At 43.1% G+C, this 128,639-nt stretch overlaps 1 protein-coding gene across 10 annotated transcripts; it reads right to left on the minus strand.

Moving 5' to 3' along the window:
- Positions 1-2,801: 2,801 nt before the first annotated feature.
- Positions 2,802-121,676, minus strand: KIF21B (kinesin family member 21B). Of its 10 annotated transcripts, none has more exons than XM_063453202.1 (36): positions 121,288-121,676; positions 115,923-116,145; positions 115,154-115,336; positions 101,746-101,895; positions 95,128-95,259; positions 68,526-68,663; positions 65,493-65,608; positions 65,011-65,206; positions 64,059-64,239; positions 63,687-63,750; positions 56,588-56,764; positions 45,743-45,824; positions 43,224-43,317; positions 37,700-37,888; positions 37,315-37,514; positions 34,581-34,688; positions 33,647-33,715; positions 33,233-33,444; positions 30,526-30,667; positions 27,836-28,030; positions 26,863-26,964; positions 26,562-26,685; positions 25,831-25,891; positions 25,694-25,751; positions 17,102-17,301; positions 15,959-16,027; positions 13,214-13,327; positions 13,038-13,076; positions 12,442-12,578; positions 11,815-11,995; positions 11,541-11,705; positions 9,075-9,192; positions 8,675-8,845; positions 4,340-4,539; positions 3,836-4,060; positions 2,802-3,735 (listed from the first exon to the last, which is right to left on the minus strand). In XM_063453202.1, exons 1-35 carry the CDS (start codon positions 121,326-121,328, stop codon positions 3,961-3,963), a joined length of 4,731 nt encoding a protein of 1,576 aa, XP_063309272.1. In that variant the 5' UTR covers positions 121,329-121,676; the 3' UTR covers positions 2,802-3,735; positions 3,836-3,960. The 10 variants fall into 10 exon arrangements, with proteins under 10 accessions (XP_063309272.1, XP_063309271.1, XP_063309279.1 ...); XM_063453201.1 differs by having other exon boundaries at positions 30,526-30,688; XM_063453209.1 differs by lacking the exon at positions 13,038-13,076.
- Positions 121,677-128,639: the final 6,963 nt, after the last annotated feature.

Genomic DNA, 128,639 nt, shown 5'->3' on the forward strand with positions numbered 1-128,639 from the left:
CTATATACTAACAAGAGGACATTCAGGAGGGGTGCCTGGCTCGAACACAATAGACTATGAAGTTGCTATTTAGAAAGCTTTAAAACTGCTTACCCTAGCTGTACTTACTCATCCCAATGCTTCAGTCAATTTCTTGGCAATTAAAATCTCCCATGAGTAAATGTATGCCCAGATCTGAAGCCTTTCCAATTAGTAATAAATGCTGAGCTATCTTTGCTTTACTAATTGCACTGCATGATACTTCTTCAGCATTTAACTTTTTATAGAGGATATTTTATGTCCCAATGTGGACTTTGTATGACACTGGTGTTGGTCTATTTAGTAACATAACACACAGTTATCCACTGAAATGATAACTGCCAGGTGTTCAAAGTGAAGATCAAAGAAATCAAATTGAAAACAGAACTGACTTGGAGAATATTTTCTAATTCTGCTATTTTGTCCTAAATTTTAAAATTCACATTTTATTCCCTCTTTAGTGAATAACCCAAAAAGTATATTCACTATATTCCAGACACCTATAAACTCCTCTCTCTCGACTATTTGTTACTTTCTTTTCTCATCTCTATCCCACTTTTGTGTCTCCATGTTTCCCTTGCCTTTACTGCTATAGCAGGAGTAATTTGTAGAGTGCTTCTAGGTCTCACTAGCTCAAAGTGAGGTGGAAGTTGGAACATAATGTCACCTTAGATGAACATAGATGCAGTTTTTGCCGAGACAGTGCTATATTTTGGACTCCTGTGCCAGGACCTGCCCCTTGGCAACCAGAGAAATGCACGGCCATTGTGCTGGAAGAGATTGATTACACTTCACTTCCTTCCAGGACACAAAGCTGCACATGGGAGAAAGATAGAGGAGGCAGGAACAGAGTTACCAGCACCATGTACATAGAAGAGAGAAAAAGAGTACTGAAGGTGGTCTGCTCTGTATTTTGACTGGTTGCAGCCGGGCTGACAGACCATGAAACCTAAAGCCTGACCAGAGCGTATAGGGGTGGGCTTGGGACTCCTATGGCAAGTGAGATCAGGCAGAAAAGACCAATAACTGTTCCCTCGCATTGCCCTGCATACTATCAAAGGTTGCTGGGGATTCCAAATGTCACACCCCAGCAACACAGAGTATGGCATGTACAAGGAAGAGGTGCAAGAAGTGGAACATCCAACCACGCACTGCAAGATTTTAGTGTGAGTGGTAATAACCTCAAATGTTTTTCTGTAGTATATGTGTAAGTGTAACAATACCAGTGTGTGTATCTCTGAGTGTATGAGTATGTGTAACAGTATGTGTATGAGTGTGTATGTGTGTGTAACTGTTTGCGAATATTGTGAAAGATTGTGTATAGATATATCTGTGAGTGTATGATTGTGTATATGTGTAATAGTGTGTATGTGTGACCGCATGTGTTGATGTGTAACAGTGTGTGTGGGTATGTGTGTGACCATGCAAATATAGAGGGAAGAAAAACTTTTCTGTCAAAAAAAGGGTCAGAAAGATTGAATGAAATTGCAGCAGCAAATTCTTGTGACAGCATGAGAAGCTTTATGATCTGAATAATACCCATAGAGATGCATTGGCATAAAATAGTTATTGAGAACAGCAATCGTTCCACATGCTCAATAAGCCACCGATGATAATATGTTTTTATCCTTTCTTTATTCACTTTACTTGATTTGTGATTCTTTTTTTTCATATTCACCAATGTTATCTAAAAAGCTAAATAATGATATTGAGCAACACCCCACAACACGTGTAAAGCACTTTAGCTAGCTGAAGAGCGTCATGTGTGAAAAGTGCGTAATCTTTTATCATTTTAGAAAAAGTGCAGATTTCTATAACAAATTGCACATTTATAAATTAACCTTTGTTACATCTTCCAGGTTGTCAATTAGACAACTGGCCTTGTTACCTGCTATTAGTTTCACTCCATGAAGCAAACCTCCAGCGGCACGCATGTGTCCTATAAAGACTTCTCACTGAGTTGCATTGGAAAGTCTGTGATTGAACAACCACAGAGAGTTTGTGCTGGGAAAAAGCAGAAGGTTTGCAAAGGCTGCAGACAGGAAATCTGCAGTTTTACAAGTTGTTTATAGATAACCCCAATGAGAAAATGCACATAAATCTACTAAATTGTTGTTCCCTTTGGAGTGTTCCATTAAAATACGTCTGCAATATGTTTAAAAATGTGATATACCGCAATGAATATCTGAAATTTCAATGTGATCATTTTTTTTTCAACAGTGATTTCATTGAGTTAATTTCCACTCTATTGATGTAACAAAAGGGATCGTATTACTTGACTCCTCCTTTCAAATGCGTTTCTGAAATGGTACAATTCTCCAATTCTCCAATGTCCTAGAATAAGTTTAATTAAACTGCAAGGTATTGGCCTTTTTATAAATGTACATAATGTTGTCAAATCCCAACGAAACTCCTTTTTTTTTTTATCTTCCATTCCACCATTGCTTGTGTCTACATTTTTTATAATTCCATAGTTGAATTTCAGAGTTGACTTTTTTTAAGCAAAGCATGTCTGTATGTTTCCTAGATAACTGTAAATAGCTTTTTATTTACATTTTGCTAAAAAAAGATACTATGGATGGCAAATAACAACGTAACTTTCTTTTCAGTATATTTGGCTATATTGCATTACATTTCTGATACAGATATTTTAACCATCCTCCTTCCTATACACAGACAAGTGTTCAATAAAATATACAGTTGATTCAGGATGCACGAACTAGTGCCACTATCATGTTATCCTTACTCCATCTTTCTAAAAAAATCATGTCTCTTGCATGCCATTTGTACATTTAAAATGTGAACTTTATTGACACATTTAACACTTGGTACTTGTTGACAAAATGTAAAAATTGTGCTTAAATAAACATATTAAAACTTTGTACAGTGAAACACCCTCCTACTAATAGCTTTTATGCCAGAAAAAGCCCATTCAACAGCTTTTCTCCCAGAGACATGCAGTGTAAACTAAATTTAGCATTGTAACTCCTAGAGGTAGCTTTTTCAGGGCAATGTGAGATTCTTGTTAATTGTATTGTTATTTCTCTTGATTAAAAACAAAAAGGAAAATAAGAGTGTTGTTAAAGGGAGGTGCATTTTATGGAGGCTGGTAGTTGTGAGTTTAGTGCACCGTATTGTTTTTTTGGTGTCTGGCAGCATAATGGGTACATCAGCTTAGAGGGATATTGAAAATAAACTGCTGGGGTAGAACAAACAATGCAAAGTTTTATTTATGGAAGTGATTCCTGGTGCAGAGGTATGCATGCTAGGAGGTACTTGGGCATTGGCAAGGCAGCTAAAGTTGAACTAAAACAGTATTAAGGTAATAAGGATGGTGTTCTCACCTCATCCATCTCTATCACTCTACACTTCTCCATTTCACCCACCTCTACCTGATCTTTTTCCTCAGTTAACTATCTCATATATTGATTAGGAAGGTTGATTTGTTTTAATGAGGATAAGTGACTGGGTAATTTGTGGACTATACGGTGGAAGTGGCCCAATAAGTAACAGGATTGGATGTAAAGAAACAGCAAGTTGGAAAATGCTTCCATAGAAATATCAGATGTTACGATCCTACTCGTCAGGAGTGGTTAATAAACCAACATAAGCCCCCTGTCCTTTGACCCCTGACAGGGGTTGAGGTCCAGGGGTCAGTGTGGTCACGTGATCTGGAAAAGACCTCTTCTCCCACTCCACATCTTCACTGTGAGGTCACTGCAGGGCAAGAGGGCACAGGAAGTTAGTCAGTTTCAGTTTATTTATACACATGAAAGAGAGAGCATAAATTATAGATAGACAGACTGAGCTCTCTCACCTGTCAAATCTCTCTTTATATAGAGGTGAGTGTCCCATACCTTAAATGAAGGGGTTAGGGGTGGCATATTTGTAAAAGGGGGAGTTGTTAGAGGAAATATGGGAAGGTGAGAGATGGAGGGCAGGTTATGGAAGGCTAGTGGCACGACCCTTGATCGCCAGAACACGTCGTGGGAGACACGGAGTAAGGCCAGGAACATAGACCCACAGCTTGACCCGGCAGTCACTGAGAGAAAAAGCGAGGAATACAGAAAAAAAGGAATGGGAGGGAGGTGGAAGTTTATTAGAAACACAAGAGGGGAAATAGAATATAAGATAGGGAAGAGAAGGGGAGAGGGTTAAAGGAAAGAAAATCAGGCACATTAGTACTAAAGAGGAAAAAAAAGACATAAAAAAGGGAAAGAAATGGCAAGTTCCCTAATAGGTACAATTGTTATGGAATGCAACATAATAAATTATACCTAAAGCAAATAACTTTTAAATTACTTAATTGGTTATAACTTACCTGGATGCAGTGAAGACATGGCGGCTGTTAGCACACATGGCATTAATAGGACTCTCGTGGCCCTTCACTTCTCCTATAGGTGTAAAATTCTCCATATTCCAAACCTTCAGAGTGCCACCACGACAACCACTGAGCATCATTGGACGTCCTGGCACAAAGCCCAAAGCGCAAACCCAATCTCGATGTGCATTGGGAACTTGCTGCAAAATAAATTACATATTTATCACCATTTTGATGTTTTTTCTTTATTTGTTACGTTAAAAGACTTACCTCTCTTTCACAATGTCAGTTTGTATTATCTGAATACCTTACATCAGTGTTCCCCAACCCCCGGGCCGCTGACCGGTACCGGTCCATGGATCAAACGGTACCGGGCCGCCCAGGGGTGTGCGAGCCTGCCGGCTAATGCAGGGCTGGCATTGCCCAAGTGCCAGCCCTGCAATGTGCCTGCGGATCGGAGGGGAGATCAGAGATCTCCCTCCCCGGTCCGCAGGCACTGTGCTGACAGCCGTCAGCGGAGGGAATGAGAGAGGACCCGGGAGCTCTTACCTGCAGCTCCTCCGGGTCCTCCTCTCGCGAGATTTGGAGCGTTGCCGCGGTAACCACGGCAACGCTCCAAATCTCGCGAGAGTGAACTCTAGCCCTGTAACTGGGCTAGAGTTCATCTCACCACCACCGGACCACCAGGGAATCCCCACCGGACCACCAGGGACTAATAAATGTCCCCCCTCCTCCCAGTAAAGGTAAGAGGGGGGAGAGGAGGGAGGGGGGACATGAATATATTAAGTTCAATTAAATAAATTAAAAAAAAGCCTCCCTACCCTCCTTACCCCCCATACACACACTGCCCCACAAACACTGCCCCAAACACACACACACTACACACACTGCCCCGCAAACACTGCCCCCATAGACACACTGCACACACTGCCCCACAAACACTGCCCCCCATACACACACCGCCCCAAACACACACACACTGCAACTCTCACACACACTGCCACCCTCACATACACACCTCACCGCTCACACACACATACACACAATTTTGAGTCTATGTCTTCATGTGACTGTGTTTGTGATTTTCTGACTATGTATGTGTCTGCGTGTTTTTTTAATATATGTGACTGTTTTTTTTTTTGTCTTATTAAATCAAAACAAGCGGGCCACGGAAAAATTATCAAACGTTTACCGGTTCGCGGCGATAAAAAGGTTGGGGAGCACTGCCTTACATGGCTAGTGCAATTGAAGTCATCTCATTAGGGAGCCAGTTGCAATTGAGAAGCTTTGCTTCCTCACATAACATTAGAACTACTCTCCTTAACAAACCTAGCTTATTCAACAAGACTCAAACTTCCTACTATACTTAATTCATGGATCAATTCTCTCTGTAACCTAGGTGGCTCTGAGTTAGGTTGATGAGTAGGAGCATGATATGATAGAAAGCATAGGAGGAGTTTATTGGGAGGAGATAAATGAGCTTCAGTCAAGGTCTCCATCTTTCAAAATAATGTTTTGGTGGTTCTCCAGTTCTTTCAATGTGCATGTGCATACTGCAATGGATCTTTACTGGTGCCTTTACGGCCATGTTTTCTCATAAATGTGTGGGTAATGTCCTATGATTTAAGCATTTTGACTTACATGGCTTGTTCTACGCTTAGGTTCTCATGATCATCTTACAAAGAGCAAATTAGTTAATATCTAAATTACTGGCAGCCATAAGAAAAAGCATTGCAGTCTATTAGTTGTAGGATTTGTTGTCCTGTATGTTGGCTTTACAAGCCAATATTTAAAATGACATGCATATGGACAAGCATAGTACATCACATTTTACCATCTTGTGAAAATGTGGTAACACTGAATCTCTTGTATAAGTGGTGTTTTAGGCTGACTTGGTCTGATGTGGACTTAGACAGTGGAAACAAATTCACACTTGTGAAAAAATATTGGTATACTGAACAGTACAGATTGTTTCTGTTATCATTTCCTATTTTACATTTAGTTATCAGGGAAAACTAAACTAGCAGCATGTTAAAAACACTATCTGTACTATTAAGTGATGTCCACAATGCAATTATGGATGTTATAAAACAGAGTCAGTGTCAATCCCCTGTCCACTAGGTACATAATACATACACAAGAGTTGATAAAACAACATCTCTGTGATTTTGTGTGTTGGAGGAACAGCATCATATCTGGGAGTATGATACAAATAAAATACACAATTGATCTTGTAAAATGTCAAACTGGTTTAATCCATTAAAAAATCATTCTAATTCCCTGAAGAAAGATGCAGGAACAAAATTATGATCATGATGTTATATAGCTATTGTGGTGTAAAATGCCACTACAGAATTTTCTAGAGATATGCATTCTAATCTGATTAAACAGAAAACATATAAACAGCATTCATATTTTTTCATGTTCTGATTGAACACATCAATCAAATATTCTCTCTGCTTGTTGGAAAAACATTATCTTAAAGTGAAAATACAGAAGTAGCCTTAACAAAAAAATTTAATCCGGCAACACCAGCATTGACAGCAATAGCATCAACTAAATATGTCCTGTAACTGTCAACAAAATACTGTATAGCTTTGAGGTATTTTCAGTCCATTTCTCTACAGTACTGATACAAATTATCACTGTTCATTGGCTGCTTTGACTGCACTGCTTACTTCATGTAGCAATAGTTCCTTTGTGTTTATTTCCCTGGGTACATTTTGAACCAGTATTTTGTAATGCATTATTTGGGCAAAAAATAAATAAATCTAAATACAAAAACGTTATTTGCTTGTTCAACTGTCCCTCTGAGCACAGTTTAGTGCAGCCTTAGCTGAAAGCAGAACCCTCCCACAAAAGGATGAGACACTACAATCAGGAACATCTTGCTTACTTCATAGTCCTCTACCTGTAATTATGGCATGAGTAGTTTATCTCAAAGACCAGTACCAATCATCACAAAGGATGATTTGAACTACTCTTTAAGCTGATATCAGCAATGCCACTGCTGATACACACATCGGGTTCCCTGCTACCAGTATTATAAGCAACCCAAAACAAAGTGTTCTAGTCTGCTTGGCTGATATCATTAGTGGGACATCTTCAGCGTCTTTGATTTGACAATATCTCTGACACCTATAACCTCCTCTAAGAAATTTAAGTGCTCGAACTGACCTTCTAATTTGATTTTGATATTCCATCAAAGCATTGCTTTTTTTTTTTTCTCAGCCATTCAGTTGTAGATTTAGTTTTGTGTTTTGGAGCATTACGATGCAGCACATTATGATGCTGCATGGCTTTTTGAAAATGTGTTGGTAAAATTCCAAATTTAGTGTACTAGTTAGCTTCATATGATATTATATGCCATCCACCATCATTCATGTTGTCATCATGCACACCACTTCAAAGCCTTCCTTATGGTATGCTCAAATACTCAAATAAGACATGTAAAGAGATGATGTTGTGAGCCATGCCCTTATTTTGTGAGTATTAATGACATTTTCGACTAGGCACATTTAGATGGGCCCTTTCTGAGAAGGAAAATCATTGAAGTATATTCCCTCTATTTGTACATTATTTACTTCTTCAAAGCTTGAAGAAACACTGCATTTTTGGCAATTTCCTTGTAACCTTTTTAGCCTAATAAGCATAAATCCAGTGTTCTTAGAATGTTCTTCACATGATAGCACAACTCACTTCAGGTTAACAATCAACATTTGTGATTGAGTTACAAAAAAAACATACAAATCTTATTGATTTAAACATTTGGATCCAAATACTCCCTTAAGATAGATGTATTTTATATATCCTTCATACATCTTTGCCACTAAAGATAGTGACCGACCATCAATGTGTTTAATGCAGATATACACATTATTACTTTTTATGTGATGTGTTTAACCCCTTAAGGACCAAACTTCTGGAATAAAAGGGAGACATGACATGTCATGTATCCTTAAGGGGTTAATCAAACTCTCTAGATATTAGTAATACTTAGCGAAAGATCAAATCACATTTTAGATCAAATTAATGCGGAATACAGATAATACTTAATGATTAACAAACTTGCACACACTGCTATAAATGTATAAAAATGACTGAGTTTGTTTTGATGTTTTTTCATGTATTTTATTCATATACATATCTGGTATAGTATCCCAGAATAATTGACCTTATTTTGTGAAATAATCCATTTCATAACACGAATGCTGTGTAAATCTCGATTGTATACATTTTGTATTATTTAATGGCATTTTCAGTGATCTATTAAAGTACAATTTAAAAAACAATAGTCTCTCTGTGGCCCCATTACTAATGGCTTTGAGAAATCACCTGAATAAGCTCATGCTGCTGAATGTTCCACTTCTTGACACCATTGTCCCGGGAGCCACTGCAGAGTACACCATTCTGTACAGCCAAACATTCAATCCCATCGTAATGAGGAGGCTCAAGATTGTAGGTTGGAGAAACACTGCCGCCCCATCCTGAGTGAAGTTCAAACATCTGGAAATAAATAGAGGAATAAGGTCAAGAAAGGAGGTCTCAGTGGAAGGACTCAAAGATACAAATATTCAAATAGCAAAGTGAATAAGAATAAAGAAAATAGTGAAAGGTCAAAGAATAACAGGAAATCTGGAAAAGATAATTATTTAAAAGAGAGGAATAAAATGGGGATAAATAGAAAAGGAGGGAGTTCAGAAATAAATAAGGAAAACAATGCAAACTTTAGCACCTTGACATAATGGTCCTTCGAACCAGTGATAACAAGGTCACGGCCAATCTTTGTGTTGGTGACGGTGAGACACATTACAGGTGCCATGTGACCTGTTAGTTTCCCAATGTGCTGTAGCCTGTAAAAGCATGATCAAGTTATTTTCATAAATGTTTTTGAATGTATCATTTAACTCATATACAATTATTTATCCAGACACTCTTTTATATAGAAAAAAAGTATATGTATGTGTTGGGTGAAGAGTCCTAATATGTATATTTAGATATTATTAAAATAATGTTTTGTCCTGGCAAATCATATGAACAGCCAGGTTAACTAAGTAATGTGTTTTATGAAATTGACTATTTATAAATTTTAAATCATATAATAAGGCATATGACAAGACTGTATATAGGTGAAAACCTAAATACACTGAACAAAATTATAAACACCACACTTTTTTGTTTTTGCCCCCATTTTTCATGAGCTGAACTCAAAGATCTAAGACTTTTTCTACGTACACAAAAGACCTATTTCTCTCAAATATTGTTCACGAATCTGTCTAAATCTGTTAGTAAACACTTCTCCTTTGCTGAGATAATACATTCACCTCACAGGTTTGGCATATCAAGATGCTAACTAGACAGCATGATTATTGCACAGGTGTGCCACAATAAAATGCCTCTCTAAAATGTGCAGTTTTGTCACACAGCACAATGCCACAGATTTCGCAAGTTTTGAGGGAGCGTGCAATTGGCATGCTGACTGCAGGAATGTCCACCAGAGCTATTACCCGTTAATTGAATGTAATTTCTCTACCATAAGCTGTCTCCAAAGACGTTTCAGAGAATTTGGCAGTACATCCGACCGGCCTCACAACCGCAGACCACGTGTAACCACACTAGCCCAGGACCTCCACATCCAGCATCTTCACCTCCAAGAACGGCTGAGACCAGTCACCCGGACAGCTGCTGCAACAATCGGTTTGTCAGAAACCGTCTCAGGGAAGCTCATCTGCATGCTCATGTTCCTCATCGGGGTCTCGACCGGACTGCAGTTCATCGTCGTAACCGACTTGCGTGGACAAATGCTCACATTCAATGGCGTCTGGCACTTTGGAGAGGTTTCCTCTTCACGGATGTATCCTGGTTTTCACTGTGCAGGGCAAATGGCAGACAGCGTGTATGGCGTCGCTTGAGTGAGCGGTTTGCTGATGTCAACATTGTGGATAAAGTGGCCCAGGGTGGCGGTGTGGTTATGGTATGGGCAGGCGTATGTTATGGACAATGAACACAGGTGCATTTTATTGATGGCATTTTGAATGCACAGAGATACCATGATGAGATCCTGATGCCCACTGTTGTGCCATACATCCACGGCCATCACCTCATGTTGCAGCATGATAATGCAGGACCCCATATTGCAAGGATCTGTACATAATTCTTGGAAGCTGAAAACATCCCAGTTCTTGCATAGCCAGCATACTCACCGGACATGTCACCCATTGAACATGTTTGGGATGCTCTGGATCGGAGTTTACGACAGCGTTTTCCAGGTCCTGCCAATATCCAGCAACTTCGCACAGCCATTGAAGAGAAGTGGACCAACATTCCACAGGCCACAATCAACAACCTGATCAACTCTATGCAAAGGAGATGTGTTGCACTGCATGAGACAAATGGTGGTCACACCAGATACTGACTGGTTTTCGGATCCCTCTGGACCCCCACAATACAGTAAAACTGCACATTTTAGAGTGGCCTTAGATTGTGGCCAGCCTAAGGCACACCTGTGTAATAATCATGCTGTCTAATCAGCATCCTGATATGCCACACCTGTGAGGTGGATAGATTATCTCGGCAAAGGAGAAGTGCTCACTAACACAGATTTAGACAGATTTGAGAACAATATTTGAGAGAAATAGGCCTTTTGTGTACATAGAAAAAGTCTTAGATCTTTGAGTTCAGCTCATGAAAAATGGGGGAAAAAACAAAAGTGTTGTGTTTATAAATTTGTTCAGTGTATGTGGCATACTCATTAAACTGAAAAGTAAGAATTAATGTTAGAGTATATTGTTATGCAAATACAAACTATGCTAGTTATATCTGTATTCTATTAGAAGTTGGTTTTACATCAAAACTAATTATGTCTTCTTTATGCACAGACACAGCACAAAAGCTTGTTGATGAGTGATGTTCAATAGAATAACATAATTTGTATTTAGCCAATCCCAAAAAGATACCTTTTTTTATCAGCAAAGAAGACAGAAAAATCTCTGTACACTAGAAGAAGATTGCCCTGGACTACAAGCATTTTGGTAGGCAGTGTCCTTCTAAAGTGCAGAAAACCTGTGCTGTTATTTTTTCTGTAGTTAAAAAAAACCATTTACTTATTTGTGTAATCATGAGCTAGTTCTTTACTACAATAAGGCCAATACAATCGTGCTTAAGCTCACTACAGAGTTTGCATGCAAATGCATATACAAACCTGCTCAATTCCCATGCCCTCACTGCATTCCCGGTTGCAGTGTACATAATGGTCCCATCTGGGTTAAGAGCAATCTGATTGATTTGCATATCCCCCTGGGAACTACTAGTTGGGCGAAAGCCTAGTCCGGAGCAGGGGTCCCCTGATACCACCTGACCTGAAGACCTGATGGAAAAAAATATTAATCTATTGGAGAGAGACTGAGGAATTGAAGAGAGATTGAAGAATTATTGATCATGTAGAAAATAAAAAATTGGAGCTACTCAACACTCACATTAGTGTCCTCACACATCGTGCAGGGTCACGGATATCCCAGACCCGCAAACAAGAGGCAGATGCGGTAATTACAAGGCCTGAGTTGGGACAATGCTTTAGCGATACTACGTTGTGAGGATGGCCACGTAGGGAGCCAATCTCTTGACCTGTTACTAAATTCCACATCTTGCAAGTGCGATCTTAGAAATAGGAAACACCATTAATGATTAAACAATATAAATGTTTTACTTGTACTCGATTAGCTACTAACAAATGCTATCACGTTCCCCAGATATGTCAACCAATACCTAATTTGACCAAAAATTCTATCTTAGGAAACAACATTTCTAAAATGTTTCAAATGAGTGGATGCAAACAACAGTGCCCAATATTTTTAGACTATAAATTTGCAATGATCAATCCTGATGTAAAATGGTACTTTAAGTTTCATTATTCCCTTTAATCATGTATCAAGTGTTGCATAAATTGTTAGCCATGTACAATTATGCTAGCACCAGCTCTACTAACAACACCCCAGTATAACGTACTAATATATTATATACATATATTCAATATATTTACACTAATAACACACTCTGCATACACAACAAAGACTGTGCTTTCACTTATCTTGGATGGGTGATACCTTTAGATCCAGTAAATAGTAACTCTTCTGTTGCATCCACACAAAGAACAGGCTTTGTATGTCCCTCTGCTACAGCCACACACTGCAGTGGGGCCATTCTAGCACCTTTTACACCCCCAACAGGACTTATCACACCCCTGTGTGGCAGAAAGAAAGCAATGTAGGACATATGGATCAGTATCATTTACTTAATCTCTGCATGTTTAGTAACCTACATTTTTCTGTCACAAGTAATCTCAAATGCACTGTTAATATCTGTATCTATAATGGTTTATTAATTATATTCATATATATAAATTCATGCTATTAAGTTGCAAATGATGCAAAACATCTAAATTTTAACAAAGTAAACATTGCAGTGTTATTTCCATTCTTTAAGTTAGTTATAAGAAGCAAGATATAATATTACACGACCAGAAAGGACAGGCTGGTGTGTCATGCAGATAATGGCACCCATAAGAATTGACTCATAACGTTAGGTGTAACTGATGAAACGCAATAAAGGGTGTGAAACGGAAATTAAAATCTGAGCTTGTGATAACTTTAGGGATTTATAATAACTTAGTACATGCACACAGGATAAGATGGTGCGGTACCTGGAGGCCTCCGAGAAGGAGCAGTCACTCTCATCAGACCTAGAGAGAAAGTCCAGGGTTAGAAAGAGAGAGAGCAGAAATGTTACGAGAGATGTAAAAGACAGATACAGAGAGTGGAGAACAGATAGTTTGAAGTCAGAGCAGTGGTTATGAATTAACAGTATAGAGTATCTTACTTATCCAGTGCAGCTCCTGTGCTTTGATTGCTAGTAAGTCTAGAAAATACATTTTTATCATTACGAGGTCTCATGGGAGGAGAAGATGGGGGAGTTAGATTGGAGTCCATGGCCCTAAATGGAAGGTTAAAAAACAAAATTAAATCTGTAACACAATGCTAATCATCAATTTTAATATAACTTTATGTTTCCTAAAAAAAGACTGAAAACCCGAGATCTTTACTGGCTTTGACTATGGTTTTACACAGCTCACAGTATGAGCTTTGCTGGGAGTAGCCTAATATCCCACCAATAAGGACAACTTTTTGTGTTGTCTCTCTTACAGGAAAACACAGTCCTTCCTATTTTATTGATGTGTGTAGCTGATCAGTTTCTCCAACTTCAGTCCTAATGAGTGTTAATTCCTATATCTAAGATCATGTAGTCATTTCCTTTTACATATTTACATACAATGTTAGTACTAAATATAACTATTTCTTTCCATGTGAACCCCCATGTACAGTACGACCTGGAAATATTTGGACACTGACACAATTTTTACAAGTTTGGCTCTCTATGCCACCACAATGGATCTGAAATGAGACAACCAAGATGCAATTCAAGTACACACTTTCAGCTTTGATTCAAGGGGTTGGACAAAAATATTGTATGAAATGTTTAGGAATTGCAACCATTTTCATACACAGGTCTCCTTATATCAGTAGCTCAAATGTAATTTGACAAACTAACACAATCATAAATAAAATTGTATTTTTTCCCGTTAAGAGATGACCGAACCCCTCCTACACTATACGCCTTTGAGTACCCAATCATAAAACCTGTGGACTCACACGAGGGGCTTCAAGCAGGCAGTCTCTGATACCTAAGGTCACGATCATTGCACCGATACGTAGCCGAGCCTAGCGTGCCGGTAATAACCAGACACTCTGGTGCTTAAGCCTGACATTTGGCACTCGACACACACTTACTTTAGACAAGCTAGCACACAGCAGAGACGGGCCTTAGGTATAGCTAAATACAGCTTTACACCCTGCAGAGTATTTATGAAAGCTTTAGGGCGAGAAGTAACTGTTGTGTTTCTAACTCCTTACTCTACTGTACCCCTGACCACAAAAAATGGTGTGCGTCATAAGATTGTTATGATTTTGTATTTGTAACTTGCAACCTTTTACATTGTAACCTCATTCTTACCTATTCGCACAACTAAAAATAAAGATTGACACAAAAAAATAAAAATTTGAATTTATAATACTTTGTCGAGAATCCTTTGCAGGGCATGACTGCATGAAGTCTGGAATGCAAGGACAATACTGGATTTCAACCTATCTTCAGTTGTTATTTGTTTGTGTGTTTCTTTCTGCCTACGTTTTGTCTTTAGCAAGGGAAATGCATGCTCGATCAGATTGAGATCAGGAGATTGACTAAGGCCATTGCAGAATATTCCACTTCTTTGCATTATGTTGCTTTCACAATATATTTTTGTTCATTGTCCATCTGTAATCTGAAGTGCCATTTAATCAACTTTGCTGAATTTGGCTGAATCTGAGCAGACAATATATCCCTATACACTTCAGAATTCATCAAGCTGATATTGTCTTCTGTTACATCATCAATAGACACTAGTGACCCAGTGCCACTGGAAGCCATGCCTGCCCATGCCATCACATTGCCTCAACTATGTTTTTTTGATTTACAGATGATATAGTATGCTTTGGATCATGAGCCGTTCCAAGCCCTGTCCATTTCCCCCCCATCATTTTGGTACAGGTTGATCTTAGTTTCATCTGTCCAATGAATGCTGTTCCAAAACTGGGCTGGCCTTTTTAGATGCTTTTTGGCAAAGTCTAATCTGTCCTTTCTATTCTTGAGCTTACAAATGGTTTCCACCTTGTGGTTAATCCAATGTATGTGCTCTTGTGAAGTCTTCTCTTTTGGTAGACACATAGCTCCTGAATGGTGTATTTCACTTGGCGGGATGTTTGGAAGGGGTTTTTCTTGGAAAAGATCCTACGATCCTACGATCATCCACCACTGTTGCTTTTCATGGACATCCAGGCTTTCTCATGTTTCAGAGCTCAGTGTTTTCTTTTTTTCTCATAATGTACCAAAATGTTGATTTAGCCAATCCTAAATGTTCTTGCTATTTCTCTGATGGATTTTTATGGCAGTCTAAGGATGGCCTGTTAAACTTACATTGAGAGCGCCTTTGATCGCATGCTGTGGGTTCACAGCAACAGCTTCCAAATATGAATGCCACACCTGGAATTAAGTTCAGATCTTTTACCTGCTTAATTAATGAATACATATCAAATAAATAGCCTACACCTGTCCATGAAACAGCTTTTGATTCAACTGGCCACATACATATTAAAGAGCTGTAATTCATAAACCCATCCTCCAATTTGGATGTGAAAACTTAAAGACTGCACTTTAAACCCATTCAATATTAAACTATAACTTGAATTTGCTCGGCAAACAGACAAAATAACAAAACTTGTGTCAGTGTCTAAATATTTCCAGACCTAACTGAATTTCCATGTAAACACCCTGCTAGCTTCAAATTTACATAAGTTTTCAATAGCATCAATAATTGCTCCTTGAAAATACTTAAATATATTCTCTGATTCCTCCATGTGAAGCCCATGAAAATGGTATGCTCTAAAAGCCCTAGATAAATATTATCCATGTAATTTAATTTTATCCATGTATGATCCCCATAAATAACCAGATTCTATCATTTATTACCTGGGCTGTCCTTTGTCATAGGACTTTCTGAGTGTCAGAGGAGAGGTTGAGCCTCTGGACTGCCTGGGGCTGAATGGAGAAATAAGAAAGTATACAATACATGCAATGAAAAAGAAAACAATTAAGCCCTGTGCTCAAACTCCCACTACTCCTGGGTGGCAGCAATGACTATAGTACACATTAGCCCCAAAACATACAATAAAAACCAAAGAAAAAAACTTGTGCACTATTCAAAATCCCTATGTAGCACAGGGCTTAGTTGTGTATGTTTGTATTTGTTTTTGTATTATGTGCTGCCGCTCACCCCATGTGTTCTCTATTAAGGGTTAATAAGTATATACTGGTTTAGAAAAATACCCCTCTCTGTCTCATTAGAGGATTTTACCTTAAAGCTGAAGACAGCAAGGTGATTTGTTAGTGTAGGACTCACCTAAGAGGTTTTGCCTTGACGTTGCAGGTGACCTTACACTTAAATGACCATTGGAGTGATACAAAAAAAAAGTCCAGTTATTTAAATGTGCATAGGGATTTGGGATAGTGTGCAAATAACAGTTTTCTTTGGTTTTTACTGTACCTAGAAAATATGCATATTGAAAAAAATAATATAACAAAAAAAAAAAACATCAACTCAGAATTTATCTCCTTTGCAAGTTTTAACAATAATATTATTTTGAAGATGCCTTTCCATCATTTTTTTGTTAATTATGAGTGCTTATTAATGCATCTATAAGCAACTCAACATAAATAATTTTAACCCCCTAAGCCTCCCTCATTTACCAGGAAATATAGGAAATAAATGGGGTACATATCTCACCCAATTAATAGTCTCTCATTCATTTCTAAGGGAAAAGTGTTGAGCATAAGAACATTTGCATTCTATAATTCAAGAAATTCTTACTCATTTTCTAAATGAGCAATGACTGTTCGTGGTTGTTCTATTGCACATGCTTAAATGACTAAGTCAATGCAATGGAGTAAAGCTTGTGTAGAAAATTATGGAATGGTACAACCCACCAAATAGAGGGATTGAAGTAGAATCCTAGATCTAGAGAGAAAAGGATAACCAGGTGGTCTACGTTTTGTAGTTAATAACTTTGCAATAACTATCAATAAAAATGTCTTCTTTTATGATGTGCCACTTACAAGGTATTTCCACGGATAGGTAGGGTAAGGCTATAAGACCCTCTGCCACGAAGAGATCCAGTGGAGAATCCTCCAACATCTTCTAAAATATCAGTCAGTGATGCAAGAGATTTGGTAACATTTCTTCTGGAAGCATCCAGTAATGGGCTCAGGGACTCTGCAGACACAGCCTTCACTTGCCACGAAAGGCGGGGTTCCCCCTGTGAAATAGACAGTTCATTAAAGCACTGAAACAGTAGTATACATCCACAAAGGTTTCACACCAAATAGCTATAACTTGTGCAGACATGTGTAAAGCTTGCTGCAATTACTAACGAGTATATCATAAACACATGGAAGGTTTGAAGCAGATCATAATGAGAACATGACAGCTTTTTTTCTTTTTAGAGTTTTGGCAAATTTATGCCATAATGCAATTCATTAGCTAGCACATCTCTTGTATGTCAGAAACCATAGAAACAACAATTCCATATGTTATTTAAAAGATGACTTCTTGATTTCCTGAATGTAAAAAAACCTTGGTTTAAATCCTGCACCAAGTGGCATCTTGTACCTTAACTGGGCATGCACATCACTGTTAAAATTATTCCTTTACGTGCCACAGTGAGCAATAGTGTAATGCATTCCTAATTCAGCCTTATACAAAAAACAAACGTCTGTGGTTTATGAGCAGGGCCGGCTTTTTCCATGGGCACATGCATTGGGGCCCCACGGTGCTGCCCAGTGTGCCCAGGTCGACAGGGGAGATCCTTAAGTCAAATAAGTCAATGGGACCTAATTTATTTAACCAATCATTGTAAACAGGAGTAGTCCCAGAAGATTGGAAGTTAGCAAATGTTGTGCCCATTCACAAGAAAGGTAGAAGGGAGGAGTCGGGCAACTATAGGCCAGTAAGCCTTACTTCAGTAGTAGGGAAAGTAATGGAAACCATGTTAAAGGATAGGATTGTTGAACATCTAAAATCACATGGATTTCAAGATCAGAGACAACATGGGTTTATTTCAGAGAGATCATGCCAAACTAATCTTACTGAATTTTTTGATTGGGTAACTAAAATAATAGATCAGGGTGGTGCAGTAGACATTGCTTACCTAGATTTCAGTAAGGCTTTTGACACTGTTGCACATAGAAGGCTTATCAATAAATTGCAATCTTTAAGTTTGGATTCCAACATTGTTGAATGGGTAAGGCAGTGGCTGAGTGACAGGCAACAGAGGGTTGTAGTCAATGGAGTATATTCAAAGCTTGGGCTTGTCACCAGTGGGGTATCTCAGGGATCTGTACTTGGACCCATTCTCTTTAATGTTTTTATTAGTGATATTGCAGAAGGTCTTGATGGTAAGGTATGTCTTTTTGCTGATGATACTAAGATATGTAACTGGGTTGATGTTCCAGGAGGGATAAGCGAAATGGCAAATGATTTAGGTAAACTAGAAAAATGGTCAGAGTTGTGGCAACTGACATTTAATGTGGAGAAGTGCAAGATAATGCATCTTGGACGTAAAAACCCAAGGGCAGAGTACAGAATATTTGATAGAGTCCTAACCTCAACATCTGAGGAAAGGGATTTGGGGGTGATTATTTCTGATGACTTAAAGGTAGGCAGACTATGTAATTGAGCTGCAGGAAATGCTAGCAGAATGCTTGGTTGTATAGGGAGAAGTATTAGCAGTAAAAAGAGGGAAGTGCTCATGCCATTATACAGAGCACTGGTGAGACCTCACTTGGAGTGTTGTATGCAGTACTGGAGACCATATCTCCAGAAGGATATTGATACTTTAGAGAGAGCTCAGAAAAGGGCTACTAAACTGGTTCATGGATTGCAGGATTAAACTTACAAGGAAAGGTTAAAGGTTAAAGGAACTTAACATGTATAGCTTGGAGGAAAGACGAGACAGGGGGGATATGATAGAAACATTTAAATACATAAAGGGAATAAACACAGTAAATGAGGAGACTATATTTAAAAGAAGAAAAACTACCACAAGAAGAGGACATAGTTTTAAATTAGAGGGGCAAAGGTTTAAAAATAATATCAGGAAGTTACTTTACTGAGAGGTTAGTGGATGCATGGAATAGCCTTCCAGCTGAAGTGGTAGAGGTTAACACAGTAAAGGAGTTTAAGCATGCGTGGGATAGGCATAAGGCTATCCTAACTATAAGATAAGGCTAGGGACTAATGAAAGTATTTAGAAAATTGGGCAGACTAGATGGGCCTAATGGTTCTTATCTGCCGTTCGATGTGGGAGAGAAGGCGGGAGGAAGGGAGGAAGCACCTATAAGGCAGGTTACTCCTCCCGTAAGCAGGCTGTGTGGAGCGTTGCTGTGCGTTACCATGGCAACGCTCCACACATCATTCTGCGCGTGGAAGGATAGGAGTCTGAAGCCAGACGAGCTGCAACCTACACAGAACTCACCCCCACCACACCACCAGGGCTGGCTGTGTCTCCTCCTACTTCACCAAAAAGTAAGAAGAAGGGAGGGGTGGGGGGGAGTGAAAATTTTATTAATGTATAGCATTATCAAAAAAACAACAAAAAAACGAATTTGCTACCTGCACCCCTCAAACTATGCAACACACACACAGCAACTCCCCCCCCCCCCCAAACACACACAGCACTCTTCACACACACACACACCACCTCTGTCAGGAACAATTCCAGTTTTTCACCACTAGTGGTCTCCCTAGCCACTAGTCAAACATCAGTTACTCACCCATCTGTGCCCAAAAGGTAAGGAGACATGAGGGTGTCTAAAATATGATGTAAATTGATATATGTGAGTGTACCTGGGTCTGAGTCAGTGCATCTGGCTATATGTGTGTGTTTATCTGACTATATGTGTATGTATCTGGCTATGTGTGTGTGTGTATCTGGCTATATGTGTGTGTCTGTATCTGGCTGTATGTGTGTATCTGGCGGTATGTGTGTATGTGTGTATCTGGCTATATGTATGTGTTTATCTAAATAACTGTGTGTGTGTGTATCTGGCTTTATGTGTGTGTTTGTACCTGGCTGTGTGTGTATCTGGCTGTGGTGTGTGAATTGGGCTGTGTGTGTGTGTGTGTATCTGGCTGTGTTTGTGTCAGTGTGTGTATCTATCTGTGTGTGTGTGTGTTTATCTGTGTGAATGTATACCTGTGTCTGTGTGTGTGTCAATGTATATGTGTACTTGTGTGTGTGTGTGTGTGTGTTTCTGAGCATGTGTGTATATATATATATATATATATATATATATATATGTGTCAGTATCTGTGTATCTATACGTGTGGCAATGCATTCATCCCAACATTCTAATGCCAACATAGCACACACATATGCTAACACTGCACACAAATACATCCCTGCATTCCACCACTAACACAGCACACAAATAATCCCCTGTGTTCCAACAACATTGCACACAAATACACCACTGCATGTTTGTCTGTATTGCTGTGTGCATCTCAGTGTTTGTGTAAGTTTGTGTCTGTGTGTATGTGGCAATGCATACATCCCAGCATTCCAATGAAAACACTGCACACAAATACAACTCTGCATGTGTACCTGTGTGTGCACATATCTGTGTGTGTATCAAATTGTGTATATCTGCGTGTCAATGTGTATGTATATCTGTGTTAGTATGTATGTGCATACATCCAGGCAATCAAACACACAGCTGCAAACACAAGCATTATATACAAACACACCCTTGAATTCAAACTCCAAAACTGTATACAAACACGCACTTCACTCACACCAATACTACACACAAATGTACGTCTGCATTTAATAGACAACACTACATCCAAATACACCCCTGCATGCATTAAAATAATACATTCAAACACACCCCTTTAAATACAAACACCAACTCTACACACAAAAGCACACCTGCATTTAAAAGCCAACACTACACACAAGTACACCACTGCATTCCAATGCTAATAGTACATACAAATACACCTCTACATGCACACACATACTCTATACAAAAACATGCTTACATTCAAATTCACAAACACTGCTCACAAATACAACCCTACAAGAATGGCAAAATGGTAGATCCCCAGCTGGCATAGCATCGTGGGAGTTGTATGACAGATTGGTTTCTATCTTTTTCTCCATTCTTGCGCTAGGTTGGGGTGGAGGCCGTTATTGCATACCAGGGAGCTGGGGGTTGGGAGTGGGGGAGGGGGGGGTGCCAGGGTCCAGGGGGCCCCAGCAAATCCAAAAGTCCAATCAATATTAAAGACGCCCTGGACTTACCGAAAACTACTTAATGAACCTGGATATTACAAACATTCCTGATATTTACAACTATCCTGAAAAACCCTGTTACCAAATTCCAAAACCTGCTGTACAACCTCCAAACCATCAACTAACTAAAGCTGATCAGCTGAATGTCTAACTAATACCTAACTGTATTTCTTACTCCTTTATATTTCTGTCTAGTTGTATTTTTATTTACCTGTAACCTATAATTTCAGTTATAGGTTTCCTTCTCTCTATTTACCTGTAATATCACTTCTAAGTTATCCTGTTACATAATAACCTGTCTGGGGCATATTGTCTAACTCTGTTATCTCTCTTCATACTTTCCTATAATTTCACTTATGGGTTCCTTATCTACTAATTGCCTATAGGTTCTCCTCATACCTATTACCTATAATTTAATTTAGAGGTTCTCCCTCTGCCGATAATCTCACTTATAGGTTCTGTTTCTATCTATTTCCTAATATCCTGCCTAGAGCATATTGCCAAACTCGTGTTTTCTGTTATCTTTCAATATACTTACCTGTAATTCCATCTATAGTTTCTACTTTCTCCCTTTATCTTATTTCACTTAAATTCTGCTACTTTTATTGTTTTCAAACCATATCTAAGATTCCAAATAAAGAACCTAAAGTTAACCCCAGTTTAAGTCTCATATCTGACCTGATCGGAAGCATGACAACCTCTCACTCACACAGCACTCCCCCCACACACAGCACCCCCCCCCCCCCACATACAGCATTCCTCACACACAAAGCACACACCCCAAACACACAGCACTTGCCACACACACACATCACCCCCTCCCACACAGCACTCCTCATACACACACAGCACATCTCCCACATACAGCACCCCCCTACACACAGCACCCCCCCACACACAGCACCCATACACAAAAACACATACACTGCACCCCTCAATGCAGTATGTGTGTGTGTGTACTCAGCAGTCTGTCTGTGTGTGTATTCAGCAGTTTGTCTGTATGTGTATTCAGCAGTGTGTGTGTGTGTATTTAGCAGTCTGTGTGTACTCAGCAGTCTGTGTGTACTCAGCAGTCTGTGTGTACTCAGCAGTCTGTGTGTACTCAGCAGTCTGTGTGTATGCTCAGCGGAATGTGAGCATGTATTTAGCAGTCTGTGTGTACCAGGGGGCACATTGGTCATGGAACGAGGGCCAGAGACAGCCAGGGCCTGGCCGCACAGCCATGCTCCAGCTGGGGAGATCAGAGATCTCTACAACTGGAAAGGCAAATTTTAAAAAAATATATCTTCCCTTGATAGGTTGTGGGGCCATTGAGGATGCACAGGGCCCCAGCAACCTACCGCTCTGCATATTACACATTACCCCTTCTTCCCTCTCTCAAAAGGAGACCTGGCAGCTTCACCTGCTCTCTACCAGTTCTCCTTCTTCCTGTCCCACGCGGCACTATGTGTGATGGGGAGAGGCGGGGCTAGGAAGTGACATCACTTCCGGCACTCTCCTATCACACAGAACATTCTCACAGCCACAGAACTGAGGGGGAGCAGCAGCCTGCCAGAGACCACAAAGAGCAGAAGAAAGGTAGGAAAGAAAAAGGCGGAGATGGGAGAGACCACAGGGAGCAGAGCGATGTAGGAAATAAAAAGGGGGAATACTAGGAGAGACCACAAGGAGCAGAGAGAGGAAGGACATAAAAAGGGGAAGATGTGGAGAGAAAAGTTAAAGAAAGCAATAGAAAAAGTGTGCCAAATTGGAGTGCTATGGGAATAGGAGAACAATGTAAGAAACAGTTCATGGAAGAGATGTAGGGAGATCAGAGGGAGAAAATCAAGATAAGAGGAACATACAGAGAGCATGATAAGTGTATGGGGACAGCAATGGAAAGGAGACAGAGAGATGATTGAAAATTATGGGGAATGGAAATAGGGGCTGGTGGAAAGATATGGGTTGAGAATTGCAGGACTAGGGCTGCTGGTAATATGAAATGTGTAGTGATGGTGCTGTACAGAATATGGGTCAGTGTTTGTTAGTTTGTCTTTGTGTGAGTATTGAGTGTGTGTTTGTGGATATGTGAGTCACTGATTGTGTCAGAATGACAGTCCGTGAGTCAGTGATTGTGTGAGTCAGTGATTGTGTCAGAATAACAGTATGTGGGTCAGTGATTGTGTGAGTCAGTCATTGTGTTAGAATGACAGTGGGTGAGCCAGTGAATGTGTGGGAATGACAGTGTGTGGGTCAGTGTTCTTGTGAGTCCGTGATTGTGTCAGAATAACAGTATGTGGGTCAGTGATTGTGTGAGACAGTCATTGTGTCAGAGTGAAGGTGTGTGGGTCAGTGGTTGTGTGAGTCAATGTGCATTTTTTACAAGCAATGTTTATATATGCATACTACACTCAAATTCTAGAGAAGAAACATCTGAATCACATTACTTAAAAATACAGCTCTCTACACACACAAGCTGTACATACAGGCAACACACACATTACATACATACAGGCAGCAAACATACGCATTAATACATGCAGCACACACAGTACATACACACAGTCAGCATACAACACACAAAGCCAGCACACACACTATGACAAAGAGAGAGACTAAATTTGAATTTTTTTCAAAGTAAATCCAAATTGTAAAATTCAGATTTAATTTGTGAAAATGAATTTAGCAAATAGCCCTGTCAATGTCCATGGTTCTAAGCAAGGACCCCCAATCTTTGTAATTGATATTAGTTTGGGTCAGGACAAGTAGATTGTCATGAAAGACAAGTATCTACTACTCTAGTCCCTTGGACAAGTAGATTAAAATAAAATAAAAAAAATCCACACCCCTCTACATGCAGTCACACACTAACGCTCAATACACATATGCATTTACACTGACACTATATACAAAAGAGCACTTGTAGTCATTCAGACATGCATTCACACACACTTAAATACAAACTTGCATTGATACACAGGTCTTTACACCGTACACACCGAAAGGAAGGCAGTATTATAAGAGAGCTATAGCGAACATTTATTTAAGGCACATATATTTGGTCTTTAACCCCTTAAGGACCAAACTTCTGGAATAATAGGGAATTTCACACGTCATGTGTCCATAAGGAGTTAAAGGGCCTGGGATCTAATTTTGCCCAGGGGCCCCAAAGGCACTCAGTCCGCCCCCTGGTGTGTACTCAGCAGTCTGTCTGTGTGTTTACCAGTCTGCGTGTGTGTGTGTGCGCGTGTGTATTCAGCAGTCGTTGTGTGTATGTATTCAGCAGTCGGTGTAAATGTGTTCAGCAGTCGGTGTAAATGTGTTCAGCAGTCGGTGTGTGAATGTGTTCAGCAGTATGTGACTATATTCAACAGTCTGTGTGTATGTATTGCATGCATGTATTGCATTTGTTGGAGGTACTAATAAATATAAGGTTAATTTAATCTACCATCTAAATTTTTATTCCTGTGAGTTGTCTGTAGGCAGGGCCCCAGTGCACTGCTTTGCCCGGGCTCCCATAATGTTAAGATGGCACTGTTTATGAGACCAAAATATTTAACAAGTACAGGATAATGTAGCTATCCCCTCCATCCATTCCACAGTAGGTGGGGAATTTTACTAAAAATACTCAGGATGATTTACTAAAAAATAATCAGGATGAGTATTAAGTGGCCCCACTATTCCTCTTCATCACATGTAGCGGTGGTGGAAGGAACAGTTAAACAAGGCACCCTGACTTGCCTTCTACTCCCGTTTCCACCCTGTGTTCAGTGGTAGAGGGAAATTCTATACCAGGCACAACAGCACAGATGTACAGACTGTATAAAAGTCTATCCACGTGGTCAGTCAAGGACAAAAACACACTAAAAAGAGCTCAGCCCTAAACAATTCGTAAACAATGACAAAACAAATACCAGTAGTAAAACTAAATATATATTTCCACTTTATTAAAAACATAATCAGTAATTAAATGAAATAAAGTAGTACAACTAAAGTTATAAAACAAACAATTCCAGTGCATGTATATGCAACAATTTATTTACATGTAAGTTGATAATAGTGCATAAAACAAATAGGACTTGGATGAATACGATGGCCAATAGTACATGGAGTTTATTAACACTGACTAAGCTCATCTAGTGTATTTATTTTAACAAACACAGTTTAATGTATTTTGTCTGAATATTACTTATATGAATATTGCTTAAATGTCTTTTGATGATTTCAAAATACAAAGAAATTAATAGCACAGTCAATATTGTTCTTGTAATCATCCACAGACATTATTTGCAAACAAGCAACCTTTTTAAGAACATGGTGAAAATGTAAAGAAACAATCACACACTTTCAGAACGTTAGAACATATAGTTTGTACCTTCCACTTAAAGTCATCTTGACTGTATGATCCTTTCATAGAAAATGAGACAGAAGCACTGTGGAGAGACAACAAACAATTATAAACAGAATAATATAAAAAAAAAGTGAGAAAAAATCATTAGAATAGTCTCTCACCTGCTTTCAGATGCTTGACTGAGTTCTGATACTTCTTCATCTGTACTGGCATAGCCATTCTCTGGTTATTAAAACAAATATTTTAAAAGAAAGCGCAGCACGCAATCAAGTTGATTTACTAGTGGCCATACAAACCCAACTGACAAAGAATATTTATTAAAGAAACACTCCAAGCTTCATTAAACATTACAGACTGCTGTACAGGTTATGGTGCCAGGAGTGTACTGGTGTAATCCCAGTGTAATGTGTCAATCCATTTTAGATGGTTTGCCAACTCACCTGTGTCCCTGGGCACCTGAAGGAGAAGAAGTGATGTCTTCATAGAGCTATAGCATGGCATTACAGGATGCAACCAGTGTGTGCAATATTGCACGACCCTGTTTAGCTGAGTGGATTAAACTCTCCAGCAACAGGAATACAGAAGGAGGGCCTGCAGGTCCAGTTGCCCAACAAGACCCAGGTAAGTTGTCAAACTGCTCTATAACAGTTTGACAAACTACACTGGCACTACTGGCACTTCAGCAGGCTGTAGTAGTTATGGTGCACGGAGTCTTCCATTAAACTAGTATTTTGTAAATAAACCGTGTAATTTACTAGCATGGCTTGTAGCTAGAAAAACTGGCTAATTAGGCCACGGCTAATGTTAAATAAACTTCTGGCAGAAGCTATATCTATAAATAATTTTATGATACTTTGCATGTGTGTTAGCTATGTATAATGTTGGAAATCACCATTTGTTTGGCACTCAGATCTATCAAGCAGCAGCTGAGTTTGTGCCATTCCAGCTATGTCAGTCTGTCTGATTCGGGCTTCCAGTATCCGAATCTGTGCATCTTTCTGTGCTACCTGTAGTCCCTGAGAAAAATAAAAGGAAATCTAAGACTTTATGCTGTGATGATTTACTTAAATCATTTTAACCCCTTAAGGACCAAACTTCTGGAATAAAAGGGAATCATGGCATGTCACATGTCATGTGTCCTTAAGGGGTTAAAAGGTAGAATTTTGTTTTCCAGCTCTGAAAAATTTGGTTACCTTGTCTATTGAAGCACGAAGGAAGTTATCGAGCAAATGTCGAGCTTCAGCCAGTGAGCAGGAGCTGATTACAACTGATGTGTCTGTGGAATCCAGATCCTCCTAAGACAAATATATGAGAGATGCATTATAATATAATATGCTGTTTATTTTAAGATCTTAAGCTACCAATCATACGCCAGCCATGGGTCAAAGACATGCCAAATCTAATGGACCCTGTATAAAAACGTACATGGTTTGGGTCACCACAGCGCCTAGGATATGCCCAGTCTCTTGGATTAATTTGCCCTAAAGACCATCTCTGTGCCATCGCGCCCCACCTACCCACTTCTTGTGAGACCTGACCGGTAATGTGTTTAGATATATATTTATTTGAAGCCAGCCTCTTATTTAGATTCAAAATGTGAGAAGGCCATATAAAAAGCTTGTATGCCTGGTCTCACTAAGCATAACCTTTACACAAGAAAAGGCTTTTGAAATCGATATGTTATTTTGTAAAGCAGTAGTTTACGATTTATATGGGTAACTATGGACCGCTCCAGCTTGAACTAATAGCATTGTAGCATAGGTGGAACTGTTAGTGAATAATGAAATCGAATAACGAAATCAAGTTTTAAAATCACATGTAGCATACTTATATCACTTGTATTTCATGTAACTATGTAACTTGTACTTTAGATAAACAGGGCCATTACGAGTACTTGATATCCTTACACAGTACATTACGTAATTGTTTGTCAACAGAGATCTGCAGCATTGTGTGGCACTTGCTCTAGCTGAATAACTTCCCAATGTATCTGTTTCTAAATAGAATACCACTAGAGATACTAGTTATCTTTTTTACTGCTTAGTAGTTTTGGCTGATTCGTCCTAATTTAATAAAAATTCCATCTACTAAGTAAAACAAGGTTGTGTATAAACTGTACAAAAAATATTAGATGTTCCCATATTACTTGGGTCATGATGGTGATACCTTGGTCTCCTCCATCTGTACAATTGTAGCCTGGCATTCCCGAATGCTGTCATTTATATAATCAATATTGGCTGTCAATGCTTCCAACTCCTCAGCCACATCTTGCTGTGCTCTTTCTTCTCCATTACACTCATCTGTGGCTATAATGCTGCGGCTTACCAATGCTTCTTGCAGGAGTGACAGCTCTTCACGTTTCTAATGAATGGATAAAGATAAGGAGGAGAAGAAAGTGACCACAAAGAAAATGAGTTGTTGGAAGGGTTGGTAAAAGAATAAAAAGGAATGAGAACAGAAATGAAAACACACACGACAACATAAAAGAAATCCAAGTGCCATCTGGCAAGTGCACCGCCTAAATATATTTAATGAGAGAGAAAAAGACCAGACACTAATTGTATATACTATCAGACAGATTTATTGAAATATATAGTGCAGCATTTTGGCTACTAAGAACTTTTTGTCAAGCTCTTAGTAACTGAAATGTTGCATTATATACTTCAATAACCATTGCACTGTACTCCTCAATATATCTGCCTGGAGATATATCCTATTTGTGTCCGGTCTTCTTTTATTTCAATAAAAAGAATGAGAACCTAAGAGTGGGTATAAAAGGATAGTGGATATCCATACTGGATGATGGAGCTATAAGTTATCAGTAATCAAAAGTAAAACAGGAAGTATTAAATAAAACCATTTAAAGACAAAATATCATGATATAATATATATTAAAGTAATAATGTAATATATATTAAATATTAATGTAAAATGCAGCATTGCAGGATTACCTGCTAGGAAATGTCATATTAAGCTGAATGACAACTGCCCCTGACTTTCTGCAGTTAAAATGGAAATGTATTATCAGTGATAAATAATTCCAATAAAAGAAATGTAAATCACAACATCAACTGCATCTGTACTGCAAGTCATGCCATTAAATCTAAGTTGAAGGTTGTGACTTAAAGAATAGAGCTCAAAAGTGGATCTAATAATGCAGTCTGGTCAGAAAAATAAAGCCCAAATCAAGTTCCAGGTACAGGCAAGAGTATCTCAACTTCCCTCTATCTGGTTAATGCTCCTGGAGTAAAAATATTCAACCAACTGTTCTAGTATGCTGACACCAGATCCATTTTTGTTGATCCCATTTTGGTAAGGTCGAAAACCTCAGTTTCAAAATACTTTCCTAAAATCTGCATTGTGTTATCCCTGTCCTAATCTGTTGATAGTTCTTCTTGCCTACTTGATGATTTTTATAAGTCACTTATTATTATTATTGCAGCTTATATAGCGCCAACAGATTCGTAGCACGTTACAATATTATAAGGGGGGGGGCGTTAACTATAAATAGGACAATATGTACTATTGTCTGTCTGCAACTTCGCTCATTTCCAAAATGTGAAGTTTTCCATAATCACGTGAACTTTGAATACTGCTCTTTTTAGACTAGGGAATTTGCAGGAAGATTCTAAATCTGAAAAATATGAGTATCATAATTATCATATGAGTATTATTATTATTTCTTTGCTATTCCAGTGGAAAAACACTTTTCAACACTTTAAAAAGTTTTTCTGTGCTCTTTCACCTTTCTGGAATGTATATCCACTATTTACAGTCTTCTTGTGTTCAAATGAACTGGCTCAAAAATATCTTATGAAGAGGTCTGACATACCAGTGGGCCAAAGTTAAGGTACAGAATTTTTACAGCTGTTTTGTGAATGAGCATACCTCTTCTATTTTGGATGAAATAGATTAAATTATCATTTTGAATTTTTGGAAAACATATCCTATCTTTGAGTCTATAATCCTATAAACGCTATCTTTTGAGGAGAAATTAGGTGACTCTTTTCTGAGTTTATTACCATTATATGTTTTTTTATCACCATGTCTCTACCAACTCTGCTGTCTTGTATATTACCAAAATATTGTTAAGGTAATGGTAAACCTAAATGAGAATATAGCAATTATTTTAATAGCTACAACCTTGTTAAGGGTCCTGGCACACAAGCTTAGCTCAAATAGTATTATGTAAATGATGAGTCAAAGGCTAAGCAAAAAATATTATTTTATAAATAAGAGAGGAATCTTTAAAGACACATTCTTCACTTAAGGAAAATGGATAATACATTCCCTTACAGTCTTAAATGCACTTTTGTATATTTCTAATCTTAGAACATTATTTCACTGTATGTACAATAGACAATCCACTGCACTCATATTGCAACCTAAACAGGACTTGATATTTCTTCATAGACTCTGGTTCCAACTGTCTTGAAATGTAAACCTAGGCATTCTTTCCACAACAAATAAGAGGATGAAGAGGAGGCCATATCTAAAAATGTGCCATATACATCACCCAAATGCTACAACAAATAACCAAACATGACATAAAATAAGATTTAAATGTACAATATGTAACTGTCAAAATGGGTTATAATCATGAACAGGTTTGGACCAGAGACAGGGAGACCCAAGGGTGGTCATGTAAACATCATAGTTTCCAAAGATCACAGAAAGCAGGTTGGACAGATCAGTAAGATTATTGATGTCTTGACAATTCTAATTTCCATGTGAACATGTGAAGAGGTAGTTAATAATGTGGGCAATTATTTCTGCATGTCACAAGTCATATTTCTCAATACAATTGGTACTTATTAAAAATAGTTGTTATTGAGAAATTTATAGTGCCACCTCACCCGCAGCAACCGTTCCATGTCACTCTCCAGATTAAGAAGAGTGAGTCTCTGCAGGACAACCTCATGCACCCTCCTTTCCAGTGTTTTCCACTTCACGCGGGCAGCCTTACTGAGTGGAAGACCAGGCCGAATGATTTTCCTCCTGCCAGCCAATAAGACAGAACTAATCAGAGAGATTAATAAGTGTTAGTGAATAGTAGATGATATACCAATTTGTAAGTGTTTCTTGTTTGGCTAAAGGACCACTAAAGTCACCCAGACCACTTTATCTCTATGAAGTAGTATCAGTGCACTGACCCTATAGTTTTAACCTTACAATTTAAAACATTGCAGTTTTGCAGAAACCGCAATGTTTACACTGCAAGGTTAAACACACTTCTAGTGGCTGTCTTCCAGACAGCCCGTAAAAGAGTTTTTTTTTAAATTTTATTTATTTTTGTGGTGCAAATATTTAACACACGCTCTTGCAATGCCTCAACAGTACTAACAAGGATTAGAAGATACATATTTTAACAAGTACAAGGCATATAAGATTACTGCACACATTTTTTAAGTTAAGTAGCAAAGTCACAGACTTGTCAAATATGTCTGAAGTATATGGTAAAGCAAATTAAGTAAGTAATCAACTTGAGCAACCCAGACATGTTAAAGGTTATAAGACAATGGATTGTGAAACCTGCTTAAAAAACAGGAGTATGCAAAATAGTAATAGTAAAAAATAAAGGAGTGAGACATACACAATGCAGATTAAACTAAATGGTAGGTTCTGAGCTATGCAGGCTATATGCACTGTGGTTGAGCAGTATAACAGATGAACATAAAAGATAATGACTCTTAATGAATATACTATTTCCTACAATATGGCGAATCACACGAGTGAGGATTTTCCACTAGGACTGGATAATTAAGCAAAGGTAAGTGAGCATTATGAGCGTTTAGGGATGTGAGGAGAGAAAAGGGACAGTAAGACATAAGACAATTTAACCACTAACGCAGAATCAGGGTCATTAGTTGTAATATCAGATCAGTCACATTATGCCATCATGTTGCAAGTGTCCCCATACCAGAGGTCGGCAGGCTTTCGGCATAGGTCGGGGAGTAATCAAAGGCACTTTGTGCAATGGCAGTCTCCTATGTTGTGGCTTTGTAGTCCCAGCTGCAGTCAGCCTCATGGGCAGGCCTCTCGGCTTGTCCGAGTGCACGCCACGGGCCTTGCTGAGCAGGAACCCTCAAAGTGCGCCGGTCTGGCCTCAGATGCTGTGGGCTATACGTGGGAGATCTCCGTACATGCCAAGGCCCAGACAGGCGGTGGCTGATGGCGGGTCTGCGTTTCGTGAGTCGGGATGTCCTCCTCACTCTCCTCCCTCGCTTAATCGCGGTCAGAGGTTTAGCCGTGCGATTTGGTGCAAGGTTGGAGTTAAGTTGGGCAGTGGGTCGTCGAGAGATGTGATGTGAGAGATGTGTGACAGCTTGGTTTTGTGCCAGTTTGGACCACAGCTGGGCCCAGAAGTGGTCCAAGGCTTTCGCTATGTGGTCCTCGTGAGGGGTCCCGCAATTAGTATTCCATGTAGTCGCCATCTTAGTTTGGAGCATGTGACCCTATAGATCCTGTTGATTGGCACCTGTAAGCGTTTTACCCCTGGTTGTTTACCGATGGGCACCCAGTGGGGACCGGGATAACCCCCACCGGTCCAAAGGGGGGGAGTAGGAGTCAAACTGAGTCGCTTGGTGAGATCAGTGTCAGGAAGAGTGGCCTTTCCTCAGCTTCAACTCTAGTAGGCTGCAGCTCAGCGTTCTGGTCTCCCAGTCGCGACAGACTCGATTGGGGTATAAGTCGAATCAGCGGTGCACCCCCAACTTGGGTAGTGCACCCTGGTAAGGGTTTTGGCTCGTGAGCTGCAGATATTACCCCAAAATCCACATGTTAAGCGGGCGCTCGTGCTGCCCGCGTCTGCACTGCTTGGAGGTCAGGCTCCGCCCCCAGTAAAAGAGCTGTTTGACCACCAACAGCTGGGTCACGAGACACTGCAGCTCATAGAAAAGCATTGAATTCAATGTTTTCCTTTGTAAAACATTTGGATGCGCTTGTGGTGCTCACCTCTAATGCACATCAGTCCCCAATGCTCCTCTGGGGATCATCTGTGAGGGAGCCAGATGACGCCATACGAAGCTGCGCCTTCTATTTAGAGATATGATCTAGAGCTTGCCTACCATTTCTCCTAGAGAACACTCTATAAATTATGATGGCATCTAAGCCAGACCAACAAAACTAGATTCAATATAACATTTCTTATACAAATTCCACACAGCACCCTGAAAATTTAAAAATGTATCAAATTATCATCGCTCTTTTTTTTTCCGTTTGCAATAGTATGCTACAAAAGAAAAATGCCTACACTGTGCAATCTTATTCTGATTATATAATTTACATCCTTTAAAAACATGGTAATTATTGACTGTAGAGAAACCACAAAATGCCCTTTTGAAATAAAAATGCATTTTAGGAATGTATATGATTTATACTATCACAATTATATATTATTAAAGAGAACAAAAATCTTTTTATTGTAGTTTGCAAAATTGTTCACATCTTTGCTTCAAGTATTTTTATCGGTATGTCAGAGAAAATGTAACATCTCCATGTCATATAAAATTATAAGTGTTTGTCTCAGTGTCTTTTTGCATTGTGGCCCTTTGAGTAGATCACCTTGGTGTGCGTGTTCCATTTGTAACTGGCACTGTATCTGCAGTTGTTTTTCGGTTCCATTGTCGTACAATACTAGAAACAGAACGTGTGACGCTGTCTGGTTCTGATGATGTTGTGCTGGTAGACAAATCCACACCAGAATCTGGAAGTGAGGCGATGCGACTGACTGATCGGTCTGGAACTGGCCTAGAAAGACGCCGTAGAGCAGAGACCTGAGAGATGGCAAGAAAAGAAAGGAGAAAAGTGCAAAAGAGAAAGTGGAAGCAATTAGATGTGAATATGAATGTGCAGTGAAAAACAAAAGATACACTCAATTAGCAAGAAAGTAGAAAAAAATATATATCAAGAGTTAAAGCATTATGTAAATAGTACTCCATTACACATATATTTAAAAATCCTCTAGACACTACTGACCTCTTGAGTCTTGCGTCTTAGCACAATCTCCTGCTGTCGCTTTTGAGACTCCAGTGCCCTAATTTGAAGCTGAAGGGGAAAGCAGATCAGCCACTAGATTGTCATGTCAAAGTATACTCCATATTCAGAGGCGTAACTAAAAACCACGTGGCCCTGGTGCACAAATTGCCCTGGGCCTCTCCCCCCCCAAATGTATACCCATCCCACCCCATACGTCCCCAACCCCCCACACGCCCACGCCTCCCGCCCACACATGCAGACACAGACATGACAAACACACTGTCATGTAGACATACAAATGTAGACACACATACATACATACATACACACATACATACAAACATACAGATACACACATACATACAGACGCACATATACATGCATACAAACATACACACACATACACACAGAGACCCATACCTATGCACACACATACATACAAACACACACAAACATACAGACACACACACAGACACATACACATACATACAGACACACACAGACACATACAGAGACATACATACACTAACACACACTCACACATATGAAAAATGTTTAAGGCACCCTCCTGTTTCCTACCTTTTAGATGCAGGAGGGTGACTTCTATGGGGTCCAGTGGTGGCTCAGCCTGATGGAAGTCAGAGTTCCCACTCTGACTCCCTCCCGCACGGCTCCCGTTAGTTGCTGGGAGGAAGTGACAGGGGCAGTCACATCCTCCCTGTGCTATCTGACCTCATCACAGGGCAGCGCTTACCGGGCCCCCTGGAAATCCATAGCCATCGGATGGCCCTAGCAGCATGGGTCACCCAATGGGTCCCTTAACGTGCGGCCCTGGCAGATGTACCTGGCAGCTGCGACCCCTCTGACTGTCCATATTACTAGCTGCCATACTATTTATCTTCTGTTCTTTATCCATTCTTTAATTATACCTCACCTCCTGTCTGCGCTGTTCTTTCTTCAGCTGAGCTATCTCTCGATTCCTCTTAGACTCCACAAGTTTTCGACGTTGTTGCTCGTCACGCATCTGCTTCATTAGCACTGACTGAAAAAAGAGTGTTGATTTGTGTGAAAGAGTTCTCATTTTATAATATGTCCTGTCACTGAATGGGCTAATTAATGGATGAATATAGGAATATCCATGCAGTTTCATGATCACAAAAGACCTGACTAACTGTGAAAGAAAAAGAAGTAAGAACTAAAGTTATAAAGTCAGTCTTAACTTAAAGGGATGCTATAAGTGCCAGGAATGCAAAAGCTGACATCCTGGCACTATAGCTCCCTCTGCCTCCCTACTCCCTTTCACCCCACCACAGTGGTCAATAAAGGGTTAAAAACCCTTTATTTACTTACCTTATCACTGGGTCACGGCTGCACCTCCTCCTCTCTCCCGTGACGAGCAGGCGCAAATGTGTCCTTAGTCCTCTTCATAGGAAAGCATTCAATCAATGTTTTCCGATGGGAAAAAATCTAATGCTGGGTGTCCTGATGAATAGCGTGAGGACGTCCAGCGTCTGACCAAAGTTCAATTTGGATGAAGGAAGTACCTCTAGCCACTGGAGGCAGACTTAGTGTTGTATTGTAAAAATTGCAGTTTCTCTGAAACTGAAATGTTTTACATTGCAGCACTGAGGGCAATAGGGACACTGTACCCAGACCACTTCAATTAGCTGAATTGATCTGAATACCTATAGAGTCATTAGAGAATTAGTACTCTGTAATGTTTCCAGTTCTAGAATAATGCAAATCCATTAAATATTCTGCATTGACAGAGAAAAAAAAGAAATTGGCACAAATGTCATGTTAATTAAAATGAACATTAATTCTAAAGAGGCCTAATTGAACTGCTCCACGTTCAGAAGCACCTAACCCCCAAGAAGCACTTTAACCCCAAATTTTAGGTTGGGGTGGACGATAGTATGTCTACCTCTGTGTATATTACATTATTTGCCCTCTCAGCCACTCATGGGTGGCGTCTAGATTGGACATTAGGTCCTACTTGTTATTATAATTAGAGCCCCCACCAGCTGCTCAGGAGTTGGACTGAGAGGTGACATTAGGTTTGTCCATTATTATCTTGAGAGCAGAGATAGAGAACACTTGCCCCCCCATGCACTTTTTTTAATAGCCCCATTTGCTGGCCACAGGAGGGGGCAGGGGAGGACACTATGCCCCCTCTGCTTTATTATTTAATTTTAGCCCCACCTTTGTGCTGGGAGACCTGTGGCAGTGCCCCCTTTCTTGCATTCTAGTCGTTTGTGTATACTGTTTAGTAGACATGTTCCTATCCATATAATTATAAGGAAGTTTATAAACGTGCCATATAATTACACGGGGGTCATATTGACTGCCGTAGAGTCTTATTTCACGCTTCAGGAGATATATAAATGTGCAGTTAAAGGAACACTACTAATCCCTTATAATTAATTGGGGGTCATATTGGCCCACACAGGATTTTACTTGTTAATTTAGCCCACAGGAGATTGGGGGAAGCCAGCGGTGCTCCCTGTCACTTCTATTTTTAACCCCTCAGTGAGTGCAGGGTTACAATTAAACTGGTTCTTCCAAATTTGATTTACAATGAAAATGAGTAAGTAAAAGAAGTACAAACAGAAACAAGTCATGGACGAAATTTGGTTAGGATAAATAGTTTTATCTTCTGACAAAACTATTTGTGAGAACCAAAATTTCTGTACGTGCACAATTCTAGCAATTATAAAGAAAACCATGTCATTCGTCAACATAATTTTCTCCATTCTCTAAAAATGGGTTTAAAGGGACGTTATCAGTCTCCCCCGCTGGCTGACGCAATGAAGGGGAGGAGCGGCGGCGGAACAAGAAGCAGCGACGAGGGACATCGTCGCTGCCTTTGGTAATTGACTGAAGGGGTTTTCACCCCTTTAGCAACCGGGGATGGGAGGTGGGAGGGAGAGGGGACCTGCAGAGCCAGGAAAACAGATTGTTTTCCTGACACTGGAGAGTCCCTTTAACTCTGTAAATCAACAACTACTTAATGTGTATCACTGTCCATGCTCCAATACGTTCTATTTAGGTCTACTTGTGGCTTTTATATAAATCTACCCAATATTTTACAAAATAAGCATTGCAAGCAGGTATCCGACTGTGAAAAGAATTAAAACAGCTTAAATAGAGTACTATTGTTCTAGAGAACAATTGCCACTAAGAAGAGTCTCTTGGCTTTTTGTTCACATTGCTTCATTACATAGAAGAAAATTAGCATCAAACTAATTGCACCCACAGAGGCATTTTAAACCCTGAAATATCGTGCAAATCTCCTTGCACTAAAAATATGCATTTCATCCATAGATGCTCATGCAACTACTACAGTAAAGTGTTCAAAGAATAACCAAAACCTTAACAGCTTGCCATCCTGAACAAAATGATCTGCAATTTTCAGTACAGTAGTACACAAGGACCAGATGCATAGGTATTGGTGTATCACAGCTATCACATTAGGCATGGTATCCACATCTGGACATTCTTCTTCTTTTAACTTTTAACTTTAAGTGAATCCCAGCTTATAGCCTTTTCCAAAAGGATGTTTTTTATGAAAAATATTTCTTTTTATTTTTTTCTACATCTAAATGATGGGATATTTCCACACACATCAGACCACTAACACACACATAATAGGTCTAACAACCATCTACCTTGGCTTTCTTCATTTCACTCAACTCCCCTTGCAGTTTGCGCAATTCTCGTTCATATCGGGATTGGTTCTTGAGCAATCGTGCATGCTCTCTTTGAGCTAACTGCAGCTTCTGCAGGTCACGATTCATCTCCCTCAGCCGTTTTTCATAATCTGCACGGATCTTGTTAGCTTTCTCCTCTGTATAACACTCCATGGAGCCTGCAATTAAAATGTGACAAAGTTTTACACAGTAACTCTACATTGTTACTGTACATACTGCATATAAGATGGGAAATCAATTGTAAGAAAGAAATGTTTCATACAGAAAATAGTTGTTGAGAATAGTAACTGGAAGAGAATAGCATAATCAGGAAAGAGATGATAATTTTGGCCATTTTACATACTCAACTCTCGCAGAACTCGGTCCCTCTCCAGTTGTGTGTCACGAATTCGACCTTGTAGCTGCTGAAGCTTCTCCTCATACTGAAGTTTGAGTGTCTGCAACCGGCGCTGACTCTGCTCCAATTCTTCAATGAGACGCTGCTTAATCTCAATCTCACATGTTAAATCTGCCAGGTCACCTCCGAGAGTTCCTTGTGAAGATGAAAAATGGAGCTGTTACGCAATTTTATGTGAGAAATGTACAGATTGTGGTATGCCATGTCCAGAACATGAGAAACAATTGCCCAAGAGTTACTTTGATTATTCCTTCCAAGTTTGCAAAGTTTAAAACAAAGTCCCATACAAGTCTTGAGAGAAGTGAGACTTGCCTGTCAAGAGTGCCCTGATTGGTTGGCATACAAGCCAACCAGTCACTTTGATTGAAATCGCATTGAAAGCGCAAGGGCGTGGGAAAGCCCTTATAAAGGATTTTCAAATGATGCAAGTTCAGTATGCTCCCAGTAACTTTGAGGGCATAGATGGATTATTTTTAGTGTCACGTTTTACATTTTTCCCATTGCCTTTTTCAAAGTGCCTGGAACACAAAAATGAAGAGGGGCTCACAAATCCCTATTTCCTCCAAAAAAGAAGAAAAAATCAGCTGTGGTTATCAGTTCGAATATGTGCCTGTATTTAGGCACCAAAACAAGATGCCCTGGCATCTTCAGTCAACTTTGACTGACATGTTATATGCCTTAGAGCCTTTGGAGAGAGCTTTTCTGGTTGGGGCAAATTTTGTCACGTTCCTAACAATCTCTAGGTATGTGGTACATGTCAAACTAACATCCACACTAATGCCAGGAACTGTACTATCACTGGTCTTCACATGTGCATCGTGCTGCCATCTCTTACCCTGGTAAATGAAGCACAAACACCCAGCTATCCACCTGATCTAAAACAAAACGTGGCTCATCAGACCAGGCAACCTCCTTACTTTGCTCCATGGTTCAGTTCTGACGTTTACATCCCCTTTGAATGTGTGGACAGGGGTCACCATGGGCACTCTGACTGGTTTGAGGCACATTCACAACAAACTGTGTGTCCTTACTCATTTCTATCAAAGCCAGCATTAAGTTTTTCAGCAATTTGAGCTACAGTAGGTCTTCTTTGTGATTGGACCAGATGGGCTAGACTTCGCTCCCCACGTTCATCAGTGAGCCTTGGGTGTCAGCGACCCTAATGCCGGTTCAATGGTTGTCCTTTCTTGCACCATTTTTGATAGGTATACCAGGAACACGCCACAAGACTTTTGGATTTATTCTGATCCAGTCATATAACCATCACTATTTGGCCCTTGTAAAAGTCACTCAGATCTTTTCGTTTAACCATTTTTAATGATTTGAACACATGAAATTCAATTACTGACTGTTCACCTTCTGCCTCACAGATATCACCCCTTGACAGGTGCCATTGTAATGAAATAATCAGTTATTCATTTGAACTGTCTGTGGTTTTAATTCCTTAACTCTGTTACGGTGTACTATGCACTTTGTGGGCATAAACACAGTTACAGCGGCATAGTATTCCGTAACAGTTTGCAGCCTCTGTGGGCTGCAGTACTTCCCTAACCCAGCAATCCCGATTGGCGAGACTGCCCGACAACAGCAAAGACGCCCCTTCCATGCCATGTGAATGCGATGACATCACAATCACATGACCAGATTGGCAGTCTAAAGCACTGCCTGCAGGGAGACTGCCTGGGTTGATTATATTCATATTAAAGTATGCTTCATATATATTTGGTGTGAAATGAAAGTCCTATTCCTTCTGTACAATGATATTTGATATATAATAAGTGTGGGTGCACTTAATATGAAAAAGGTAAATTATGGTTCAACTGATTCCATGTTTTGTTATAATCAGAACTTGTACATCTGCCTCTGTCCTTAAGGGGTTAATCAGTATAAATTATGTAGGTACCCATAATTTAGGTAGTGCTGTGAAGTGGAGGGTAAAAATATATCACATAGGAGTCCTCACATTTTTTTGGGACTAGTCAGACCCAGTGACCCAGTGACATTTTTGATTTGGGACTGAGCAGCTGTCTGACACCTAGACATCACAAAGTAAACCCACTGCATATTCAAATTCACAGAAGGGAAGTAAGAGGAAGTGTAGGCATGTATGTGTAAGGTTGCGAATGACTAGTTGTGTGTGTGTTGTAGGGGGGTCATACCTGCCACTACTGTGTATTTGCGTTATAGGGGAATCATACCTGCCAGGTGTCAACCATGCAAGGTGTGGGTGCACACATAGAGAGGGCAGGACTATTTTAAAGTGGATAGCCGTCTGATTCACAGCCCCCTCACCCAAGGCAGATCATGCACCTCCCCCCCTCAAGGTAGACCATGCATGGAGCCCAGCTATTTTCCAGAAATATCTGGGGCAAGAGCCCAAAGTTAAACTTGATGTCCCCTACTCTAACAGAGAGGAGGGGACATACCACGATGCATCCCCACCTTTCTATGATGTTCTCTAAACATGAACATCATGCTGTTGATTCTATCTAGGATCTCAATGAAAGCATAACCAAGTATTCAATTTGGTCCTACCATACTACTTAAGTAATAAATGGAGGGTTGTGCAGCAAAGTTCTGTTTTCTAGCACCTACTCCCAATGGCCTCTTGGAGGGGCATAAGTCCCCCTTAGTTAGCCTGGTGAAACACTATCCTACTGATATTCATTATATAAAAGGAAGCTGTAGAGATCCAGAGCCTAAGAGCCACACATCTGAACTTCAACCCTTAAAGCCCCTCCCTCTCTCCATCAATACCTATGTCTGTGCATGGTCCTAGCTCCCTGTTGCATCCTTAAAACTGTCTTGCAGATTTGAGAATGCGGGGGAGGTCCCTTCAGACCAATTTTGCAGCAATTGTGGGACTCCCCTGGCAAATCAGAGCTGTTGGCATATACAGTATCTCACAAAATTGAGTACGCCCCTCACATTTTTCTAAAGATTTTATTATATCTTTTCATGTGACAACACTGAAGAAATGACACTCTGCTACAATGTAAAGTAGTAAGTGTACAGCCAGTATAACAGTGTAAATTTGCTGTCCCCTAAAAAAAACTCAACACACAGCCATTAATGTCTAAATCGTTGGCAACAAAAGTGAGTACACCGCTAAGTGGAATTGTCCAAATTGTGCCCTATTAGCCATTTTCCCTCCCCGGTGTCATGTGACTTGTTAGTGTTACAAGGTTTCAGGTGTGACTGGGGAGCAGGTGTGTAAAATTTGATGTTATCACTATCACACTCTCTCATACTGGTCACTGGAAGTTCAACATGGCACCTCATGGCAATGAACTCTCTGAGGATCTGAAAAAAAGAATTGTTGCTCTACATAAAGATGGCCTAGGCTATAAGAAGATTGCCAGGACCCTGAAACTGATCTGCAGCATGATGGGCAAGATCATACAGTGGTTTCACAGGACAGGTTCCACTCGGAACCGGCCTCGCCATGGTCGACCAAAGCAGTTGAGTGCACATGCTCAGCGTCATAACCAGAGGTTGTCTTTGGGAAACAGACATATGAATGCTGCCAACATTGCTGCAGAGGTTGAAGGGGTGGGGGTCAGCCTGTCAGTGCTCAGACCATACGCTGCACACAGAGCCAAATCGGTCTGCATGGCTGTCCTCCCAGAAGGAAGCCTCTTCTAAAGATGATGCACAAGAAAGCCAGCAAACAGTTTGCTGAAGACAAGCAAACTAAGGACATGGATTACTGGAACCATGTCCTGTGGTCCGATGAGACCAAGATAAACTTGTTTGGTTCAGATGGTGTCAAGCGTGTGTGGCGGCAACCAGGTGAAGAGTACAAAGACAAATGTGTCTTGCCTACAGTCAAGCATGGTGGTGAGAGTGTCAATGTCTGGGCCTGCATGAGTGCTGCCGGCACTGGGGAGCTACAGTTCATTGAGGGAACCATGAATGCCAACATGCACTGTGACATACTGAAGCAGAACATGATCCCCTCCCATCGGAGACTGGGCAGCATGATGATGGGCCGCATGTACATGATAACGACCCCAAACACACCTCCAATATGACCACTGCCTTGCTAAAGAAGCTGAAGGTAAAAGTGATGGGCTGGCCATGCATGTCTCCAGACCTAAACCCTATTGAGCATCTGTGGGGCATCCTCAAACGGAAGGTGGAAGAGCGCAAGGTCTTTAACATCCACCAGCTCCGTGATTTTGTCATGGAGGAGTGGAAGAGGACTCCAGTGGCAACCTGTGAAGTTCTGGTGAACTCCATGCTCATGAGGGTGTGCTGGAGAATAATGGTGGCCACACAAAATATTTACACTTTGGGTCCAATTTGGACATTTCCACTTAGGGGTGTACTCACTTTTGTTGCCGACGGTTTATACATTAATGGCTGTGTGTAGAGTTATTTACAGCAAATTTACACTTTTATAAAGGCTGTACACTTACTACTTTACATTGTAGCAGAGTGTCATTTCTTCAGTGTTGTCACATGAAAAGATATAATAAAATCTTTAGAAAAATGTGAGGGGCGTACTCACTTTTGTGAGATACTGTATATGCCAACAGCTCTAAATTTGCCAGCAGAGTCCCACAATTGCTGCAAAATTGGTCCGAAGGGACCTCCCCCGCATTCTCAAATCTGCAAGACAGTTTTCAGGATGCAAGATGTGACAGGGAGCTAGGACCATGCACAGACATAGGTGTTGATGGAGAGAGGGAGGGGCTTTAAGGGTTGAAGTTCAGATGTGTGGCTCTTAGGCACTGGATATCTACAGCTTCCTCTTATATAATGAATATCAGTAGGATAGTGTTTCACCAGGCTACCTAAGGTGGACCTTAAGCCCCTCCAAGAGGCCATTAGGAGTAGGTGCTAGGAAACATAACTTTGCTGCACAACCCTCCATTTATTACTTAAGTAGTATGGTAGGACCAAATTGAATACTTGGTTATGCTTTCATTGAGATCCTAGATAGAATCAACAGCATGATGTTCATGTTTAGAGAGAAGAGAACATCATAGAAAGGTGGGGATGCATCATGGTATGTCCCCTCCTCTCTGTTAGAGTAGGGGACATCAAGTTTAACTTTGGGCTCTTGCCCCAGATATTTCTGGAAAATAGCAACGCCCCTGTACACAGAGCACTTTAGCTGGGCTCCATGCATGGTCTCCCTTGAGGGGGGAGGTGCATGGTCTGCGTTGGGTGAAAGGGGGCTGTGAGGGGTGTACTCACTTTTGTGAGATACTGTATGTGGCTAATTATGAATATGTGGGATTGCCTAATTAGACACATGTCCTCAAAGATCCTCAATAAACTTAGTAAAATATAGAAACATTAAAAAATAAACATATATATAGTTTTCTAGTTAAGCGTTAATTATGCTAGGGACACTCGTGTGTTAGAAATTGTTAACTCTAGTTTTAGCTTACAAAAAGGTTTACAAACCTTGTTTTGTGACAATGATATTTCAGCTGAAAAGTCGTTTAATGTCACTTACCTTTCTCTTCAGGCTCTGAGTCAGATTCTGCCTCACTCTGCCCACTTTCTTCACTCTCTTCCACGTCACACTCGCTCTCTTCCTGCTCATCTTCCTGGTAGCAGACATTATGCAGGAAATATTTTATCAATGATTGTTAATCATTAAGTTTAGTTCAATTGGTTGATTCATTTCAGTATTATATTTCTTCTCTCACTATTCCTCTGTACGTCGAACATGCTTTTGTCTTTCCTCTAATATATAATGAAAGACTCTAAAGTCCTCCCAAACCTGATTGATAACTCAATACGTCAGGTTACACACTTCTTTAACTGCAACACGAAGGGCATAATCTACTTGCTGACCTGTACATGTGGACTGAGGTATGTGGGGAAAACAATTCGCCCCTTTAAGAGGCGAATTATGGAACACATACATTCAGTCAGAAACCTCAGAGACACCCCAGTCGCTAGACACATTAGAAACTACCACCAGGGTGACACGAAAGGCATAAAGTTTGCAGGGGTCGAAAAAGTACAATTGGGTCGCAGAGGAGGTGACCTGGACCGTACCCTCCTCAGAAGAGAATCCTTTTGGATTTACAATTTCAACACACTGGCCCCCAATGGACTTAACGAGGGGTTCACATTTACTCCCTTCATTGATAAATGAGTTACATCAAGAGCATTATTTTACATCATCAGTAATGCATTTTTTTCTTAATTTGTACATAGGTTTGTTTTTTGTAAATACTTTACTAATACTCATTTGATTATATGGAAGTTTCAGTTCTATCCCTCTATTGGATGTGAGACAAAGATGCTGTCACTTTAAGACTCACAAGTAAATAGTACATGTTTATTTATTTGTTTAGTATTATTTATATTTCTTTAGCTCAATGAATATCATATTATACCTCTGTCTGCAAGAGACATGATTTATTAATGGACCTTGATCTATTAAGTCATTTGCCTTGATGTCACTGATGTGCATGGAGACTTGTTTTCATTGATTTCCATGACATTTAGCTTATTTCCAGTTGAGCGTTTAGGTGATATACCCTTAGGGACGAATTTACATGCCCTGTCAATCATCGAGTGACTCATCCAGGGGGGCGGTACTACTTTGAACGCCGTTTTTCGGCGCGAACGGGTCCGCCACTCCCTCTAAATCCTGCCGGCTCGTCTGATATAAAAGAACCGGCTAGGGGGTAGACACACAGATTACCTCTGACGAAGGCGCATTTATGCGCTGAAACGCGCGTTAGGAAGTTTAGCTAGGTGCTGCTCCACACATGGAGATCGTAGTCAGTCTAGTTCTCAACACTAGCTCTGGGACTCGGGTGATTTATTAGAAGGGGAATTTCTTTTCTTTTCTTTTTTGGTTCAGTTAGAAATCTGGGCGATTGATTTAGCCGACTGGGGTTCTGAACAGATTTATTTTTGCTTTATAGGGGTGGTCTCCTCCATCTATACGTCTGGAGGGATCGTTTGATTTACCATCCTAGCATTGGGAGTGCGTTTAGTTTCAAATGCAACTTTGTTGCCCTATGCACTAGATATTTTGTTACCCACAGGCTGTTAGCCTAGGATTTGTTCACAGTGAACCAGAGGATTACCCAGGCTGTTTCCTCTTTCCCCTCCCCATTTAGTCACCAGCTCTGACATTTTCAGATCTCTGTATATAGGTGGTACTGGACTATTTATGCTTTGTTTTTAATTATCTTTACTGTCCATATCCACATAATTTTTGTGGTATTACTCCTATTTTCCATTTTTTGTTTAATATTATAATTTTTTGTGTTTACATTATTTTATGCTATTATTATTAAAGGTTAAGTTTTAGCATTACATCTAGGACGGGGTTTCCTTGATAGGTTTATCCAACATAAGGGTGTGGAGTCTCTCCATTACTCTTTGGATTTTCCTTTTCTCTTTTTCTTTCCTCTAACCATCATTATTTCCTTTTACATTATTCATGTGATTCCCTAATTTACTTTCTGTACAACATGTAGAATTTCCATGACATGCAAAACACATTCAACACACATGAACTTAACTGCTATCTTATATAACCATTAAAGTTGATGTTGAATTTTGCATTTTTCACATAGATCCCCAAAAATGACAGATTTGGTGTGGTTCAGTTGGCCACAGGTAAAGGGGATGTACGTTTTACTTACCCAAAGCTGTCCCTTGCAGCTGCCGTCATGTTAATGCTGCTGTCCTCTTCGGCTCATTCGGCAGTAGCCAAGAGAACACAGCATTGAGGTCTATGACTCCAAAAATTGATGTCTGAATCCCACAGCCATCAATTGCTGAGATTGGACAAAAGTTAACGGTGAAGCTCCGCCTTTTGTCAACCATATATTTGCCATAACACAAAGTAGGGACTACTAGTTCATAAGACAAAGTAGGTACTACTAGCCCATACTTTGTCTTATGATATCTATGGATTGCATTGGAATTTTTGTGAAATTAAAGCACAGTCGTGAAATAATTGAAAAGTGACAGAACCGCTTTAATACCCTGCTCTCTTACCGCTTCTCCTTCATTTTCATCGGTCTCCTCATTGTTTTCAAACTGATGTTTTGTTCTATTTTTGTATGTTCCAACCTCTGAGCTGTTAGGTGCAAAGATTGGGAATATGGGTTACAACAATCACAGACAAAAAAGCTGGATATGAAAAGAACAAGGGCATCTAAATACTAAGTGAAGGGAACAAAGAAGAGCTAACTAAATGAAGGAAGTAGAGAAATACTGTAAAACAATGGCATGTAGGGGAATTCAAATTTGGAACCACTTCTTAAAGCGGCACTGTCATGCTGAACTTACCTTTCTTTAATCGATTTCTCGTCTCTCCCTCTGTCAGGATCTGTTCTTAATTTCTTCTTGCCTGCTCTAGTTTTCTTTAAAACGTAAGACAAAGTAGGGACTATCTGTCTTATGGAGGTTTCCTACACCTGACCAGCCGAGGAGCAAAGTGTGCTTCATTTCCGGTGGTCAGAGCAATTTTCTCAGAATTCTTACCTTTCCTCCGTGTTCCCACGAAGCCTCCTTTCACTTTTTCCGAACGTCTTGTCATTTAGACAGAACGCCGGTGAAACTACCGAATTGCATCCTAAGAGGATGAGAACAGTTTCTGCATACGTGGCTGGCCCTGGTATCACTGGGCAGGCAGGCTGGCGCGCGAGGGAGCATTCTCCCTTGAGTGCTTCCTCTTCAGCTCCCTCGCGCACTGCACTGATACCGGAGCTGGAAGATGACGTCATCTTCCGGCGCCGGCATCCCTACGTGGCGCGCGAGGGAGCTGAAGAGGAAGCCCGCCAGCCAGCCTGCCCACCCGGTGATACCACTGGACCCCAGGGAATCCCTTCAGCTCTCCTAAAGGTAAGGAGGCAGGGGGGTTAAATTTAAAAAAAAACGTGTGTGTGTTAGTGTGTGTGTGTTAGTGTGTGTGTGTGTTAGTGTGTGACAGTGAGTGTGTTACTGTGTGTGTCTGTTTCTGAGTGTGTTAGTTTGTGTCTGTTACTGAGTGTGTTAGTTTGTGTGCGTCTGTTACTGAGTGTGTGTTTTGTAAGTGAGTGTGTATGTGTCTGTCAGTGAGTGTGTGTGTGTGTCTTAAGCACTTACCTTTCTTCAGTGCCGGACTCCCTTGGCCCTGGGGATTTCTCCGCCCCGATTCGCCTCTCAGCTCCGAATGCGCATGCGTGGCAAGAGCCACGCGTGCATTTAAACCGCCCATAGGAAGCATTACTCAATGCTTTCCTATGGACGTTCAGCGTCTTCTCACTGTGATTTTCACAGTGAGAATTGCGGAAGCTCCTCTAGCGGCTGTCAATGAGACAGCCACTAGAGGCTGCATTAACCCTCAGTGAAACATAGCAGTTTCTCTGAAACTGCTATGTTTTCAGCTGCAGGGTTAAAACTAGAGGGACCTGGCATCCAGACCACTTCATTGAGCTGATGTGATCTGGGTGTCTGTAGTGGTCCTTTAAGTGTATGTGTATCTGCATGCACTGGCGTACATACCGCGGACCCAGGGGTCGCAACCCTGCAACCAGGTGCCAGCCACCATGTGTTGCGGCCCCAGCCCACGCAGAGTAAGCGCGTGGGCGGGGGCCCACGGATCAGTTTTCGCACCGGGGCCCCATGGGTGGTGTGTACGCCACTTGTTATAAGAATGAAACTCCGATCTTATTTGTGCCGCGGCTGCATCTTGCAGCCACTTACTAGATAACTCCCTAATTCCAACGGTATTAGGGAGCTATCTACCAAAAGGCTAAAGGCCTAAATTGGTCGTTCAGCCAAATTTACTAATACTAAGTAAAGATTAGTATTAATAGCGATATAGCGAGTAGGGGCATGTCTATTAAAAAGTGAGCAGCCTCTTGCTGCTCACTGTTAAAAAAAACCCAAAACCTAGTATCCCCCCTCCCGAGCCCCCACCCGTGCTGCGCGAGTGGGGCTACTAAACTGAAGGGGGAACCTAAGACCTATTGTCCTTCCCCCTGAGCGGCAGGTGGGTGCCCTAAATGAAAATTTTAGCATCAGGTTTCTTCTTTCTTGTCAGATTTCTTTTTGCGCTCTGTTTTTTTTATTAGATTTTTTACAAGTTCGATGGGTATTATGGATTTTTATTTGGCCTTTCTTGGGGGCTAAAAAAATTAAGATTTTAGAAAAAAAGAAGACATCAAATGGTAAGTTTTATTTTTTTTTACAGGTACGTTCTTTTATTCCCCCCTCACTTTTTTTAAAGTGAGGAGGGTAGATAGGGGCTTATTATTTTTTGTTTTGGGTGGGGGGGTGACTAGGGGCTTGGAGTCCCCGAGTCACTTTGGGGGGGAGGTAACATTTTCATTTAATTACCCCCCCCCCATTTTTATTTAGGGCCTCCACCCGCCGCTCAGAGGTGGGGGCCGGGGGGTGGAGGAAAATAGACCCCCCCACATTCTCATTTAGGGTCACCACCCGCCGCTCAGGGGCGGGAGACACGGAGGAGGACAACAGGTCCCCCACATTCTCATTTAGGGCCTCAACCCGCCACTCAGGGGGCCGGCGCTAGGTCCCCCCTACAGTTTAATAGCCCCCACTCGCGTGGCACGGGTGGAGGCTCGGGAGGGGGGATACTAGGGTTTTTTTTTTTTTAACAGTGAGCAGTGACAGGCTCCTCACTGTTTAGTAGACATGCCCCTACTCGCGATATAGTGAGTAGGGGCAAAATTTACTAATACTAAGTAATCTTTACTTAGTAATCTTTACTTAGTATTAGTAACTTTGGCTGAAAAAACTATTTAGGTCTTTCAGCCTTTTGGTAGATAGCTCCCTAATACTGTAGGAATTAGGGAGTTATCTACTAAGCGGCAGCAAGATGCAGCTGCGGCACAAATAGGATCGGAGTTTCATTCATATGTATGAAATTCCGATACGAACAAAGTCGCGAATTGCGTCCCAACACGAATGGAAAAACTGTTCTCATTCTGTTAGGATGAAATTCGGTAGTCTCATAAGAAAATTAGTCCCTACTTTGTCTTATGTTTTAAAGAAAACTAGAGCAGACAGGAATAAATGAAGAACAGATCCTGAGAGAGGAAGAGAGGAGGAATAGATTAAAGAAAGGTAAGTTCGGCATGACAGTGTCGCTTTAAAGAAGAGTCAGTTAAAAAAAAAATTACCGTATTTATCGGCGTATAACACGCACTTTTTTCCCCTGAAAATAGGGGGAAAATCGTGGGTGCGTGTTATACGCCGATATCCCATAATTACTTACCTGTCCTGAAGCGTGGGCCGGCTTCACAGCTTGCACCGCGGTACAGGAACTTTAATTTCATGTTCCGGTTTCCGGCGGGACTGAAAGGAAGTGTGCACAATAGTGTGCACACTTCCTTTCAGTCCCGCCGGAAACCGGAACATGAAATTAAAGTTCCTGTACCGCGGTGCAAGCTGTGAAGCCGGCCCACGCTTCAGGACAGGTAAGTAATTATGGGAGGGGATGTACACTATGGGAGGGGGAAGTACACTATGGGAGGGGAGGGGAGGGGAGTACACTATGGGAGGGGGGGGGGAGTACACTATGGGAGGGGAGGGGGGGAAGTACACTATGGGAGGGGAGGGGGAAGTACACTATGGGAGGGGAGGGGGAAGTACACTATTGGAGGGGAGGGGAGGGGGGGAAGTACACTATGGGGGAGGGGGGGAAGTACACTATGGGAGGGGAGGGGGGGAGAATACTATGGGAGGGGGGGGGGAATACTATGGGAGGGGGGGGAGAATACTAGGGGAGGGGAGGTGGAGAATACTATGGGAGGGGAGGGGGAGAATACTATGGGAGGGGAGGGGGAGAATACTATGGGAGGGGAGGGGGGGGAATACTATGGGAGGGGAGGGGGGGAGAATACTATGGGAGGGGAGGGGGGGAGAATACTATGGGAGGGGAGAATACTATGGGAGGGGAGGGGGAGAATACTATGGGAGGGGAGGGGGGGAGAATACTATGGGAGGGGAGGGGGGAGAATACTATGGGAGGGAAGGGAGAGAATACTATGGGAGGGGAGGGGGGGAGAATACTATGGGAGGGGAGGGGGGGAGAATACTATGGGAGGGGAGGGGGAGAATACTATGGGAGGGGAGGGGGGGAGAATACTATGGATGGGGAGGGGGGGAGAATACTATGGGAGGGGAGGGGGGGAGAATACTATGGGAGGGGAGGGGGAGAATACTATGGGAGGGGAGGGGGGGAATACTATGGGAGGGGAGGGGGGGAGAATACTATGGGGGAATACTATGGAAAGGGGGGGACACTATGGGATGAGGGGGGAATACTGTGGGATGAGGGGGGGGGAATACTATGGGAGGGGGGAAATTTCCTGGAATTTCTTTCTAAAAATGAGGTGCGTGTTATACGCCGGTGCGTGTTATACGCCGATAAATACGGTATTTTTTATTTTGTCTCATGATATTAGCTTTTAATAAGCCCACTTGAATGTAAGCTGACACTGAACATATATTATGTTATTTTTTTTATAAAATATTTTACCAGGAAAGATACATTGAGATTTCTCTCGTTTTCAAGTATGTCCTGGGACCACAAAACATTGCATTGATACAATAGGGTACAATAAAATACAAAAACAATATTAATACACAATATATACAAAAGAACAGGTAGGAAATATATAATCAACCATCACACCTTGCATTCTGTTTTGAGGTATGTAGAGAGGGATCTTTTAAAGGACTTTAGGCTTGGGGAAGAAAGTGTGCGGGAGGTTGTTATGTACTGAGTCAAATGTACAAGTTATGTACATTTTATTCAGGGGAAACAGGGCTTTCATTTAATATCAAATATTTAGCTATGAAACATAATTTAATATGAAAAAAATGGGAGAAAATAAGAAATTTTTATTTTTATAGGTCTACATGACATTTTAACTGTCAATGTCATAATACTGTTTGCTTTTACTGCAATAAAATACACATATCTGTATTCAGCAAAGTCTCACGTGTAAAACAGTACCCCCTATGTACAGGTTTTATGGTGTTTTGGGAAGTTACAGGGTCAAATATAGCACGTTACATTTGAAATTGAAATTCGCCAGATTGGTTATGTTTCCTTTGAGACTGTATAGTAGCCCAGGAAATACATTTACACCCATAATGGCATACCATTTGCAATAGTAGACAAACCAAGGTATTGTAAATGGGGTATGTCCAGTCTTTTTTAGTAGCCATTTGGTCACAAACACTGGCCAAAGTTAGCGTTAGTATTTGTTTGTGTGTGAAAAATGCAAAAAACGCCAATTTTGGCCAGTGTTTGTGACTAAGTGGCTACTAAAAAAGACTGGACATACCCTATTTGCAATACCTTGGGTTGCCTACTATTGCAAATGTTATGCCATCATAGCGGTAATTTTCATTCTTGGGCTACCATAGGGTCACAAAGGCAATGTAAGCAATCTGGCGAATTCTAATGTGAAAAAAATGAAACACAAGCCTTATTAAGGTGGGTTTGCGGTGCAGGTGCATATACTACATCCCCATAATCAGTGATTGGCATCAGCATTTGCTGAAGAATCTCTTCCTTTACTGTAGGGATTAAGCAGGATTTGTTTCTGTACAGGGCACATAGTTTTGGATAAAGTTTAGATGCAAGTTTTTTTTATGTGGAGGTCAAAAGATAGATTGTGGTCTAACAACATACCCAAGTATTTGAAAGAGTGGCATGTGTTTCATGTGCTATTTGAATTTGTTTTGATGGATAGGTGAGAATTGTGTAATTTAGGTACTGTTCCAAAGATCATTGTGACAGTTTTGTCAGTGTTTAGGAAGAGTTTGTTTTTTGTGATCCACTTTTCTACCTCTGTAAACTAGTCTTGGAGCACAGCCTCAAGCTGCGGTAGATTGGATTTGCTTGCATAGATTACTGTGTCGTCTGCGTACATGTGTACATTTGAGGATTTACAGACATTTGGCAAATCATTTGGCATTTAAATAATGTGAATAGTAGGTGGCAGAGAATGGAACCTTGGGGAACATCACACATGACTGGGAGAGGGAGGGAGTCGTCATAAATGGATACATATTGCGAGTGATTCGATAAATATGATCAAAACCAGGATAGTGGACAATCACCAATACCTGAGTTTTTGAGTTTGTGCAGGACAACGTCGTGGTCCACTGTGTCAAAGGCCTTTGCAAAATCAAGGAAAATAGCTCCAGTAAGGTCTCCTTGTTCCATGCCAGTTTGGATGTCATTGCAAACTTTTAAGAGGGCAGTTGTAGTGGAGTTATTTGGGCGAAAACCCGATTGATCAGTGGTCAGATAGTTAGATCGTTTTTAACAATACTGGGAGCAATGATATTGGGCGATAGTTAGAAACCAAAGTAGTGTCACCACTTTTATGGATAGGCACTACTCTCGCAGTCATCCAAAGTTTAGGTATGTATCCAGACATCAAGGATTCGTTAATTAGGGTTGTGACAGGTTTAGCTTCAACAGCATTGCTGGGATGTGATCAGGTCCAGACTGGTTTTTAATTTTTAAATTATTAAAGGTGTTTCTTAATGACACGAATAGGTACAGGTCTAAAAATTAACTTGTCTATATTGGGTCTTTGCAAATTTAGTGAGGCATGATCCACATTTGTAGTTTCAGGATGTGCGTCATTTATTAGCTTGGCAATCAGGGTAGTGGAGCATTCTACAAAACAATTGTTAAAGGCATCTGCTAAGGGAAGTTGCAGGGTTTGGTTATCCACTTTGACAGTGAAGGGTTGGGAGTTGATTGGGGGAGTTTGTAATTTATTTATGACTCTCCAAAAGTTTCTAGGGTTTGATAGGTTATTGTCCAGATTTTCACAGAAATATTTGGCCTTGGCCAAATTTGTTTGTTTTGTGCATATATTTCGCCATCGTCTATATGCACAGTGATCGTTATTGGAGGTTATTGATGTCATTAAGAAAGGATTCAAGATTACATTTTTTTAAGGACCTGGTGATTTTAACCTTGGGAGAGGATTTAGTAGCCTTTATTATACGCAGTACAATAAACAGTGGTCACCGAAACAGTTAGGGAGAACACTTGCCTCCTGGATTCTATCAGGAGAAGTGGAGAAAATCCAATATTGAATCATTTTTGATGGGGTACAGAAGAGAAGGAGGGAAACGTATAGTTTGATTACAGTAGAGGATTAAAACATTGTCAGCTTTAAACTATTACATTTCTAGGATAGCGATGCTTCGTTTTTCAATTTTTATCTTGTCGTTCAGGGCAAACATAATCTAAGCAAGAGGTCTACCTGTCTTGTTAAAGTGTTATAGAATAGCAGTATACAATACAGTTTCTCAGACATGCAGTAAGTAATTATAGCGCGATTAGCAAGAAGACTGCCTGTCACGTTAAAGTGTCAAAGAATAGCAGTATACAATACAATTTCTTAGGCATGCTGTAAGTAAATATAGCGCGATTAACAAGAGGACTGCCTGTCGGGTTAGAGTGTCAAAGAATAGCAGTATGCAATACGATTTTTTAGACATGCAGTAAGTAAATATAGCGCGATTCAAGCTGGAGTCACTCCAAAAAACTACTACCATTCAGATTACAGCAGAACACAACCATTGTGACGTTGCAGACCTTCGCACATTGTAGGCGGGTATGTCCTGCGTATGGGCTAAGTGAACTGTAACACGACAAATGTTTAAACTAGTAGGTGTTGGACCTGGAGACAATAGTGATATACCTCTATGCACAAATCCCTGTCTGTGTAGTGTAATGCTCATATGTTGAACAAGTAACATGGTCCCCGATGTACATATATGCATCCCGTTTATAATTCAATTGCATGTGAGCGTGTGCCCTCGAGTGTGTGGGATGAAATGTGTCTTGACATGCACCTAATTACCTACATAGCGAGGAATAAGACAAGTTTGATAGAAATCATAATGTCCATAAGCGTGTACAATAGTTCAGTAGTGTCCACAAGTCCGCTGTTAAAGTATGTTATGTTAGCGCCCAAAGTATGCATGGCTAGTTGTGCGGTAGTGTCCCATACCAGCGTTTACATGCGGTCCCCATCCGGTTCTCCATTACCCGATGCCGATTCTGTGCAGGCGGTGTGTGTCCGTTTCTGGGCTGTTGTGGTTCGCTGCAAGGCATGTGTCAGAGAGGGTGTCCCCCCAGCCCCAGGCTGAAGTGCAGGCCTGCATCTTCTTGCCACAAACTCGGTTGCCTCTGGGGTCCGGGTTTACTCCACTTGTGGGAGAGACGGAAGAGTGGGTCGTCGTCTGTCGCTTACTTCTCTTTTTCTTCCGCCATTGTGGATGATGCTCGTGGGCTCTATGCCCCATGGCCTGCCGCCCGGGTGGGTAGGGTTGCGCATGGATGGGTAAGTAAGATGGTTTTGCACCCGGGGGTAGTCCCCTCATTCCCCAGCACTCACGGTTCCGTTCGCCGTACATCAGTGGTGGAGGCGTTTTGGGTCGGGCTGCCTGTTGTCTCCCCCCTGGTGAGTCCCAGGAGTGGGACCGGATCGCCTCTGGGCGCTTCAGGAGTGCAGTCGATAGCTGCTTCACCCTCAACACGTGGATGAATGTGTCGTCCGCCATTTTAGTTGGTCTCTTTAAGGGCCTGCTGGTTAGTATGCCCGTGTCATGCTTGAGCAGTCTGCTTAGCTGTGTGCTTTTGGAGCAAAGTGCGGACCGGGATAACCCCCACCGGTCCGGGGGGGGGGGGGGCGGAATAAAGAGGAGTGCTTGAAAGGGTCGATACCTGGCATTACCATCCAGGAGAGCGGCCGTCTCTCCCTGGCTCCGGCACAGGTAGGCCCCATAAACGGAATTCGGGTTTCCGGGCGATTTGCTACTCGTTTGTTGCTTCATTCGACGCCCCATGGAAATCCTGATTCGGTGGGTGCACTCAGGCTCCAGAACGTGTCCGTTAACGGGGTTTATATCCCCGATTTCGTCGGTTTTTGTAGGAGCTGCTTTACAGCACGTCTGGTCGGCTCGGCGGTTAGGCTCCGCCCCCCATGATTTTTTTTTTTAATAGCAGCCATCCAGTAAATAGTTAGAAAAAGTCAATATGAGTCCCATATTAATATAAGGGAGGTTTACCACCTCCCTTATGCCTCCAATCGATATGCTTCGGGTGGGGGCATGTCTACCAAATAGTGAGCATACACTGCCTGCTGTAAAAAAAATAGCTCTCCGCTAGCAACCACCACAGTGTTAGTATAATAAAGGTTTTTCCTATTATATGGGTTTTTTCCTGCCATGTCAGCTCATTCTGTGTGATGCCCTTCATGTGCTAATATGGATTACTTTTATTTACCCTTCTTTTTTTTTACAATCCATCTTTGTTTTGAGCCTTTTTCAGAGCTAAAACAAATTAACATTTAAAAAGAAAGACAACTTTTGAAATATTTAGTATTATTTTAATAGTTTTAAGTATTATTTTTTAACAAGTATTACACTTATTTGTCTCCTCACTAATAAAAGGTTGAGAGAGGTAGGCAGGATTGCATAGTTTGAAAGGGCTGGCTTGGGGCTTAGAGACCCATAACCACCCAGGAGTGGTAAAGTGGTATGCCTACCCCCATTTATTATATTAATAGCATCCAACTCTGCCCATGGGTAGGGGATTGTGGTCTTCCTGGTTATTGTTAAATTAAAAGCCCCCACATCCCATACATGTTTGGGAGCTAGTGGTGCTTTAGTTGCCTCCTCCTTCCAGTTATTATAGTAGAGCCCCTACCCTCCTGGCTGCCCGCAGGAGGAAACACTATGTCATCCCCATGTGCTTTTATTAACTACAGGTGGGGCTGAGTTTTATTTTAGTTATAGCCACCAATCTCTGGTGACTCTGGTTCACCACAGGTGGAATTATAGTGGCCATTTTTTAATTTGAAGCCTCCACTCAATATCCATCAATAGGGACATGGATATTTGATTAGCAATAGCTGCACATTTGATATTTTTTCATGACAGTGAGCAGGCAGTGCCTGTATATGTCATGATCATCATCGTGCCATACACAATATTGTGTATTTGGGCCTGGCTGAGATTGAACCTGGGTCTCCTGCTTCCCAGTCAGTATCCTTACCTTGGACTCCACGCATCTTTGTTTGTTTCAAGTTGTTCCTGGTATCCTGTTCTCTAAGTCTGTACACCTGGACCCTGCACACCTGTTCCTGATTCCCAGATAAGTGTTTGATATTTTCCCTATTTAAACCCCGCCTTGGTTGTTACACATGGTCAGATAGTTTTGTTCCTGTTTGGTATTCCTGCTGTTCATCTGACTCCTGGTTTTTGATCCTCTGCTCGTCTTCCGTTTATGCCTGTTTGCCGCCTGTCCTGACTATTGATTCCACCCCTGACTACTCTTTTGGATATTCCTTGCCTGTACCTCGTTCCTGGAAGCACTGGTTATTATAAGCCCCAGTGCACTGTTTCACAGCCTTGGGGATTTCTACCTTGAGTGGCTTGTGTAAAATTGCAAAGGGTGCTCTAACTCTGCGTGTCGGACTCCACTCTCAAGGTAAGATAATTACAATATAGTTGACACATGGGTGAGAGCATAAGGGAAGTGTTAAACCTCCTTTATGCCAGTAAGGGTTCATATTGACACCCATATGCTCTTTTATTTCTTTTGTACTGGCTATTTCTGTAAGTCTCCTAATGTAGCACCAAGATAACTCCAGTTCTGCCCTTACAAATATGATCCACAGTCTGTGATAAGAAACACTATCATTTAGTGGTCCATTTTAACTGGCTTCCACATTTATTAAAATTACTTTTCTGTGATTTTTGTTTAAAGTTATCCAGGTAAGTAGCATGCAGTAGTATGTAATAGTAATTAGTATGTGTACATTCTTATACTTTCTACCTTACCTTCCCTTTTTTCTTTGATTCTGAACCTCTTCCTTTGCTCTTCGAACAACTTCATCAATTTCTGAGTCCAGGGATGGAGTTGGCTGTACAGGTCCTGAATGTGTGGGACGTGTGTTGACTCGAGACAGACTGCGTCTCAGAGATTCATTCATTGCTTCACTCTCCACCAAACGGGTCCTGTGGATAAAGTAATGTTACCTTAAAAAGCTCCTATTAAAAAATAAAATAAAAAAACTCATATTGTGCTTTTTTTTTTTTTTTTTTTTATAATGCTGCATCCAAGACAAAGTTAAAATTAGCTGATCATGATGCTATGATTAAAGTCAACTGGAGTTTACACCAGGACAGAGAGCTCAATCTTCCAAGAATCAAAGCGGTAGGCATAAAGATAAACAGGCAGAGAAATGCAAAAGTGTTTGAGCTGTCAATATGTGCAAGGCAGATCTTGGTTAAGGGTGCACATAGGATAGGAGAATATTAAAAAAAAGACTGATAATCACACTGTGGGTAGATAGCGCTGTATAGATAAGACTGTAGCACTGTATTAAAGGTACATTATGGTGCCAGAAATACGAAGCTGTATTCCTGGTAATATCACTCCCCCTGCCTCCCCGCTCCCTCGCGCGCCCCTCTCCCAGGTAAATATAGGTTAAGAACCTTTTATTTACTTACCTGATCCCAGAGCCAAGAGACATCGAAGCTCCTCCAACCTGCGGCAAGCGGACTCTAATGCAATGCGCACGGCATTAGACCTCCCCATAGGAAAGCATTGAATAAATGCTTTCCTATGCGGAAAAATCTGAAGCTGGAGGACGTCCAGCATCAGATACGGACCAAAGGTCCATTTTAATTCAGGGAGCACTCTAGTGGCTGTCTAGTAGACAGCCACTAGAGGCTTACTTAGTGCTGCAATGTAAACATTGCATCTTCTATGGAACTGCGATGTTTAACATTGCAGCACTAAGGGCAATAGGGACAGTGCACTCAAACCACTTAAATGAGCTGAAGTGATCTGGGTGTCAGTGTCCCTTTAAGAGGAAGGGGGGATCAAAATTGATGATTGTTGAAAAGATTTTCTGAAATTGAATGGGAAGTTTTTGATTTTGACCAAATTTAAATTAATGGAATGCTTTTGGAGGAAATACCTATCTAAAGAGAGTTTTCTATGTAAGATATATTAGAGCGCAAAGGTTAGCCAGCATGAAATAAAGTTCAGTTATGTAGTATGAGGCTTAATATGTATGTAAGTTTTTGGCAAATTAATTAAATTAATCCAAGCTGAAATAACATGCACTTTTTCACAGTAAAAATTTTATAAAATAAACAAAGTGCAGGAAAATACCTTAATCACGTTGTTGTTTTGCAAATCTATGTACAAACAATGAACACATTACCTTAACCCCTTAAGGACCAAACTTCTGGAATAAAAGGAAATCATGACATGTCACACATGTCATGTGTCCTTAAGGGGTTAAAGGAACACTATGATGTTAGGAATACAAAACTGTATTCCCAATGCTATAGTGTCCATCTGGTACCGCCCTCCCTCACTGGAATATTTTTTGAAGAGGCAGGACCTTCAAGTTGATAAACTGTTTTAATTAGAATATTTTTAAGACTGCTATTAGGTAAACCATTAACAATAATATAGATATTTGTTATTGTTACTGCACGGCATTGCATTTTTTTACAGTTGCTAAAAGAAATGAGTTGAAATGAGCAATGAGTTTGGACTGTACTGAGTGAATACAATTAAAAATACATAATGAGCATAAATTAGCTAAATACAATTATTTAAGTAGTTCTTTAAATAACCTATTAAACTAAAATCAGCTCTGATATAGCAGTTTTACTAATCTGTTAACGGGTTATTATTTTACACATGAAATCTTCATCTGGTTGCAAATATTAAAGATTATAACTATCAACCAAAAGCTGGAGATACATCAAGAGCAGGCCATATACATGTGTGGTGGTCATGTTATGAAATAAGCAAGCCATGGGAACGAGTGTTAAACCAAATTAAAGATTTATTGGATGTAAATCTAGTTTTTCTGTAGAAAGTATAGTACTACACTTAGACTGGCCACAAATGACAATACAAGACAAATACTTAATCACACTTATTTTTAGTTGCTACAAAGTTAGCAACAGAGAAACTATGGAAACTACAGTCCCTCCATGGCAAAATATACAAACTCAAGTATAATGTTTTATAAAGGGGGTCATAATCTAAACTAAAAAGGAACAGGTATAACTTAAAGGGACACTATAGTCACCAGAATAACTGTTGTAGTGATTATAATCATTCCCTTTTTGCAGTAAACTGTCTTTTCAGAGAAAAAGCAGTGTTTAAAATTGCATTATAGGGATATCTCCAATAACCACTCCTCAGATGGATACTTGAGGTCCTTCCTGTAGCAGTGATGCAAACTGGGCAACACTGCCATTCGGTGTCTCCATCTTCTGCATGGAGACACTGAACTTTCCTCATAGAGATGCATTGACTGTCCAGGGCTGTGTTTGGCTTGTGCTGGCTCTGCCCCTGATCTGCCTCCATGACAGTCTCAGCCACCCCAATGCAGACTGAAATAAAAGTAAGATTTTACAATATTTAGGGGGGGTGAGTGTGGGGGCTACTGGTAAAGCAATAAGCCACATTCAAACCTACTAAATTACCATTCCTTCATGAATCATTAACCTTTCAGATTCAGCATAGACCATCACGCAACAACTCTCCAGCCGACAGAGGAAGTCCTAAAACAGTGGCTCTTAAACCAGTTCCCAAGGTATACTAACAGTCGAGTATATAGAGCAGGGGTAGTCAACCTTCTACCTACCGCCCACTAATGCATCTTTCTTGATGGAAAAATTTCCTTACCGCCCACCAGTTTTCACGTAAGTGCAGAATATTTTTTAGAAAGGAGGATGTTTTAAAAAAAAATAAAAATGTGCGTACATTTAGCTTTTTATTTCCCCTTTATGCATGTTTATAATGTTTTTAACTTTATAAAGTTTAATGAGAAAACAAAGTAAATTAAAATTACCTTTACAAATAAAAGAATTAAGGTTAAAAAGTAGACAAAATGAAATAAAGGTGCTACAATCACCTAAGTGAGTCACTCAATCACAAACAAATGAATAATAAACAATACATAAATGGTGAGAGCACACTACACAAAATAAAAGACTTAAACTGTTATTTCAATTTCATTGCATCCTGGAATATTTGAATACCAAAGGACTACAGAGGGGAAGCAGCCTGGTGTGAGGAGACCACGTGCTACATAATTTATGCCTAAAGTTTGAGCCAGCTTATATGAAGTGGCTCAAAAACATGTGAGTGGAAACTTTCACAAGTTCTATTTTAATTTGATCTAAATGGTACTGCCCTATGTGTGTTCTCTCTTGTTTTTATATTTTATATACAGGAGTCCATTAAGAACCAAAGGAGTGAAAGGCAGTATGTTTTATTATTAAGGGCAAAGTCTTTTATTTTGTGTAGTGTGCTCTCACCATTTATGTATTGTGGCGGAACCAGCCTCGCTACTGGGCATTGGAGAAGACTGATTGCCAGCCTCCTGCCCTGTGACTATGGCCCCATGTTGAAATGCTTGATTTCCCCCTGCAAAGACCCGAAAGCCAGGTCATTCAGTACTTTCCCTATGTGAGCAGTGTTACCGGAGATAACTATGCCATGGAGCCCATTCGTATAACGAAAGACTATGTGAAAGACTTTGGCTCCATGACAATTGAACTGTATGTATGTGATCTGAGCGCCATTCAGTAATAATGTGCACTCAGATCTAAGCTATCTGGGGATATGTTGAATGTACCTGTTTTATGCAATAGCTGCACAGTTATATATTTATGTATTTTATTGTATTTTGCTACCATGTGGCTAATGGAGTTTTGCCTCTGTCCTTGGAGATAATTGGATTACTTCCCAATTATCTCCAGGATAGAAGACTCTGTGGAACTGGTTTTGGGCAGAAAAGCCATGCTTCATTTGGTCACAAAGGACGTTGATCTAACTTTTGACCCACTGGACCGATTTGTATGATTTTGACGTATGTTGGCATTTGGAGTATGCTGATTCTGAAAAAGTTTTATGTGAATGTGATGCATACTTTTAGAATTATGAATATTGTGTACAACTGTGTATTTTCCTGCCTGTAATAATTATATTAACCCATTGTGTAAGGTAATTGTATCACATGCAGAGGGGAGGATTTTGTGTGGGAGTGTCTGAGTGTATTGTACATGTTTATTGGTTGTTTCACAAAACTCTGTGGGTGGTACTAACGTGTAAGAATGTGTATATAAGAACAATAAACCCACAGCTCAGGCAGTTCTACTTCACCCTCAATTTGGAGTGCCGTCTCTTATTGGGGGAATCTGCTACAAGGGGTTGCTATGCTCTGCATACTCTCTTGCTATATTCACCACTAAACTCTTCTAAGAGCTTGTTCCTGGTTTGCCCTCTGAAGGAGTCTACGGTGGTTATGGTGTCAGCTGGAAACCCTCAGGAAGCGCTAGGAGCATCCTTCAACAGAGGTACCCAGCCAGGTCTCCTCTTTCGTTATTCAGAGATTTCTCTGTTTGCTCATGATATGATTTCTCATCCGTGCATCAGCTCCCCTCCTCTCCCTCCTTAATACGACCCCCCCTCCCTCTTTTTTCCTTTTTTTTTTACCTTCCTTATAGCAATGCCCAGCAGGAAGGCTGAGCTAGGTAGCTCACTTATTATTATTATTATTATTATTATTATTATTATTATCATCCAACAACAATTCTCTCCTTTTCCTTTTTAGATATTTTTTTATTTTCCTTCTTTCTCCTTTTTTACAAGTACTCTGCTCCTTCTTTCTCCTATTCTACAAGTACTCTGCTCCTTCTTTCTCCTTTTTTCCAAGTATTCTGCTCCTTTTTTCTCCTATTATGCAAGTACTCTGCTCCTTTCTCCTATTATGCAAGTACTCTGCTCCTTCTTTCTCCTATTCTACAAGTACTCTGCTCCTTCTTTCTCCTTTTTTCCAAGTATTCTGCTCCTTTTTTCTCCTATTATGCAAGTACTCTGCTCCTTTCTCCTATTATGCAAGTACTCTGCTCCTTCTTTCTCATATTCTACAAGTACTCTGCTCCTTTTTCCTTTTACAAGTACTCTGCTCCTTCTTTCTCCTATTCTACAAGTACTCTGCTCCTTCTTTCTCCTATTCTACAAGTACTCTGCTCTTTCTTTCTCCTATTTTCCAAGTACTCCCTGCTATGGTGTATTCCCCTACCTACTCCAACTCCTCCCCTTCCTCTACCCGCGTGTTACACTCATTCACGAGCGAACACGTTCATACGTGCGTACAGGCGCGCGATATGGGTGCACATGTGCGTTCAGGCACACACTCGCATCTGCAACCTCACACTTCCTGCTTACCAGTGAAGGCATGATAGATGAATAGAGCAATCATCTCTCTGAATGGAGGGAGGATTCTGGTACCGCCCACCTGGAATCCTAAAACGCCCACTGGTTGGCGGTAGGGACCAGGTTGATGACCCGTGATATAGAGTATATAAACAGCTCAAAGTTCTTATCCTGTGGAGATACTGGCAAAACCTGAACCATTGGTGTGCCCTGGGCACGTACTATTATTTTCATTATCATTTATACACTGATCAACCATAACACTGAAACCATCTGCCTAATTTCGTGTAGGTCCCACTCGTGCTGCCAAAACAGCTCTGATGTATCAAGGCATGGACTCCACAATACTGTGGCACAAGACTCTGTGCTGTGGCATCTGGCACCAAGACATTAGCAGCAGATCCTTTAAATCCTGCACTCTGACAAGTCTGCAACTATGCAGCCCCACATGCAGCAAACTGTGTGTTCTGACACCTTTCTATCCTGGCCAGCTTTATGTTTTTCAGCAGTTTGAGCTACAGTAGCTCTTCTGTGTGATTGAACCTGATAGGCTAGCCCTTGCTTCCCACGTGCATTAACGAGCCTTGGGTATCCAAGACCGTGACGCCAGTTAAAAGTTTGTCCTTTTTTTTGCACCACTTTTGGTATGCACCACTTTTGGTACTAACCACTGCATACAGGGAATACCTCACAAGACTTGCCATTTTGGAGATGGTCTGACCCAGTTATCTAGCCAACACTATTTGGTCATTGTCAAAGTCACTCAGATCTTTTTGGTTTCCTATTTTTTCTGATTCCAACACATGAAATTCAAGAACTGACTGTTCACTTGTTGCCTAACATATCCCACCCCTGGGCTGATGTCATTGTAATAATATAATCAAAGTTATTCACTTAATCTGTCAGTGGTTTTAATGTTGTGGCTCATCAATGTATAGCGCAAACAGATTCCATAGGCTTTAAAATTATAAAATGGGGATATTTGACAAGTAATTTACATACAAAATATAACAGCGACAAGAGGTGAAGAAGGCCCAGCTCAAAACGGGCTTACAATCTATCAGGAATAGGTAAAGACACACAAGAAAAATTACAGCATGTCAGATGGGTTTGATAGATATGATGCCTGTGTTGAACTAAGCTAGTAAAAGCGGTGCATGGAAGAAAATAGATGTGAGGGAACTGATGAGGGCAGTGAAATGAATGAAACATCACCAGTGAAAATGGTAAGCTTAAAGAGGCGTGTTTTCGTTAAGGCTAGGGGAGGGTCTGATGGCATGGGGTAGCCAATTCCAAAGGGTCTGATGTTTAGATTGCACTTTTGATACACAGATACCCTAATTCTAATTTATTTTAAAAAAACAGAATAATATTGGGGAACATTTAGGCAATGATACAACGTGCACTGAAAATACCATAGATAGTACAAGGAAAAGCATGTTTTCTACAAAAACGAGCAATGCCCAATATATCAATTGTCCACTTATTTCATAAAAATGCAAGACCGCCATACATTCACACATGCACATTTAATCATGTCACTGTTTACACACCTTGCTCATTTCCTTCCCATTCAATTTTATCTCTTTTCTGAATCACATGATCTTATTAAGCACACTAAATGAAGGTATACTATGTTTATACGTATTCTGACATAGCCAATTTGCAGTAAGTCAATACCTCAGCTCTTCTATTTCATGGATATAGTTCTGTATCAGAGCTTGGATTTCTTCATTACTATCACCTGTGATGCAAAGGGAGAAGATAAGACAAAAAAAAATGCTAACATCTGTGGATTTGATTGAAAAAAAAAAATATGTGTAATAAAAGTAGTTAAGCCAAAGAAGTCAGAGCAGAATGAAAGATCTAATGGCCCAGTGGGAGGGCAAAAAATCAGGAGATATATATAACATTTTTCATTATATATAAAATAATAAATACAATAACATTGCAGTATTAAGACATATTCACAATATTTATTATAAATATAAAAAATAAGGAAATGTAATCAATGTAATAGAAGTCACATATATAAAGTCAAATTTTACTCACCAGCCCTCTGCAACAGACGTGCAGCCTCTTGACCAGCCATGCGTGTTACACGAGCATTGATGGCTCTGATAGCTTCCTGAAGAGCAGTAACACGAAGTCGCAGAGATGAATTTTCACTGCGCAGCATAGAAAGTTCCTCACACATGTCACTCAGTGCATCGGAGCCAGCGACACGGTGTCCCTGAGGAAACAATATTACAAAGTCACAAAATGTAATGGTTTAGAATAATACATTGGCTGTGTTCATATTTCAAACACACACAAAGGTTACAGGTAATTTACAAACCCCCACTTCTATCAAGGTTTAGCTTAAGTGTGTCTCGATATATGTTATTATTAGCTAATCTAGAGAAGTTGTTTTTAAATTCAGCAGCTTTCTCAAAAAGGGTCAGGGTGTATTTTTTTGCACTATTCAGACAGTTATAGATCATAATATTCAGGGTACTAACAGTTTGTACACTTCTTTTTTCTGTTATTCATTTTGTTTGAAAATTTTGAAATGTTGTATATTAGCTGAATTAGAAATTTCTTCAAATTCTATTTTTCTTGGCATCAAAAGTAGAAACAAACATGTGAGAGTTTAAACTGGAGTCTAATTACCTTTCCTTATGTTCCAGAGCTAGTTTGCACCCAGTGGAGAAACCTGTAGACTGCTATGTTGCATATATTGTTTGTGCCCAATAACGAGATTGAGGATGTAAACATCTTGACCGTAGCAGATGCATTTGTACTTTTAACTATCCATTCTGTTTAACATTCTGTAGTGTTTATAGCAGATAGAATGTCTCTTCTATTTATGAACAGCCTAGCTAAGTGTAGTATTTATGACGTTCTCTGGGCACAGATTCTGGTAGAGGAGTTTTTCCATGGGGGACTCCATTTTGTACTTGCACCCATATTGCACCATATCATGCTCTTTTACATTTAACATGTCTTAATTAACAAAACTTACAGATTTATATTCCTGTAGTTCCAAACGTAGTCGTGCTAGCTCTGCTCTTAGTGCTTGTACTTGCTGACCACTCTCTTCTTGATTAGCTGTTACACGGTTCTTAATGTTCCGTGCACGGTTAGCATATTTCAGAGTGTTTAATGTTTCCATAAAATCACGATCAGATGGAGAAACACAGGCAATCATGATAGTCTGGCTATAGAGGGGTGAATAACAGCAGAAGTAAGATATGGAAAGTAAAAAAAAAAAAGGGAGGGAGAAGTCAAGATTGAAGAGTACAAGAAAATTGACACATACAAAGTGTACAAAGTAAATGTTTGCTCAGGGACAAAACAGGGATCTTTTATAGACTTTATAAATATTATATGTTTGATAATAAAATGTTTATTAATGTCAAAAAGTGCCGGTGATTCTGTATGTTGTTATGAATGCAGAAAAACTGCAGTTAGGAAGAAGCATAGGTTGTAGAAGCACCACCATACCTGTTACCACCCAGCGAGTCCTGCAGCAGACGGGTCAGTTTGGAATCTCTGTACGGAACATGGAGAATCTTCTTACTCTGGTCTCCCAGTGCGCTGATCACATTCCCCAGTGCCAGCTGCAGGGAGACACAGCCGCACTGCACCCTCTGCCACTGCACTGTACACCCTAAGCTAACAGTGCATATATTGCAGACACACCACACACATTTAACTACAAGTTTGAAAAAAAAATCTGTAATTTACTGTTAATAGCATAATTAATAATACGCTGCAGGGTCGTTACCTACTTATGGTAAGGAGTGATTGCCACCTCCATTTTGAATGATTCAAATAGAACCAACCAAAATACAGATAGTGATTGCACTATGGCCTCTATCTAAAATTGTTGGATATGCTCTTCGACCATTTAAATGAGACCCATATTTAGCATTTTCTTTAGCCATACACACATGAAAAATTATTCTATATTTTCATATTCTTATTAATATTCATTAATTGTACTTGCATTAATCCAAGCCACCACACAGCAATTCAGCTCTACAAACACTAGTCTTGGGATATCAATCTTTTATTGGAGTCATTTTATAGTTCATTCATTTTCCCATAGTGCATGATTCATTTTTAAAGGAAAATCCAACATGAAGACTGTCATATGTGACACTGAATCAATTTACCCATGAAAATATTTTAAAGGAAACCTATCACTAAAATACATTATTTCTAACAAGCCTTAAATACCCAGTTAATCAATACAGATGAAGTATAAATATATGTGTGTATATATATATATGAGGCTATATAGAGAACAAGTGAACGATACCAACGTATGTAAGGTCCTCAAAATCAGTTAGAACACAATCTACAGAACCTCTCCCCTCTTTCTAGCCAACCTATTCAAACCCTCTCCCCTCAAAATTAACATAAATGTGTTGTACAATAGCTGGGCTTCTCTTTTGTATGCATATGGTGAACAGTTTATTTCATGGAAATTCATTCAAACTGTTCCAGACTTTGGATTCAAAAGTAAATACATATCTAATTACAAATCCATAATTTACTTCTAGTTAAGATCTATGTTCAACACAGATATACAGTCAGGTCCATAAATATTGGGACATCGACACACTTGAAAACGAGAGAAATCTCAATGTCTCTTTCATGGTAAAATATTTTATAAATAAATACATTCTAATCTTTTTGGCTCTATACACCAACACAATGGATTTGAAATGAAATGAACAAGATGTGCTTTAACTGCAGAATTTCAGCTTTAATTTGAGGGTATTTAAAATCCAAATCAGGTGAACGGTGTAGGAATTACAACGGTTTGTATATGTGCCTCCCACTTTTCAAGGGACCAAAAGTAATGGGACAATTGGCTTCCTTAGCTGTTCCATGGGCAGGTATGTGTTATTCCCTCATTATCCCATTTACAAGGATCAGATAAAAGGTCCAGAGTTTAATTTCATTTGCATTTGGAATCTGTTTCTGTCAACTCTCAATATGAGATCCAAAGAGCTGTCACTATCAGTGAAGCAAGCCATCATTAGGCTGAAAAAACAAAACAAACCCATCAGAGAGATAGCAAAAACATTAGGTGTGGCCAACTCAACTGTTTGGAACATCCTTAAAAAGAAAGAATGCACCGGTGAGCTCAGCAACACCAAAAGACCCGGAAGACCACGGAAAACAACTGTGGTGGATGACCGAATAATTCTTTCCCTGGTGAAGAAAACACCCTTTACAACAGTTGGCCAGATCAAGAACACTCTCCAGGAGGTAGGTGTATGTGTGTCAAAGTCAACAATGAAGAGAAGACTTCACCAGAGTGAATACAGAGGGTTCACCACAAGATGTAAACCATTGGTGAGACTCAAAAACAGGAAGGAGTTTGCCAAACAACATCTAAAAAAGCCTTCACAGTTCTGGAACAACATCCTATGGACAGATGAGACCAAGATCAACTTGTACCAGATTGATGGGAAGAGAAGAGTATGGAGAAGGAAAGGAACTGCTCATGATCCAAAGCATACCACCTCATCAGTGAAGCATGGTGGTGGTAGTGTCATGGCGTGGGCATGTATGGCTGCCAATGGAACTGGTTCTCTTGTATTTATTAATGATGTGACTGCTGACAAAAGCAGCAGGATGAATTCTGAAGTGTTTCGGGCAATATTATCTGCTCATATTCAGCCAAATGCTTCAGAACTCATTGGACGGTGCTTCACGGTGCAGGGAAAATGCCCCAAGAACAAGCAGGAGCTGAAGACAGTTGCAGTAGAGGCCTGGCAGAGCATTACCAGGGATGAAACCCAGCATATGGTGATGTCTATGCATTCCAGACTTCAGGCTGTAATTGACTGCAAAGGATTTGCAACCGAAGTAATAAAAAGTGAAAGTTTGATTTATGACTGTTAATCTGTCCCATTACTTTTGGTCCCTTAAAAAGTGGGAGGCACATACACAAACTGTTGTAATTCCTACACCGCTCACCTGATTTGGATGTAAATACCCTAAAATTAAAGCTGAAAGTCTGCAGTTAAAGCACATCTTGTTTGTTTCATTTCAAACCCATTGTGTTGGTGTATAGAGCCAAAAAGATTAGAATTGTGTCGATGTCCCAATATTTATGGACCTGACTGTACTTCAGTCCATAAAAATTTTAGCTTAACGATCTGGCAAAATTCCAATAAAATTTTGGCAAATGGAGTATGCATAGGCTATAAAGCACTATACATGATTCACAAACCATTCTAAAAATAATAACCAAACTGCATCCCTTGCAAATACAATGGGAAAAAGAAATGGCTAACAAAGCTATTTAAAAAAAAAATGACGCCAAACTGACATAATATGAAAAAAATTTAAAGCAAGTATGAAATAATGTGGTGATAGCTTCCTTTTAAAATTAGCATTTATAGGTAGTACTCAGCATTGATTCACATACTTTATATTATTATTTTACAAATCAACACACAAAAACAATGCACACCATCACTGTCACAATCACTCTCCCTGTGGAATCATACTTACCAGGCCACAGTTGATGGATATACCCTCCCTTGCTCTCTCTCCTGTTGCACCTGTTCTCTTCAGACGTTCCGATCCAGCCAAATCCACAAAGTGAAACTTGGCTGTCAATGTCTCATACTGCTGATTAGGGGCATCAACCTGCAGAAAACAGGTTTACGAGAAGTATAATAATACATTATTTAACAATTTAACAATTAAAGGTTTTCATGTACATCAAGCATGTCAAACTCAAAGGCTAACACGGGCCAAATAAACAAGATTTAAGTTTATGTGGGCCGCAAAAAAACGAAAACTTCAGTTTTCATAGAAACATAGGTTTATTTCATAGGTTTATTTAAGAACAGTATAAAACGAGTTGCCTAACTGACACTGGACATCCTCGCGCTCCTAGGGCTTCAAAGTAAACAAATGAGCAAATGTATTTTAAGGAGACATGAATTTGCATATAACCAATGTTTCAGTTAAACTACCTTGACATAGTAAGAAAAGTTTGGTAATAGGACTGAAGTGGTGAATGTATGCTTTTGCACAGCTGTAAAAAACAAATGATGTTTGTGGCGAAACCGACCTCGCCACGTGTCCTTGGAGGGGGCTGATTGCCCGCCTCTTGCCTTTGGACTATGGACCAGACTTTATGGGAATGTGATACCCCAGATAGCCATACCATGGAGCCTATTCATATAATGAAAGACTATGGGAAAGACTTTAGCTCCATGGCAATTGTACTGTGTGAGTAGGATCTGCGCGCTATTCGGTAGTTTTGTGCGTGCAGATCCCAGCTATCTGGGGATAGGTGAAATGTCTGTGTGTTATGTGTAAATGTGACTTTATGTATTTTAAAGTGTTTTATGTTGTTTTGCAACCATGTGGTTAATGGAGTCTGCCTTTAGTCCTGGGTAATTGGATTACTTCTCCAATTAACTCCAGGGCAGAAGGGAGGAAACCAGGGTGCATTGTGGGGATGTTTTTCTGCCAGCCAGAAAGGAACAAAAGATACTTTTAGTAACTTTTGAACCCCTGGTCGGATTCATGCCATTTTTTAATATGTTGTTCCCCTGAATGGATTGATTGTGGATATGTATTTTTATGTGAATGTGATGTATGGTTTTAAAGTTATGAAAGTTGTGTAAAAGTATATTTTACACTGTATGCATAATGGGATTATGTGTCACACTAAGGGGAGGGGATGTGTGGGAGGTAACATTTATGTCATTGGTTCTTTTATGCCTCCCCCTGGGTGTGGCCTGTATGTGTGAGTTGGAAATAAAAGCCAGGCTGGATGAGCCAGTCCAGAGTTCCTGTTTTACCCTCAAAGTGATGTGTCGTCTCATTATTGGGGGGAAGGATTTATTGCATGCTGTTCCAGTTGACTGCTAGGAGTACAAGCCTATTCATATGGTTCCTATTCAATGGTCTACAGCATTCATATGCTTGGGAGAATTTAAAAGGTTTCTCGGATTCGGTGATTGTGGTGTCTGCCAGAGTGCTTGGAGTCCTCAGGAAGCACTAGGAGCATCCATTAACGGAGGTACTCAGTCGGGGTGCCAGGCGATCCGTTACAATGTTAACTTGTTGATTTTGAATTCCTATGAGTGTGTTCTTCACTTGGGCTGAGATCATCAAGTATGATGACCTCAGCCAATCCAAAGCTTTCCCATAGGAAAGCATTTGGGAGGCTGTTGTGCATGTGTGGCAAAACGCTACGTGGCCAATGAGCATCTAAATGGGAAGTGTGCAGCTCCTCCATGCAGCCCCAATTTAATACAATGACCCCTCCCCCCATTATAATACACTGCCCCCAAATCCAAACTAATACACTGCCCCCTCCCTCCATTCTAATACACTGGCCCCCATCTAATACACTGCCCCCAAATCCAATACACTGCCCCTCCCCCAATGTAATACACTGCCCCTTAATCCAAAACACTGCCCCCTCACTCTAATTTAATTGAATACACTGCCCTCCCTCCCCCCCCCCGAATTTAGTAAACTGCCCCATTCCCTCTCCAATTGAATACACTGCCCGCTCCTTTCCCCAATTGAACACACTGCCCCTCTTTCTCTACCTTATGATGAGCCGCCCGTCCTGCAGTTACAGCTCTGATCAAGCAAGCCAGATGCTTCTCTGGCACTGCGAGCAGGAGGGAAGGGGGAGTGGCTGGCCTGCTCTGCAGACAGACAGCCACTCTACACACTGTAGCGCCACCGCCGGATATGTACACTTACTGTACGCACATATCCGGTGGCCGGCGTGGACTAATGCTTAGCGCTCTTGCAGCCGTCTGAGCACGCGATCACTAGTGGTTGGGTAGACAGGAAACAGACAGGAAAGATCTTTCCTGTCTTCTGGCTGGTCACAGACACAACACAATGTGACCCAAGGGCAGGCGGGCCACAAAGATAGTAATTGTGGGCCGCATGTGGCCTATGGGCCGCAAGTTTGACACACTTGAAGTACATTCTGGATTATTATCCATCTCGAGGTAGTCATTTTTTAGACTTTACTCCTGTGACATGATTGACAAGGGACTTAGCTAATGGTGTGGGCTACATTCCTAGATTTAAAAAAAAACTCTATACGAATCCCAAGCAAGATTTTTCTCCACACTTTGAGCCTGAGATTACACAGACACATTGCAGTTCTGTGGATGTCTGTCATACGCAATTTGTCAGCTTCTGTGTGTGAGACCTGGTAAGCCAATCATTACTTTCTTATTATAAGACTATCCTATGGGGAACAAAATCAAATAGGCACTAACACATACAGGACAGACACACGTAAACGCACACAAACATGCAGATAGATACACAGGCACAGTCACACATACAGATACACAGTTAAATACACAAACACATACACACACATAGCTAGATACACAGACACATACAGACGCGCGCGCACACACACACACACAGACAAACATATTTATTTATATAATATTTTACCAGGAAAGATAAATTGAGATTTCTCTTGTTTTCAAATATGTCCTGGGTCCACAAAACATTACATTGATACAATAGGGTACAATAAAATACAAAAACAATATTAATACACAATATATACAAAATTTAACATATATAAATATATAATCAACCATGACAGGTGCATTCTGTTTTCAGGTATGTAGAGAGGGATCTTTTAAATGACTTTAGGCTTGGGGAAGATTTGAAAGTGTGCGGGAGGTCCTTCCATAATTGCGGTGCTCTGTAGGAAAAGGAGGATCGGGCTGCTTTCTTTTTGTATTGAGGTAGACTAAATAAAGCACTAGTACTGGATCGGAGGTTATAGGTGGTGGGAACAGCCGTGGAGAGCATTCTGCTCAGGTAGGGTGGGAGCTTCCCAGAAAAGCTCTTAAACACAAGGCTGGAAAGATGAAGGGTGCGTTTGGATTCCAGAGACAGTCAATTTAGTTCTTCTAGCATGTCACAATGGTGGGTCCTGTAATTACATTGTAGCACAAATCGGCAGATACAAAGTATTACGTTTATTAAGGTGGGTTTGCGGTGCAGGTGCATATACTAAATCCCCACAAACAAAGATTGGCATCAGCATTTGCTGTACAATCTTTTCCTTTACTGTAGGGCTTAGGCAGGATTTTTTTCTGTACATTGTAAACTTTTAAGAGGGCAGTTGTAGTGGAGTAATTCGGGTGAAACCCCGATTGATCAGGGGTCATATAGTTAGATTGTTGGTAATACTCACATAGTTGCATATGGATGCATTTTTCTAAGATTTTTGACAATACTGCGAGCAATGATATTGGGCAATAGTAAGAAACCAAAGTGGTGTCACCACTTTTATGGATAGGCACTACTCTTGCAGTCTTCCAAAGTTTGGGTATGTATCCAGACAGAGCTATTGCCGGCAGCTCTGCCGGGTTCCTCTCGCGAGATATGAGCGTTGCCGCGGCAAAGCTCAAATCTCGCGAGAGTGAACTCTAGCCCCAGAGGGGCTAGAGTTCACTCTCCACTGGACCACCAGGGATGGAATCAGCAGCAACAAGGATCCCCCCTCCCTACAAAAGGTAAGAAGGGAGGGGGGATAGCAAGTAATGTACCCCCACAATCACCCACACACATACAGCACACACACATACAGCACCCACAGACATACACAGCACCCACACACATACAACACCCACACACATACAGCACCCACAGACATACAGCACCCACAGACATACAGCACCCACAGACATACAGCACCCACAGACATACACAGCACCCACAGACATACACAGCACCCACAGACATACAGCACCCACAGACATACACAGCACCCACAGACATACAGCACCCACAGACATACAGCACCCACAGACATACAGCACCCACAGACATACAGCACCCACAGACATACAGCACCCACAGACATACAGCACCCACAGACATACAGCACCCACAGACATACAGCACCCACAGACATACAGCACCCACAGACATACAGCACCCACAGACATACAGCACCCACAGACATACAGCACCCACAGACATACAGCACCCACAGACATACAGCACCCATAGACATACACAGCACCCACACACATACAGCACCCACACACATCCAGCACCCACACACATACACAGCACCAACACACATACAGCACCCTCACACACACACAGCACACTAACAGCACCCTCACACACACAGCACACTAACAGTACCCTCACAAACACAAACAGGACCCTAACAAACACACACACAGCACACTACCAGTACCCTCACACACAGTACATTAACAGCACCCTCACAAGCGCACACACACACACACAAACAGCACCCTCACACACAGTACATTAACAGCACCCTCACAAGCGCGCACACACAAACACCCTCACCCACATAGCACACTACCAGCACAGTCACACACACATCACACTAACAGCACACACACACACACACAGCAGTGTGTGTATGTGTGTATGTATGTGTATGTGTGTATATATATATATATATATATATATATACATATATATACACATATATATATATATGCGGCGTGTGCTTGTGCTTTAGGGTGCACACCCTAATGCAATAGGCTGCGCACGCCTATGGCTACATCTAAGGGAAGTTGCAGGGTTTGGTTATGCACACAGACCCACCGATAGATACAGACACATACAGACACACAGATAAAAAGTCACACATAATGACACACATGCAGATACAGTCACACAAAATGACACACATGCAGATACACAGACACATATCCAGACACACACGGACATACAGGGGCACATATAAATTATTGAATGGTAGCTGGTGTCCCAGCCAGCAGAAAACACTCCAGGGAAGGGGGGGTGGGGGGTCCCGCGTGCCAAGGATCACCCAGCCAGTGACAAGTCTATATCTTACTTGAGGAGAGAAATGTCCACCAACTACTGAAAGTAGACCTCCTAGTACATCTAATTTCCGCTGCGAACCAACTTGTCCCTTCACTGTGGAAGCAACCGAACCCCCTTTCCATCCGTGATTGGATACAGAGAGTTGAAACAACAAGAGGCCTAGAAGAAACTTGTCATTCCATAACTGATAAATACTGCGGATTACTTTTGTTCCTAATCTGACTGTGTGACTGTAAGAGATGAATGTAGCTGTACATCTTTAGTTTTTTTTCTAGCAGTAGTAAACAATTAAAGGGACTCTAAAGTCACCAGAATAGTGATGTACCGAACTGTCCGCCGGCGAACAGTTCCCGGCGAACTTAGCGCGTTCGCCGCGGCGGGCGGACACATGCGCAGTTCGATCCGCCCCCTATTCGTCATCATTGGGCAAACATTGACCCTGTGCCTCTCGGTCAGCAGACACATTCCAGCCAATCAGCAGCACTCCCTCCCTTCCACACCCTCCAACCTCCCTCCCAGCATCCATTTTCGATTCATTCGGAAGATGCATGCTTAGTGAGAGGAGGGAAAGTTTAGCTGCTGCTGATTAGAGAGGGAAATTGATAGCTAGGCTAGGGTATTCAGTGTCCACTACAATCCTGAAGGACTCATTTGATCTCTGCTGTAAGGACAGCACCCCAAAAAGCCCTTTTTAGGGCTATAACATCAGGCTGCTTTTTTTTTTTTTTTTTTTTTTCCTGTGTAATGTAATTGCAGGTGCCTGCCTGCCAGCTTCTGTGTGAGGTTCACATTGGATACTGTGCCTACTTGCCCAGTGCCACCACTCATATCTGTTTTAACAATAGGTTAAGCTTTACATTTAAAATAAATATTTTTTTTCACTGTAATAGAAGAGCAGTTGCCTGCCTGCCAGCTTCTGTGTGAGGTTCACATTGGATACTGTGCCCACTTGCCCAGTGCCACCACTCATATCTGTTTTAACAATTGGTTAAGCTTTAGATTTAAAATAAATAATTTGTTTTCATCGTAATAGAAGAGCAGTTGCCTGCCTGCCAGCTTCTGTGTGAGGTTCACATTGGATACTGTGCCTACTTGCCCAGTGCCACCACTCATATCTGTTTTAACAATTGGTTAAGCTTTACATTTAAAATAAATATTTTTTTTTCACTGTAATAGAAGAGCAGTTGCCTGCCTGCCAGCTTCTGTGTCAGGTTGGATGCCTTGCCCATTTGCACAGTCAGTGCCACCACTCATATCTGTTTTAACAATTGGTTAAGCTTTAGATTTTAAATAAATAATTTTTTTCACTGTAATAGAAGAGCAGTTGCCTGCCTGCCAGCTTCTGTGTGAGGTTCACATTGGATACTGTGCCTACTTGCCCAGTGCCACCACTCATATCTGTTTTAACAATAGCTTAAGCTTTAGATTTTAAAGAAATCATTTTTTTTCACTGTAATAGAAGAGCAGTTAGTTGTCTGCAAGCGTCTGGGTGTCAGGCCTACTTCAGCGTGTGCTCTGTAGACCTGTTCCAGCGTGCTTTGACAGTTGCCAATCATATTTGGTGTCTCTTTAGCGTGCTTTTACAAAGAAAAAAGGTTTCTAGTGTAAGCTAATAGCAGCCAGTCAGTGTCCTTCAAGCGGCTCTGTCAGTCCTTCCTTCAGCGTGTGCTCTGCAGAACTGTTCCAGTGCACATTGCCAATCATATCTGGTGTCTCTATAGCGTGCTTTTAAAACCAAAATTTGTTTTTCACTGTTATTTTTTTTTTTTTTTTTGTAAATATCTTTTTATTAAACTTTTTCTTTTTTTGTTGGTTTTGCAACATTGAGAAGAGAAATGCGGACTCGCAGGTCCCTCTGGTCATTCGCAGAAGTTTATACATCGGAAGGCATGTTATGACATACATGTCTGTGCGACTCGCAGGTCGCTTTCATGAGTAAATAGCATGTGCGTTGTGGACTCGCAGGTCCGGTGTTACATGGTGGTGTTTAGTACTCTGTTATATTCGATATAAACCATTTCTACGTTGAGTGGTTTTGCCTGCCCCACCGTTGTTGTGTTTTGTTTGTCTATTCCCCATGCCTACTCTGTGGCCTCTAGGCAGTAGTGAGACATGTGGCCGTCTGGTGTGCATGGTCCCTTCAGGACGCGCAGCCCCCCAGTGACCCTGTGTCCAGGGCCCTGAGTGGCTATATTGTGAGATGATGGCCCCCTCCCTTAGTGTGCTTCGGTTCTGCCCAGCGGTATAGGTGGTGTTGATGGGAATAACCTAAGGGGCATCCTGCGACTCCCTACAAACTAATGAGCTTTCTCGCTCACAGAACTGGCGCACTTCCACCCCCTTCGCTAGCGAGGCTGCAGGCCGCCCCGGGCTCCACAGGCGGTCTCACCCCAGCCGGCGTCACAGCCCCCGCGGGGTCGGCCCCCGCCCCCAGGGACCCCCGAACACGCGCCCCACCCCGCTCCGACGGGGTGTGGGAGTGGGATATCGCGTTTTAGGCCAGGTGTGGGTCGTCCCGCTAGTCTCCTAGCGTCTCCTCCTGGGAATTGTCGGTCCCTCCCCCCATGGTCAAGTGCGTAGTCCGAAATGCCTCTGTACCCACCCGTGCCAACCAGGGTGTCCATGTGTCTAAGTGTGTCTGTGTTCGGTCTTGGGCTGAATACCAGATCTCCTCCGTGACTCGTAACTCCTCCATTCTAGTAAACCACAGGGAGAGTGTTGGGGTTGTGTCTTTTTTCCAGTGCAAAGGTATTAGGTGTTTTGCAACGTTAAGGATTCGGATGGTCAGGGAGCGTTTGTAGCGTGATGTGGGGGTTGTCGTGTGGTGTAGGAGGTATGGGGCGGGCTGGAAGGGTGGGACATTGTCCGTGAACATGGCCACCATGACAGCTATTTCCTCCCAGAACGGTACTATGAGTGGGCATTCCCACCATATGTGGAGAAAGGATCCTGTCCCTCTCTTACACCTCCAGCAGAGGCCGTCCGCATCCAAATGCATTCTCTGTAAGCGTTCTGGGGTCAGGTACCACTGTGTGAGAACCTTGTAGGCAGTTTCTTGGGTTTTGCTAGCGATTGCGCAATGGTGTACTAGGTCGCAGATCTTGTGCCACTGGGTCTCGGTAAATGTTTCCCCTATGGTAGTCTCCCATTTGGACATGAAGGGGGGTGGGGGGTGTCCCTGTTGTCGTTGTAGCATGGAGTAGAGGTAGGAAATACTATGGGGCATGGGCTCCGGGTCCTGGCACAGTTGTTCGAATGGCGTAAGGTCCCTATATACGTCTGGATGTTGTGGTATAGCGGTGATGTAGGTCTTAATTTGGGTGTATCTAAACGTTGTCATGAAGGGCTGGGTGGGTGTGTCCGTGAGCGTCTGTAGGGACACGATTTTCCCATTGGCGGTCATGTCTCGGAGTCTGGGTATGGTTTGAGGGAGGACGCAGCGGAGGCTCCCCGGTCTTACCCCCAGTTCAAACTCCGGATTGTACGCCAGAGGTAGCAGCGGGGATGGGAAGGAGGAGAGGTGTAGTTTCCTCGCTTGTGAGTGCCATACGCTTAGGGTGGCGGCGGTGAAGGGTTGTTGGTGGACTAGCCGCCTACCAATCGGTGGATCCAGCCATAGGAGGGCCTTCCAAGGTTTGCTAATCCCCTCTTTTGCCCATTCCAGGACTCGTTGCATGTGGCATGCTTGGTAATACAGTTTGAAATCAGGAACGGCCAGGCCTCCTGCCGTTTTAGGGAGTGTTAGTTGTGTGTATTTGAGTCTGGGTTTAGCGCCCTTCCAGATAAATTTAATGAGGGTGCGGAGTGCGGAGAAGAATGTGGTAGGGAGTTGGAGTGGTAGTGTCTGGAATAGGTAAAGTACCCGTGGGAGGATGTTCATTTTGACAATGGCCACCCTGCCGAGCCAGGAAAAGTGGGGTGAAGTTCATATGGTAAAGTTTGGATAGGTCGGCCGTGAGCTTCACACCCAGGTATTTGATAGCGGCGTCCTGCCATTGGAAGGGAAAATTTTGTCGAATTTGGTCTGCCCTCTTCCGGGGGAAGCCAATGTTAAGTATAGAGGATTTAGCGTAATTTATCTTGAGGTTGGCGATTTGGCCGTATGTCTTAAGCTCTGCCATGAGGTTTGGGAGGGAGATTTCTGGGTTCGTTATTAAAAATAGCATATCGTCCGCATATGCTGCGATTTTGTGGTGGTCTGCCTCCACCGCCACCCCCGAGATATCTGGGTTGTCCCTTACCGCTTGTAGGAAGGGCTCCAGGGCCAGGATGAACAAAAGCGGTGACAGAGGGCAGCCCTGCCTGGTTCCATTCCTGACCGGGAATGCATCTGTATAAACCCCATTTATGCACACCCTGGCCGTGGGGGACGAGTAGAGGGCTTCTATCCACTGGCGCATGTGGGTCCCCAGGCCAACGTGTTCCAGTACCGAGAACAGGTAGTCCCACGCCACCCTATCGAAGGCCTTCTCCGCGTCCGTAGAGAGGAGGAGAAGGCACTCCGAGGAGCGCTGTGCGTGGTGGATCAGGGAGAGGGCCCGGACAGTATTGTCCCGGGCTTCCCTGTGGGGGACGAATCCCACCTGGTCCGGTGAGATTAAGTCTGATATGTGTGGATTCAACCTTGTAGCTAGTATTTTAGCGAATAGGCGTAGGTCGCAGTTAAGTAACGATATTGGTCGGTAGCCCGTGCACCGTTCGGGATCTCCCCATCCTTTGGCAGCAGGACGATATTGCCCGCTAGTGTTTGTTGGGGGATAGTATTTCCCTCTGTTATAGAGTTGAAGGCCGAGATAAATTGGGGGGACAAAGTGGCCAGGAAGGTGTTGTAGTATTTGAGGGGGAGGCCGTCTGGGCCTGGGCTTTTGCCGGTCTTCGAGGATTTGATGGCTAGGGCCAGTTCCCCCTCCGTAAGGGGCGCCTCCAGAGCCTCCGCTGCGTCTGAGGAGAGTTTAGTTTTAGTGTATTTAGAGAGGTATGCGTTCCTGTGGGTCGTTCCCACTTTAGGGTCCGCCCGAGGAGTGTGGGGGGGGATCGCGTAAAGGTCCGTGTAGAAGCGGGTTACAGCTGTAGCGATTTGATCTGGCATGTGGTGTAGTTGGCCTGCGGTGTCGCGCATACGTGCAATATATGTCATGGATCGTTTTTTGTTGATCATTCTGGCCAACAACCTACCGCACTTATCTCCCTCTGTGTAGAAGAATGATTTAGTGCGCTGGAGGGCCCTAGTGTACGATTGCCGCAGGGTTCGTGCTAGTTCTTCACGGGCTGTTGTGAGTTCCCTGAGAAGTGTGTCGTCTAGTGTTCGCTTGTGGGCCTGTGTTAGGGTCCCTATCTTGGCCGTTAGTTCTCGGATCGTGTGGTCCCGTGCCTTCTTCAGGGCAGAGGAGTGTGAGATGAGGATCCCTCTTATCACACACTTGTGGGCCTCCCATGTCATGAGGGGGGACGTGTCCTGCGGTAAGTTCTCAGCGAAGTAGTTCGTCAGGGCTTGTTGTACGTCTTGGGCCACCTGCGGGTTGGATAGGAGGTTTTCGTGTAGCCGCCATGTCATGGTTTTGGGTTTGTGTAGTGGTGATGTGAGTTGGATTGTGAGTGGTGCGTGGTCGGACCACATTGTCTCCCCTATGGCAGAGTCCCGCAGTCTGGGTAGATAGTAGTATGGCAGAAAGAAATAGTCGATGCGTGTGTAGCAGTCATTCGGGGTCAAATAGAAGGTGTAGTCCCTAGCTGTCGGGTGTGTCGCCCTCCAACAATCTGTAAGCCTGTACTGGTGGAGAAGTTTAAGAATTTTAAGCAGTGTGTGGGGGGGTGTCGATGAGTGGCCCCTGGATGCGTCCATCGTCGGGTGTAGAGCGATGTTGAAGTCCCCGCCCAGGACCAGACAGCCCGTCGTGAAGTCGTGAAGGGCCCGGAGTGTGTCCCGGAGGAATCTGTCCTGTCGCGTGTTCGGGGCGTAGATGTTGGCAAAGGTGTAGGTTTCGTCCAGGATTTTACCTCTGACGAATATGTATCTGCCCAAGTTATCAGTCATGGTCGAGTCAGCTACGAAGGGTATGGATTTGTGTAGGAGTATTGCTGTCCCCCTAGATTTCCCATCCGGGTTATTGCTGTAGAAGCCTTGGGTGTATATATGGTTGCAGAGTTTCGGAGCTGCGTTGGATTTAAAGTGGGTTTCTTGGAGGTAGATCACATGGGCTCTGGTTTTCCGGGCGAGGCGTAGCACGTGTGACCACTTTTCGGGGGAGTTTAAGCCCATAGCGTTTAGGGATAGGAAGTTGAGTGGGGCCAGTACGTATTTGGGTGCGGGTGTAGCCATGATGTCAAGTCCCGCGGGTGTCTTAGTCGCCCCGGTCGGAGGGGACGGGTGATGGCCCAGGTAGGTAGAGCCCAGTCCGGGGGAAGCAGGGCGGGGGAGCGGATATCTCCGCGCGGCGGAGCGCGGAGGGGGCCGCCCCCGCAATGGAACCGAGGCACCGGTGTCAGGGGGGTAGAGATCCCCCGGCCCGGAGACCGGAGTGGGGGATAGCCCCCCCCTATGCAATAGAAACCGACCTCACAGGGAGTGAAGGCGCCTTGTCAACCCGCCAACAGTGGCGGCTGTGGGTCAAAACAGAACACCAACGGGTGTAACTTAAACTTGTGAAAACTGGTGTCACGCCCCCGGGGCGAGTCTCCCAGGGTATGGTCGGGTTCCAGCTGTAACTGTAACCTGTTGCGTGTCTGCAAGGACTCGCCCCCGGGTCCCGACGTTGTCCTATCTAAAGGGAAGATGCACTAGCCTACACAGGGCGTAACCCCCTTTCTACCGTGCGGATGTTTAGGCTGTTGGTGGATCCCCCCCTTTCCCATTCCCCCTATGCGCATCAGTGTAGCCCCGTGGTGCTGTTCTTCCGTCCCTGAAAGTATTATGGGAAGTCTACGTCCCCCCGGAGGGTAACCCGGTTAACGGACCCCCTTGTGGGTTCCCCCTTCTGTGTGGTGTTGGGCTGCGTCCCTCTGGTTGCAGCACGTCTCTGCGTCTCTCTGGTTGTGTACGCGGGCGCTCATACTATGTTGCATATAGAACTGTACTCTGGTGTAGTGTGGTCAGGTGCCTATCCAGTGTTGCATGCGAGCCCCTAAACCCTGGGGACTTGCGCGTGTGCCGAACCTGCGGTATAAGTAGTAGCCAGGTGTGGGACGTGCAGGAGCATATGTCGTGTTGTGCCCAGTCTCATGGTGTTAGAAGCGTGTGCTAGTGTGTGCGCAGGGTGACATGTGCACCAGGGGGCACTGTCCGCCTGCGCAGGCAGGTCTACACATATTTACACATTCACATATACACATCATATATACACATTGGTTCATGAATTGTAATAGACCAGTCTAACAGAAGCAGCCTACACCATATTATACAGAGCTAAAGCGATGAAAGGTGCTATGTCCAAAAGGGAGCCCCACAAATAGAGAGGCCTGGGAGCAGTTCCCAGGGAAAACATTTCATGTTATAGACAATGCCATGGACAATTTGAGCGTGCACGGGCGTGCACATGCGTCCACCCACCGGCCATGGAGCAATGCGAGCCCGTGACGGCATGTTTAAAGCGGTCAGTGTATTGCAGTAAACAATTGTGGCGTGTGCGGGCGGTTAAGCCATGGTACCCGCTCTGCAGTTAGCAGTTTTGGTGGTGACGGGCGCATGCCCACGGCCGCGCCCCTGTATGGCCTGGCTGCAGGTGAGGGTGACATGTGCACCAAGGAGCGCTGTTAGCCTGCGCTGGCGGATCTACACCTATATACACAATATATCATTATATAACATTTGTTCAAGTAGTGCAGTAGACAAGTTTAACAGAAGCAGGTGCATACACCTTATTATACAGAAATAAAACAATGAAAGGTACGAGAGGTGCATGTCCAAAAGGGAGCCCAACAAATAAAGAGACCTGGGAACAGCTCCTAGGAAAGACATCTCATGTTATATACAATGCAATGGCCAATTTGCGCGAGCGTGCATATGGGTCTATACGCCAGCCATGGGGCAATGTGAGCCTGCGCCGGCAGATCTACACATATATACATAATATATAAATACACATTGATTCAAGTAGTGTAGGAGACACGGCCAACAGAATTAGGCGCATATACCATATTATACAGAGATAAAACAATGAAAGGTACTAGAGGTGCATGTCCAAAAGGGAGCCCCACAAATAGAGAGACCTGGGAACAGCTCCTAGGAAAGACATCTCATGTTATATACAATGCAATGGCCAATTTGCGCGAGCGTGCATATGGGTCTATACGCCAGCCATGGGGCAATGTGAGCCTGCGCCGGCACGTTTACAGCGGTCAGTGTAATGCAGTGGACAACTGTGGCGTGTGTGGGTGTCTATGCCATGGTACCCGCTCTGCAGTGAGCAGTTTTAGTGGTGGCGAGCGCAGAGACAGTGGTGTGCAGCAAGGGCGGGGGTAGCTGTGACCTGTGCGTGCGAATGTTATGCGGCGCCGTGGATAATTATGGCATGCGCTGGCGCATAAGCGGTGGGCAGTTGCAGCATGCGTGGGCGCGGGTGCCACAGAGACACGGTGCAGGAGGTGCTCCCAGCGGGCCAGTATCAACATTGGCGGACATTGCCATGTACTACAGTCCCCGACCCCCCCGACCCCATCGGGGCAGACAGGGCCCTCATGTCCATGGTCGTGCTTCTGTGTGGCCTGGCTGTAGGTGGGGTGCAACTGTCCACCCGGCAAGAGGTGCAGTTCTGTGGGGTGGAGAGACGGGGTGCCAATGTGGGATGTCCAATCGGTAGGTTGGCTAAGTTCGTATCTGGGGGCAGTGTCTATGTCCAGGAACGGGGCTACTTGTGCCCTGGAGAGGGCCAGGCTGATGTTGGGCGCAATGTGGGGGGGAAGGGGGGAAAGTCATGCCCTCTAACGGGCGGTACCTGTGGGCCTAGTGGCCTCCTGGCGTCCCCCTCTAGTGCGTTGCGGCAGCGCCGGTCTCGGGTAGGGGTTTCTTGCGGTGGTATAGATGTCCAATGGGTCAGGCCATCTCATGTTGATGGCGGGCAGTTGGAGCTCCATGCCCAGTGCTATGTAGTCGCTGTGTGTGCGAACCAGGAACGGACCTCTCGACGTGTGGACGAGCAGTCCCGTGGGCATCTGCCATCTGTATCGGATTTGTTGGGCCACCAGTACCCTCGTGAGTGGTTTCAGAGCGCGTCGGTAGGTCAGGGTAGCCGGTGATAAATCTGGAAAGAGTTGCAGGTCTTGGTTCCGGTAGGTGAGCGATTGCCGGCCTCGTGCTTGTTGAAGGATAGTCTCCTTTAAGGCAAAATTTGCTAGGCAGCATATGACGTCCCTGGGTGGGCTATCTGGCGTGCCCTTAGGACGGAGGGCTCTATGAGCTCTTACAAATTCTATGGGTGCCTGGTGGTCTCGGCCTAGTATCCCATTAAATATTTCCAGGAGAATTTCTTGTAGCTTCTGGGGGGAATCCTCAGTTTCAGGGAGGCCGCGCAGCCTTAGGTTATTGCGGCGCCCCCTGTTGTCCAGGTCCTCAATATGTAGGGCCATGCCACGTACCTGTTCTGAGGAGGTCTCTGCAGCCTCTGCTAATGTATTCTGTGCTTCTCTCAGGCTGTCACAGGCTGCCTCCATGTGGCTCACGCGGTCTGACAGGCCCTGCATGTCAGCCCTAAGTGCCTGGATGTCTTGTCTGATGGTAGCTCTCAGGTCTGAGGTGGCTGAGCGGAGATCTTCTTTGGTGGGCAGTGCTCTCAGGAGGTCCAACCACGGGGGCCGTTCTGTGCCGCCCGTGATGCCGGTGAGGACGGCGCGGACTCCTCCGACGCCATTAATCCGTCGGCGCCAGACGGCTGCGGGGGTCACCAGGAACTGGCGCAGGGACGAGGTGAGGTGTCCCTTTTTGGGCTCTGGGGTCTTCCCGGTCTGTGGGATTCTAGTTGATCTCCCCATGTCGGCAGTGTAGCGGGTAGGTTGCGGTTCAGGAGTCGGGACCCGGGCGGCGGGAAAGTTTAAGCGGCCATGTTCTTCGGCTGCCAAGCCACCGTTTTTCACTGTTATAGATTGAATAGCAGTTACTTGTCTTCAAGCGGCTCTGTCAGTCCTTCCTTCAGCGTGTGCTCTGCAGAACTGTTCCAGTGCACATTGCCAATCATATCTGGTGTCTCTATAGCGTGCTTTTAAAACCAAAATTTTTTTTCACTGTTATAGATTGAATAGCAGTTACTTGTCTTCAAGCGGGTGTCTCAGGCCTACAGTGTGTGCTCTGCAGAACTGTTCCAGTGCACATTGCCAATCATATCTGGTGTCTCTATAGCGTGCTTTTAAAACCAAAATTTGTTTTTCACTGTTATAGATTGAATAGCAGTTACTTGTCTTCAAGCGGGTGTGTCAGGCCTACAGTGTGTGCTCTGCAGAACTGTTACAGTTCACATTGCCAATCAAATCTGGTCTCACAGTAGCTTGCACGCTTAGTACCACTAATCCCCATTAAAATGACAGGCAGAGGCAGGCCACCCCGCAGGGGCCGTCGTGGTCGTGGTGCTTTGATTCCCTTTTGCCCTAGAATAATGCCCAGTTTTCAGAAGCCACGTACCCTGAACTTGAAAAGTTCTGAGGACATAGTTGACTGGCTAACACAGGACACCCAATCTTGTACAGCCTCCGCTCGGAACCTTGACGCACCATCCTCCTCCAGCTTAGCTGCAGGCACCTCTCAAGATACCACTCACCCGCCTGCCGCCACCACCAAAACTAGCACCACAGCCGCTTTACTTGGTATGTCAGAGGAGTTATTCACACACCCGTTTGAAGAAATGAGTGATGCGCAACCATTATTGCTAGAGGATGTAGATAACAGGGATATGTCTCAGGCAGGCAGCATTAAACACATGGAGGTACGGTGTGATGATGATGATGTTGTACCCGCTGCTGCTTCCTTTTCTGAGTTGTCAGATACAAGCGAAGCGGTTGATGATGACGATGCGTCCATGGATGTCACGTGGGTGCCCGCTCGGCAAGAAGAAGAACAGGGCGAAAGTTCAGATGGGGAGACAGAGAGGAGGAGGAGACGAGTTGGAAGCAGGGGGGGGTCGTCGCAAGGAGCTAGTGGCACAGTCAGACAGCATGCATCGGCACCCGGGGTCAGCCCAACAGCACGCCAATCAACGCATGCTGTGTCCACCACCAGAATGCCGTCATTGCAGAGCTCAGCAGTGTGGCATTTTTTTTGTGTGTCTGCCTCTGACAACAGCGATGCCATTTGCAACCTGTGCCAAAGGAAACTGAGTCGTGGGAGGTCCAACACCCACCTAGGTACAACTGCTTTGCGTAGGCACATGATCTCACATCACAAACGCCTATGGGATCAACACATGAGTACAAGCAGCACGCCTACTCTAAGCCGCCATCCTCCTCCTGGTCCAGCATCTTCAGCCACGTCAACCACTGCTGTCCTTCTTGCCCCCTCTCAACCATCCGCCACTCCGTCTCCCGCCTTGAGCAGTTCCCGCTCATCTGCCCACAGTCATGTGTCTGTCAAGGACATGTTTGAGCGTAAGACGACAATGTCACCAAGTCACCCCCTTGCCCAGCGTCTGACAGCTGGCTTGTCCGAACTATTAGCCCGCCAGCTTTTACCATACAATCTGGTTGAGTCTGAGGCGTTCAAAAAATTTGTAGCTATTGGGACACCGCAGTGGAAGGTACCCGGCCGGAATTTCTTTTCACAAAAGGCAATCCCCAACTTGTACTCGATTGTGCAAAAGGAAGTCATGGCATGTCTGGCACACAGTGTTGGGGCAAGGGTCCATCTGACCACTGATACCTGGTCTGCAAAGCATGGTCAGGGCAGGTATATCACCTACACTGCGCATTGGGTAAACCTGCTGACGGCTGACAATCAAGGAATGCGTGGCATTGCAGAGGAGTTGGTGACACCGCCACGAATTGCAGGCAGTCCTGCTGCCAACCTCCTCTACTCCTCCTACTCCATCCTCTTCCATAACCTCCTCGGCTGAGTCCTCTTGTGCTGCTGCGTCTTGCTCCACATCAACGGCACCACCCCAGCTCCCCAGGTACTATTCCAAATCCCGGATACGGCAGTGTCACGCCGTCTTGGGTTTGACTTGCTTGAAAGCAGAGAGTCACACCGGACAAGCACTCCTGTCCGCCCTGAACGCACAGGTGGAAAAGTGGCTGACTCCGCAGCAACTGGATATCGGCAAAGTGGTGTGTGACAACGGAAAAAATTTGATAGCGGCATTGAAGTTGGGCAAGTTGACACATGTGCCGTGCATGGCACATGTGTGTAATCTGATCGTACAACGTTTTGTGCATAAGTACACAGGCTTACAGGACGTCCTGAAGCAGGCCAGGAAGGTGTGTGGCCATTTCAGGCGTTCCTACACGGCCATGGCTCACTTTGCCGATATCCAGCGGCGAAACAACATGCCAGTGAGGCGCTTGATTTGCGACAGCCCTACACGTTGGAATTCAACACTCGTAATGTTCGACCGCCTGCTCCAACAAGAAAAAGCTGTTAATGAATATTTGAATGACCGGGGTGCTAGGACAGCCTCTGGGGAGCTGGGAATTTTTTTGCCACGTTACTGGACGCTCATGCGCAATGCATGTAGGCTCATGCGTCCTTTTGAGGAGGTGACAAACCTAGTCAGTCGCAACGAAGGCACCATCAGCGACATCATACCATTTGTTTTCTTCATGGAGCGTGCCCTGAGAAGAGTGCTGGATCAGGCTGTAGATGAGCGTGAAGAGGAAGAGGAAGAGTTGTGGTCACCATCACCACCAGAAACAGCCTTATCAGCATCGCTTGCTGGACCTGCGGCAACGCTGGAAGAGGAGTCAGAGGAGGATTGTAGCTTTGAGGAGGAGGAGGAGGAGCAAGACCAAACACAACAGGCATCCCAGGGTGCTCGTTGTCACCTATCTGGTACCCGTGGTGTTGTACGTGGCTGGGGGGAAGAACATACCTTCAATGACATCAGTGAGGAGGAGGAACGGGAAATGAGTAGCTCGGCATCCAACCTTGTGCAAATGGGGTCTTTCATGCTGTCCTGCCTATTGAGGGACCCTCGTATAAAAAGGCTGAAGGAGAACGACCTGTACTGGGTGTCCACGCTACTAGACCCCCGGTATAAGCAGAAAGTGGCGGAAATGTTACCGAATTACAACAAGTCGGAAAGGATGCAGCATTTGCAAAATAAATTAAAAAGTATGCTTTACACAGCGTATAAGGGTGATGTCACAGCACAACGGGAATCTAACAGGGGGAGAGGTGGAAGTCATCCTCCTCCTCCTCCTCCCACGACCACGCCGGCAAGGACAGGACGCTTTAAAGACGTGTTGTTGATGGAGGACATGCGGACCTTTTTAAGTCCTATGCATCGCCACAGCCCTTCGGGATCCACCCTCAGAGAGCGACTCGACCGACAGGTAGCAGACTACCTCGCCTTAACTGCAGATATCGACACTCTGAGGAGCGATGAACCCCTTGACTACTGGGTGTGCAGGCTTGACCTGTGGCCTGAGCTATCCCAATTTGCGATAGAACTTCTGGCCTGCCCCGCTTCAAGTGTCCTGTCAGAAAGGACCTTCAGTGCAGCAGGAGGTATTGTCACTGAGAAGAGAAGTCGCCTAGGTCAAAAAAGTCTAGATTACCTCACCTTTATTAAGATGAATGAGGGATGGATCCCGAAGGGACTGACACTGGGCGATACATTCGCTTAAAAAAGGCCTGATGAGATGAGCTGCCTTGGGCTAAAAATGGTCCACACGCTGCTGTATTTTAGCTCTGAATGACGTTTGACTTGCGTGACTTATCCGCCACCAACTAGGGTTCAAGCCGCCATGTTTTAGGGCACTTTCTGCCTGTGAAACAAACATCAATTTTTCTGGCCGCTGCTACAGCAGCGGCTGCAACAATACCAAATTTTTCAGGCATGTGTACATGCCTAATTTTTAGGCCCACTGGTGCAGCACTGCGGCTTCAAAAACCAAACCAAAAAAAAATCCTCCACGATGGCACCAATATACCAGTGGTCTAAGCATCTTCCCACCTTGGCCTAAAAAGGGGAGGTGATTCAACAATTAAAAATCTCTGCCATTTACACGTCCACTGATAGTAGACGCGGAAGGTATTAAACTGATATGAACAATACTCCACTCCTATCAGTAGGTCCGTCCCATTGTGATTTATGCCCCCCACCCACCGCGCAGGGATGGGGGCCGGGGGGGAGGAAAGTAGGCACCCCCATTGTGATTTATGGCCCCCACCCACCGCGCAGGGGTGGGGGCCGAGGGGGGGAGGACAGTAGGTCCCCCCATTGTGATTTATGGCCCCCACCCACCGCGCAGGGGTTGGGGAGGACAGTAGCTCCCCCCAGTGTGTATCATGGGCTTTGAGGACAGGTGTCAATCCATACCTGCCAAGTGACCCTATGTAGGGGTAACAGTCCCTATTCTGCTCTGTGTCAGTGTGTATCATGGTCTCTGTGGACGGGGAACAGTCTCTATTCTGCTCTGTGTCAGTGTGTATCATGGACTCTGTGGACAGGGAACAGTCCCTATTCTGCTCTGTGTCAGTGTGTATCAGGGGTTTTGAGGACAGGTGTCAATCCATATCTGCCAAGTGACCCTATGTAGGGGGAACAGTCCCTATTCTGCTCTGTGTCAGTGTGTATCATGGTCTCTGTGGACGGTGAACAGTCTCTATTCTGCTCTGTGTCAGTGTGTATCATGGTCTCCGTGGACAGGGAACAGTCTCTATTCTGCTCTGTGTCAGTGTGTATCAGGGGTTTTGAGGACAGGTGTCAATCCATATCTGCCAAGTGACCCTATGTAGGGGGAACAGTCCCTATTCTGCTCTGTGTCAGTGTGTATCAGGGGTTTTGAGGACAGGTGTCAATCCATATCTGCCAAGTGACCCTATGTAGGAGGAACAGTCCCTATTCTGCACTGTGTCAGTGTGTATCAGGGGCTTTGAGGACAGGTGTCAATCCATACCTGCCAAGTGACCCTATATAGGGGGGACAGTCTCTATTCTGCTCTGTGTCAGTGTGTATCATGTTCTCTGTGGACGGTGAACAGTCTCTATTCTGCTCTGTGTCAGTGTGTATCATGGTCTCTGTGGACAGGGAACAGTCTCTATTCTGCTCTGTGTCAGTGTGTATCAGGGGTTTTGAGGACAGGTGTCAATCCATATCTGCCAAGTGACCCTATGTAGGGGGAACAGTCTCTATTCTGCTCTGTGTCAGTGTGTATCAGGGGTTTTGAGGACAGGTGTCAATCCATATCTGCCAAGTGACCCTATGTAGGGGGAACAGTCCCTATTCTGCTCTGTGTCAGTGTGTATCATGGTCTCTGTGGACGGTGAACAGTCTCTATTCTGCTCTGTGTCAGTGTGTATCATGGTCTCTGTGGACAGGGAACAGTCTCTATTCTGCTCTGTGTCAGTGTGTATCAGGGGTTTTGAGGACAGGTGTCAATCCATATCTGCCAAGTGACCCTATGTAGGGGGAACAGTCTCTATTCTGCTCTGTGTCAGTGTGTATCATGGTCTCTGAGGACGGGGAACAGTCTATATTCTGCTCTGTGTCAGTGTGTATCAGGGGCTTTGAGGACAGGTGTCAATGTTAGGTGATTTCTGCCCTTTATGGATTAAAAGCAGACTCTGCATCAACTGTGCAATTTTCCATGGGAGTTTTGCCATGGATCCACCTCCGGCATGCCACAGTCCCCTTGAAACAACTTTTCCATCACTTTTGTGGCCAGAAAGAGTCCCTGTTGTTTTTAAAATTCGCCTGCCCATTGAAGTCAATGGCGGTTTGCGCGGTTCGCCGGTTCGCGAACATTTGCGGAAGTTCGCGTTCGCGAACCGAAAATTTCGGGTTCGCGACAACAATACACCAGAACAACTACAGCTTATTGAATTTGTTCTGGTGAGTAGAATCATTACCTTTAGGCATTTTGTTGTAAACACTGTCTTTTCAGAGAAAATGCAGTATTTACATTACAGCCTAGTGATAACTTCACTGGCCACTCCTCAGATGTATGAGATCCTTCCTGGGTCATGGCTTCCTAAAATGCATCCAAACATTCAGTATTTCCTCCCTCTGCATGCAGACACTGAACTTTTCTCATAGAGATCCACATTGATTAAATTCATCTCTATGAGGAGATGCTGATTGGCCAGGTCTGTGTTTGAATCCTGCTGGCTCTGTCCCTGATCTGCCTCCTTGTCAGTCTCAGCCAATCCTATGGGGAAGCATTGTGATTGGATCAGGCCACCACTTCTGATGATGTCAGCAGACAGCATGCAGAGCTACAGCTTCAGGCTTGAATACAGTAAGAGTTTTCTATATTTATGGAGGCATGAGGGGCACAGAGGGGCTAGATGGTGGTTTTAACACTATAGGGTCAGGAATACATGTTTGTGTTCCTGACCCTATAGTGATCCTTTAAATATAATATAATCACTTTTTTTCAAAAATACATTTTTAAATAGTAAATTAGTTAGTCTGTGTCTTGAGCTGCTTGTAGTATGTGCAGGGTGCACTTGATGGCAGACTATGCCATGCAGTTTTGCACAGTAGCAGGAAGTGGTGAAGAGAAGAAATCTTTCATTAGACTCTCTTTTACTTTTGGGTTTTTAAGGGACACTATAGTCACCAGAACACATTTAACTCTCTTCTTCGCCCTATTGTTCTTCCTCCACCTACTAACTTTGCAACTCACTTCACTGACAAGATCTCTAAATCACGGAAGAGATCTCTCATCTTTCTTCTTCCCCTTACAATACTTCCCCTAACTTCACTCCCTCTGCTGTTTTATGTTCTTTCGCACCCGCTACATTGGAAGAGGTTTTTGCTCTGCTCCAGTCCTCCCGCCCCACCACCTGCTCCCTAGATCCAATTCCCTCACATCTCATCCGTACTCTGTCTTCCTCGTTCTCCACCTCTCGCTAAAATTCTCAATCTCTCTCTCCTCTGGTATATTTCCATCGCTCTTCAAACATGCAACTGTAGCCCTAATTCTAAAGAAGCCCAACCTTGACTCCAACTACCGTCCTATCTCGCTACTGCCTCTTGCATCCAAGATCCTTGAAAGAATTGTGTATGCAAGACTGACAGACTTCCTCAAGTCCAACTCACGGCTAGATCCGCTTCAGTCTGGTTTCCGCGCTAAGCACTCTGTGGAAACAGCACTGACCAAAGTATCCAATGATCTACTCACTGCAAAATCTCTATCCTAAATCTCCTTGACCTGTCTGCGGCTTTTGACACTGTTGATCATCAACAGTTTCTTCTCATCATCCGCAATATCGGTCTACAAGATATCTAACAAGAAGACGTGGTTAGAGACAATATTCCCTATAGCCAATTTAGGAGAATCAGGAGGAACTGCTTGGAAACAGAGGTATGTAGATCACAGATGGAAGAAAAGAAAATACATTTTCTAAATAAAGAATACCCACTCCCTATTATGGAAAAAGCTATTAAAAGGACAGCAACCATACCCAGAGAAGAAACCTTCCAATCCAAAATTATAGGACCAACCGAAGACATTGGGGTTCGAGGATTTATCACCCAGTTCAGTACCCATGCCCACAGAGTCAGAGATATTTTACCAAACATGGGACATCTTGAAAGGTGATCCTACCCTGGCGACTAATCTAGATGACACTCCAAGAATCATCCACTCTATAGCACCCAATCTACAATTGTTGGCACCCACTATAAAAAATACTGGTACAAATCCAATTAAAGGAATACAAACAGGAAATGTATCCGATGTAAAAAATGCTAAGGCTGTTGCAAATCTGGAACACAGAATTGATTCATTTATATCTCTTGCAGATATATATCTTCATTGTTATTTATTCTTTTTGTATTATAATTATTTTATTTATTTATTTTCTCTCTCACTTTATTACACTTTACAATTACAATTTATATTTTTATTATGTCCCAATTTTATTCCTATATACCAACACTTTTGGGATTTATTAATTCACTACTGAATATCACTTCTCAATACAATTTATTTAATCATTTCCAATCTTAATTTTTCATCTAGCAATCATCACTCTTTGCTATCAGAGGGGTGAGTGAGATCCGCTGTTGATGCACCCACATTGCCAACGGACTTGATTGGACAACTAAAGAACGAGAAGATGAACCAGCAACCGGAACACGGATTTAAAAGGAGGGAAGGAAGGAGGAGTAGATGAACTTCGATTGAGAAAGCCAGAGGAAAGAGCGAAAAGCGTCTTGAGGAAATTTCAGCATAAGGACATTGTTTTATTGTTTTTTTTTTATTTATATGTGTATTTTTAATACTTCAATAAATCGATCAATTGGATCTTTTTAGTCATATTGGCTGTCAACCTCATCTACCTCCAAAGAAGGTGTACCCCCCCTTGGTGGGTTACAAGCTGTTCCAACCAGAGCCAGGTATTTTATTTTGGCTCTGGAAAAGGTGAGCAAATTACCTTTTGGTTCATTTATTTATCCTGATATTTTACTTAACATACTTCACTAGAAACAACCCTCTTTGTGTTTCCACCTGAGTATTCAAGAAAGAAAGGAGAGAGGGAAGGTCCCAAATACACCAAAGTCAACGTGATTTGAGACAGTCCTCTACTTGGCTCTTGGACCTTGGATGGGTATTCCAGCATGACAATGACCTAAACCACACAGCCAAGGCAACAAAGAAGTGGCTCAAGAAGTTGTTAAAATACACCTACCATTAAAATTATAGACTGATCATTTCTTTGTCATTTGACAAACGTTTAAAATCAGCAGGGGATTAAATACTTTTTCCCCTCACTGTGCGCATTGCAACCAGTATGACCAAAATACATATCCAATATCACATCCATTCCATAACTATATCATGATGCACACACAATCCAACCACACATCTTATTTTCAATCTCTAGATAGTCACATTAGCAGTGGCAAATGAGTGACTTCAAACTGTATACACTCACTGGATGCAGAGAGACACACAGTACAAAACATTTCAATTACGAATATGAAGAAGACCAGAGGAAGACAATTACAACAGACAGTTGGAATATTCCTACTGCTGTACAATAACTTTTCTTTTTACTTTAACTTTTTCTTTTTTTAACTGGCACCATAACAACTATAGTATGCTGATATGGTTATAGTGCCAGTGGTGCTCTTGCACCTAAACAATGTAAGTAGTTTATACCGTCTGCTAATAATTTGATGAGGTGCATAAGGGCAATGGCCACTTTCTCTATGTGTGCACACTCACACAGTTTTACTAGACCAGTACACTAGAAGAAGTAACCTTCATGAGCCCTCATAGTAGGTAAGAATAGGTAACTAGTCTTTTGAAGAATTCCTGCTTGGAGCTTCCATTTTCTCTTCATAGCCAAGCTCTGCTGTGCCGGACTAGCTCATCATCTGGGAGCATCAGATGATCTGTCAGCTAATGAGCTAAGGCTTTGCTCAATGAAGAAAGAGAGAGTTTCCAGCATTCTTAGAGGAGGAGATGATAGTGGTCACTGCATGACCAGCAGGGAGTAATTTGCTTGACAAACTAAGGCTACCATTGGCAAATAGTGTAACTAACTCTATTACTTACACTAGGGGTGCCTTACAGAATGCAGTGCACTGATCAAAGGTATAACTAGAAACCACGGAGTCGGTGCAAAAATTTCCCCCATACGTCTATCCTTCTATACGTTGCCACCCCACATATACACAGTAGACAGACACACAGACAGACAGAGAAACATTCATACAGACACACATTCATACAGACACAAATACATACAAACACACACATATACAAAATGTTTTAGTCACCCTCCTGTTTCCTACCTTTTAGGTGCAGTAGGGTGACTTCCCTGGGGTCCAGTGGCTCATCCAGAGTTCCCACTCTGACTCCCTCCTCTCCTTTCTCCTGCGTGGCTCCAGGTGTAAGCTGGGAAGTGTGACTAGGGCAGTCACTTCCTCCCAGCTTTGATGTCATTTCAGAGGGCCCATTCGCGCTGTTAAAGCGCCACAGCACTGACCGGGCCCCCTGGTAATACTAACAGCATGGGCCACCTGATGGACCCTTTCAATGCGGCCCTGGCGGTTATACCGCGTGGGCTGGGGCCGTTTTACTAAGTCGGCGGGCACCGCAGAGTGACGTGACGGTCACAGCTGCGACCACGGTAGTTCCGGCAGTCACCCTGGCCCCATAACAATTACAGAACAGCACGCTGTTGTGGTGCTTTGACTAGTATATTAAAATGCTTTCCCATCATTCACACAAGTTGATTAGACAGCTCACTATTTTGGTACCCTTATGTGAGATTGCCATATTTAAGAATAACTAAGCTGTTTAGTATCAAGCTTCATAATTTGGTATTTTTTATATATTGTTGATCGACTATAAGGGTACCAAATTAAAGAGGTGCATCCTTATACCTCTCCCTCCCTTACTGGTACAATAGTGCCCTTCAAATTGTCAATTCTACATAAGGGAACCACAACAAAATTACTACTAATAACATATAACTGACTGAAAATAAAATATCGAAATTAAGAAAATCATTTTTTTTCTTTATTATGATCTATCAGATGAAACAGAAGATACACAAAAATTAAGAAAAAGAGCTTTACCTTCATTTTGCTCTTTTAGAGGTTTAGTAAATAGCTTCCTAATTTGGTATCTTACCTTATGTGGGATTGCCATGTGATTGTTTGGTGGGTAGGTAGGAATCCTATCTATTGGGAGGGAACTGTTTAGTAGATAGCTGCCTTATTATATTAATAAGGGATCATCTACTAAACAGCTTCCTCCCTCGCTAAGGTCATCAATAGCTCAGTTTATTTCTTCAATTTCTTTTCATTTGCATAGTATAGAATAGTATACGATAACATGTATTTTTGTTTCGGAATCGACTAAACACAATATCTATGAAAAAAAAAGATGCAATGTAAATATGGTTGTGTATATCGTAAAGGGAGTTGACATGTAAAATATAAAAATAATTTGAATACATTTCAATTTACCAAGATTATGAAAATGGTGATGCTACGGATACTGGATCTATCTATATATATATAGAGGATTCTTTCATATGTATTATTTTAAGAGCAAGAAGACTTCATATTCTCAGGAAATGCTTCTAAGATATGAACAAAAGGCATGGTCCTGGAAGTACAATCAATCGATCAGAAATAGAATGAACCTCACTCACCGGACATGACTCTGAAACCCTTGTCTGGTGCAGGTGGACAGTGAAGATGGCATGTGAGCGCGAACTTTGAGAATTCATCTGAGTGCTTGCCGTGGTACGGGATAGTGCACCTTCCTTCAGAAGCTGTAAGAGCTAATTAAAAAAAAAAAAGATAGTGAAAGGACATATTAGAATTTGCCCAAACACTAAGGATAGACAGATGATGAATTTGTGAAAGACAGGAGATAATGCATGTGAACCAGCTAAAAGAAAAATCTGAATCATTAGGAAGAGGACGTAACAAATATAGTGGTGCAGGTGTTCTGAGTCCAGAAGAAATATAGATAAGTTCACATACAGCCACAAAAAAAAAAAAAAAAAAAAAAAGAGAACTTTTGTTTAAGAACAGCGCAAGAAACAGTGAAGAAGGTCTGGCACAGAACTTGAATACAAATAAAGGTAGTTGTTAATGTAAGAAGTTTTTCATTTCTCCTTATAGGTGTGCTGGTAATTAAAGCAGACATAGCTAAATGTGGCCTGCCTCAATCTAAAATTTGCTAGAATTTCCTTCATAAGTTCATAACTCCCAACTAGTTCCAAATAGTTTTCCTACTAGTGACTTTTAACAATCCTGTGTTAAAAGTCACTAGTCACTGTTGAAACATGGTATGGCCAGGAACGTTTAATTAGAATCATACTAAGAAATGGCAGTCAAAGATTGCAGGGGAGAGGGAATATGTGCAGGGGAGTAATGGGGAGAGGGGATCTGTGCAGGGAAGGCAGTGGAAAGGGGATGTGTGTAGGAGAGGCAGTGGGAAAGGGAATGTGTGCAGGGGAGGCAGGGAGAGAGGGGATCTGTACAGGGAGGGGGACTGTAAGTGAGTCTGGGGCAGGCAGGATCTGTGCGGGAGAGGGAGATATCTATCTATACATATCTCTCTCTATATCTCTATCTATATATATATATATATATATATATATATTTATATCTATCTATCTATCTACCTATATCTATCTATATATATTTCTATATCTATCTATCTATCTATCTATCTATCGGAATCTATATATTTCTATCTATATCTATTTATCTATCTATATCTATTTATCTATGTATGTCTATTTATCTATATATATATACCTATATGATATATTCTATATCTATTCTTCTATATCTATCTCTTTTGATATCTATCTATCTCTGTCTACTTATTTCTGTCTATTTATCTATCTGTATCTATCTCTATCTGACTTTATCTCCATCTATCTAACTATATCTGAATCACACGCACAGTCACTAATGCTCTCACACTCACTCACTCTCACTCACTCTTACTCTCTCTCACTCACTTTTACTCACTCTCACACTCTCCTACTCACTCACTCTCTCTAACACTCACTTTTACTTACTCTCACTTACTCTCTCAATCACATTTACTCACTTTCCCTCACTTTTACTCACTCACTCTCTCACACTCAGTCTCACTCACTCTCTCTCACACTCACTCTTACTCACTCTCTCACTTTTACTCACTCTCTCACTTTTACTCACTCATTCACTTTTACTCAATCTCACACTCACTTATTTTAAAAATAAGTTTACGTACTGTTTGAAGTCAGATCTCTGGATCCTCCTGCTGTGTCTCCAGCCTTCTGCCTTCAGCCTGACAGCCATAATCATCTCTGGCTGCATACAGCCTCCGGGGTTACTACAGGACACAGGAGGCGCGTTCACAGTGCCTCCTGTGTCCTGATAGTACATTTGATGTCTTCAGCTAAGCGTGAAGACGTCAAACGTGAGTACTGCATGTGACGAAACCAATCTCGCCACATTGTATTGGAGGAGCCTGGTTGCCCGCCTGCTACCTCTGGACTATGGACCGGCAGCTAAAGGGTTAATTTTACTGTGCAGAATGATTTATTTCTCCCTTTCTGCACCGTTCACCAACCTCCCCAGAGCCGTGGGAAGCCGGCCGGCGTTGTTAATTGGCCACCCAGAAGCTGGAGTGTGCCCTCCATTTACCTCCCTGAAGCTGCGGTTAATTGCCTGTTAACTGTGTGGCCGCTGTTACACTTAGCGGCCGCTAGGTGGCGCTGTTCTGGAGCTCCCCGGGCAGCCAACACTTTTCTGCCCGGCTTTCATGCACCAAAATCGGACACTTTTACGTGCAGGCACCGCTGAACCTCCAGCCCCTGGTTCTAATTCGAATGGATTTGGTGAATGCAGGGAAATTCGGTAGTTTATGTTTTATGTGAACTGTAGTAACCCAGATAGCCTGCCATGGAGCCTGTTCGTATAATTAAAGACTTTAGCTCCATGGCAATTAAAATGTATTTGTGTGGTCTGGGTGCCATTCACCTAATAATGTGCGCCCAGACCTGAGCTATCTGGGGATATGTTACATGTCTGTGTTTTATGTATAAAATGTGTCTGTATGTATTTTAAAGTGATAGTCTGTTTCTGTGTCACCATGTGCATAATGGAGTCTGGCCTTTGTCTTAGGAGATAATTGAATTACTTCATTAATTATCTCCAGGGCAGGGAGGAGGAAACCAGGATGCATTGTGGGAAAGTATTGTGGCTGTGTGTACGAAAATGATACATGTCTGTCTGCTGTTTCAGTCTTCCATCTGGTCCCCTAGGGGAGTGTCCACCAGGTGGGAGACCTGCATAAATACAGGGGCAGGTAGCCCTGAATAAACAGACCACTGCTTGACCTTCAACACGGAGCCTTGTCTCGTTCTTGGGGGGATTCACTGTATGCTGTTGGAGATTGATTGCTAAGGAGTGTAAGCTGATGTCTGCTTTTCCCTATTCATCTGCTAGCAGCTATTCGTGAGGTTCCAGCTGGAGTGCTACCTTATTCCCTTGTATGCAGTTCGGGAGTTTGGTGCATTCATTTATATCCGAATTCGTGAGTTTTGGTGCTTTTATAGTAGCTGTGCCTTGTTTGGGAAAAGGGGATTATCGCCTAAACGGATTTTTCCCCTTTTATGCTGAAACGGTCCGTAACAATTGGTGGCAAGCGGCGGGATCGTTCCTACAGCCAGAAGGACAGCTACAGAACACCATTGCTTTGGATTTTTACAATTTGAGGGCAACGCATGTCCCAGTACAGCGACTCTAAAAGCAACAGCATGGAACCAGCAGTGGAGTACGATGAGGGTGACATGGATGACCGGGAGGCGTTAAGGAAAGGCATCTGGTACCAGGCACTGGACATTGTGGAATACCAACGAGGTGAGAGACTTCCCAAGGAAGATCAGCGTTTGCAGGAGCGACTAGCCCTGCGGATGCCCTTCCTGGGAGAGCAGCCCAGGGAGGAATGGGTAAAAGAATTGGAGCTCCGGGTATGGCAGGAGATGTGGCTGGAGGATGCCTACCAGGCGCTTTGGTGGTATGTTGCACGGCACCTGCCCTGGACAGCCGAGCATGACAAGCCAGAGGGAGAGGAGTTTGATGGTCCTGGCTTGTTATGGGAGACTTTTGCAGAGCCTGAATTTGGGAGCCCCACACAAGCCCGGTTCAGTGATCTCTTTGAGTGGAGGGAGAGCAGGTATGACTGGGACGACACTCATGAAATTGAGCAAGACCTGGTCCACCTAGTAACCCTAGAGATGGAGCTGGAACAGGACTACCAAAATCTGTTCCACTCCAGTGAGAAGGCTCAACAGGGAAGCGCAGACCCAGATCCAGACCCCTTCAGCTGGGAAGATATTGTACAATTTTACTGGGAAGAACCCCAGGTGGCCAGTGGAGATGGGACCGAGGTCTCTCCACCGAGCCTGCAGGGAATTGGGAGCCCAGTCTCCATTCCCCAGCGGCAGGCTGAGTTACAGGGGGCAGAGGTAGTTGTTCCTGCCCCCCAGCAGCAGAGTGATATGCTAGGAGGGCAATGTGAAGTGCAGGGAGAGGAGAGCAGTGGCCTCCCTCCCCAGCGGCAGGCTGAGTTACAGGGGGCAGAGGTTGTTGTTCCTGCCCCCCAGCAGCAGAGTGATATGCCAGGAGGGCAATGTGAAGTGCAGGGAGAGGAGAGCAGCGTCCTCCCTCCCCAGCGGCAGGCTGAGTTACAGGGGGCAGAGGTAGTTGTTCCTGCCCCCCAGCAGCAGAGTGATATGCCAGGAGGGCAATGTGAAGTGCAGGGAGAGGAGAGCAGTGGCCTCCCTCCCCAGCGGCAGGCTGAGTTACAGGGGGCAGAGGTAGTTGTTCCTGCCCCCCAGCAGCAGAGTGATATGCCAGGAGGGCAATGTGGAATACAGGGAGAGGAGAGCAGCGTCCTCCCTCCCCAGCGGCAGCGTGAGTTTTCGGGAATTGGGGGCCCAGTCTCCATTCTCCAGCGGCAGAGTATCCAGCAGGGAATAGAGAGCCCTGTCTCCTTTCCCCAGCGGCAGGACTCTGTATTGGGAGGAGAGACAGTCGGTCTCCCTCCGCAAAGACTAGGAATATGTATGGGAGAGGAGCTTGTTACCACCTCTCCCCAGCGGCGGATCATTAATGTGCAGAGTGTTCTATCGGGAGAGGAACTTGTTACCCCCTCTCCCCAGCGGCAGCTTAATGTACCAGGGGGAGACTGTAAACCCCCCACCAGTGCAGATGGGACCGTGGTCTCTGCACTTACCACACAGGGGGTAGGGATGGTCGGTCCTACCCCCCCACGACAGAGCTGTGTATCCAAGGGGGAGACAACCGGTCTCCCCACTCAGCAGCAGAGCTATGCAACTAAGGGGGAGACAGTCCGTCTCCAGCAACCAGGCTCCAACCAGACTACTCCGGTGGTAGTGCTGGCACCAGGACAGAGTACCGCTGGTCTCTGCCCACTCAGCAACCCACCAAGGCAGCCTACCAGTCCCCTACACAGCCGTGGTGAGGCACCTGGACCGGGACAAACTTCTCCTCTACCCAGGTGTAGTAACTATTTATTGTGGGTGGGCTGTACTGTTTTTTTTGCTTTGTGGGTGGGTTGCTGGACTAACAAGGGCACTGACCGGCAGGAGGTCAGGTACCCTGTTAGTCTTTTTGGAAAGGGGGAGAGATGTGACGAAACCAATCTCGCCACATTGTATTGGAGGAGCCTGGTTGCCCGCCTGCTACCTCTGGACTATGGACCGGCAGCTAAAGGGTTAATTTTACTGTGCAGAATGATTTATTTCTCCCTTTCTGCACCGTTCACCAACCTCCCCAGAGCCGTGGGAAGCCGGCCGGCGTTGTTAATTGGCCACCCAGAAGCTGGAGTGTGCCCTCCATTTACCTCCCTGAAGCTGCGGTTAATTGCCTGTTAACTGTGTGGCCGCTGTTACACTTAGCGGCCGCTAGGTGGCGCTGTTCTGGAGCTCCCCGGGCAGCCAACACTTTTCTGCCCGGCTTTCATGCACCAAAATCGGACACTTTTACGTGCAGGCACCGCTGAACCTCCAGCCCCTGGTTCTAATTCGAATGGATTTGGTGAATGCAGGGAAATTCGGTAGTTTATGTTTTATGTGAACTGTAGTAACCCAGATAGCCTGCCATGGAGCCTGTTCGTATAATTAAAGACTTTAGCTCCATGGCAATTAAAATGTATTTGTGTGGTCTGGGTGCCATTCACCTAATAATGTGCGCCCAGACCTGAGCTATCTGGGGATATGTTACATGTCTGTGTTTTATGTATAAAATGTGTCTGTATGTATTTTAAAGTGATAGTCTGTTTCTGTGTCACCATGTGCATAATGGAGTCTGGCCTTTGTCTTAGGAGATAATTGAATTACTTCATTAATTATCTCCAGGGCAGGGAGGAGGAAACCAGGATGCATTGTGGGAAAGTATTGTGGCTGTGTGTACGAAAATGATACATGTCTGTCTGCTGTTTCAGTCTTCCATCTGGTCCCCTAGGGGAGTGTCCACCAGGTGGGAGACCTGCATAAATACAGGGGCAGGTAGCCCTGAATAAACAGACCACTGCTTGACCTTCAACACGGAGCCTTGTCTCGTTCTTGGGGGGATTCACTGTATGCTGTTGGAGATTGATTGCTAAGGAGTGTAAGCTGATGTCTGCTTTTCCCTATTCATCTGCTAGCAGCTATTCGTGAGGTTCCAGCTGGAGTGCTACCTTATTCCCTTGTATGCAGTTCGGGAGTTTGGTGCATTCATTTATATCCGAATTCGTGAGTTTTGGTGCTTTTATAGTAGCTGTGCCTTGTTTGGGAAAAGGGGATTATCGCCTAAACGGATTTTTCCCCTTTTATGCTGAAACGGTCCGTAACACTGCACATCAGGCAGGACTTAATTAGGAAGTCCCTCTGGTTCTAAGGTAAACACTGTATTTTCTCTGATAATACAGTGTTTACATGAAAAAGCCTGCAGGGATCTATTGTACTCACCTGAACAACCCCACTAAGCTGAAGTTGTTTGGATTTTTTTACTCAGTATTCACAGTAAACCTTTAGTCTGCTAAGAGACTGTTAGAATGTCCAATGTATTTAATAGGAAAATGTGTATGTGTATTTGTACTAAGTAGCACCCAAAACATGGTGCTACTTAGTACACATGTAAACTTATCCCTGGTGATTACATTTAACAAGCAAATTAGCTGAGATGAATTTTAGTAGGAAACGGAGATAGATCATAGTATAAAAATAAATGGCAGTTCTGACAGCACTTACCTCTTCCTCTGAGTTTACACTGCGAGTGATTGCGCCACTGACATAGATTCCACCACTTGCATCCTCATGAATGCGTATATTGGATTTTCTATGCCGGGAGTCTGGGTCACGTGAAACGTCAAACAGATCCAAAATCTCTTCATTATACAGCTAGTGCAGATGGTCGAAACAGAACAAAGAATATATCAACAAACAAATGGAAAATATACAATTGAAGAAAATAATAATGGGCAGGAGAAGGATAACGATACAAGTGATGTAAGTTAAATATTAATAATTGTTTGGATAGTAATAGAAAACTCCAAGCTCCATAGCCACTATGGCTTACTGTCGTGCTTATGGTGCCAAGAGTGCCCAGATACCCTCCTAGGCAGTAAGGGGTACAGGGAAAGCACCAGGTCCAATGTTATCTTCATGAAGCCAGGGGAATTAATGCCTTGCTGACAGCAAGGGCTAAAAGGTCACCCACTCTGTCCCCAAATGTCTGCACAAAGTTGTTAAAAAAAAAAATGCGGGGGGCGGAGCCTGACCTTGCAAGTGAATGGCAGCATAATCCCTGAGCTGTGCCACGACTTCGCTGAATCTATAGCCATCACAAGCACCTGAGTCCCCAAATTCTCCCAAACTTGTACCCACACCCAGGTATACTACCATCTCACCAAATGGGGGGTGGAAGAAAATCTTGCAACGCATTGTGGCACCGATCTTCCGTGCGAGGCCCGAGAAGGCCCTGGCACCATCTCCGGAACATTCCCACTCTGAATCAGAGATGAGCAGCATTGCGACCTCGGACAGACCAGATACCCCACTCACCAGAAAAGAAATGAGGGGCTTTGTGGCAGACTTTAAAAAATCAATTGCAGAGGAGTTGGACATTCTAACAGGCATGGCGGACCTTGCAGCCCTGGCCCAAACCACCGTGGACAAATGGAGAAGGTGGTGGAGGCGATGCAGACTCATGACACAGATATACAAGACCTAAGAGAGCAGATACGCACTGTTGAAGAAGCTAACAAGGACCTAAATAATCGGACACGCCGGAACAACATTTGAGTGAGGGGATTGCCAAAACAGGGCCCACTGAGCTGCTCTCGGACACGCTTACCTCGGTATTCCAAAACCTCCTGCCCGAGGCCACCACAGCATACCTTCTGATGGACCATGCTCACTGCGTCCTGAGAGAGGGACGCGATGGGGTCCCAGGGAATAGCACCTTAATAACTTGGACAGACACCTTGACGACCCTGTGACCAGGCATGCTTACCGCCAGGCCTTCTCCAAATGGAGCAACCTTTGCACGCTCACTCCATATACCCTGGGAATGTACATCTACATAGTCAGTCGAGTAGGATTGCTTGCATCCCACTAAATTTAAAGACCCCCCAATGCTGGACAGAGCTCAAATAGTGTACTCTCACGTTACTGAATGTTGGTTAGCACAATTGTAGTGTTTTTATGATATTGCCTGTTAGTTTGGTATTTCTTCAATTTTAGCCTAATCACGAAATAGAGTCCCTCAGGAGGTATTGGTTCTGTTCCTTGGTCCACATGTCACATGCTTAATACCACACGGGCTCGCTTACAATGAATGAGTACACGCTGTGTTGGTAAGGCTTACCACCCTTAGCCCGATACACCTAGAATAGATTAAGGGCAAGCTCACATCACCTATACCAGTTATAATTTTAGAAATGCTCCCCAGGACACCATGGAGCCCTGCTCCACATGCACTGGAGCAGTAGACTGCAACACTCTTAATACACAGATCCCCGGGGCGTGTCTGACTTCCGGCTAGAGCGGTCGCATGGGGTAAGAGCTCCTCTCCATAACGAGCCATAAAGCCACTTTAAAAGCACAAAACCAACTAAAAAAAAAACCCTACCGAAGGTAGAACAGTGAGGGCGATCACACCATCACAACGATGTCCCCCCTCGAAGCAAACAAAATTAACGGACCCGTCCCGACCACCGAGAAAAGATAAGCACAAGCCGTCCCAAGATGGCGCGGGGACAGTTCCCGCCACTATATCTGAGGAACCTGATACAAACCCCGACCAACTACTAGTCCCTGAACTGGAAGGGCAAGTTACTAAGCTCTATCTTAAATCCATGCTGCAAGACTTAAGAGCTACTATTCGGGAAGATTTTACCACCATTATTTCTGGTATCCATCAAGAAATAGCGGAGCTAGGTGACCGGACGGATCACCTAGAACAAAAAACCGAGGAGCTCTGCTCAGCCCACAACATAGCAGCGGATAAGCTTCATGCGCTGGAAGCTGACAACGCAAAAATATGGCAGAAAATAGCAGACATAGAAGATAGGTCGAGAAGGAACAACGTGAGATTTCGGGGAATAGCAGAGTCTATCACAACAGACCAACTTACCCAATATGTTGTCGCCATGTGTGCAGAAATGGTGCCGACGCTAACCGGCACAGCATGGGAGCTAGATAGAATACACCGTCTACCACGGCCTTTCGCGCCTCACGGCGGACACTCCACGAGACGTAATCGCCCGGTTTCACCACTACAGATCCAAAGAGGCTCTCCTTCAAGCGACGAGAACAACGAAAAACTTACCTCCGCCATACGAAGGCATTCAACTGTATGCGGACCTCTCAGCCCTGACTATGGCACGTAGAAGAGACTTCGTCACGATCACTAAGACACTGCGGAATCATAAAGTTGCATACAAGTGGGGCTTCCCCACAAAACTCTTAGTGTGGCGCAACGGCAAGCAACATGTCATGGCAGACCCGGATCAGGGAATGTCTGTTTTGAAAGACTGGGGCCTTTGGGACCCTCAAAGCCCGACCAAACCTACAGAACCATCTCCACAACGATTCCAACCGGAATGGAAGATGGTGGGACAACACCAACACTAACCCGCCATGAGGCATCAGGATAGATGGACTGATTTAAGGACTATTATCACATGCTGACAAATGGCGGTCTACTATGATGGTATAAGTATCTGCATTGTTTATTAATGATTTATTGTATGTTAGACATCGCTGTCACGCCAACCCCCCTCCCGCAACCATAACCACAACACTAGTGTGGGGAAAGGGCGGAAGAACTTAAATGCAGGCACCAACCTATCATCCCCATCCACCCATAGCAATGCTAGTGGAGAGCATAATGCCCAAAGAGTGCCCGTGGCTGCGTTCACACCACCGCCCCAACAGAATGTACACCATATGACACGTATGGGTCACACAAACACTCCACGAGATCCCCGATCACTACCTGTTTGTGCCTGTTTGTGCCTGTCTCTTTAAGTTATTGCCATGCAATTTCGGGTGCAATCATTTAAGTTATCTAGCGCTCACTGAGCCACCGCCTGAAATAGGCTCCACAAACATAAGGCTGATCCCTGCAGCTACATATACTAACATGGGTTGTACTAAGAAAACGCACTCAATGATGTTTATATAGACCGTAAGTTAATGGCGTGACACTCCACTCCCCGCACCATTACACGAGTACGTGCATATATGGTACCGCAGCGGTAGCTGGGAGCTGGCACCGACCCATCAACCCCACTCCAACAACCACATCACAAAAAGGAATTTATCGGGACCTACAGTTCCCATAGGTGGACACGCTACCGCCCCACCAGGTCGCACACCCTCTGGACCCCATTGATGCACCACGGGGCACCCCTGTCCGGTACCTGACCATACCCCGTCCCCTTCAATAAATGATACGTAGAGTTCGGCACTACCACAGTATTTAGCGATAGCTCAATAGGGCATAGCCTGTAATCACCTGTAATGGGCCTATACATACGAAAAGATCTATACCACGATCTCAGGGGTTGTTATATGGTATAATGAAAAATGCAACCACTGGGTTTAAAGTACAGAGCGTATTAACGAAGTGTCGCTCCTTCCCCCGAACTCTTGTGCATAGCGCCCTGGAATATGTTACGACAGTAGAACCCGGTAACAGACTCTAACCTACTGACACCCCCAACTCACGGCCATACAAATGTTAAAATTGTTGCCCTAGAGGGCCCAGTTGAAAGTACGCCAATGAATAAGGACCGAACGCCCTTTAGTTTACTCTACCACACCCAATGGCTGGTGACACTCTCAACCAAAAGAGGGTATTCTTAGGCTCAATAAATAAGGCCAAGCAAATTGAATACAGGCATATTGGTGTTTAAAGCTCCATAGGTCGTGGTATGCAATATGGCGGGAGGGGACCGGCTAGACCTCAGCATTTCATAGGCAAGCGTCACATGAATATCTCCCACTAGAAACGTTACATGAATATCTCCCACTAGTAGACACAGTTACGCCCCAAAATCCTACCATATATTAAAGCGGTGACCACGATAGTCTTCCTTATATCCTGGTGCCGAACTACAAGGCATTACAATATCGATCTAATACCTCCTCTGCACATACAAATGTGCTGAAATTTCATCCACCACCACCACTATGGCTCTGGAGCGAGTCTAACCCCACACGTTCCCATAACAGGATGGTCACTGGAATTGAACAGGTTAATATTCCAGCCCATCCATGGGTAAACTCTCATGGAAGAGAGTTTGGTTTATTCTTTATTTGTATAATGTATGTTTTTGTTTATGTTTTCCTATGTTATTCCCTCCTCTTTACCCCCCACAGCCTGCACTCGATTTACTTCCCTGATAGTCAAATACCAACTGGTTCTTGGAGAACCAAATACGCTCGACATCACACAGGTCTCACACCACTCCACAGCCTATGCTGGACCCAATACACGGCACCACAAGTCTCACAACAACAACGCCAATACATCGACCCCCCATATCCCGAATAATGGCACACCAATTCAAATGTCTCTCCATGAACGTTAATGGCTTAAATAGCCCGTTCAAGAGACACTCGGCGATGAGAGAAATACACAACTCCAAAGCAGCCATTGTTTGTCTTCAGGAAACTCACCTTTGTATAAAAAAGCCTCCAAAATTCAGCCCTCCTTGTTATCCACAAATATACCATGCACTTTCACCCCACAAGTCTAAGGGTGTCTCTATACTATTCCACCAAGACTGGGTATTTCAACAGTCTGCAATATACCAGGACACACAAGGCAGACTATTAATTTTAGTAGGTACACTGAATGGGATTATGGTGACAATAGCCTCCCTTTATGCCCCCAATGAAGCTCAAACCCCCTTCCTGCACAAGGCGCTCAACAAAGTGGAAAACCTCAGGCAAGGCCATACCATTATATGCGGGGATTTTAATTGCACCTTAGACCCCAAATTGGATATCCAGAGAACTCAAAACAAGCAGCCTTCACACCAAGCCACATCCCTTAGCCGCAAATTATCCACACTCTTCCACACGCACAACCTTTATGACACTTGGCGCAATCTATTCCCGAGCGGGAAAGACTACACATACTTCTCACATGTACACCACGCATACTCGCGTATTGACATGTGTATAGTAGACAATATAACACTTCAAAACGTAGTAGATGTAGAGATTGGTACTAGAACATGGTCGGACCATGCCCCGGTCATTACCACGTTCAAAACCTTATACCCAGTGAGGGGCAGAAGTACGTGGAGGCTAAATGACTCCCTTTTAAACAATGTCCCATTATCACGCAAAATAACAAATACTATCAAACTATTCTACGAAGACCATGCTACAGATGGGACGGACGTCCCAACACAATGGCTGGCCCTCAAAGCGGTAGTGAGAGGTCTACTCATACAAGCAGGGGCAATACGCAAAAAGAGAACCAACCAAACCAGGGAGCGCCTGTTAGAGGAACTCAAACAAACCGAGACTAAAAACAAACATAACCCCTCCAAAAAATTAACCGCCTTAATTAACCGAATAAAGACAGAACTACATGCCATGTCCCTACACGCTATGGAACAGATCATGCGCAAATTAAACTTAACTCACTACATGCAGGGCAACAAGGCCGGCAAACTATTGGCACGCCGACTGAAGTCCCGCAGCCTACAATCCAAACTCCCATACATGACTTCATCAAGCAACACAAAACTCTATAACCCTCAAGACATAGTGGAGGAACTGGCATCCTACTATGATACACTTTATAACCTTGGTAGTGCAGAGAACACTCACCAGCCCTCTGGCTCGGAAATCCGAGATTTCCTCGGACTAGTGGACCTCCCCTCCCTCACAGACACACAAAAAGCTTCCCTGCTGGCACCATTCACGGAAGATGAAATACTCCAAACCATTAAAACGCTTCCCAAACACAAAGCACCGGGACCTGACGGTTTCTCAAACTCCTTCTACATTAAAATGGCCACGCACCTCATACCCCATCTTACAACTCTATTCAACCACATCAAAGACACGGGGAACATCCCGACTGAGATGCTCCTAGCTCATGTCGTAACTTTGCCAAAACCTGGGAAACCTGCCACAGAATGTGCCAACCTGAGGCCAATCTCATTATTAAACGCAGACACCAAATTGTATGCGAAACTCCTGGTGACACGTATAAAGCCAATGCTACAAGATCTAGTCTCCTCTGAACAGGCAGGGTTTGTCCCATCTCGACAGCCAGGAGATAACACGCGACACTTCCTGAATTTAATTCAATGGGCACATACTTCCCAACAACAGGGCTTACTGCTGGCACTTGACGCTGAGAAAGCGTTCGACCGCCTACATTGGGGGTACATGACAGCAGTACTGACCAAACTAGGGTTTCCTGAACCATTTCAAAAAAGCATATTAGCTCTATACTCAAACCCCACAGCCAAAGTTTACAACACCGGGTTTCTCTCAAGGCCGTTCCCAATAACCAATGGCACAAGACAAGGCTGCCCTCTCTCCCCGTTGATCTTTATATTATGCTTGGAACCAATGATCACACACATAAAACAGATGAACGACATCAAAGGGATTCATACCCCCTTAGGACCCATGAAAATCACACTGTTTGCAGATGACATTTTGCTGTTTATTACTGAACCATCTCACTCCATCCCTCATCTCCTAAACCTATTAGATAATTACGGCAAAGTGTCATACTACAAAAACAACGCAAAGAAATCGCAGGCTTTAGCGATTCGTATGCCACACAACGAACTGTTATCCCTCCGAGCCAAATACCCCTTCGACTGGCGTAAATCCTCAATCTCATACCTAGGCATCCAGTTGCCTACTTCACTCTCCTTAGTCACTAAAGTAAATCACAACCCCCTCATGCAAAAATTGGACCTCCAACTCAAACAGTGGGACGATAAAGGGGCCTCATGGCTGGGTCGCATAAGCACAGTTAAAATGATGATATTGCCACGTATCCTATACCTCTTCCGCACCCTCCCAATAGCGATCCCAAACACGATAATAAAAAGACTCCAATCCACAATTAACGCTCACATATGGAAGAGGAAACTTCCACGAATTACACAAAGATTAACATGGAGGCCATTCTCAGAAGGGGGTCTTGGCATACCAAACATACAGCTATACTATAGGGCAGCAATCCTGGCACAGGGCATATCGATTCTAGAAAATAAAACACCTCCCTTATGGTTAGCATTGGAAAACGCCTGCATGCCGAGGAAAACGGTGGCCGATGCCCTATGGGCGCGCCAAGAACAACAAATGAAAAACACCTCTATACTACCCCCAACGGCGAATTTACTCCGCATATGGGGTTAGACATTGCTCCAACTGGACATCAGTAAAGACCTTCTGTACGTAGCGCCCCTAAAGATACTCACTCACCACACACCAGACTTGAATCTTGATCTGTGGACAAGGCACGGCATCTACCGTATCAGCACCCTTTTTAACAAGGAGGGCATAATACCATATCCAGTACTACAGCAATCCTTTAACCTACCATCTAGGGAACTATTTACATTTCTTTGCATAAAGAATATCCTACAAATTCACAAATTGCATAGAGTCAGGTCCACACACGCCACCATTTGTTCTCAAATGCCTAGGCAAACTACAAAACGCCAAAACACTTTCCCTATGTTATAACTCCCTCATGAACGCAGGGACTAAAGATACGCCCTCCTACATGAAAGCTTGGGAGAAAGACCTGAACATACAGGTAGACCAAGCCTCTTGGACGACAACACTGGGCCAGGTAAAGAGAGCTACACATAGCATAAGCCACAGGGAAGCGTTCTGCAAACTAGCGATGAGGTGGTATCTAGTACCCGCACGCTTAGCACATATTTACCAGAGTGCCTCCCCAACTTGTTGGAGATGTCACAATGAAATAGGCACACTCCTCCATATGTTCTGGTCCTGCTCGATCATAGAGAAATTCTGGTCAGAGGTGGAAATACTTCTAGTACAGAAGCTACACATAGCTGTCCCAAAGTCACCGGAAAGCTACCTCCTACATATCCTCCCACACTCTCTAAGGGAAGACGAAATACACATATTTACCCATTGCCTCATAGCGGCAAAAATAGCTGTAGCCTATAGATGGAAAACACCACAAAGCCCTAGCCTCTCAGAGGTCATCACTCGCATTGATACGACGAGTGGGTATGAACAGATGGCCAGCCGCCTTGACAATAGGGAACATACATACTCTGCACGTTGGCACAGATGGGTTCAATTCAGAGCTCAACGGGAGCCTTCCGAGGGCATACCACTACACACCAGTAGCTAGTCGCTCTACAGGTAGATCTCTACCCCGAACTGGGCAGACGAATCTCCTTCAATTACAGAATATGTTGTTTAAGTTTTAACTACATGTATTGATCTGCCCATAGACTTAAGGATTAATGTCACAATATCTGTTACTGTCATAATATTTGTCTTGTAATGTATTTACATATATTTGGACTCGATTGGTGCCTCCTGCAAAGGTTCGCACACTCTCTGATATACTTGATCTGCGTCATCAAGAACCACTGTTGGCTTTAATATAAGGCTGTATCCCCCCCCCCTCTCCCTTCTTTCTTTCTGTACCCCAATACTTCCCATTTTATGTTGAATATGAGAGAAAATGTCAATAAAAATCTAGACATTGAAAAAAAAAAATACACAGATCCCAAGGAGGTAGCGGAGATTCACAGTAGACAGGATTGGGCATAAGCAGTGCCCTCCAACAAAGGGACCACAGCAAGAAATGTTTGATGTTTATTGATGTTTATATTGTTATACTGTACTGTTGAACATGATACTATATGCCTTCGAGGGAGCAAGATATGCATCCGTATGGGCTGTGCTTGAGCTCCACTGACACTTCTACAACCACGCAGTAGAGACACATATACTAGAGGAACGCCGCCCGAGCCAGACAGACTGCAGTACCCCTACTCCCCCCCCCCCACACATGCTCCTCTACCATCACACCTAACTCCTCCCCCTCCCACAGCAGGGTTTGTGCTGAGCAGCAATTATGCTAATGGAAATCTGGTAACTGCCTTTGGGGTCAAAGGCCAATTACACCCTATCAGATCCAGAGGAGGGGTATTTAGGACCAGTTCTCATCCTGCTCAGTACCTTGTCGTGGTTTCCCTTGTGGTTATCCGAGAGTGCGTTATTGATTCTGGTTATTCTGGTCATTTGACTTTGGCATTGATTTTGACTTCCCTGTTTTCTGGCATCTCTGACCCCTTGTTTTTCCTTATCGTTGTGTCTCTTTCTGTTTCCTGACTATTCCTTGGTACGTTAGTCCGGCCATTCTAAGGTCCGGTATATGTTACCTAACAGTCCTCTGTGTTACACAATTCTACGTGCTGGATCATACTATAATCCTGACACCACCAATTACTACTATACTACTAAATGTTTTTGCTCTCCTGAATTCTCGCTAATCTCCCTTCTTCCCTTCCTTCGGGCCCAGCTTATACAAACCAACCTGGGGGGGACTACAATCGAGACATAGCACCACCGGCCCTTAAATTTCAACTCACTTGCATAAATTTGAAAGGCCTCAATATTCCGGGCAAACGAAAAGAGGAACAAGGCCGACGCCCTTCTAGCACACTATCTCAAAAAGAATGGAGAGAACAAGCAAATATCCCATATTCGCACACAGGAAGGAGAGCTTACCAACCAACCAGACAAAATAGCAAAGACATTCCTACAGTACTACACCAATCTATATAATCATTCCTCTATGCCAAACACCCAAGAACCAGAGCATCTGACAAAAATATGCCTTTTTAATAAAAATACGCCTTCCTCGCACCTCTTAAACAACTCTCACTCCCCACAAAGGACCAAGACCAACTAGCCTCCCCCATAGAGGCTGAAGAGATTGCAGCGGTACTCAAAACTCTGAAACCCATGAGAAGACCTGGCCCGGAGAGCCCTTTATTACAAAACATTCCAACACCTGCTGATCCCGCATTTATGTAGGGTCTTTAAAGTACTTCTGGAAGGACACCCCCTTCCGCGTGAGATGCTCACAGCTGACATTTGCCTGATTCCAAAACCAGACAAAGAACACATGGATCCAGGGCACTACAGGCCAATATCTCATCTCAACACCGACCTAAAAATAATCACCAAGGCCCTCGCCAACCGCATCAGCCCATTCCTACCGAAACTAATCCATCCTTTTATCTCCAGTCACACCAATCTACTGCAATAACCTTTCCCACCTGGAATGACCCCAAAACATTTAATCAACCTGGACCAGAGGGACATGTCCACCTACACCGCCAAGGAGAGGTAATTGAATACAACGCCCTCCCAAATCTGGAATCACTAAGCACTTCGGACTATTTCAGATACATTCAACTAAGAGACCTAGCACAGATGCCCATGATGAAACAAGCTAGAACTGCCCCTCCAACGCCATTCGAAAAGCAATGCTTCAACGCACCCATTCACACAGATATCCGACATCTACAACATGTTAACACATCCCAAATCAACCTCACCTATGTCGCGGCATGGGAAAGAGACATAGGACCAACAGATGACCCGAGCGACTGGTCGGAGATTTAGAAAGCAATAAGCTCCCTCACAGCATGCGTCACTTGTAAAGAGCAAGCTTATAAAACCTTATACCAATGGTACATGACACCATACCGACTCCACAAGATGGGCACACTACCCAATGGGTTATGTTGGAAGATATGCGGGAAAATAGTGAATAGAGAGCGAACAGAACCTCGCCACAGGCTTTTGGAGGGGCCTGCTTGCCAGCCTCCTGCCAAAAGACTATGGGCCAGATCAACGACTATATTTCCATAGAACCGAATGCTAGCTCACTGGCGGCCATTTGCATGGACAAAAAACGCGAATAAACTTCAGGGGGACTTAGCCGCGAATGCCCTGGATTTATTTTCGGCATGAAAACTTTGCGGTTCCTGGTCGATCTCCCAGCGGAACTTAGCCGCGATTCTATGGAACTGTTTTTGGCATGAGACCATGCGTGTGGTCGGCCAAAACTATGACTTCCAGGAAATTCTTGAACCCCTAAACTGATCTGGGTGATTTTTGGATATGTTGTTCACCCAGATCGGTTCAGGCTTTTGTGGGGGGTTTGTATGTTTTAAAGGTTTTGGGGGTTTTATAAAAATTTGTTTTTTGTGTCTGGAGATAATTGAGTTAGTACAATTCCTGACTCAATTATCTCCCAGGCAGAGGGGAGGGATTGTATGATTATGTATGGGAGTGTCCTGTACTTGAACAAACTTTGTCATTGGTCTGTAACTTTGTACTGTAGTCTTCTATAAGATCCAGGTGGGAGTACCCCTTGCATGGGGATTGTTATAAAAGGCCAAGTGTGGTCCCAGTAAAATCAGTTCACTTCACCCTCAACACGCAGCATTGTCTCGTGATTGTAGGGAACAGCTATACCAGCTATACCTACTACGGATTGCTATACTAGCTATAATCACTTGCTCCTGTAAGAGTTACAAAGCTATACCTGCTACACTCTCTGGAGTAGGAGAGGTCCACCACTGGAAGCTGGATCCTTGGCTTGGGTCCAAGCTGCGGTGGCTAAGGGGCTACAGTGCTTACTAGGAAGCAGCAATTGGCGGAGGAACACAGTCAGGGTGCCAGGCGGTCCATCACAACCAGGGTCCTACCTTCACTGCTGGTGGCAATGCCCCAAACGTAAAACCTTGTGAACAGAAGTACACCAACTCGTAGAACAAATGATCACAAAGGCCATCCCAGCGGACCCGTGGACAATGCTGCTGACCAAACCGACAGACGTCCTCACCAGGAGTGAAAACAAACTAGTCGACAAAATATCCCTTGCACCTAGGGGCCCCAGTGAGAAGGACGGCAGAAACACAACCCTGCCAGGGGGCAGGGAGGAACTGAACTCGAAGGTGTATAAACAAAAACAACAGACCTGACACTCCTTACAACCAGAATGGGAGAATCCCATGCTGGGACAATAAGCATAACACCGGCCAGGAACACTGCACAATACCCTTGACACAACCCTCCCTCCCCAGAAGGCAAATTCACAAACCGGGACCCGCCGCTGTGATTCGAAGGGGACCATCCCGACCAACTCCCCTTTCCCCCCCTTTATAGGCCTGCATGCACTACCCCGTACGCCAGGGACCTAACTAGCCACGGGGCTAACCCGACAGGCCATGCACGGCTCGGATAGCCTGTGGGACGAAGCAAGGCACCCAGGGGATGCCCGTGCCCCAGCAATCCCTGCACGGTTCTAGACCTGCACAAGACAGCTACACAGGGTGGAAGGGGAATCCGTGAGGGCATTGAAATCATACAAGGCAAGCCCTCCAGTGGCACCGTAATTGTAACTCACTAAAGCTTGTAGAATGTTGTGTGATGTAATACTTCTTTTTTCTGTAAAAATGTGCATCCTTTAAATAAATAAAGAAAGAAAGAATTTAAAAAAAAATAAAAAAAATAGCCAGGATTACCACTTGTTAAGTGTGTTACACATAGGGAAAGGGTACATTTAATTAATTTCTCAGGCAGGAATTAGGGCATCAGTCTCATAGCAGAAGTTAAATGCCAAAACGTGTAGGGACAGTTAATTGTCACTAGATTCATATTTGTAAATCTGTGCATCTGTATTTGAGTTGATAATTCTGTGCACTTTTTAGAATCCAGAAGTGATTTGGACTACGGATTGGAGTAGTCAGTCTGCTAGGCGCCAGTCATTTTTTCATAGGAGCTGTGGATGGCCAGCTCATAGGCTGAGAGTCTCAGCAGAGCGCTCTCAGCCATTGAGCGCCTCCCTGCACCAGAAGTTGTCAAAGTGTTCACAAATGGTTTGATTACTTACCCTGGGAGGGCGCCAATACACTCCTGGAACCATAACCATACAGTGGGCAGTAATGATTATGGAGCTCAGAGTATTATTTTAAAAGGGTATGAGGATAGAACAGAGAAAGAACAGACTAAGAGATACATATTAATTATCTAATATCATCTATGCTAGTGCTTTCCCCACACAGTGTATATAAATACCTCCTTCACTCACCTCTAGGAACTGGGCACTGACTTTGAATCTGGGTTCTGGTTTCCCTTTCTCTTGAGCAGCAGTTATTTGTTCCTGGATAGTACTGAAAAGCTGGCGGACAGCACGGGGAATAATTCCCAGCTCTCCCTCAGTCACCACCAATTCAAATCCAGTGCCCATTGTATGCGTCTTTCCTGCACCAGTCTGGAACAGAAGAAAGTATATTAAAGGTTGACTGACATAGTAATGCTAAGCAGAAAATAGGACCTCATGTCACATACCCGTCTCTTGCTCTCTCCTAAAGGGCAGCACTCTACTCTCTCCACCAGCTCTGCTTCACTCCCATCTTATTTGATTGCTACTTCCTGTCCTATTGTGTTTTATACCCAAAATCCAAACTCCTCTAGACTATAAGGTTGTTTGAGCCCTCGTCAACCTATTGTTCGGTAAGTTTTTGCAATTGTCTCATTTATTGTTAAATCCCCTTGTAGTATTGTAAAGCGCTACGTAATTTGTTGGCGCTATATAAATGCCAGTAATAATAATGATAATATTTAGAAAACCATATTTAGATAAAACACTTATTTGGAAACATTCTCCAACTTGGCTATTTTAACCTAAATTTTACAATTTAGGTTTCAATTCACTAGAATTCAAGGTTTAGCATATATAAACTCCTTAGTTAACAGTAACATTGGAGGAGCAAAAGTTATTATTGATACAAAAAAGAAAGATTAAAATTACTACCATGATGATGGTGGCAATGACAGAGAAAAGTTGGAGCATATACCTGCCCGTACGCCAGTACGGTTGCATTGTATCCTTGGAAGCATCCATCCACCAGCCCACGCACGCAAACTTCGTACACTTTAAACTGCTCAGTGTCTGTGTCAAACACATAATCATATGTGAAAGCTTTGTCCTTGCCAAGAAGTACCTGCGGCTCTCCAGGGTAAACCCATGTACATACATGACACCCTTCAGCTTCCTCCTTACTGCTCTGAGGACGAATCCTGTATAAAGGACACAGAGTATTGATAAGTCTAGAACATTACGGGAGAGAGAAGTGAACGAAAATGGATATGAAGGGAAAATACATATGACAAAGGCGTGCTTATATTATCAACAATTAGAAATGTTAATTTAAACGAATAACTGCAATCATTGTATGTAAAAAAAAATCTTTACAGGCCTTATTCGTGTAACTACAATCATGTATTTGTATATATTCACTTTTCGCTTTCTTCCTCTTTTCCCTTTCACTTCCTTTCTCAATGTCATTCTGTTTCCATTTTCCCATTCAATGAGTCCCTTTCTTTCTCTGACTCTCTCTGCCTTTCCTCTATTCATCTTTTTTCTCTATATCCAGCTGTCTCTTTCTTTGTCTATATTGCACCTCCTCTCCCACCTCCTGTTCTGGTTTCCATGGAAACTAAGCGTCCACCACTGAGCTCACACAACTGACGGGGTACGGTGTGATGAACAGACACCTCACTAAGAGAAGGAGGGTGCAGTAAAACAAAACCAATTAAGTAAATTCATGAATTTTGACAAGCAAACCAGAAAAGCAGACAGATGCTGAGAGAGTCAGCGAGAGAGACTGAGCGACTTTCTTAAAGATAGTGCAGAGACTAAAAGCGACAAATACAAAATCTAGGAGTTCAAAATCAAATTGCAACACAGGGATTGCGTAAATCTGAATTAACACTCTGAATGCTGTGATATGACTAAAAGTTAAACATCATCTGGAGAGTCAGTTTGTTCTTTCATGGAAAGATGCTAAATTAAAATTTCTTTCTTCACAACCTCTGAGTAACTGATGTTTGTTTGTTTTTTACTTTATCATTGTGTTATTTGTTTTCCCGAGTCTTTACTGAAATGGCACTATGAGAAGTACTTTATCAGCTCAATACTCCTTCTCCAATTTCCCTCAGAAATTAGTGTTACTGTCAATTTATTAAAGTCTTTTAGAATACCTATTATAACCATTTTATTTTGCATTTTAATAGATACTGTTATGGTCACTAAACTACAGCAGTGATGATTAACGAGATTATGAATGTCACCAAAAATATCATGATATACTACCGCTGTATATATTCCCATCTCATCAGCAATCACATAAGTCAGTGTTTTTTTTTTTTATTACCAGACGACAAAGACCACCAACAATTGCAAGAAGCAATTTCCTGCTATTGGATATACTCTTGGCACATTGGCAATCAACCAAACAATTAATCACAAATTTATCCCTACAGAGTTTACACCAATGCAAATATCAATTAGAATCTTTTAGTGCATTATAGTTACTGCATGCATATATTATTTGCCTCATCTGTCTCACTCTTTCTCTTGCTATCTTACTTTGCTGACTCAGGAAATCACACTTCCCATCTAAAAACCTCACAGGAAATGGTCGTGTAAGAGACAAAGAATGAAGGATAGCTCAAAAAGCAAAAACAGTATCTCTGTAGCATTATTCCGTATACTGGCAGGACATTTTAGTTATTTACTCTTATATGCATTATCACGATCTGATAATTTGGCTACAGGAAATCCAAAATGATTAACCTATCATCCTCTCAATAGCACACTGAGCTGCAAAATTGTACTGTGTACCACAGTTGCACACAAGGCATTTGTAAATACAGGGCAAAATCATAGCTCTTTGCTATTGCTGTCATTTTGGAATAGTTCATTATCCAGTTGAAGATAAAACTATTTAAAGGACCACTCTAGGCACCCAGACCACTTCAGCTTAATGAAGTGGTCTGGGTGCCAGGTCCAGCTAGATTTTACCCTTTTTTTTATAAACATAGCAGTTTCAGAGAAACTGCTATGTTTATACTGAGGGTTAAGCCAGCCTCCAGAGCCTCTAGTGGCTGTCTCATTGACAGCCGCTAGAGGCGCTTGCGTGCTTCTCACTGTGAAAATCACAGTGAGAGCACGCAAGCGTCCATAGGAAAGCATTATGAATTATGAATTATGAATGCTTTCCTATGCGACCGGCTGAATGCGAGCGCGGCTCCTGCCGCGCATGCTCATTCAGCCGATGACGTCGCGAGGAAGAAGAGGAGGAGGAGGAAAGCTCCCCGCCCGGCGCTGGAGAAAGAGGTAAGTTTAACCCCTTCCTCCCCCCAGAGCCCGGCGGGAGTGGGTCCCTGAGGGTGGGGGCACCCTCAGGGCACTCTAGTGCCAGGAAAACGAGTATGTTTTCCTGGCACTAGAGTGGTCCTTTAAATACTTGCTTTAGCAATAGAACAATATGTTGTTATGTATATTAATTTTTAAATACATAGGTTTAACTGGTGCATATAAGTTAGATTCTATTTTATTTATTTTGTGTATGGCAAAAAAAATAATGCCCAGATAATCAAATGGTTAATATATATATAATATATATATATATATATATATATATGTATATATATATATGTATATATATATATATATATATATATATATATATATATATAAAAACAAATATTTAAAAAATATCCTCATTTCAGACACCCCCAACCAAGCCCCCCTCTCCCCTCCCCCCCACACACACAAAACAACAACAAATAATTAACTAAAGGAAATATCTAAGGGTAAATAGCCAAAAAAAATATGTGTAAATGTAGCCTAATGGTTACTTTGGATCAAGTGGATTATTTAGTGTAAGTTCATAGTGAAAGGTTTGCTATTGTATTTGTTTCTAAATATTGATAATTGGGTTAGTTCTTGCGATATCAGCTCAACTGACTAGAAGATCTACTGTGTTAAATACAATCCATTGTTTGGAAAACTATTCATAAAGAGGACTATACACAGAACACAAGTTCATGCATTTAGACTGGAAGAAAAGAGATTTAGTCAAAGGCAAAGAAAAGCATTTTTTTCAGTAAGAACAATAAGGATGTGGAATTCCCTGCCTGAAGAGGTGGTTTTATCAGAGTTGATACAGATGTTTAAACGGCAATTGGATAAATATTTGCAAAGACATAATATTCAGGGATATAATTTTTTATTAGTGGGGTAATAGCTTCTTGATCCAAGGAGATATCTGACTGCCATTCTGTGATGAAGAAGGATTTTTCTTATAGTTCATTACAAAATTGGTAGTGTTTTAAATTGGGTTTTCTTCATTCTTTTTGAACAGCAAAAACAGACGTTAAAAAGGCTGACCTTGATGGATTCATGTCTCTTTTCAGCTATGTAACTATGTAAAAATAAAAATGTTGAGAAAAATTCATATGGATTTGCACCCCTGACAATGAACCACACAGTCATGTCTGAAACTTGTGTTTTTAGAATAATGTCACTTTCTTGTTAGAAGATAATTATATCTTATTACATATTACTTTCCAGAATTTCTGACTTGTTGCAACTATGAATGAATGATGAGAACAATTATTGTATATCGCTTTACCCTTACCCTGTGTTGAACTATTTAAATGGATATGCAATATGCACCACATTTCTGCATTTGAACATTATTGTTAAGTTTTTATCTTTTCTTTTTCAAGTTACTCTGCAATTCTATATCTAAACTTAATTCTAAATCTATTGGGGGTTAAAGGGACACTACAGACATCAGAACAATTACCGCTTAATGTAGTTGTTCTGGTGTGTAAACCCTGTCTCTGCAGGCTTTTCAATGTAAACACTGCCTTTTCAGAGAACAATATTGCCTAGCAATCTCCAGTGGCAGTCGCTCAAACGGTCACTAGAGGTGCTTCCAGGGTCAGTGCTGCACAGTGTGCAGCATGTACGCTCAGCGTCTCCACGCTCTGCATGGAGGCAGTGAATGTTCCCTATAGTGATGTGTTGATTCAATGCATCTCTAGGAGAAGATGCTGATTGGAGCAGCATGGCATTTTGCCGAGCATGTGCAAAATTCTCCCAATGTTTTTTGTGGGAAAGCGTTAAGAGTAAGTAGAGGGAGACCAAACACCAAAACATGTTTGTATTCCTGACATTATAGTGTTCGTTTCAGTGTGAAGAGTAATACTGGGGCAAAGTTCTAAAATTGGAGTAATTTCCATGAAATTTTGCCCCCAAATCATACTTAATTCTAAACCCCTAACCCTTAAGGTCTTAACCCGTTAAGGTCCAAATACATTTTGCATTTCTTTGTGTTGACATAACTGATAGAATGTTCTGAAGCCCAGATGTTTACATCCAAATATCTGCCACTAAGCTATTAATACAGACACAGCACATAATACAAATCTTGTTAAAGAACAAACCCATGTGATAAATACAAGTCATATGATGCCATGTGATACCACACACAAATAGCTTACATTCAGATATATGTATTCAACAGTAGCTACAAGAAATTCTCATACAACTTTGAGCTCGATTAAAAAAAGCTTTCCAAAATTAATCAATAGTGTTAGAAAAACTTTCCAAATGATTTATCTACAAAAGGTCCTGTAGACTTCAGGTGGTAACTTGTGTAAAAAAAAAAACATTTGGAAAGTTTTTCTAAAAGTACTGAATAATTTGCAAAGCTTATTAAATCCAGGCCTTTATTCACTTATATATCCCCACAAACACTGCAGTCTCTCTAGACACAGCATGCCACACATTTGACAGTGGCTCCACCTATACCCATCTGCTACACATGTTGGATTAAAAGCACAAAATAATCGTTTACTGCTCAGAGAACACATGTATTTTTACTCTCATTACAACATCTATGAAGGCATATGTCTATTGGACACAATTGTCGATGTTACACAATCATGAGTGAAACTGCCACACACACACATCCTTTGCTATCCAGACACTGCAGCAAAACCCATGAACAACTGATGGCTACATTTTGGCACTACAGCTGCAGTGAACTACAATTCACATGATGCTGAGCCAACCTAATGGCTGGTTATCAGTGACAGCGACATATTTATCAGGCAATCCCATGTTATGGCCAATAGTACATCTAGCAGGGGTAGGGCAACCTTTGGCACTCCAGATGTTGTGAACTGCATCTCCCATAATGCTCTTACAGCCATAATGCTGGCAAAGCATCAAGGGATTTGTAGTCCTCAACATCTGGATTGCCAAGTTGCCTACCCTTGATGTAGCGTGTCATCTCCCTTATCACAGACAATGAGATACAGACATACATATATCGATCTATTCATATAAGGAATGTCACTCACCTCAGGGCCACCCTGACACAGCAGTCCCCCTGGCTGCCCATAACGTTTGTCTCTCCACTACTCAAGGAGTATCCTGGCAGTATGTGGGGTTCCCAGGGGGGGCAGACAGGTTTAGATGCAGATCGTCCATACTGGCCTTCACCAGGGTTAGCTCACTGACCCCCCCGATCCGTCCTTCTCTCCCCTACATCAGCCTGCGCTTTAGCTGCAGATCTCCGGCAGGAACAATAGGTAGAGCAAGGAGGGCAGCGATATCCAATCACTAAGCAGAATAGACGAACGACACGCCCCACGGGTGTTACAACATCCAATCACAGCCGGAGGGGTGGGGCAAGGCGATTTAAATAGCACTTATGATGTTTGGTTAACAGGATGGATCGGAGATGGGAGAGAAGGAAAGGTAGCATTCATTGGATGAAAGGAAGGCAGGGCTCAGACAGGGATGCAGAGAGAGATGGAGCATGAGAATGATGCCTGGGGTGATTATATGGGGAGAGAAGGAGAGAGGTGATGAAGTAAGCAGGGCTTGAATGGTGTGCTGAAAAAACGATGGGTGTGGGAAAGGAAGCAATAAAGTAAGAAGGAGGGTATGACTGGAGGGGGCTGTGTATGTGAGGAAGGATTGAGTGAGATAGGAAGAGCTCCAGACAGGATGTGATAATTGGACAATAATTAACCCCTTACTCATCATAAGCCACAAGTAAACTGAGATCAAAGCACAAATTAATGGGTGATGTCTCTCCAATTAGACATGCATGCTTGGTTTACATTTCACTTCCTGCTACCATGATAGATAATTTCATAGATACAAAATTGGATTAAAAAATAGTAGATTTAATTTATGTTTATTTGCTAAACATAAAGAATGTGCATACTTTTGCATTTGAATCACACACAGCATTTTGTATAATTTTGTATAAAAGGCATCACAAAGTCATAATATAGTGAAATGTAAAAGGGGTAAGTGACATGTAGTTTAATAGCTAGGAGCTCATACACACAAACGTTGCTATATTGAGATGTAGTGCATGCTTGAGTACATTATATGATAACGGCTAGATTTTAAAAATAATACAAAGAATACAAATTAACAAAACATAATAACTGCAACAGAAACAGAGGAAAACTGCTTTGGCCACAAAGCAGGATAACAATTGTAAAACAACAAAGTGGTTGTTCAAGTGTAAAGCAAAGTCACTTACTGCAGTATTAAGGAATGTAAACACAATATCATACATATACCAACCCGACTTACTCATTAAGTAGGTTATACAAAATCTAAGAGCTGGGGGGTGGGGGGCGCATAATGGACCAGCTAGCGAGCAGTCGTATGTTGTTAACGCTCCGTGCTGACAAGGCCTAACTTTGAGTAATTGATACCTCTAAAGACTCGGAAAAAAGATCAGTGTCACCACGTCACAGCCCAAACCTAAGAGGACATTGGAAAGACAATAAAAATCGAATTTCTTCATGCCACGAGCGATGCAAGCTAAAACACCAGCTCTCCTGGAAAGCCAATATGGCGCAGAGGAGCTGGAGTTAGAAAACTCGCAGAAATCTCAGACACCAGACTCTCCTCTGACCCAGAGGTTGATGCAAAACACGCTCGAAGAAATGTCCAATAAAATATTGCGGACCCTGCACTCTTCTATTGGGGACTTGCGCAAAGACCTACAGGATCTTGGGGCTAGAACATCTACTATAGAGAACAAAATGGCAGAATATGCCAAAGCACACAACAACATCGCCACAAAAATGGAGGGCCTAATGTCTCAGATGGACAGCTATGAGACTAAGCTGGCAGATATGGAGGACAGAGCCCAGGCAGAACATCCACATCAGAGGAGTGGCAGAGTAGGTAAGCATGAACAAAGTACCTGCTTACGTTACAGAACTGTTGCATGTGATTGCGACGGAGTTACCCCGAGATGTCCTGCTTATAGACCTGATCCATTGCACAGCTCGGCCCAAATTTCTACCTCTTGAGACCCCCAGAGATATCCTAATACGTCTACGTTATTAGCATGCAAAGGAGGAGATTATCAAGAGGAAGCAGGTCTCGTAAGGACTGGGCATATGGAACTCTTCTTGTTCTTCGGAAATGGGGATTAGAGCCACAAGACACACTGAGACCTTTGGGAGGCACGCAATGGCTCTCACCAGAATGGAAGAGACCTAGGAGCCACTTAACGGCTTCTTGCTGGCTAAAGAGAATGTGATATGGGTGGACCCACGGAACAGCAAATATTGTTGCTAGAAGCACAGTTTTCCTTATGTTTTTATACTACATATCTATTTTTTATGCACTGCTTGACCCATAGGAATATAATGGGAAACCTGTATATTTTAATTGTTAAGTCTTGTAATTACGGCATGTGTAGAGTTGTAAAACCCTGCGCCGTAAACCCATTACAACACAAGTTAAGATGCAGAGCATATTAGACATAACATCACAAAACCTACCATAGAAACAAAAATAAAAAAAAAACAAAGTAACAATATATATATATATATATATAGAAGGCGTTTGCCTGAAATTGTGGGAGGGATTTTATGGCTATTTAAACCCAGCAATCCCCTTACTCACCTGTCTGCGACGATTTCGGAAATTCGCTTTCATTTCCGTTTTCACAGACCTCTGACGTCAATCTGCCGCGACGCTCGTGCGCTGCCCGCCGGTTTTCGTGAGTCTCTTTCATCCACGTGGAGGCCGTTCGGCGGTTCACCCAAACTGTGAGTTCATTCGAATTTATCCTCATTTTACACGTACGCTCCGTTTCGCTTTATCATCCCCTCGGCATGAAATGCTCCGGATAGCTTCCCGCACACGTTTCATTCTCTCTAGCCGGCTGTTCAAACTGCAACCCATACTGTCCTCGGGCTCGTCGGCAAATATATATAGTGTTTGCTTACAGGAAAGATAGTGTCTTGTTGTTAGACAATGGTTTTTATGTGTATAATCATTTATTTGTTAGCTCTCGTATTGCCATGTTATATGGTGTCATACACGCTCACAATCCCTTACCAATTGTAGATTATTTTGTAAGCCGTCATCGGCCAAGTCATTGACTTTGTACCACTGATTTTAATCTAAATTTGTTTCAGATTCTGCTTCCGTTTGTCAGCTAGCAACCCTCCTTTACGTCCTTGTGTATTGCTATGTATTAAATATCGTTTAAAAACAGGTGCAAAAGCAGCTGATTCTTATATCTTCCCAAATCGTTCAAATCATTTCCAGTTTTTCGTTCTTTAGGTGTATCAGTCTATGCTACCACGCCTGGCTGGCTGTTTTTCTGTCTAATCTCGAAATTGTTTCAAAGTTCTGTCAGATTTAGATATGGATTCCTCAAATTTTAATCCTATTATCTACAGCCACGTTTTTCCCGAGCAGAAATCTGTGTATATTTGCATTTTATTTTATTAGATGTTGTGCTTGGTTTAAATTGAAATGACTTGAATAAATTGGACTATTAATGAGCAATTCCTAGCGCGACCTCTCTTTGGACCACGTCTGATGTCTGTTTTGCATTGAACTGATTTGTTAATACTTTTTTAGTTAATTGTGTTTTCATTAAAGCGGCAGAATTTTTTGCGCACTCGGACACTCTATCGATGTCCTCAGTCTTTTTGCCCGGGTCTCAGCCCGGAAAAATCTATTGAAAGGACCGGGATCGGCTGCAGTCTTTCAGCCGCTTCTTGCGAATAGTAACCCATGCAGTAACGTGGGTTTTTTATTTTATCAGCGAGATCCATGTGTCTCCGCCCCTCATGTTCTCTTCCCTGGTTAGTTCGGCCTAGCATTGTCGGCAGTGTTACCGTCGCTGGTTTGGGGTTTAGTTTCCCCGGTTCTCGACGTCACTTCCCAGGGTAGCGGACACACAAATATCCGTTTTTTTTTTTCATGGCGTGGTTAGTGCTGCTATTGTGCTGAAGTGAATCCACTAATGGGCTCCCTACTTACATGTCATTAAACACGTTACTGTTGTGATTCCTGGGCGACGCTAAAGCCATTAACATTACACTACAGCTCACTTCTGCCTCTACCCAAGTTTTCCGTTTCGTCCACAGTTTTTGTTTTTATTACCCACTATTCAGGGCTGCATTGCACAAACTGCATAATTAAGCTCTCTACACTGCTCACTCACAGTGAATGGCACCTGTTAAAACAAAACAAAACGAAAAAAAAAAAAAAAAAAAAAATTTTTTTAATGATATATGATTCTGTAATTATATTAATACATTATCCCTGACATTCACGTACGCACGCATGAGCAGATATAAACACCGATGCGCTGATATACAGAGACACGCATTGGCGGTTGCAGAAATCTGCCTGCTCGTTTGGTTATGGCTGAATTTTTGGATATTTGGCTATTATGACTTCCTTAACCTGCTCATCATCGTGAGGGTCTTTTGAACGATGCAGGCACACAGCACACGGAGCGTGGTCTGTACCAGCCCTAATTCATCCTCAGTCAGTGAGGCTATTTGCGTTACGCGTAAAACCCGGCGTACTCCTACGCAGACAAGCTCACACGTTACTGGACAACTGCATCTACTTTTCACATTGCAGTTCCGGTGAGCGAGCCTCGGTTACGACAAGTACGCGTTTACAATACTACAACTAGATCTGCATATATATACATATAATATCAAAAGTTATACACGTCTATTCATTTTGCATTTCGAATCAAGGCCACAGTCTGGCACCACGAGCCCCGAGGGCCATACATACGATCATACACGCATCCTTGTTCATACGTCCCGACCATCCGGACCCCACATGCTCTCTGGGCACTCCAGTTTCAGTCAAACCATACGATCATAACTCGTTGCTACCCACGTTTCGTTCTGTAGTATGTCCTCTCTCCCTACCTACCCTTCCTTCTTAGTTAGCAACTGCTGGCTGTTAGGTTCCTAGGTGTCCACTAGTTGTTGTTATTCTCCCCGGCTTCTTCGCCATAGGTTAGTGGTCCCGCGAGGCCAACACCCATCCTCATACTCGGAGGTACCATGCCCCTCGGGCCAAATCATAGTTAGTCGCCTCGCATTGTGGCATAGAAAGGGCCTCATCCGTCACTCCCATTCTATCTTATGTTTAACTGTCACCGAGAGGCCGACACCCCGCCACCTCATTCAGTGGCCACACTACCCCCTCACGCCAACGCATAGATAGAGCCTCTCAAGCCGCTTGGCAACTAGCAGGGCCTCACCCGTCACCAACCTAGTGTAATTGTTTCGCCGCATTGCGGCACTAGCTAGTCGGCCAGCACGCACGCACTCACGCTCGCGCTCCTAGTAAGCTGGGGGGGGGGGGCGGCACACCCCAGACCCGTCAAGCATAGTCACCATGTTTTAAGTTCCCTTAACCGCTTCAGGTATCCTGGCGCTTTATTTCCCGCCTTAGTTTCGATCGTGTGTTACATACTCCTACATTGATGCAAAACGGTATTACAGAACTATCGTTCTCGGCTACTCCGGTGCTGTCAATTCGTTATCTCTTACGGGCAATGGGTCCGCTAGACGCTTAGTGCCAGCTGTTCGAGGATTCCTATATATATACATGTATATTTATATATACATATATATACCCCAACCTGTCGCTCACTGGCGATCCTTAGGTTCCACGTACACTACGTGCCCAGACCGGGCTCGGAGACTCCGAGACCAGCGGTTCCTCCAACAACTTGTTTCAGGCATTTCTTGCTTATGTTCCGTCGAACTGGTATGTTGGGTCTCACGTTGCCCCCCGCGTTGCACGTCGGACAGATTTGGCCTCGTATCGGTCCATCGTCGGGTCCTCCAGGCGCTGTCGTGATGTACAGTGACTGCTTCCGGACTCATGTATCACGGGTATACCGTTTATTTCTTCGCAACGTTTTGGGGACACTTTGGTACATCGAGTTCTCAATAACCGTTTGTCGACTCATACTATCACTCAATTCTCACGTCGGCGTCGCTTATGCAAGCAATGCAGGATAAGCTTTAACGATCTGATGGGACCGGGTGAACAGTATTCCCACTTGTTTCACATCGAACATCGAGGCATCACTCCGCCTCCATTTTTGGCCAAACAAATACCATTCGAATCCTTAATCTACTAATTTAGGGACTTGTCTGCACGCCTGACATTCACAGGGTCCTCCATGCGCAGTCAATTCATTTGTCACGCATTTGTCGTTGTTCACGCTTCCCTTCATGTAAGCTTAAGTAGTCCATCGGGAGTTGCCTTCGGTCATGCTGGATGTTTTAATTTAAGGCGTAACACCTTATGCATCCTGTTGTACAATCTTTCACAATCTCATGCCTACCAAGTAACTGCTATAGGGTACTTGCTATACGAACACATATCGTCTTCAAATTTTGTCAAAGCTCCTCTTCAGGTTCCTCTCTCGTGCAAACATTTCCCTACGGTGGGTCACGGTTTTGCATTCTATTCTTCATTTCACGTCACGACAGTTTCTTCAGGCGCCCGTTAGTCCTTTTTCGCTTGGTTTAAATGCAGGTAATCGCACGTGTTCGGTCAGGTTAACACTTTTCCACAAGAGGTTATACCCTGCCGCGCTTTGAGGGTACAAGTCCACATGGCCTAAATCGTAGGTAGGGCTTCTCTCAAACACAGGGCTACTGGCACGGCCTCAACTCTTACGGGATAGTCCTTATCTTCACCTATTGGTTCCCATTAGCTAGCAGCTCTACTACACGAGAATGCTCAATGAGCTTCTGAGTTTTGCATAATTTAAACCCATTACGTTTCCTTCCTCCTCACAGCATGCTACAAGAACTAGCTCCAGGTATCGTATTATCTTTAATAAACGCTAACCCTGACGTCTCAAGTTCCCCTGCAGTTTCCTCCGCTTTAGCCACTTCCGAAGTCCTGAAGTCGGACCTTGCTTAAACATAACGGTTGAGATAAAAGAACACGCAGTCCAGATTTCCTCTGCAGGTCAATAAGTTATCAATCATGCCCGTAGTTAGAGTCTATGCAGGTAAGATTTGTCCACTAATACTAAGCAAACGTACTCTACGGCTTTCGATACGTGTAAGTATTGTATGTGGTTCAAGATGCTAAATGCGTTCCGATTATAATGGTTGCTCGTACAATTTTTGCCACATCTCTCAAACAGTTCATGCTATACATTCGCTCCTTGTTTGTTAGTCTTGGCCTCAATCCGAAGTTCCTTCTCGGTACATTCATTCCGTGGTAGGGCCGCCACAGCAGCCTCAAGTCATCCAGTTCTAACTCATCTTCTAGAGAAGATGGGTCGCTGGTAGTCCTCGGCATACAACCGGTTCATTCCAAATCCAGAAAGAAATCAGGCTCGCTTTCTATAATATGTCTAAATGTTTTG

Source organism: Pelobates fuscus, chromosome 1 (assembly GCF_036172605.1).
Source record: "Pelobates fuscus isolate aPelFus1 chromosome 1, aPelFus1.pri, whole genome shotgun sequence".
NCBI classification, from domain to species: Eukaryota; Metazoa; Chordata; class Amphibia; order Anura; family Pelobatidae; genus Pelobates; species Pelobates fuscus.

Excerpts from the sequence above, each read along its gene's own strand:
- KIF21B (XM_063453201.1), bottom strand. The coding sequence starts at position 121,328 with ATGGGCAGCCAGGGGGACTGCTGTGTCAGGGTGGCCCTGAG. Across the intron at positions 37,515-37,699 it reads CCGAGTTCTGCGAGAGTTGA|GCTCCATGGAGTGTTATACA; the intron begins GTATGTAAAATG and ends TTTTAATTGCAG. Across the intron at positions 34,689-37,314 it reads GTGAAATGAAGAAAGCCAAG|TCAGTGCTAATGAAGCAGAT; the intron begins GTAGATGGTTGT and ends CTCTTTTTTCAG.